Consider the following 144,179-nt stretch of genomic DNA (forward strand, 5'->3'; position numbering starts at 1 on the left):
GCAATAGAAACTCTAAGACAGATCGAGTTGGTTCAGAGGAAAAGAATGTTCATATGGGGCCTAGAGAATGATCTGGTGATATTTTGGTGAAGTATGTGGCTGCTTTTTGCCCTTGTCTGAAGAGTCTACCTAAGACCAATGTGCAGAGTTTTGGATTAATTCCATTGGCAGAGAAAAATCTCAAAACAGCCTAGTACAGACTCAGTCATATGGTTATTACTCACCACTCTTATATAGATTCATAATGGATAGGAGTAAGCTGAGAAGGGTAAATTATAAAATGTAAAATTTGAGGGTAAAAGGAACACCAGGAAGTGTAATAGCACTAAGACTTATGACCAAGGAGATAAACAGATTAAGAAATGGTATAAATGGAATGGTGACTTCAGTGCAAAATGCCATCCAGCTAAGTTTACAATTTGTGAAAAGGAATTAGAGGCAAGCTTAGATCCAGGTGTTGTTGTGCACACTTTAATCCCCTCACTTAGAAGACACAGGCTTGCAGATCTCTGGCTTTGGGGCAAGCCTTTCTACAGAGCAAGTTGCAGGACAACCAAGCTTAGACAGTGAAATAAACCATCAAAGCTGGTGAAGACATGGTTGAACAAGAGTCTATGTTCTAGCCCTGGGCAAGAAGCAGAACCTGGCAGCTTTAGCCATACAGTTCTGGCTTTAATAATAGAAGAAAGGTATTATGGAACCTTGCTCTGTGACTAAGGAAAGCTGTTGAGGCCAGGTAGGTATGGGAGTGTCCTTGAATGTAGGCCTAGAAAGGTCATTGCATGAAGCTGAAACCTGAGTTGTACCAAAGATGTTAGAGATGCCAGAGCCATGACATATCTGCCAAGGAAATCCACTAACAGGAAGTAGATTCAGTCTGAGAGAAAGTGTATTGCAGTCAACAACTCTCAAAGGAGTTGAAGATCTGACATCAAACATGGATAGGGAGAGTTTTGAGTTTTCCCAGCTTGTTATCAGTCTTGCTTTGGTCCAGTATTTTCTCACTATACTTCCTTCCCTACATTTTGGAAGTATAATCTATATTCCTGGAAGTATGTTATCTGCTTTTGAAGTCAGACTAAATGCATTCTGCATTATGATGCTGTTAATATTGTTAAAAGCTTTTAGGTGCTAGGGAGTGGAGTGTGGTAGTTTGAATGGAATTTTATCCATAAGCTCATAGACACTGGTACTATTAGGGGATATGGCTTTTTTTGGAAAAGGTGTGGCCTTTTTGGAGAGTGTGTGTTACTCTGTAGGCAGGCTTTGAGTTCTTGTATTTGCTGGAGCCATGCCAAGTATCACAGATCACTGCCTAATGCCTGTGAGACAAGATGTAGTGCTCTCCAGCACTATGTCTGTCTCCAAACTGATATGCTCCAGCATAATGATAATGGACTAAAGTTCTGAAATGGTAAGCCACCCAATTAAATGTTTCCTTTATAAGAGTTGCCATGGCCATGCTGTCTCTTCACAGCAACAGAAACCCCAAGTAAAAGATGGTCCTTCTACATTGTTTTCCAGGCCAATTTCCAAGACAATCCCTCACAGTCAGGCACAAATACTATCCTATTTTAAATTGTCATAGGTTTGCTCAGAGAACACATGTCTTATCAAATATTCAATCAACATTAGCCATAGCTATCACTTTCAAATATATTCTAAATCTTTTTTTTGTCATTGTTTTACAATCCCAGTTCACTAATTCTTAAATCTTAGTGTGCATTGGACATACCAAACAGTGTTTCTTTACATAAACACTTAAAGTATACATATATGGTAGTGTGCATTTAGTTATATATAATTTATTCAGAGATACAATGATTGAAGAATGAATGTTCTTTTCTGCTGGATGAGAAAGTAAGCAGAACTATCTTTCCAATAGTTATCATATATGAGATTTAAAAAAATATTGTTGATCTTAAGAAAGTCAATATTCATAAATTAGTTTGCTCAATTTTCACATTTGAATATGCTACCATATGCTACCACATTATGAGCCTTTCAACATATGTATGTACTAGAACAGTCTGGGTACTTATACTTGTTGAAACACAGGAGTAGTTTTGATTACAGCAGAAAGACAAGTAAAGTGAACATCAGAATACAAAGTACATATGTGATAAGATATATTTTTTGTTTTCTTCCCTTCAAATCCTAGCAAAATATTTCAGATTGACGATGTTGCTGAGATGATATCAGTTCTGATATAAATTTGAGGTATGCTATAGTTTTTTAACTAATCCATATGTCATTTTGTATTATTTGTAAATATATTTTAAACTATAATTTATTCTTTCTTTCTTTTTTTCTTTTTTGAGCTGAGGATCCAACCCAGGGCCTTGTACTTGCTAGGTGAGCACTGTACCACTGAGCTAAATCCCCAACCCTATTCTTTCTTAATTAGGCTTTAAAAGAGAGTTCTTACTCTAAGATTTATGATGAAACTAGCTCCATGTAACTTGATAGGTTTATCAACACCAGCCATGAATTACCTCTGTTGTAGGTCATAATCCAAATTAGAGTGCTATTGGTTACTGCCAAGGTATGCATGCCACTACTATATGCTTAAGGTTAATGTGTCCACAAGCCACACCTTACCAAACAAGCATAATATTGAACAACACTCTATTTGTCCTCAACCCTACATATAAATGCAGCCCTTAAAACTCATAAAGGAAACTAAACTTTACAACAGATGGAGACCGTTACAGAAAAATAACACTGGATCAAAATGCAGAGTTGTGGAACTCAGTACCAGCTGATAGACCTATTACACAACTTCTGTGCCCAAGACTTAGGGATCATTGCAGATGAGGGCACAGAGAATTATGAGGCAGAGGAATAGAGTGTTTGCTGTGAGATGGAATCTCCTGGAAATTTCAGATACTACACCCATAATTTCTCACCAAATGACTGCTTATTTGTGACCTGAAGAAGGATGACAACAGTAGACGCACTAAAATTGATGAGGTAAATCTCAGGGAACTTCAACCCTAGATTAACAACTACAGACAACTGGGTAATCCAGAAAGCAGGGGAACTGTTCTGCCTTGGGGAAGAGCACATCAGTTTTTTAACGCCAAATTGTCAGCCCTGAAACATCAATACCATTCACATCACACAAACAGGTTGCATTTATGTATTTAGGAACACACACACACACACACACACACACACACACACACACACACACACACACATACACCAGACATGCCCCCACAATTATAGAAAGAAAGAGGTAATGAGTGTGAAAAATCAAGGAAAGTACATGAGAAAGTGCTGAGGGAAGACAGGAAAGAGGTGAAATTCATCAGAGCTTATAATTGCTGCTTGTTGTGTTCAGTTTACCATTAACACGTGGCCAAAAGGATTAATATTGTTAACTTACATGTTAGCTACTTAGAAACAAATAGTTACATGATTATCATGATTATAAAATTCTGGGCTGAGAACTCAATTTTGGTTGTTTATTCTTTTTTGTTTTTGCATCCTGAGCACAGTTTCACTTCCCCCCTGTCCCCACTCCACAATGCACTACTCTTCTGTTTCTCTTCTAAAAGGACAGGCCTCCATAGATGTCAGCTAGGCCTTAGAATATCAGGTTGCCATGAGACTGGGCAACTCCTCTCCTATTAAGAAGACCCAGAAGTAAATCCACACACCTATGGACATTTAGTGTTTGACAAAGAAACCGACATTACACTGTGGGAAAAAGAAAGCAAATTCAAATGGGGCTGGTGTAGGCATGTAGAAGAATGCAAATAGATCCATGTCTATCACTCTGCACAACACTCAATTATTTTATAATTTGTTAAATTCATAGAGCAGGAATTATACAGATTAAATAAAATTTTTGATAAGCCATTCAGACTGAAGTCCTATGTTCAGACCTGCTAGAAAAACCCAAAGTCATTGTGAATTGCACTGAGTTTTCATATCATCATGAAAACAAATGTTGTCAAAATACTTGAAAATACTGAAATTAGCCAGGTGTTGGTGGCACACGCCTTTAATTCCAGCACTCAGGAGGCAGAGGCAGAGGCAGGTGGATCTTTGTGAGTTTGAGGCCAACCTGGTCTATAGAGCAAGATCAGGAAAGGCGCAAAGCTACACAGAGAAACCCTGTCTTGAAAAACCAAAAAAAAAAAAAAAAAAAAAAAAAAAAAAAAAGAAAATACTGAATATGTTGAAAAGAAATGGTTTAGAATGCCATACAATTTAAATAAATTACATATTTAAATATGCTATTTGAATAAAGGGATAAATCACAAAAGAAACAATTATGGAACATAGCTGAATATACTTGTTAAATCCTTAGACATGCTATTAAACTATCTTGAATTTGATTATCATGTTAGGGATCATCTCATGAATTATTTTAAATTCTATCTTTAATCTACCTATGACAATACTTAGGAAAGATACCAACTAAAAAATCCTGAAAACTATTCTGTCACAATACAATTGAGAATATGTATACATATGCTCATTCATTCCAAGGTATCTATATATGTCTATCAGTGCTCAATAAATTGACTTGTGCAAATGATATGTGTATTGTATGTATTCTATACACCAACATACAATTATCTGGTGATGGAAGAAGGGAAGAACAAAATGGAGGAGAGGAGAGGATAAGAGAGAAAGGAAGAGCAGAACAAAGGAAAAGAGAATATAGGAAAGAGCAAAGGAAGCTGGGACTGAAAAGTAAAGAAAACCCTAGAGAACATATCAGCAAATTTGAAGTACTAAAGTGCATGCAAATGTAGCTATTTGTATTATTCAGTAAGCTTTCAGGTTTAGAATCCACTTTGTTTTCGGAGGAGTGGCTAATTTAAACCCTGTAGAAGCCCTTGGATCCTGAGAAAACCTGCAGCTACCTTATTTTACCTGTCTGTCATTGATGATCTTTAATAACATGTGTCACTCACTACTAGCTCTGTGTCTTTGACACAATTTTAACTTCATTTTTGGGATAATATCACCAATATTTAAATACCATCAAATCTAAAATTATTCTAAATTCCCAAACATCATATAATCATCTGGTGTTTTAGTTACTTTTCTGTTGCTGGATAAAACACCATGATTCTTGCAACTTTTAAGAAGGAAGAATTTACTTGGGCTTACAGTTCCAGATGGATGATGAGTCTATCACCATGGAAAATTGCAAGAATGGAGCAGAAGATGAGAAAACAAAGAAATAATTTTTAATCTCAAAGCCTATTCTCAGTGACATACTTCCTCCAGCATGGTTGTATCAAGTAAACCTCCTCAAACAGTATCAAGAGTGGGAACCAAGTGTTCAAATTCCAGAATCTAAATTAGATATTTCTCATTCAAACCACCACAACAGGCATCATGTAGTATTAATTTTTAGTAGTAATGTCTATACTTCTGGCTCAATGTGTAAACAAAGTTTGGTGGTAGATTTATATTACCCAGGTTTTAGTCTGTATTTACCTCTCTATATTAAATGATTTGGGGTAGGAATTTATAATTTTCTATTGTCATTTCTCAACTGCAAAATTGTTAATTTATTTAAAGACATATGAGATATATATGGTAAATGTTCTATATAAATTGCACATTATTACATACAGAGAGATGAGATGGTGAAGATGTTGATTTTTCACAAATTCCTGCTTTAGATACCAAATTGTCATCTCTTATTTGAAGATGAAATTTTAATCAAATAAAATAACCAGAATATGGTCTTACTGGTTAACTAACAGGGAGATTCTTTCTTTGTGTATATAAAAGGAATTTGGAATCTCATATATTATATTAGATGCATCTATTTTTTGCTATGACAATGTGCTCATGTTGAATGGGAACAATGACATCCACAGCTGGAGCAATTTCTGGCCCAAGACTCACAGAGTCAGGGTTAGACCTCAGGACTGAAATTATCTGATCACATCATTCCTACTGCAGCCCAATGTGGCCAGTATTTAGTACACAGATTAGCTGTCACACAATGAAAAGTCTTTTGTCATATTTGGATGAGAACATCCATGATGTGGCTTGGAAAGAAACAGCAGACATAAGGTACAATCATCTGTGAAAAGAAAAAAAGGTCATTATTGGCTATTTCTGTGAGGTAACTTGAAAGGGGGAAGAGAAGGGTGTCACACTCTGCATGGATCCTTGAAGTTTTTCAGGCTCACACTCCATTAGCAGTGACAAGTTGCCATCTGTTAGTGAACTCTTCCAGAAGAGTAAAAGCAACCAAGAACATTTTGCTACATTCAAAATGATTCTCCACACCCAGTGTTTGGTTTTGTTAGATGTGCCAAGAGACATACTTGGTCACTAGTAAAGTTCTTCAGTAAACTAAATAAGTGCCCAAGAATAAATTGTACATATTTCTAAATTACAAATAGGTGCTTGGAATAGGTGCAGATTATTCAAGATTAAAAAGTCATATGGGTTACATTTTAATAACTTTGTGTATGATTTTATTCAGTAATTCAGAGTTTTTATTATTTTCTACCAAACTGTAACTTTCCTAGGCAGTGGTCTGAGCTGTGCCTGGAAAAAATGAAACTGGCCAGTTTATGCATTCACCTTAAATTGCATCTCTCACAGATTTCATGATAAACATTGGGGAAGTACTAAGCGGTAAATCATGAGAATCTCTCCATTTCATGCATTCTAAATTTATGAAATGTCAGAGAATGAAATATTTTCACTTGAATATATCAATAATTTTGGAGATATATAAATCATTAATAAATGGATATATTCATTTGTTTGCTTGTGCTTTTTATGAACTCCAAAAGCATACATAATATGCTCGCATTTTATTTTTCTATTTTCAGAGAAATATAATACCAAATATTTACAGAAACAAGCAACAGTAAAAGTTCAATTAAGGGTACTTTTAATATTAAGAATCCTAGTGCCCAGATGAAAGAATAGTAATTTATAGGCATTTATATGTACATTCTGGATATATTGTCTGTGTTGAATTTTAACTAAGCCCCTTGTTCTTAGAAAATATTGAAAGCTAACAAATTTCCAGATCATCTTGTATTCTGTGAAGCATCTTATTATACAGAATCACTCTTCTGTCAATTTAATGCGGCTGAAAGATGCCCTTGCTAACCCATGAGCAGGGTAAATAGAGGCTGTGACTCTTCTGTTCTCTGCTTCCTAAATGATTAGCTGAACTGCATTGTCAGTTCTCAATGCAAAACACTGCTTGTTATCCAAACTCTTTCTCTTTCTCTCTGTCTCTCAACATTTGTGTATGCATTCCTGTGTATATTTTTGTCTGTGTGGTATCTGTGTGATATTTCTTCCCTTTTCTTCTAACACTGAACTTTTGAATATTCATAGCCTGAGTGGCATGGAATTCTGTTTAAAAAAAAAAAAAAAGACTGCCCCCCAAACACCTTTCATCTTTAACATAGTCTAGTGTGCAGGTAAAACATTTTCTGTCCCACTATCTGATCATTACTCTTATTATCTTTCTTCCCTACAGCCCTTAATTTAGCAATGTATGTTTCTTATGAAAGATAATCTTCCATGAATGTTTCCTATGATACCCAGGAACTGTTTCTTTTCTTATTGGAATCATGCTTCCACCCCACCTTTGCACAATTCTTCCATAAGAGAGATAATAATGTAAAACACCTTATTCATTAATGAGTCTCATTTTATACTTCTTTCACAACAATTACAATGAAGACGAGCTATCTGGAAATAGCCATGGTTTATGATGCTCTGTTAATATTTTCCACTAGTTTCATATTGTTAGTTTTTGACCCAAACTCTAGAACAACTGTCAGCCAAAACACTCTGCTAAAGTTAACCAAACATTTTCATCTTTCCAATGTTTCCATCAATATCAAGTTTTTTGTTTTTTTTTTTTTTTTTTTTTGTGTGTGTGTGTGTACGTGTGTTTCTTATATGTTCTTTAGAAGGGTCCTAATATGTCATCTATGATCTGTCAAATTTTTAACTTCCAACAAGTATATGGAAAGAATTATAACAATAGATCATTATAGAATACACACACACACACACACACACACACACACATACATTCCTTAATCAAATGGAAATTTAATTTTTGATTTTTTACAGGAACTTTCATGTTATTACGGTATTATTCACAGTGACTGAGCCATCACCTACTTATATTACTGGTTTTTGTGGTGATGAGAATAGAATCAATGGCATTGCACATGTTAGACTAGCATTCTGCCTTTGAGTGGTATCTGCAGTCTCTGTTATCTACATTTGGAAAGCTATCTACAAATGATATTGGATATTGGGTTGGCACTTTCTTTATCACTTTCTGGTAAAAATGTCATTCCATTGTGTTCTCACTCCACTTTCTTTGTTTCTGCTGAAAAATCAGATGTCAAAATTATATTTGCTCTTCTGAATCTAATAGATTTTTACGTACAGTATATTCTGATTACATTTAGTGCCTTTTGAATTCCCCCCTCATATCTTTCTCACGTCCCCACCCACCCAAATCCGCATATCTTTCTGCTTTTTTCGTAAGTAAGTAAACAGGACTCAAAAGTTAAAAAAAACAAAAAAATCAAAAAAACAAAAAATGAAATTAAGATAAAATAAACAAACCTGAATACAACAAAGCAAACATTTGGCAAGAAAAACAAAAAGCCAAACAAAAGCATAAAAACAAAATAGACACAGAGCCACACACAGAAGCAAACACAGAAACCCCTTAAAAACACAAAATCTGAAACTATCATGCATAAACAAAATACCTGTAGAGTAAGAAAAAAAAAAAATCCCTAGGCAAAACATCATGAGCCAATAAACAAACAAACAAACAAACAAATAAATAAAACAGACAACAATAACAGCAACGACAAAACCCCTCAAAAGTACTGTTGAGTTCATTTTGTGTTGGCCATCTACTCCTAGGCAAGAAACCTGGCCTGAAGAATTGCTTGTATAACCAGTGAGACCCATTGGAGAAAACTAATTTTTCATTTGCGTGTAGTTAACAATTGAAGATAGTTTATGTGTTAGAGTTATTGGCTTGTGTCAACTTCTACTTTCAGTATTAGTGCCCAACCATGACCTGCAAGGCTCTGGACATGCTGTCCTACTCTTTGTGAGTTCATATATTCTTTATTTCTGCTGTGTTTAGAAGGCTTGGTTTCCTTGTTGTCATCCCTTCCCTCCGACTCTTACAATCTCTCTGCCTCCTCTTCTTAGGGCTCTCTAAGCCACAGGGGAGGGAATTAATGGAGCCATCCCATTTAAAACCAAGTGTTCCAAGGTCTCTCACTGTCTGCACATTGTCTGGCTGTCAATCTCAATATTCATTCTCATCTACTGTAGGAAAAAGCTTCTCTGACCATGGCTGAGCATGGTGCTGAAATATGAGTATAGCAGAAATGTCATTAGGAGTCACTTTATTACTATGTTCCTTAGCAGAATAGTAGTACTTTGTAACACTGATCTTAAAAGGTCTTATTAATAAAAACAAAAAACCGGAGCCAGATATTGGGGTGAAAGCTGAAAGATCAGAGAAACAGAACAAGCCAGCCATGTTCTAACCTCTATGAAATCTTCATCCTAAAGAGAGAGAGATACTTCCCGTTTACTCATGCCTTGGATCCCCTTCTGTGCTCTGCCACCTTCCTTCCTTCCTAGTGCTGGGATTAAAGACATATGTTACCATGCCTGCCTGGCTCTGTTCCCAGTACGGCCTTGAACTCACAGAGATCTGGGTAGATCCCTACCTCCTGAATGCTATGATTAAAGGAATGTAGTACCACTGTCTGACCTTTATGTTTAATATAGTGACTGGCTTTGTCCTCTGATCCCCAGGCAAGCCTTATATCACAATATATCACCACAATATTTTGTTTGCCTCTATGCTTGGCGGTAGTGGCGCACGCCTGTAATCCCAGCACTCGGGAGGCAGAGGCATGCAGATCTCTGTGAGTTCAAGGCCAGCCTAGTCTACAGAGCTAGTCCAAGACAGGCTCCAAAGCTACAGAGAAACCCTGTCTCAAAAAACAAACAAACAAAAACAAAACAAAACACAAACAAACATTATTTTGTTTGCCTCTAGGGTGATGGCTTGGATGGGTTCCATGTCAAGGAGTTGACCTTAAATCCAATGAGATATTGTTTAGTTAGTCCTACAAACTTTGTGGCATTATTTCACTACTAAATCTTACATGCAGTTCACCATTGTAGAACAAAAAAATTGATAGCTTTTTCGGCATTTAGCTTTTTTTCTTTCGTAATAAGCAAAGTACTTTCCATTACCATGAACTCTATCCATTAGGGCTAAAGGCTCTAGGTAAGCACCAGTTTGACTTTTCCTTCTTCAGAAAGTTGGGTTGGTGGTGTCCCCAGGAATTGCCCCTTACCATCTGTCTGCAGAGAGCAAATAATAGTATTGGCAACAGCCTGGGTTGTTTGGGGCTTCCCAGGGGGCTCCATTATCCACCGACTCAATTCAGTGTAACACATTCCCCCAAATGGAGTCTTACTTTGGTGAACTAGAGATGTCCAGACAGAACAATAAGTGACTCAATTAGATCACTTTAATATAAGTTTATATTATAGGAAGCATCTACTGTATTAGCTTTTCATACAGTCCCTCCAATGGCCCTTAGGCATAGCTCCCCCTCCATTCATTCTCCCCCTCTCCCCCTCTATTCTTTTTTTTTTTCTTTTGATCCTTTAGTTCCAACCTCTGTCAAATTTTAAGAATCTAGTCTATTTTCCCTTCTTAGGAAGATCCATCCCTCCCCCTAATCCCTTTCTCTACACTTAAACTCTGTTGTTATAAAGATTGTAGCCTGCTTATTGAAGACAATAGCTCATATCCACATATAAATGAAAATATACGATATTTGTCTTTGAGATCTGACTTATTTCAAAAAGAAACATACAACTACATATATCTTTCTTCCACAGTGCTTTAGTATATAGTCTCACTGTTTTGACTGTTACCATCATTGCCTAACCTCTAAAACTTTTGTTTGTTCCTTGTTCTGAACTCTATTGTGAAATGAAATAAATTTCATTTGAACTATTAATTTAAAATATTTGAGATCAATTTGTTGGCATACAGGAATTTTTCACAAATTTCCAAATAATCATGTTCTAATCAATTCTATTCTTCAATGAGACTATGTGTGTTTATGTATGCTCATTATCATTGGTCTATGGTGTCCCCAACAAAATCTTGCTCTTACTCCATGTAACATGTAAATTCTGAATGGTCATTGTGCTCATCATATTAATAGAAGCATTGTTTGACAAGTTTGAAAGTTTTAAATTCTAATATTATCAGTATATTACTGTATAATTACTATATTATGTTGTGAAAAAGTATCTAGTAACAAGAAATTTTCAACTATGAAATAATTATGGAAAAGAAAGCTAATCTTGAGTTATATACAATTTTTACTCATTTTATTTTATACAATGAAGCTATTGCTAATTTTCTGCTATAAAAATGGAAAACAATGAAGAATTGTCCTATATTTTGTTTATCTATTTTATTACTTTCTTTGTAATCATGGATTATGTACCATCCCATATTTATTTAACCCATGTTGGTGAAAATAAGAAGCTTTTAATCAATTAAAAAGTAATTTATCCTATGAATTACTTTCAAAAGCCATAAATAGCATTACATACTTGCATATGGATTCTTATTCTTTCTCTCTCTCTCTCTCTCTCTCTCTCACACACACACACACACACAGAGAGAGAGAGAGAGAGAGAGAGAGAGAGAGAGAGAGAGAGAAAGAGAAAGAAAGAAAGATTTAGTTTACTTCAACATTGGCTTGCTACATTCTGTGTTCAAAGCATTCACAAGGAATTAGTAGTCTTTCTTCATGTTATGCCAACTTTCTATGGTGAACTTTACTTTTTAATTCAAAATTCAGTCCCATTCTATCTGCCTTTTTGGTAACTACTATGTTACCTTAGGACAGAAAGCACACTGAGTAGTTTCCAACTGATTCAGGCCATGGGTCTTTCACAATCTGTTCTGCAGGACAGTGTGTGTGAAGGTTACTGTCTCTTCTTGAGAGTCAGTTCTAAGCTATCCCTTGACCCATGAGCTCAGTTCTCACAAGAATGCAGAGAATCTGCCTCTGTTTCATACTGGGGGCTGCTGTGTTCAAGCTTAAGTCTTTGTGAATTCTTCTTTGTTTTCCACTGTAAATGCTTGTATTCTTCTGTGGTGGTAAGGGTTTCCCCAAATCAATGAAGGGTATAAATCAACCATCCTTTATTTCAAATTTTGTTTTTATGGGTTTTAATTTTTTTTTAACTATGCTCAATTGAAAGGATTACTTCAGATTTATAGCGTGTTGTACATTATTATAAGAAAACACATCTGAGTAGGAAAAGGAGATTCTTATTTCCTTTTGAAAATAAAAAATCTCATTGTTTTTCTTGCCTCAAAATCTCATTAGTCCATTCCCATAAGAGTATCTTCTCAGAGATACTTTCATTGTTTTCTAGTTAAAAATGAATTGATTATTTAATTTGTTTATTCTTTGCAGCCTCATTTATTTCATAACTCAAAGTGATAGTCTATCTTAATTTTGTGAATAGGTAATGTTTGTATTTTAATTCATTTACAATTAATGTATATATTGTTATGTATATCATAACACATTTCATAATCGGTGAAGCATACCACCATTTATAATTTGTTGAAGGCAAATTGGGTCTAAACATTGTAAAAATAAGACTTTTAATCAGTATTAAATTTTTTTGTTGGTTTTGGTTTTTTTTTTTTTTTCAAGACAGGGTTTCTCTGTGTAGTTTTGTTGCCTGTCCTGGATATCCCTCTATAGACCATGCTGGCCTCGAACTGACAGAAATCTGCCTGGCTCTGCTTCCTGAGTGCTGGGATTAAAGACGTGTACCACCACCACCTGGCTCAGAATTCAATTAAAAAACAAAAAACAAACAAACAAAAAAAAACAAACAAAAAAACTAAGTTTTCTTTTTTGAGAAAATGATATTTGATAAAGGTGCAAGACCTCAGCCATTCAGACTGGGGTAAGATGTCAGAGTTGCTTTGATTTGTAATTGCCAAAGTTGATAAGCACTTTCGGGAGGTTCTTTCTTCAATGTTTTAAGTTTCTTCAACTACAAACTATCTGTTTAGATGCATAGTAACAATACAATACATATACACAATGGAATTCTATTCTGCTGCAAAGAAAAATGAAGTCACGAAGTTTGCAAATAAGAATAGTTACCACCCTTAAAACAAAACAAACAAACCAAAAAAAAAAAAAAAAAAAACCTCTTTTTTTTGGCAGAGCAGATAGAAACCATCACACACACACACACACACACACACACACACACACACACACACACAAACAAACAAACAAACAAACAAAAACCCCACACCAGGGCACAATGCTGAGGTCGTCTGATTGTTGCAATCCCAACCCTAAAAACACATCTGCTTCCTAACTCCTGCTTCTGTCACTCAGGGAACATTGAGGAAGAAGTTGCTGAAAGTTTGCAAGAACCACAACATCAGGGAGTCTTCTGCTAGAATCTGTTTCATAGAAATGTTGCATAAATAAGACCAGAAGAATGCCAATATTAATAGATACATTAGTGTTGAAGTGAGAGCATTTTCTGAGTCCGGTTTTTGGCAAATAACTACAGGAAACTAATAACTGATGAGATAAGGTGATTCAACCAACCTCTCCTAGGGAAGATTATCCTTACTAGTTTAGTTGTCCAATGCAAAATGATCAGCTATGAAATCGTGTACATACAACCAACACAAATAACCTCAATTGGATACACACACAGGGAGAGACACAAACAAACAAACTAGTTTGTAGCAACAATCCTCAAAGAAAAAAAGACTACCAACTTGAGAATGGGGTCATAAGAAGGGATCTAGAAATTATAACAGCATGGGACTGAAGGGAAAAACAGGTTTGGGAAAGTTATATAATTCCACTTCAATTACAAATACATTTTTTTTAAAAAGAGATGGGATGCTTAAAATATGATTGTGAGCTGGTTGTTTCACTGAGCACAAGCTTATAATCTCTATGCCTGGATGGCAAAAGAGTATCTTAAATTTTTAGCCAGACAGGTCTACATAATAAATTACAAGTCAGTTAATGCTATCAATTCTTCAAAATTAAGGATGCATGGTAATAGTAAAAAGATGAGCACACAATTAGAATATTTTATCATTATTCTACATTCTATTAATACAGTTATTATACAGTTAGTATTTTAGAGCTAGGTTAAATATTACAGCACAGGGTTCTTGAAGAGATTGTCTCTTTTTCCTGAATTATATGCGTAATTTTTGCAATAGTGATGTTGCATCAGGCTTAGAAAAACTTCATCAGACATCAAGACTGTGTGGTTAATTTCCTAACTTCTAGAACAGTGAATAGCACATCATTGTTCTTGAAAATGACAGTGTTTTATGCATTTTGCTACAGCAATAAGAAGTCACCTGAGATACAAAACAGTATTAATGCTGTTAGTTCATGGCTGTATGCTGTGAACATCTGTAATAGATTAATAATGGCTTACTACAAAATGATAAATGGATGAATGAATGAGTGAGTGAATGAATGAATACAAAAAGAGTGGCACTAGTCTGTAAGCAGTTCATGAAATGCATCTTTCATTGGTCACAATGCCAATATAAGCCAAGACATTTATTTAAGTCAGATTATCCATAAGGCTTCGCTCACTTTTTTTTTTTGTCTGATTTATGTAAAGAATGTATTTAGTTCATTCTGTTTTGAGTTAAGTTTTAATTTCCAATTAATTTATTTTTGTGAATTTCAACATGTATATAGCATATCTTGATGAACTCTAACCCCCGAATCCATTCCCTTTCCTGACTCTACTACTTCCATTTTTTTTTGTTTGTTTGTTTTTTCTTTCACAACTTGAGTGTATTTTTTCTGAAACCAACCAAATCCAGTTGGGGCCACCTATATGTTCACAGCCATATGACCATCTGCTGGAGGATGAGACCCATTTCAGGAAATCCCTGAGGAAACCAGCAAGTTGTGCAACTTCTTTTGGACACAGTTACAGCCTTTGTCAGTTCATGTGTTCAACAGTCCTGACAAGTCTGGGAAATACTGCATTATTACAATTGCCCAGTACTTGCTTTAAATATTTTCCCACCTCTTCCATGATGATGCCTGCCCCTTGGGATAGAGGTGGTGGGGTATAGACATCCTGTTTAGACATGAAGAGTTTACAGTGTCTTTCTGTTTGCATGTCAGCTAGTTTCCTGTCAGTAACTTGGGATCAAAACATACTGTTTCAACTTTGAAGTGATAAATACTTTTTGTTTTCATCTTACCAAATCTGATCACTTAATAATGCAAGTTGATATGTAACTTCTGTAATTTCTTTCAATTTGTGTATATATATATAAACATACACACACACACACAGACTTTTCACAGTACATTTATCAAATGCAAACTGGAGAGCTGATAGAAACTCTTGGTTCCTCCAGACCCTAGGGCTCAGTAGAAGCTTCCAGAAGAAGGCTGGTGTCTAGGAAATGGTCCTGATTCCTAAGGGTGAGAAACTAGGGCTGAGAATGGAAATTAAAAATAAACATCCCCAGGAAACCCACACAAAGCCAGAAGCATTGGAAGTGGAAAAGCATTTTCAAATTTGGGAAATAAAGTAGAATATCAAAGCAGATAAGTACCTGAGTATTAAAGCACATTCATTTATTTTGGCATTTACAATTATCACTGTCTGTGTGAAATTAACTAAAAAAGAAAGAAAGATTATGTTGGTGTAAAAACTGAAAGATGGCAAAAGCGTTAAAAAAAAAACACTGAAAATTTCTGTAATTTAAACATATTTAAAATATGAATTTAGACTGTGATAATTAGGATACAAGTTTAAATCCCCAGGAAACCATTTAAAGATGAGATAAGCTCCTAAAACTTAAATATCACGACATTAAATAAAAATGTGAGAAAAAAAAAAGAAGAAAGAAGAGTCAATGCACTCATTAAGCAATAGGTGGATACTATTTTTATTTTCCTTTAAAGATACCCAACTAAAAAGCTATGGTAAGAGAAACTTGTAATTTTGCTACACCAGAGACTGCCTAAATATTATAGAATAAGGAAAGACTGAGCTACATAGTAAGAAAGTGGCTTAAAACAAAAAAAGTCTCCCATAGAAAAGAAATTCACTGTGAAATATTTAGTAAAAAGAAAGCTGGTTTAAGAGTATAAAATAGACTATTGAAAGGTTAAGGAAAAGAAAGCTAACTACTTGAACAAAATATTCATTTTTCAATATCATATACATTTTGTCAAACAGCTTAAATCTAGATAAATTTGGAAATGATAAAAATAATGTAATTGTATAAGAAACTTATTCATTTAAGATGAGTGCATCAACTACATAAAAAGTGGAGTCAACATGATTTGCCTACCAAATACCATCTATTGAAAAATTCCAACTCAAAATAATAAGCTATATGCTACATTAAATGTACAGATCAGTGGGTTATCAACATTCCTAATGCTGTGGCCATTTAATAAATTCTTAATATAGTGACACCCAACCATAAAATTATTTTGTTGCTACCTCATAAGTATAATTTTCTACTGTTATGAATGCTAATGTGAATATCTAATATGCAGATACCTAAAATTTGACCATGTGGAAAGGATTTTTCAACCCCCAAAGGGGCTGTGAGCCATAAATTGAGAAACCTTGCTGTAGATATTTTCAGTAACAACAATTAATGAAGAAAAAAAGTCATGAATTTGAAAAAGAGCAAGCAAGGAAAGAGATGGACAAAAGATATGGTTATACTCAATCATAAAAAAGAAAAATAAAAGACAAGTTCAACTTTTTTTTTAAACTTTTTCAAATTATTTTGTGTCTTAATTTTACACATCAGCCATGGGTTCCCCTGTCCTCCCCCCTCCCACGCAGCCCCCAATTTCCCCCATTGCCTCACCTTCATTCCCATGTCCTCCAGGGCCAAGACTCCCCTGGGGATTCATTTAAACCTGGTGGATTCAGTACAGGCAGGTCCAGTCCCCTCCTTCCAGGCTGAGCCAAGTGTTCCTGTGTAAGCCCAAGGTTCCAAACAGCCAGCCCATGCACTAAGGACAGGTCCCGGTCCAACAGCCTGGATGCCTCCCAAACAGTTGACGCTATTCAATTGTCTCACTTATCCAGAGGGCCTGATCCAGCTGGGGGCTCCACAGCCTTTGGTTCATAATTCATGTGCTTCCATTCATTTGGCTATTTCTCCCTGTGCCTCTCCAATCTTGGTCTCTACAATTCGTGCTCTTACAGTCCCTCCTCTTTCTCGACAATTGGAATTGATCATCATCCCTAATTATCCGGAAAATGCGAATCAAAATGACTCTGAGATACCACCTTACACCTGTCAGAATGGCTAAGATCAAAAACAAAGAAGACAGCTTATGCTAAAGAGGATGTGGAGCAAGGGAAACTCTCCTCCACTGCTGGTGGGAATGCAAGCTTGTACAGCCACTTTCAAAATCAATATGGCGTTTCCTTAGAAAATTGGGAATCCATCTCCCCCAAGACCTAGCTGTAGCACTATTGGGCATATACCCAAGGAATGCTCAATCAGACCACAAGGGCATTTTCTCAGCTATGTTCATATAAGCATTGTTTGTAATAGCCAGAACCTGGAAACAACCTAGATGCCCTTCAACTGAGGAATAGATAAAGAAAATATGGTACATATACGCAATGGAGTACTACTCAGCAGAGAAAAACAATGACATCATGAGGTTTGCAGGCAAATGGATGGATCTAGAAAAAAATCATCCTGTGTGAGGTAACCCAGACCCAGAATGACAAACATGGTATGTACTCACTCATAGGACAAGTTCAACTTTTTGAAAACATTTTTCACCAAATGAAGCAGGAAGAAAGCAGAATCAATTATGGTCTTGATTCTTAGACAAAGTGGAATTTTAATCAGTCTTTGAAATAACCTAATTTCTTGCTGATGGCCGTGGGAGTATACAGAAGGTGACAACTAGTGTTTGACTGGTGGCCCCACCAGATATATAACTCCATGAGGAAGCCCCACCTAGCAAAATCATGGGGTCACTGGCTGTGGAAACCAATTGTTTTCTGTCTGTACTTTCTCAGGTGCCACTGTTATGCCTCCCTAATAAGAACAGCTGTGAGGTGCTTTTCAGAGCCCATTGGAAGTGTGTTTTACATCTCTGGGCAAACATGTAGCTGTGGATTTCTGTTTAAGCTGTATATTTCTGATGAGCAGAAATATTACCAGACTACTCTTCTTTATTGACACAGGAAAGTAAAAGCATTCTTAATCTCAAAAATAGCCTTATACACATTTTGCAAAGACCTTAGAACTAGTCCAAAACAGACTATGCTGCCCCTACAGAATACACGCAAAGACTAATACCCAGGTGTTGTTTATTGCTAAGCCAAGGCCAGGCTGTTTACACTGAGATTGGCTCCATGCAGTAGTTCTCTTGCTGCAGGTACCCTGACTGCTCTAAGCTCAAGTTTTAACCAGTTGTTTAGTGTCTGGGACCCCTCACCAACTTTTTTCTTTTGAAGTTGGACAAATTAATTTCCCTTTATTCTATTAACTGTTTACATACTTGAATAAACGCAGATTCTTTTTTTTGAAGACATTTTCCCAGAAAATGAGAAAATTCAACTGTCTTTTATAGTCAGTTGATGTTATATTTAAATATTAGAGCTACATGCACAGGTCAATGTAACATTACCAGCCTAGGAGAAACTAGGTGACTTATTTTGGGTTTTGAGTATGGGTAGAGCCCTGAAAATGAATTGTCCAGACTTTGGCGGTTAGAGGGGCAGCATTGGTGGTGTGGAGAGAGATGGCTGTGTAGAGCTATGTGAGAGCTGCTGCAGAATGTGAGTGGGGTGTGTGTGTGTGTGTGTGTGTGTGTGTGTGTGTGTGTGTGTGTGTGTTTGTGCTGGGTGAGAGATGAAGAAGAAGAAGCATGGGAGAAGTGTGAGAAAGTGAGTGGGTAAAAGAATGAGTGAGTGAAGAGTGAGTAAATAATGTAGAAGTATGTGTGTGTGAGTAACTATGAGAGAGCTGTGTGAAGGAGCTGATGCTACTTAGAGGAGGTGTGCCTAAGAACTGTGTAAAGTGCTAAATGATGGGAGAGCTATGAAAATGAGATGTTTAGCCATAACCGTGTGGAGATTTGTAACTGTGTGGAGGCAAGAAAGAGAAAGCTGTATAGAAAAGGTACGTAGAAGAGAAATGTATGTAAAAGTTAGACATGTAGACAAGTGACAACAGGCATAACTGTGTACAGAAATGTATGGCTGCATGTATGTGAAGAAAGATATGTAGCTGTGTTTATAAAATGTATCAGTGTGGAGATATGGAGCAGTGTGGAGACAGAAAGAGTCAGAGAATGTTTATCAGAGGAAGTAAAAGAGAAAGGTAACATCTGAAAACATGCATGTTTCCTTATTTCACCCATCATAGATAGATTAAAACTTATTCCTAATTATCCTCAGATAAAAAAAGTTTCCTGTCCCTCACTACTCTGAGGCATTCCTTTTACCACCCTGAACTGATCATGGGAGCCAGTCATCATGGTCCATGTTAATTTCTCATGACATTTTAAGCCGCATACATTCTGCTCACCTATTGCTTTGATTGTCCCTTCACTTTTACATTCTTTAGTGGATTACGTCATAAAACCCTGAGTAGGGTATGTGAAAGGGAAGTGAACAAGGGGATAAGCCACAAAACTATACACCAAATCTTTTCCTCTTTTCTCTTGCCTCTCATCCTTCCTTCTTCATTTTTATCATGATTAGTGTATCTTATTTGAATCCATCAGTGTTTACTCATATTTGAAAAGTCAAATATATGAAATTCATTTGTAGAAATACTTGTAAACTTCTAGGAAAGAAGATGAAGCAATGAAGCCAAAGAATTTTCATATGGCTATTAGAAGGTTGACAGTGTTCCTGAGGTTCCCAGGAGTCCATGCACATGACCATGTTGGTAGTGGCTTAGCTACCACAATTGTCCAGCTGTCTCTCCACTGCTTCTTTAGGGAAAGCCAATTCTCATCACCAGACTGTAACACGAATCTTAAAAGGTCTTAAGTAATATAAACAAACCCAGAGCCAGGTATTGGGGTGAATGATGAATGATCAGAGAAGCAGAACAATCCACAGCTAACCTCACCTTGCCAACTTCTTGGCTGATCCTGTTTCCTCAAACTGGATGCCTCTCCGTCTTCATCCAAATGAATCTCAGTTGAACAGCTGCTAAAAGCCTAAAAGTTTATAAAGACTCTAGTTCCTGGTCCTCACTCCTTATATACCTTTCTGCTTCCTGCCATCATTTCCTGGGATTAAAGGCTTCTGTCACCATGCCTGGCTGTTTCCAGTGTGGCTTTCAACTCACAGAGACATGGATGGATCTCTCCCGGCAGAAGGCTAGAATTAAATATGTGTGTGCAAACATTTTCTGGCCTCTATGTCTATCTAGTGGCTGTTCTGTTCTGTGACTCCAGATAAGTTTATTAGGGTTCTTAATATATTGGGAAACACAATATCACCACACCAGAACTTTAGCTTTATTCTCTGCTACAGACAGCATCAATAGTGAAAGAAAGTGTAGAGCGGCTGATCTCTTCAAGCCTTCTATTTTGAGGATATCTTGCTGGAAATACTATCTGGAACAGGATGTCACAAGAATCTGCAAATTGTAATTTAATGATTCTGAGACTGTTACATTCAGGAAACGCTACTAAAAGAAAACTCATGATACTAACCAAGAACAGATCAGTGTAAGTCTAACTGACTCCGTGTCATCATCCTTGTCAAATATACAACCCAAATTCAGAAACATACTCCATAAAACATCAGTCTATTAGTACAAAATTAATGGTAACTTAAAGATGTTGATTTATTTGAATTTTATAATTGATTTTTATGCTTTATCTTTCCTTAGACATCTCTATTAGACTATTCAATTGGGATGAGCAAGGAATTAAATAAATATAAAATTGTATACACAATATAACTATGCCTAATATACACAAATATAGAAAAAAGTATTTGATTGGAATTCTACTTATAATATATGTAATAGTACAAATTAATTTTATAACTGAGACAAATCAATTGAAAGATAATTATGTCCTTAATAACTGATGGCCTTTTATGTATTAATTTATTGAAAACATATTATAAATGCTTATATTGATTTTTTGTAACTTGTAAGTTTAGAAAAAATACAGTATCAGTTGTATAAATAATTCACTTTAATAAAATCATTAGAATAGCATTAGAGAGCCAATAAATTTATTAGATTCAATAAATTTAAAAGCATAATTTTATTTTTATGAAAAAATATTGAAATTTTGTTACTGTTTTATGAAAAGTTACATGTATATTATAATCCATTCCTAATGTCATTATTTCAAGTGCATCATTATTGCATTTGTCATTATATTTATGTCAAAAATATCATGATGACAATTTTCTAATATTATTTAGCAAATACCGGATATGAGAAAAGAAAATATTTACTACAGCTATTAAATACAGTATTTAATAGGATATCTTTTGAATAATTTCTCTAAGTAGAATGTTTAATATCTTTCCAATCTTTGCTTAATACCTTTGTTTGCTATGATAGTATTTTCAATAATGTACAGCACCATACATTTAAAAATTGTCACATGCATTTGGCTAATTCTTTTGAGATCATAATATCTATAAGATAAATTTGTTTGGGGATTCTATGAAATTCATACAAAGTGATCATTCACAGTGTGGTCAGTTTTTAATGTGAATTTCTTAATGACAAACCCTTATTATGGTTGCATAGAATTTTAAATATTTTGGCTCCTCATCTGTTGATTTCAGTCATGTTCCTTGTTGAGGCACCAAGCTAATGATGACTTCCAGCATCATTTGGTACCAGCGGTCCTGCAGATTGTGTCAACCATTTGCAGACATATTTCCTTTCTCTTGTCTTTCATGTTTTAACTTTTCATCTATTAGCTTAGTCTTTTCCTGGAGCACTGTAACTTCTCCTGTAGAACTTTCATTTTCAAGTGTCATCTTTTGTCTGCAGACCACTTTTATCCTCTGGGACCACTTTTTTTTGTATTAATATACTAAATTGGCATTGATTTCTGTGTATAAAATGTTGTACTTCCTAAAACTTCGGTATGTGGAATATTATCACTTGTCTTCCAATAACATGTCTACTACTTAATATGCTAACTGTAAGTTAGGAGCATTACAGAATATTTTTTTAGTCTCATTTTTACACATTTGTAAAATGTTGCTAGTTATAGCATATACTTAATATAGAAGGTATGACCTTTAAAATAAAAAGTTGTAAGCACATTGCATTATTATTGCTCCCTAAGTCTTTCAGATCTGCCAATCTATTATTGAATGTGATCATCTTAGCATTTCCTTTCTAATGTTATAGAACCGGCAAAATATTTCAAAATATTTGTACTACAACCACCTGTCATTCCAAACTTCATTCATATTTAATTTTATTCTGAAAGCATTCATAATAACACTGATCATTTGCTCTTTTGTTAACCTTTACTATTAGCTCACCTCATACTCAACCACTTTTATATTGAAAATATATCATATTACATCCATTAATTAGCTTTATGGACCAATATGAACTATGTTAACATAGGAAATTGTTAAACGTACTGCATCATCTCATTTATTAAAAGCACTTGTTTCTTAATTAATTTCTTCAAAACTGATATTATATATATTTGTAATAATGGTCAAATTACCTCTAATTGTGCTTCCTCTTAAAATACTTCTTCAAATTAGCTGAAAGAAAGAAAAGGCCAGTTATTTTTCTCAGGTTCAGTGGAGAAAAATGCATATCACAAGACTTAATTAATAATAGTAAGAAATTATTTAGTGTTTATTTTTCTCTAGTTCATTCATTCATTAACCACTAAACAATTCCTGATACCATTTCAGGATACTGTTGTTTTATGTCATAATAGTTTGAGAATATATGCTTCTCCAACTGCCACTCATCTGGCAATCTTTTTTTGTGCTCATCTTTTCAGTAACCACATACTATGCATTAGAAGTGTTAGTGGAGGTCCCACTATGTCTTTGGATTATATCCTTTTGTTTTCTAATTAGCTTGGTTATTACAATTCACACACACACACACACACACACACACACACACACACACAGACACACACACACACACATTACATCACACTATAATAATGTAATGAGTATAATTGTATGAAAGGGAAACACAAGCAATTAAATATGTATTTTAGCTGTGGTCTTATTATCTGTTTTAATACTGTGGTCTGTGTTATGATTACAAAGCAGCATAGGTTCACTTCAGATACTCCACCATGAACTTTATGATATTCTGCACAGTTTTTGACACTACAAGAATTTTAAAGTACAAATATGTGACACTATATTATAAACAGCAATGTTCACATGCAAAGGAACATTTTAAATTAGTAACAGTAGTATTTGTGACGAAGTATGATTCAGCCACTTTACTCATCTTTCCTGGCAGCCTGTGCTAGCTCGTAATGTGATGACAGGCCACCATGGCTGGAGCCCTCTTGGTCCACTCATTGAGAAGATCAGTAAAGTGTCACCATTATCAAGGGACTCTGGGATCAAGTTCAGAGATGAAAATCAACATTTTTGCAAAGAAATAGCCATCTGGAGGGTGATTTTTGGCACTTTTCCCATGGAGCCTTGTGGAGCAATTGCTTCTTTGATTCAGTGAGTGTCCTGTCAACAGCAAAAAGAGATGACAGAGGTAATAAATGATAAATGAGATTATGCTAGCAAAACACTTCAGTATGACACAATGTGATAAATATGGATAAGGATACAATTATTTTATGAAAAAACATTGAACTTATTCTTGAGATTCTTATGACTAAAAGAGCTGTTCTTTTGTAGTACTTGGGGAAGTCTAACACTGTTACAAAATGCTTCATTTAACCAACCCAGAAAATGAGCTCTTCTGGAACTGAATATACCCAGTGTCTGAAGAGTGATATCATCAGTGCATTATCAAGGGCTTCTTTCCTGCATGCAGAACTTGTAAAACAATTCATTCGTTTTCACTAATCACTGGCAAGTGACAAGTACAATTCTCAAAGACAGTCTAAGAAGATAAAATGTTTATTTTGAATTTTGAAATATTTTGGTTATACACAAATGAGAGAGAGAGAGAGAGAGAGAGAGAGAGAGAGAGAGAGAGAGAGAGACCAAGAGCTCTGTTCTAGAGTGAAAAAAAAAAAAACATTTAGAGTGTCCTTCATTAGAATTCCCCAGTCTCCTCATAGACCTTGTCCTCCTACTTTCATTTCTGTTGCTGTGATAAAAGACTAATGCAAAAACCTCTTGGGAACAAAAGAGTCTATTTGATTTAAAAAATCTAGTCCATCATTCAAGGGAAACCAAGTAAAAAACTCAAAACAAACTTAAGGAAGGGATTCAGAGGAAAGTGCCTAAGCAGGAATCAGAGAGGAACCCTGTTTACTAACATATTTCCTCTGTTTCTCCTTAACTATCATTCTTATACAATACAGGTCTACATGCCCAAGGGTGGCAAGACCACAGTAGGATAAACTCTCCTCCATCATTTATAAATCAAAACCAAACTCCATATTTGTGCACACAGGGCAATCTAATGAGTCAATTCCTAAACTGAAATCCCTTCTGCACAGGTATATCAATTTGACAACAAAGACTAGCCAGGACACCAATGCACTGCAAATTTTCCATCCTCTTTCATTCAATCCCCTCCCCTCCACTCATTCCCTGCCCTTCAAATCCTCTCTCTCCTCCTCCTCCTCCTCCTCCTCCTCCTCCTCCTCCTCCTCCTCCTCCTTCTCTTCCTCCTCTTCCTTCTCCTCTTCGTCCTTCACTTTCTTTGAGACAGATCTTCTCTATGTATGTAGCTTGGCCTGGCCTGAAGTTTGATACTTAGACCAACCTTGCCTTGAAAACCCCGAGGTCTTCCTGCTTCTTTCTCTGGAATGCTGAGGTTAAAAGTGTGCACCACCACACTGGGATCCACAATAACTTTTCAGTGTGAAGGTTCTGTTAGGTAAATAAATACATGCATATATTGTCAATTCTCGGTATCATGCTGAACATACATTTGTGTTATTATTGAATGAGTTCACAACCAACCTGATAGGATCACAGCAGGGAAAGTGCTTAAGATAAGAGCAGTAACACACATCTGAAATACATTAAAATTTGTGTAGGATCCTTTGACAAAATGCAATCTATAAGCTACATGGTATCAATGGAAAAGTGTATAAAATAAAATATTAAGCTTTAGTATTGTATTATTTTGACTAGTCTAAGAAGTGGAAAACAAGATAAGAATAAATTTACATGACTATTTTAGAAAAATCTTTATCTTACACACTATGTATGCGTATGTCTTATCATAACCACATTTTGAGGCATTGAAAATGTATGATATCACTGATATTCTTAGACTTTCCTGTTGATCTAGATTTCTAATAGTATATTACTTCAAATGATGAGAGATTAACATAGCCTGAGAACAAAGATCTAATGAGGTATAGTTAAACTATGCCTAGGTGAATGGTTGTTGATATTCAGTTCTCACTTAAATATTAATGAATACCAACATAAAATCAATAATCATAATTTATAAATGTGTTCATATAATCATACTATCTTTCATCACACCTTAAATTAGAGCAAATAATTGTGTGAGTTTCTGACAGTCTATTATTATTTACAATCTACCCAGTTTGTTCTTTTTAAAAGAGTGATATGCTTTTTTCTAATCATTCAGTGAAGATCTCTTATTTCTGAAACAATTATAAGGATTATTCAAAATAGCCTGATATTCTGATTTTAATCATTGTTCTAGGAACTAGAGAAAGACCACTTATACTGTGTGGCCTTTGTAAATGCTCAGCAGGCATAGCAACAATGTTTGATTCCTCTAAATATCAAATCAAATAAGATTCTTTTCTGATGATCTTGAAGTGTCAGCTCATTTCCCGAATTATTCTGCCTCTAGTGCATGGCAACACAAGTAAAGACTACTGACCTCTTGAATGATGATGACTCAGGATATCATGGCATACAGTCACTATTGTATTATGAGGAACTTTAACTTGAGAACCTGGCCAACTCTACAATCAATGGGTTTTGGATTTGAATACTGGTTCTATAAAGAAACTGAATGATATCTCTTTCTTACCAACTTGCAGTATCCAGAACTAGCTATGTCTCTTAATAGTTAATTTTGCTTATCACCAGAATCCCTGGACAGGTCTGTGAAAGAATCTCTAAGAAATATAAACTGTAGGGAGAACACACTGTCGAGAATTGGACAGCACCTTTAGGTGGTGGCCCATGTATAAAGAGGTCTGAGTGAAAAGAGGTCTAGTGAAAAAGTAAAAAGTGCTTGTTTGCCTGGCTATGTGTTTTGCTGGTAGATGTCCATGCCATTGTTGTTGCTGCCATCTTCCTCTGTCAATAGAATCCAGCTTCTCTGACATAAACATGGACTGGAGGCCAGCATCTCTCTGGGACTTCATGACTCTAATAATATCTAGCTTCTTACACTGTTCATCTACCGAGTTTTTATCTTCTACAGCATTCAGAGTGCAATTGTTGGACTATTCATTCCCGCTAATAAATTGATCTACAGAATAAATTCTATCAGTTATGTTCCTTTAGAGAACCCCAACTAATACAGCCTCTTTCTTTTAATTATCAATTACAGTATTTTTTATGATACCACGAAAGGCAGCACCTAACTTTACAGAAATTTCAGCTCCTGTTTCAAGCAGCCTCAAGTATATTATTGATGATGAACCTAGTCAATGGAAACCTTCTTTTGTTGGATCCTAAGGTATCAGCTTTTCTTTTAATAACTCTGCCATTGTTTTTTTTTTTCTTTTGTCTTTAGAGTTAATTTGTGTTGTCTATCTAAACATCAAATGTTCATGATCTCCTGTGTTTGTTTGAGAAAATATTTAGGAAATTATATATCTGGTCTTTTGGAATCCTTGTTCATTCACCAATGGAAACTTTTCAAAGCCACTTTCTAAATGTACAGCTATCAATTATATAAATAGCTATGTTTTAATGATTTGGTTACCTGGCAGCATCTCAGAATGAAAAATTTAACAAATTTTGGAAGAAAAATTAAAAATGAATACTAATAATTGATTTTGGTGATATTCAAAATAAAACAACATTAACTGGAAAATATACCCATACATAATAAAAATAGCAATTGAAGGACAATATAAATGCTGAACTACAATGAGATTATATATTTAAATTTTTTATCATGAATAAATTCAAAGAGGTTAAAATACACACTAATAATGAATAAAAGATGTCAGAGAAGAAAAACACAAACCTTCTTTAAATGGAATAAAATACAGAAACTGAAACTGAAAAATAGATATACATTTTTAATGAAAATTTTACAGATGACTTCAACAGAAAATTTCAGAACAAATTAAATGTTTTCATGACATAGATGGAGGGTTACTATAAATCATATATCACATTATACACATCCAGACATAACAATAAATAATAAATTAAATGGAAAATTTATTTTCATGAAAAAAGAGCTAACCAAGGATTTTACACAGCAGTGGAAAAATAAGTATCAATAGCAAATAAGCTAAATCCTGACATTCAGAGCAGAGAAAGTAGAACAGAATGATGTATGTGCAAAAATTATGGTTCAGAGCATTGTAAACCAAGTGAGTTTAGCAGCCTAATGGATAAAACTATAATCTCATAAAAAATAACAAGAAAATATGGCAAAAAAGCCATACTAGAGTTCTCATAGACAAACTTCTAAAATACAAGGAATGAAAAATATTGAGAAGCCAACAATAAGAAAATAGAATGTATATAAGAAGTAATATAATGAATTATAGTTTAAATATAAGACACAAATTTGGATTAATTAAAATGTACTTTTATTTTATTATATATACACATATACATATATATAGTGTACCTGTACATATGTTTATATGTATTTAACATATATATTAAACTGCTTTGGTAGTTTCATATGTGTTTTTAATTACATCCGTAAACTACCATGAATTTTTCTCATGTACAGCTTCCTTCCCTTCCAGTCCAACTATGTGTGTGTGTGTGTGTGTGTGTATGTGTGTGTCTGTGTGTGTGTGTGTGTGTTTCTCATCAGTACCAATTTTTGCTGCCAAAATATTCTTCTCTGTTTGGTCTTCCTGTCGTAGCTTGATGACAGTCAGCTGGGTAGCTGGGTAGAGGCGTACAGACTGAAGATACAATAAAGAAGACAGAAAAGAGTCGAGAGGTCTGCTGGTCAAGTTTATTTCACAGCCAGATTATATACAGTTTTGAAGGACAGAGGTAGAACAATGCTCAGCACAGGCATTCAACCACTATTTATCTTGCCTGGGTTAAGGAGTAGGCATTTTCATTTTCTATCTTGATGTACCTCCGCTGGCAACAGCAGCCTGCATCTAGCTAGATAGCGTGCTCCTTCTTGTGGGCTAACCAGGACTTTCTCACAGCCCTGGAGCACAGAAGCTTGAACTCTATTGAAAACTGGGAAACTGAGTCAGTTGTGGGTTCCCACATCTTCCATTTAAATATGGTCAACCTATTAGTGGCTACATTCTCAGTGGAAACTATCTCCTAATACAGAACGATTGTCAATACCGCCATCACTAAGGGCAACACTAAGTGCCTATTTCACACCCCCGTGCAGGGATTTGGTGTGATCTGGGCTTGCAGAGGTCTTGGGTAGGCTGTCTTATTCATATGTATAGCTGCTACTCTGTGTCCAGAAAACAGTGCATCCTTGCATACTCCTATGTTCTTTCGTTCCCTCGCCATACAATGACTCCTGTGCCTTTGAAGGAAGGGATGCTGCACATGTGTTTCATTTAGGGCTGAGCATTCTGCAGTGCCTTAGTCACTACAGCCAGGTCAGCTGTTAGTCATTGTGTCAATATTTACTTCAAATAGAAGCTTCTCAGAAGAGGGCTAAGAGATGCATTGATTTGTGGATCTAAATGATACATCATTAAGGGTCAGTTTGATGCTATTTCTATTTAGCAAAATATAGTAGTAGGCCTATGACCTATCTAGCCCCAGATTCTTGGTTGGAAAATAATGTCAGATATTGCTTTCATCTTGTGGAGCAAGATTTAGATCTCATTAGAAAGTGGTTGTTTACTCCATTCCTGCCAGTATTACATCAGAGGTCATATCCTACCAGGCTAGGCATTATTAGAGCTCAAAAGGTACACAGCTGGAGTATAATAGATGAATTTTACTCCCCTCCACAAGCCTTCTCAGCACCTTACAGAATTTTAAAAAGACAGCCAGTAGGAATGAAGCACTGAGGTCAGTTCCAAGCATGAATTTTATATGCTCTATGACCAAAGTATGAAAACCGTAGTGTGGTAGTGTCTAATTCTGGGGTTTGCCAAGAGTAATGACAATAGCCTGGAATGTTTGGTGGTCTATCGGAACTCACTGGCCAACTGCTCTAAAAGTAGTAACCTATTCATTGCACTGGGCTTTTTGTTAGTTAGTCTTTGGTGCCCAGTATGAGTATTGTTGCTCTGATTTAGTTTAATGACTCTCCCCCTGCCTGTGTGTGTGTGTGTGTGTGTGTGTGTGTGTGTGTGTGTGTGTGTTCAGGAAACTTGAAACTTCTAAAATAGTAGGCTAGCATAGTTTCATGTGATTTTTTGGGGAGGGGGTGAGACAGGGTTTCTCTGTGTAGTTTTTTTTTTTGTTGTTGTTTTGTTTTGTTTTTTGATGCCTGTCCTGAATCTCACTCTGTAGACCAGGCTGGTCTTGAACTTTCAGGGATCTGCCTGGCTCTGCCTCCTGAGCACTGGGATTAAAGGCTTGTGCCACTGTCACCTGGCTCATGTGAATTTTGAGGTCTTTAGTGCTATTTATCTATCCTTCAGCACACTCTGAAGTGGGTTGTTTTTACTCTTTCCTCTTTTGGGGGCCTTGAAAAAAAGCAAAACATTAAAAAAAAAATTAGTACTAGGGTGGGGCTCACACTTTTCCATAGGGCCTGAGAAATCTTGAAAATCTAAACAAAACAAAAATGGACACTGCTTCTTTACAAAGTTCTCCTGTACAGAAACTACTTATCAGGCAAAGTAGAACAAGTAAACTAAGTAAAAAGTGCTTGCCACAGTGCAGGGCAATGGCATTCCATAGCTTGGGGGTTGAATGTATTCTTGGTCAAAGGTACTTCTGACCAGGCTGCAAGCTTTAGGCTTGGATTTCATAAGCCTAGAAGAAGGCAGATGCAGCCAAGAGATGAATGGAGGATTCAGTTGTAGCTTAGCAGGTTAAAGTTTGGAAAAAAAACCCAAAAACAAAAACAAACAAACAAAAAAAAAATAACACTAAACAGGTTCCAGTGTGTTTCACAATGTGCATAGACTTAAGAAAGAAGTGAATATGGATGTAGATAGTCACAGAAAGAAAGAAATAATTAAAAAAAATAAAGTCTTTAAGGAGACACTAAAAGTAATATGAAAGAAAAAGCCATGTTGAAATAAGAAATAAGCAGAGAATCTGGATCCTATAGAATATTGTGTTGATTTTGAATTTTTTTGCTAGTTGATGGGTAAGTGACAGCTGGTGGGAGACATGGGATTGTAAACTGGACTACAAAACTGAACCAACCTATATCTTTAGGGCTATCTTAACTTGAAAAAGGAGAAAAAAATGTATTTGTCAAATAGAAATAAAAAATGTTTTGGAGAAGCAATTTTGCTTTTGTTTCCACAGGAAATAAGAGGCTGTGGATTTGTTCCAGGTTAATATGGATCAGGTATGATCAAGAGAGACTCCCTGAAAATTGACTTGTGATATCTATCAACAAAGGTTATAACTGGTCTTCCCATGACTTGGCCATTATCTCAATTTTTTTTTTCCTCAGAAATCACTAAAAATGACTTCACTCAGAGATATCAGGAAGCAGTCTAGAGAAAATGATGTCTACATTCCCAAGAAAGGTGTGAACACTTTGTTTATTGGTTAGTTATGGATGTTTGTTATAATGTAGTGTAATATAATAATATTGGATAAAAAAGACAACTATTAAATTCAGATATTTTGAATTGGCATGGATTTTGAAATATTAATACAAATTTAAAGTTAATTTTGGTACACTGTACATATATTTCTACTCTTGTTTGGGGTCCTTTTCTTATGCATCTCCTTTAAAAACACAACATAAAAATAAATAAGATTAGTAGTTAATCTATAATAATGAAAGTTGTAGGCACATTAGGTATATTTTCAAGGTTGAACATGTGTATTTTAGATAACTGGTCTTCAAACACTTCAAAGACCTGCAGAATATGGCATTTAAAATATTTTGCTAACTTAGGGCTTTTCATGACAGTGGGGCACAACTGCTCCTGGCAGTGCCAATTTATTTCATAAAAGGATGATGTACCGGTATGGCAGAAACTCCATAGAAGTTTGCTTTCATTGCAGCAAGACTAGAAATTTGGACAAGAAACTGCTTTTTCTATGACTGCTTGACTATGTGCTATGCAGACTCGACAAGCATAACTCACAGCAAAGTGACTGCTGAACTTTGCCAAAACAAGTGAGGAGAGTCCTGCAAAATTCCTGCTTCACTGAAAAGTCTGCCAGACACACTAGGCCTGTAGGGTGAAGAAGGATGCCCCAGTGTTGCAAAGGAAATTTTGGTGACTATTCAGGCAGCCAAATATCTCCATTGTTAGGTAACATTAATTACTTCTGGGCTCTTTGATGGAGTTAAAGACTAAATAATTAAAGTTTCAGTTTTCTTTAGTTATGATTGAAAGTAAATTAGGTATAAAACTTTGGAGTCACTAAGATGGAATACATGGCAGAATGTTTTATCTGAGTTTGCTAAATATAAATGGACTGCATATTGTAAATAATTCTTATTTGATAACAGTTTTTGTTATGCATAGCTCTACTATGTTAAAGTTAAAACCTTTCATTTTTATTTAGACAAAAGGGGGAAGTGTTGTGGAATATTATTTTTAAATATGTGATATTTGTTTATGCTGTGGAGCTTTGTTTTAATGATGCAAAGATACCTTACATTCTTTTATGTTGCATTTGTTTAACCCTGTGAAGATTAGGTATGGCTGGCAGGCAGAGAGAACAAATAGAAGGAGACATCAGGAAGGAGTAAGAGAACAAAGAGAGGAGAACAAAGAAGTGCCAGCCGTCAACCCTCACAGCCAGCTATAGAGTAAGAGTGCAATAAAGGTAAACAAAAATAGAGAAAGACAACAGCCCATAGGCAAAAGGTAGACAAGATAATATATGTTAAGGAAAGTTGGCTAGAAATAAGCCAAGCTAAGGGCCGGCATTTATAAGAAAAAATAAGCCTCCTTGTGTATTTAACTGGGAGCTGTTGACCCTCCAGGTCCTCCAGAACAGCAAAAGAGTTTAAAAAAAAAAAAAAAAAAACAGCTACAACACTCATTCCCCTATCAGACACTCCTCATCTTAACCTCAATTCCTTTATTTTTCATAGATTTTTTAAAAAAAGCATTTATAGCAGTGCATACTATCTGTTCTTCCTTGAATGCCCTTTTCCATAGATCATTAGTAATTTCCTGACTCTACAGATATCCTAAATAGTTGTCCTTTTAATATGCTGAAAGAAACAAATCATAAAATAATTCTGCTTTCAGCATGATATGTTCTTATAAAACTAAAAACTAAATAAAGTCTTGATAATATAATATAAAATGTTGAGTTGCATTTTTGTTATATTACAGGAAATAAAATAGATTTAATAAAGTTATATCAGATAGGAACACATCCAAAATGTCAATTCTATGGAAATTACAGACATTAAATATACCATACATCCATGACACTAATACATTTAAGAAAACCATAATATTTCAATTTTCCTGTGATTCATGTGAGTATATTAGCTAGCCACCCCTATAAAAATTAAGACAGCATATTTTAATCTCTAAAAAAACTAATGCATTTTACTTTAAAGGCAGAGGTAAAGTTTAGTTATTAAAACAAAATGCAATATTTAAAATATATTCTCCAACATTTAAAAATTAGAACAAAGATGTAAAAACAAATAAAAATAGAAGGATAATAAGATGTTAAATGTGATTCAAATCATATCAATAACATATTTCAAGGCAGATGGACTGGACACTATAATCAGAAACAGGTGTTAATGAAATAGATAAAAATAAAAACACTATTCTAACTAAAAAAATTGCATTTGAAATACAATGACATAAATTATTTGGAAATGAACGTAATGAAACAAATACTTGCAAACATTAAATAAGGAGAATGAAACTAGTACTACAAGCAAACAGGAAATAAGAGTGATCATATTAATGTTAGACAGAGTATAATCCAGGATAAAGATGATTACATGCGAGATTTGGAACTTTATAACACTTAGCATATGAATGAATTTTTAAGTTACTGTGTTTATGAATGTATATTTCTAAAAGATCCTTAAAATACAGTTAGCAAATATATATACTTTAAAAAGAAAAATAGACACTTTTACAACTGTAATAGAAAATTTTAGCATCTCAAAAAACAAATGGAAATTTATTAAATGTTAGGCCATGAAAGATAGGAACATCTTCTCATTTTCTGTATTTTAATTATACTTTCTAGAACATTTACTCAACAACTATAGAATACATGTGGCTTAGTGCTGTTCATAGAATGTTCAACATCTTCCAATGGCTAGAACACAGCAAAAGTTTAAATATTATCTAAAATACATAATTCCTATAGAATAAGTCATGAAAGAATCTTGACAGCGGTCCTGTCTCTTAACAAAGATAGCTGTGAATGGTTATTTCCAGTATTTAAGATTGATCTTTGTGGCACATGTGAGGTATATCAATAAAGATGGTATAAGCATTTTAGTGAGAATAGATAACCCCATAATTTGGATGTATTTGTAAACCAAAGAAGACAAATTAAAATAATTTTTACAGTAATTTTTTTTTCAAGACAGTGTTTCTCTGTGTAGTTTTGTGCCTTTCCTGGAACTCACTTTGTAGACCAGGCTGGCCTCGAACTCACAGAGATCCGCCTGTCTCTGCCTCCCAAGTGCTGGGATTAAAGGCATGCGCCACCACCACCCGGCTCATAAAAAATATTTTTCTATAATTTTTAAACAGATAAAAGATGAAATGAAATTTTAGGAATATTGTAGTCAGTATCATTATTAAAGCACTATAAATCTGTTGATATATCATGTTCTAAGCACGAGTTAATGGTCTAATCTGTAGCTTTAAATGCTTATCTAATAAAAGAGGACAAAATCAATGGCTTACAGCAAAGGCGGCAGGAAGAGCATGTCACCAGATCATACACTACCACAGAATACCTGATACTCAGATTATGACATTCTATCCCTCCCCTTCCACAGGAAAAACCATTTCAGAAGTAATGAAATAGAGCAAATAACAGCATTCAGAAAATGAAGTCTAAGGAACACCCTTACAATGTGCATTCCAACAACGCTTCAAGACGGCATCAGAAGTGAGTATGACTGTTATCAGTCCTATGAAATCAGTCTGTTAAATTGTAGTTCCATGTTCTACAGCCATGAAGATGTGCTATTTTAAAAATCTGTTCAGATAGTTCAGGGCGAGAGAACACTGTCAAGAATGCAGCCCAGGTCCCAAAAGAGAACATTAGGAAGCATTCTCTGCCCAGGTCATTTGAACTGAAGACTTACAAACCTTTGGGATTTGAATCTTCCTTTCTGAAATTTATTCAGGAAAGTGAAGAGAAAGATGATGATTTTGATGACTGGGAGCCTTCAGAACACTTACAATTGAATAACTCCTCTCAGCCTGCTAATGACTTGACAGGGAATGTGGCAAATACCGTAGTGAATGACAATGACCCTCCAGTTGACTACCTCATTCTTCCAGTGACCCTCCAGTTGCGGAGAACCTGACTGCAATCACACCATTAGGAGTCGCTGAAGCAGCGGTGGTCCCTTCCTTGGAAAAGCTGAGGGTCGTACTGGACAAAGCATTAACAGATTGTGGAGAGCTTGCCTTAAAGCAGCTTCATTATCTCCAGCCCGTGGTTGTCCTTGAAAGATCTAAGTTCTCCATACCAATATTAGACCTGTTTCCAACTAAGAAGACAGACGAGCTGTGTGTGGGAAGTTCCTAAATCACTGTTTTATTTTTGAAGCACCTAGCTCCAGCACTGCAGCAAGAGGACACTTGCCCACGTGAACAAAGCCTGGGGACCAGCCACACTTGCTTGGGGTAGAATAGGCTGTGTATTTACATGAATGTACAATATCTATGTCAGCTGTATTGGCAGCATCCAGTAGCTCTCCAGTTGGTTTTTTTGATTGGGATTTTTGTTTGTTTGTTTGTTTAAAAAAAGTGGAACTGTAAAAAAAAAAAGTCTGTTCAGTATCATTTATTCCAAAACTGATAGGTAGCTATTTTCATTTGAAATTAATATTGTATTATTATTATATAATATTCAGTCATATGGTAGTATATAAACACAAAAGAAATTATAAATGAATTTATAAACTAATATTTGCTAATATTCTTGTGATAATAGATGCAGAGTGAAACAGAACTTATTATTCATAAAATTTAATAATATTTAATAACTTAAAAACTATTACACTTGTGAGATTTTGTTCTTCAAATAATTCAAACCATTCTCACTAGTATAATTATTGTTTTTCTTTAAGGAGTGAGTAGAATCTAAAATTTATTATGAAAAAAAGCTAAGCTGTATTGTGAAAAAATTCTGTTCATTTGTGTTCACAAATTAATTAAACTAAAGTTAGGGTTTTTGTCATTTTCTATTTCCAGTATCTTTTTAAATCTGTTGAGGTGTTTTCACTTTTATTTTATGTGTATGGATGTTTTGGTCTGCTCATTGTATGTGTGCAGTGCCCACAGAGGCCCCAAACCATCAGATTCCCTGGGAAAGGAGTTGCAGGCAGTTGTTAACTGCCATGTGAGAGCTGGGAGTTGAACCAGGGGCCTATGGAAGAGCATTCATTGCTGTTTACCACTGAGCCAGCTTTCTATCCCATATTTCAACTATCTCATCATGTTTTATATACCCTCCATAATTTTGTATATAGTGGTATAATTTTTATATTATATAGAAAACAATAATTTAACTTTAAGGTTTCTTTTCTTGTATTATAAAATATTTTTAAAATTTCTTCAGTCATATTTATGACACTATTTTGTGATTACATACTTCAAGGCTTCATTCACACATCAAATTGTTTCATGAAAACAGTTAAGATAGGCTCTATTAAATTATACCAAGTAAAAATACTTATGATGGTAGCAAGCACCTCTGGTGGAGGAAGAAAATAGCAGTAACCCTTGCTCATATGTTTCCTAACATCCATTCCATCACCCCAAGAGAGGAGACCACATTAAGGTAGATGTACTGAAACAACCCAGTTGCAAAGATAGATCACCATTGTTTCTTCTCAGTTGCTCTGAATAGTAATTCTATTGTCTCTTAGAGGATGCTTTGGTAGTGTATTTCCCTCTTAGGAATTTTGCAATGTTCTCATGATAATAATCTGTGAACTTTTCAAAAATAGTTTCTTTTCAAAACCCAAAGAATTCATGACTTTACCAGAAGTTTCATGATTACATGCATCTTTTTTATTAAATGCTAAGTTGAAACTCTGAACAAATTATTTAGTTCATTTCCAGCCTTAAAATTCTTACCTTGTAAAAAAGAATACAGTGTTTTCATACAGTCCTAAAAGAATCTATCAAAGGCATGTAAGAACAATATCAGTCCTCTGTAAAATATGCAGTGCCATGAGAACATAGAGGAATGGGAGGGTTGAGCTGGAACAGGTACAGAGTGGGAGGGCAGGGAGGAAGATACCATGATAGATGAGGACATCATGGGAATAGAAAGAGACAGGGGAGACTCTCAGGAATCCACAAGGATGACCCCACCTGGGAGGGCTGGCAGTGGTCTAGAGGGTACCTGGACTGGTCTACTCTGGTGACCAGTCTAATGAATATCCTAACTGTAATCATAGAGCCTTTGTCTAGTGAATGATGGAGGCAAATGCAGAAATCCACTGCCTAGTTGCAGGCTGAGCTCTGCGAATCCAATCAATGAGAAAGAGGAGGGATTCTGTAGGCAAGGGACGTCGAGATCATGATGGAAGAAGTATAGAGAAGACTGGCCACACTGGTAGAAGCCCATGAACTGCAGACTAGTTGCTGTGAAGCTCCCATGGGACTAGACTAGGACCTCCGGATATAGAAGGTGGTTGTTTGGCTCCAACTGTTGTGGAACACCCAGGCAGGGGGATCAGTCCTCTGTAAAATAGTGCATGGGCAAGCTGTTGGGAGCCCAGTGCCTGTGATGTGACACCTTGTGCAGCCTTGGTACGGTGGGGAGGGTCTTGGACCTGCCTAGGCTCAATGTGCTAGGCTCTGCTGACTCCCCGTGAGAGACCTTGATTAGGGGGATGTAGGGATGTGGGGATGTGAGGATGTGGGGTGGCTTGGGAGGGAGGGCTGGGGGGTGGGATGAGGGAGGAGATGGGATCTCTGTGTGGTATGTAGAATGAGTAGAAACTTTCTTAATAAAGAAAAATGAAAAAAAATATGCAGAGCCTACATTTGCCCCCACTCCAATTGTCTTCTTCAGCCCGCTCCCATCATTTCCCTTTTCTACCCAAGTAGTCCCTTCCTACTAGTATGCCTCTGTTTTCTTCCTTGCATTCTTTTATCATTATTTCTTTAGCATTATTTCAGGTAACCAGAGGCCTTCCAATTCCTTTCCCATTATGTTCCCTGAGCTTTGAGGCCCATTTAGGCCAAACACTCACCAGAAAGACTACTGTTTAATACTTACTAACTGCTTTGATTTTTAAAGAATTAAAGAAAACATTTATATATTATTGTTAAACTTATTGCATATTGAAATGATAGTTAGTTGTATATACTGGTTAAACTGATGTTATTAAAAATTCATTTTATTCTCTATATTTCTAAAGCAATGAATAAATAATATATGTATTAAGAACTTTGAATAAACTCACTTCCCATTACCCTCTTTGGTCTTTACCTAAGCTCTCTTTCTTCTTCATGCATCTCTCTCTCTCTGTCTCTCTCTCTCTCTCTCTCTCTCTCTCTCTCTCTCTCTCTCTGTCTCTCTCTCTCTCTCTCTCTCTCTCTCTCTCTCTCTCACACACACACACACACACACACACACACACACACACACACACACACACACCACCCTATTAGAAAAATCACATGATATATGTTTTTAGGGAATTAACTTAGCAAAATGACCCTTGGCATTTGTTTTTCCTGTGAGTAAAAATATTGTTTACCTTCATGGCTAAAAGAAACTTTGATATTACATTGTTGTTATACATTTTTCTATTTATGAATGTCTAGGCTTGCTCTATAATTTGGTAATAGACTACTTGATATCTTGGCCATAGTAATAACCTAAATAGAAATAAGTGAAAAGGTCAGAAATAGGAAGAAAAGAAGTCAAATATGCACATGCAAATTCAACAAACCTGTAGTTAAAAGGTCCTAAAGTCTATAGTAGAAATCTCTTAGATTTTATAAACACTTTCAGCAAATTATCTGGATATGAATGAACATATGAAAACTCAGAGACTTTTCTATAAGCCAATAATGAGACTAAGTTCATCAGAGAAACAATCTCACTCCATACATCCTCAAAAACATTGTAAGCATAAATTTAACTAATGAAGTAAAAGACCTCTACAATAAATATTTACACACTGAAGAAAGAAATTAAAAAGGGAACTATAAAGTGGAATGATCTCCCATGTACATTAATAGATAGAAGTTATATTATAAAAAATGATTCACCACTGAAAAGCCAGCTAAACTTTTTAACAACTTGACACTCCCAGGAGAAAATAATATCATTTGAAGAACTGTCTTCATCTTATTGACATGTGAGTATATCTAGGTTCCACTTTCTTTTTTTTTTTCTTTTATTCTTTTTTTCTTTATTAAGACATTTTCTACTCACTCCACATACTATCCACAGATCCCCATCCTGCCTCCTCCCACCCCCAGCCCTCTTTCCCAAGCCATCCCACATCCCCACATCCCCCAAATCGAGGTCTCCCCTGGGGAGTCAGCAGAGCCCAGCACACTGAGCCTAGGCAGGTCCAAGCACCTTCCCACTGCACCAAGGCTGTGCAAGGTGTCATACCACAGGCACCGGATTTCAGAAGCCTGCCCACAGATCAGAGACAGATCCCAAACCCATTGCCTGGATGCCCCCCCAAAACAGTTCAAGCCAAACAACCATCTTCTGTATCCAGAGGACTTAGTCCAGTTCCATGGGGTCACCACAGCCACCAGTCCACAGTTCATGGGCTTCCACTAGTGTGACCAGTTATCTCTACACGTCCTCCCATCATGATCTCAACTTTCCTCACCTGCAGTATCTCTCCCCTCTCTCATTAATTGGATTCCCAGGGCTCAGCCTGGTGCCTGGCCGTGGATCTCTGTATCTGCCTTCATCAGTCACTGGACAAAGGCTCTATGATGACAACTAGGTTATTTGCTAGGCTGGTCACCAGAGTAGACCAGTCCAGACACCATCTGGACCATTGCCAGCAGTCCAAGGTGGGGTCAACCTTGTGGATTCCTGAGAGCTCCCCCAGTACCCTGCCTCATCCTATTCCCACGATGTCCTCATCTATCATGGTATCGTCCTCCCTGCCCTCCCACTCTGTACCTCTTCCATCTTGACCCTCCCATTTCCCTATGTTCTCATCCCCCATTCCTCGCCCTCTGCTACACACCCCCCCCACACACAACCAGTCCACTCAACATCTACTTCTTCACAGGGTCATCCATGTGTCCCTCCTAAGGTCTTTTCCTGTTAGCTAGCCTCTCTGGAGTTGTGGGTTGCAGTCTGGCCATCCCTTCCTCACATCTAGTATCCACTTATGAGTGAGTACATACTATGTGTGTCCTTCTGAGTCTGGGTTATCTCACTCCAGATGGTATTTTCTAGTTCTATCCATTTGCCTGCAAATTTCATGATATCATTTTTTCTTCTGCTGAGTAGTACTCCATTGTGTATATGTGCCATAATTTTTTTAATCCATTCTTAAGCTGAGGGGCATCTAGGTTGTTTCCTGGTTCTAACTATTATGAATAATGCTGATATGAACATAGTTGAGCATGTGTCCTTGTGGTAAGATCAAGCATTTCTTGGGTATATTCCCAAGAGTGGTATAACTGGGTCTTGAAACTTATTCCAAATTTTCTGAGAAACTGCCATACTGATTTCCAGAGTGGCTGTACAAGTTTACCTTCCCACCAACAGTAGAGGAGTGTTCCCTTTGTTCCACATCTTCTCCAACATAAGCTGTCTTCAGTGTTTTTGATCTTAGCCATTCTGACAGGTGTAAGATGGTATCTCAGAAGTTTTGATTTGCATTTCCCTGATGACTAAGGATGTTGAGCAATTCCTTAAGGGCCTTTCAGTCATTTGAGATGCTTCTGTTGAGAATTCTCTGTTAAGCTCTATAGCCCATTTTTTAATTGGATTGTTCAGTATTTTGATGTCTAGCTTTTTGAGTTCTTTATATATTTTGGAAATCAGCCCTTTGTCAGATATGGGATTGGTGAAGATCTTTTCCCATTCTATAGGCTGTCATTTGGTCTTATTGACCATATCCTTTGCTCTACAAAAGCTTCTCAGTTTCAGGAGTTCCCACTGATTAATTGTTTCTCTCAGTCTCTGTGATACTGGTGTTATATTTAGAAAGTGATCTCCTGTGCCAATGTGTTCAAGACTATTTCTTACTTTCTCTTCTACCAAATTCAGTGTAACTGGATTTATGTTGAGGTCTTTGATCCACTTGGATTTGAGTTTTGTGCATGGCAACAGATATGGATCTATTTGCAGTCTTCTGCATGTTGACATCCAATTATGCCAGCACCATTTGTTGAAGATGCTTTCTTTATTCCATGGTACAGTTTTGGCTTCTTTGTCGAAAATCATATGTTCATAGGTGTGTGGATTAATGTTAGGGTCTTCAATTTGATTCCATTGGTCTCATGTCAGTTTTTAAGCCAGTACCAAGCTGTTTTTATTAGTGTAGCTCTATAGTAGAGCTTGAGGTCAGGGATCATGATGCCTCCAGAGGTTGCTTTATTATACAGGATTCTTTAAGCTATCCTAGGTTTTTTGTTTTTCCATATAAAGTTAAGTATGGTTCTTTCCAAGTCTGTGAAGAATTGTGTTAGGATTTTGATGGGGATTGCATTGAATCTGTATATTGCTTTTGGTAAGATTGCCACTTTTACTCTGTTGATTCTATCTATCCATGAGCATGGGAGATTTTTCCATTTTCTGATATCTTCAATTTCTTTCTTCAGAGACTTAAATTTCTTATCATATAGGTCTTTCCTTGCTTAGTTAGAGTTACCCCAAAGTATTTTATATTATTTGTGGCTATTATAAAGGGTGATGTTTCTCTGATTTGTTTCTCAGCTCCTTTTTCATTTGTATATAGGAGGGGTACTGATTTTTTTGAGTTGATCTTGTACCTTGCTACCTTACTGAAGGAGTTTATCAGCTGTAAGAGTTCCCTGGTAGAATTTTTAGGGTCATTTATGTATAGTACCATATCATCAGCAAATGATGAAAGTTTGACTTCTTCCTTTCCAATTTGTATCCCCTTGATCTCCTTTTGTTGTCTTATTGCTCTTGCTAGAACTTCAAGTACTATATTGAATAAGTATGGGGAGAGTAGACAGCCTTGTCTTGTTCCTGACTTTAGTGGAATTATTTTGAGTTTCTCTGCATTTAATTTGATGTTGGCTGTTGGTATGCTGTAAATTGCCTTTATTGTGTTTAGGTATGTTCCTTGTATTCCTAATCTCTCTAGAACCTTTATCATGATGGGGTGTTGGATTTTGTCAAAGGCTTTTTCAGCATCCAATGAGATGATCATGTGTTTTTGTTTTTTATTTCTCTCAGTTTGTTTATATGGTGTATTACATTGACAGATTTTTCTCCTGGGTGACTTTGCTTCTTGTTCTAGAGCTTTCAGTTGTACTGTTAAGTCACTAGTGTGAGATTTCTCCATCGTCTTTATGTGGGCAATTAGAGCTATGAATTTTCCTCCTAGCACTGCTTTCATGGTGTCCCATAAGTTTGGATATGTTGTACATTCATTTTCATTGAATTCTAGGAAATCTTTAATTTGTTTCTTTGTTTCTTCCTTGACCCATTGGTGATTCAACTGGGCATTGTTCAGTTTCCATGAGATTGTAAGCTTTCTGTAATTTTTGTTGTTGTTGAAATCTAACTTTAAGCCATGGTGGTCTGATAAGACACAGGGGGTTATTTCAATTATTATTATTATTATTTGTATCTGTTCAGATTTGCTTTGTGACCAAACATGTGGTTGGTTTTGGAGAAGGTTCCATGGGGTGCTGAAAAGAAGGTATATTCTTTTGTGTTAGGGTGGAATATTCTGTAGATATCTATTAAGTGTATTTGAGTCATAATGTCTCTTAGTTCCCTTAGTTCTCTGTTAAGTTTCTGTCCATTGCAGAGTAGGATGTTGAAGTCTCCCACTACTAGTGTATGGGGTTTGATGTGCGATTTAAGCTTTAGTTTTTTTTTTTTTTAACCAATGACATTGCCCTTGTATTTGGGGCATAGTTGTTCAGAATTGAGACTTTATCTTGTTGAATTTTCCCTGTGATAAATATGTAGTGTCCTTCCCAATCTCTTTCAATTGATTTTAGTTTGAAGTCTATTTTATTAGATATTAGGATAGCTATACCAGCTTGCTTCTCAAATCTATTTGATGGGAAAGTCTTTACCCAGCCTTTTATTCTGAGGCAGTGTCTGTCTTTGAAGTTGAGGTGTATTTCTTGTATGGAGCATATAGATGGATCTTGTTTTTGTATCCATTGTGTTATCCTGTGTCTTTTTATAGGTGAATTGAGACCATTGATATTGATGGATATTAATAACCAGTTACTGTTAATTCCTGTTATTTTTTGGTGGTAGTGTTGTATGTTTACCTTCTTTGGTATTTGTTCATATGGAACTATCTATTGCCTGTGTTTTCATTGGTGTATCTAACTTCCTTAAGTTGGATTTTTCCTTCAAGTGCTTTCTGTAGGGCTGTATTTGTGGATAGATAATGTTTAAATATGGTTTTATTATGGAATATAATACTCCATATGGTGATTGAGAGTTTTGCTTGGTGTAGTAGTCTGGGTTGGCATCCATGGACTTTTAGTATCTGCATAACATCTGTCCAGGTCCTTCTGGCTTTTAGAATCTCCATTGAGAGGTTAGGTGGTATTCTTATTTGTCTGCCTTTATATGTTACTTGGCATGTTTCTTTTGCATCTCTTAATTTTTTTTCTTTATTCTGTAACCTTCTTGTATTTTTATGGGCATTTCCTGCTTTAGGTTCCACTTTCTTGATTGCTTGTTGTCATAAGAAGTCACAGCTCACTGTGAGTAGTACCATCCCTAGGATGAGGCTTTGAGCTATATGACCAAGCTATATGAGCATGAATCAAGAGCAAGCAAACAAGAAACATTTCTCCACATTTCTATATCAGACTCCTGTTTGAGTTCCTGCCCTGGCTTCCTTTGGTGCAGATTGTGACTTTTAATTCAAAGAAGTTTTTTTTGGTTGTTTTTTTTTTTGTTTGGTTGTTTTTTTTGTTTTTGTTTTTTTTTTTCCTCTCCCATGTTGCTTTGGGCAGGGTGTTTGTCACAGAAAAAGAAAGCAAAGTAGTACACAAAAGACATTTGTATAATAGGTTGGAAAAAAAAAACATTCAACTTTTACATGGGAGCACAAGAAACATCATGCTATTGCACAAAAACAGACATATCTGCTCAAGGAATCGAACTCCAAACCAAACACAAGCCTCTACTTAATAGTCCATATTTAATAGCTACAGCTGTTGAGAATATACATTAAAAAGAAATGATGTTATTCCAGCCAAATATTAGGACATACAAGAGTGGTGTATGACCTGCATCTCTTACCTTGAGAAAAAATAAATTTAAAATCAGTCAAACACTTAGTATCATGTGAGATTCTGAAACAACCAGAGAAACACAGAAAAAAAATCATTATTCATGTAGGTATAGAAGCAGACTTCCTTTTTTCTTTTCTTTCCTTTCCTTTTCTTTTCCTTTCTTTCTTTTCTTTCTTTTTTTTTTTTTTTTTCGGGACAGGGTTTCTTTGTATAGTTTTGGTGCCTGTCCTAGATCTCTGTCTCTAAACTAGGCTGGCCTCAAACTCACAGAGATCCACCAGCCTCTGCCTCCCGAGTGCTGGGATTAAAGATGTGTGCCACCACTGCCTGGCAGAAGCAGACTTTCTTAATGGGATTCTAATAGCTGAGTAACAAATTCCAAAAACTGACAAATAGGAGTGCCTAATATTAAAAAAGCTTCACTACAGCCAGTGACTGTATTAACAAGGTTAAGATTCGGTCTAAAATTGTGAGAATATTCTTATTAGTTATGCCTCTGATGGAGGACTAATATCTAGAATATATAAAGCATTCAAAGTTAAATACCCACATAATCAATGCATAAACAAGATAAATGAATGCACCTCTGAAAAGAGCGACAGATAGCAACATATATATTTTTAAAATGTTCAGTAGCTTAGCTATCAGAGAAATGCAAATTAAAACTATATTGTGATACTACATCACCACTCTCCTAAAAGCAGTCATTAGTTTAAAAAAATGATGGTGAGGTGGTGCTGGGGAGAGCATTAATTTGGAGGTATGAATTTAAATGATTGAAATTTTGATAGACATCATTATGGAAATTCCATCAAGATTTATAAATGTAATCTAGCTATATCACTCTTGGTAGTATACTCAAAGAACTCTGAAAGAGGAAACTACAGACACACATTTATCTGTGCCTTCTTTAACCCCTTTGCAAGATTGCTGCCTGTCTCTATCTCACTTCCTACCACTCTAATGCTTATAGGTGTCTGTATATATCAAATCCCTTCCTAATGGTTTAGATAGTTACATGATGATGTGATGAAGCCACAGCCCAAATGACTCTTTTCTATTTCAGAGATTCTTAAATTACAAATTTTCTATTATCCAAAGGCCACGTATGCTTCTTGGTATGCTTTAAAATACAAAAGAATGTTGTTGTTGTTGTTGTTGCTATTTTTTGTTTTATTGAAATTAGATTCTTATCTCATACAATAAATCCTGACCACAGTTTCCCCACCCTCCACTCATCTTAGCTCCTCCCACACCCCTCTCCTACCTCTGTAGATGGAGATCTTCTCTCCAGGTGCCACCAAGGTCCCTCAGTCCCACAACCCATGTATAAAATAATCACTCAGACACTTATATTACTTATAAACTGTATGGTTGTGGCAGGCTTCTTGTTATCTAGTTCTTCTGTCTTAAATTAATCCATTTCTATTAGTCTATACTTTGCCACTTGGTTTGTGGCTTACCTGTACCTTACATCTTCCTTGTCATGGTGGTGGCTGGCAGAGTCTCCATTCCCCAGCCTTCACTTCCCAGCACTCTCCTCCTCCTTGTCCCACCTACCCTATCCTTCCTGCCTGGCTACTGGCCAATCAAGACTTTATTTATTTTAACCAATCAGAGCAACACATTTGACATACAGAACATCCCACAGCATATCTCCCCTCTCCCCAAATATACTTTTCCTCAGTTTCCCTTCAGAAAAGAGCAGACCTCAAAGAGACAACATATTTATTTTCATTTGGTTATGTTTTTCCAAATGATTTGAAAGCAATAAAAGGCTCTGGGTTCAGTGAGGGTGAGAGCTTCCTCTTTCTGATTGTTATACAAATCATCTTCCAAGAACCTCAGAGCAGTTGGGAGGTATTCTAGATGAATTATAAGGGAACAAATGTTTCATACAATGAGGAGGGTTTTATTCTAGTACTGAAAGAAGCCTTAAGAGTAGGCTTATCTATACTGGTTTCCTGTATTTGATGGAAAGAATAATAACTTTAATGAAAATTGAAAATTTAACATATATGTTCAGAACTCTCTACATGAGTTTACACTGCCATATTTTCATTTTCTGCAGAAATAGTATTTGAAGGATTACCATGGTGGTGGTATTTGAAACAGAGATAGGTTAAAATGACTTTTGTTCACAGAAGACTAGATGGAAGTTGAGGAATACAATATCTTTAATGTGGATTTCAAAATAAGGTCCATGAAAACTTGAGTTCTAAGCTTGAGTCTGTTCATTAACTAAGCCTATTTCTTACAAGAAGGCATAAGAAACTTAGGTTGTGTTCTCAGGATTTGAACATTAAATGAAGAAATTGAAGTTTCTCTTACAGTTCTGAAACAACATAAATTGAAGCAGAAAGACGTGGAAGACTTCCAGTCCTGATGCTCAGGCAAGTGTGTCTTTGCAATTTCACTCTCTTAAGGTGAGCATGTAGGAGGTTTATTTGAATTATGGGTAAAAGATGATAGTGGAGAGACACAGCATTTGCTCACTCCAAAAAGAATGACAAGAGGGAAAAACTGTGAATTCCCCTAGGCTTGTTTTGTTTTAGAAGTATACTGTTTAGTAGTAAATAATATAACACATGTCTTCAGCATAAAATATCCTGGTGACATTAAAGCAATAAATGTTTTAATTATGAATCAATGGATTTATAGTCCAATACCACCTGTGCAAACTACTGTCAATCTTGCTCTTTAATATTACAATTACTCATATTGGTGTAAGTAAATCAATGGCTAGGCTTCAGAAATTATTGATGATTGATGAAAGAAAATTTAGTGACTTGGAAAAATCAAGAATATGTCATTGCTAAGAAACCCTATATTCTCATAATTTTCTATATTATAAACCTTTGCAATAAAAAGATTTACAAAGCTTTGTATTACAATAGTAACTTTATAAGTAAAAATAAAAATACTAGATATCTTTTTAAATATAAAAATATTTCATATGTGAGTGTGATATACATTCAAGTATATATTCATGTTCCCATGTGTTTCTGTTTGGTTGTTGCTTAGATGTTTTGTAATGGATATCTATTCTACCTACGACCTTGAGGTACAGCCTCTCAAGATGTAGTGGGTAACTGTTCTACTTAAAACTTTGAAGTTCCTACCCCTGGGATGTGGCCTCAGGGCTACCCTTAAGACCTGAGAAACATGTAACCTTTTTCTCTTCTCTTAGGCACGGGCTTGGATGGCATGGCCTGACTCAAGTGGCAAAACAGCATGGGATTGCACCTTAAACTTCCAGGATCCTGTACTGATTCTCTTGTCTAGTGAAAATATTTTTTCTTAATAAATTCATTTTACCCTTTAAGGAGAATCACGTGAATTTATCGCAATAGTGTTTGGTACACAGTAACATTTAGTAGAGCAGCAGACTAAATTAACAGAAACAATGATTTCATGGCAATCCTGCTGATATCATACAGTTAAAACACACTTGTGACTTTGTTTATATTCAGCTATAGTTAGAGACAGAGGTATATGGTTGATGTAACTGAAGATGTTAATAATAAACAAGTAAAAAAAAAGAAAGAAAAATGGGGAAAAAAGAGAAAAGAGGGAGTAATATATGAAAGACAATGTACCTGGAAGTCTTCCTGTGTCCCACAGCCACTTGGTACCAAATAAATACCCAGAGGCTTAATATTAATTACACACTGCTTGGTCTTTGGCTCAGGCTTATTGCTAGCTTGCTGTTACATGTTAAATTAAGCAATGTCTATTAATTTCTATTTTGCCACATGGCCATGAAGTTACCAATCCGCTGGCCTCTTGTTTCTTGGGCGCTTTTAGGGTATCTGCCTGCAGACTGTACCTTTCTTCTCCCTGTATGTTTGCTTTGATTTCCTGTCTGGGTACAACCTGACTTGCCATGGGCCAAAGTAGCTCCTTTATTCACCATTGATGGCAACACATCTTCACAGCGTACAGAAAGACCATCCCACAGCTGAACAATGAAGTTATATGTGCTAGGGTTATGAGAAATAATGGAGAAAATATTAAGGAGTAAGTATAACAACCAAGTACATTGATTTTCTATTCAGGAATGATTTATTAAAGATATACAAATATAAATAAGAATAACATGGACTAGAAACACTTAAACTGTCAATTTGTGGTCAACACCCAAAAAGTTTCTCATACCCAAAGTTAATGTTTGTAGCTATCTGTGCAGATGGAGAGAGGGCTGTGGGTCTCAGATATTCAAATGAGTTAGCTGGCTATGCCTCCCCTGCTGGTAGGTGATTCTCTGTCAGATTCAGCTTTCTGTAGGAGTTTCCCAGTCTGAGAGCAGCACCCCTCCACACATCTGCCAACTGTGGCCTTGTCTCTGGTGGTCTGGAGACCTTAGTTTCCATGTAAAGCTTTTAGCGTCTGGGGCTCTAAAGGGATGCTGTGCTGCATTGCATTTCTTGCAGGCTCTTCTCCCACCCAGATGCCAGCCACTGTTTTATTTTTCCCAGTGTCCCAAAATCTCCTTTGAGAACATTTGCTTCCATCTGCAAGACTCCAGCAGGTCTTACATTATCCTACTGTTGCTCACTTAAGCAGTGGCTGGGATAGTGTCATCCATATATTCTATAAGCCTGAAACTAAAGCAAAAACATATTAATTTTCAGCTTCACTTCCAGTGCTACTCATTTGCCAAAGCCTTCAGGGCCGTCAATACAGTTCCCCAAGTCTTGAATCACTAAGTTCGCAGTGCTCCTGGCTGTTTATCACATCTCTACAATCCATATTTTTCTCCCCACCTTGCAGTTCTTATGGCGTCCAAGCCTAAGAGAAGACAAGACTCATCTGACTCTTCACTCCTCTTGTGGAGATGTGGATCTTGCAATATGGCCTGGAATAAAGAGTGGTTACTCCAGGATACTTCTTTCCACAAAGTATTCAGTATCGTGGCTTATTTTGTTTCCCTGTGTATCTTTGTTTTAATCTATCATACTACCCTCTTTCAATGTTTCTGATGTTTCCCCTCTTTGGGCTAGGAACAGAATTTTCTCTTTTTACATCCATACTCTTCTCTTTCACTAACCAGACAGACAGACTATCTAACCCCTCTGTTAACTGGAACCCCACAGTATTGTTTTATGCACCACAGATAGAGCTAGAGGCTTTCCCCTATGTGGTCTTTTATAATCCAAAACAGCTGAACAGGAGTATTATTATTTTTCTTTTGCCTGTGATGGGATCTGATGGAAGCACTCTGTTATATAAGACCAGGAGAACAGATGGATCTATACAGGGACAATGTCTAAACTGATTACTCCCTTCTCTGATCGACTGACAAAGGATTTAGCTCCATTGTTAGTTGGTAAGTATTTCACCACTAATCAAACACTTATAAATCATTCATTTGGGGCCAGTATGCACTCACATGATGAAGTAAGTGCTATAGGTTTGAAAACACATTGTTTTCCCTGATATTGCAGTTTTGTTTGACTGCCTTTTTCCTTTGCTAGGAAATACTGATTCTGAGGACATAGTACTCAATGGTGGCAAGATTTTGTTCAACTCAGCTTTACACATATCTATGTGTCAAGTAGATTTTTAGGTGCAATGCATGAAAAATTGAGGTACCACAGATTCTCTACTTTTGTAGAACACAGTCTATTAAGGACACTGGTATTTTAACTGTTTTGAATCTCACAAAGTAACAATTGCAACATGGGGCTCAAGCTGCTTACTGGTGTTTGAAGCAGAAGCCTTCAGGAAACTGGACAGTAAGATTAACAACAAAAAAGAATTACTTATAGAACTAACTAACTATAATATCAGCTTCAGGAGTAATTTTCTTGATTATTCCTGAAAGACATTAAGTTAAATGACATATTTGTTTTATCACTTGCAAATGCTAGCTAAACTTCATTTTCTAAGTAACTTTACTATAATGGAATACAGAAAAAAACAGAACACAGGACATCTGAAACTAATTAAACGGCTATCTAGCCAGCACATGTATAAATTTTAAAATATGAAAATTTTTCTTTTAAAAATGATTTCAGCAGGCAGTGGTGGCACTCGGGAGGCAGAGGCAGATGGATTTCTGTGAGTTTGAGGCCAGCCTGGGCTACAGAGGTGCCAAAGTTCCAGGAAAGGTGCCAAAGCTACACAGAGAAACCCTGTCTCAAAACAAAACAAAACAAAACAAAACAAAACAAAACAAAAAACAAAAAACAAAATTTAAATTTTGAAATAATCTATTTTCAAAATAAGCCAATGAATAGCTGGATGATAGTTCAGTACTAATTTATCTGGAAGGTAACTGACAAACCTGTGAAGAGGGTCAGACAACCAGACTGGGATAGGGCCAGCCTAAATGTCTGAAGACATAGTTGGAAAATGCTTCCACCATCTCGCAGTACTCTGTGTTACAGCCATTGCCTTAGTACTACTGCAGTATTCATAAGGGAAGTTCTGAACCAGAAACACACACTGCAGGCTAGGCAATAGAGTTTTATTGGGTTAAAGAGACCACACTGCTTACCATGTCTGAGTATACAGAAAAGGACTATAATAAGCAGACATCTGGTCTTCAAAGAAGACTTGGAAAAAAAATGACAATTCAATTTTGCACATGTTGAAGAGCAAAAGAAAGAACCAGAAACTGTGAATACAGACTAGTGTAGGTATTTCCAAGGACTTGGTGGTATTCCCTTGAAAGCTCAGCTGTCACTCCATTAACTTCTTCACCTCCCCCAAAAGGCTTTCCTTAGTTCTCTGGCTGAGAATGTCTATGTTAGGGGTTTTTTTTGTGTGTGTGTGGTTTTTTTTTTTTTTTTTTTTTTTTTTTTGTCTCTGTGATAAAAACCTTGACCAAGGCAAATTATAAAATAGAAAAAGGGTGTGTTCTGTCTTATGGTTTCAGAGGGATAAAAGCTAGTCACACCAAGAAAGCCTGGAAGCAGGAACATGAAACTAAGTGCTCATGTTTTCAAAAGAAAGCATGAGGCAAAGAGAATAAACTGGAAATTGGATAAGGTTATACAGCATCACTGTCTGATACCAGGATTCCTCCATCAAGATTGCATCTAGTAAACTACTAATGGGAACAAAGCCCTCAAATACCCAACCCTATGAGGGATAGTCATCATTCAAGCCTCATGTCTGTCTTTCTTTTGCCTCCCAGATACTTTTCCAGAACTCCTTCAGCTGCAGTTCACTCACATTGGTTTTCTTTCACTCAATATAATACATAGAAAACTTTTCTAAACATGTGTATTTGTTGCTGTTTTATGACATCAGTCCTAGCAATTGGGAGGCATAAGCAGGTCTCTGTGAGCTGGAGGCCAGTTTGGTCTACTTAGTGAGCCATGGACCAGCCTGGTTCATACAGTAAATTCCAGACCATCCAAGACTTCTTATTGAGAACTTGCAAAAAAATTAGTTAATTAATTAACTAGACTAATTAATCAACTACATTCAATGAGTAAAAAGTTATTTTAAACATTTTAAAGTGATTAAAGTCAAGAATAGACACAACACTGCCCTGCCTAGATTTATGTTAATCTTGTACTAGATAGAATCCTCAGAGAGGAAAGACCCTCAATTGAGAAAATTCCTCCGTAAGATCTGGCTATTCAGCATTTTCTTAAGTAGTGATTAATGCGGGAGGGCTCTGGCCATTGTTGGTCATAATATCTCTAAGCTGTTTGTCCTGAGTTCTATAAGAAAGCAGGATGAACAAGCCAGGAAGAGCAAGCCAATAAGCAGCACTCATCCATGGCCTCTGCATCAGCTCATGCCTCTAGGTTCGAACTGTTTTTTGGGTTCTTGTCCTGACTTTCTTCAATGATAAACAACAATATACAAATGTAAGTCAACTAATCCCTTTTGTCTCCAACTAGTTTTTTGGTCATGTTGTTTCATTGTAGCAATAGAAACCTTAACTAATACAAAAGAAACAAAAATCCAATTAAAAAAATGTTAAGTTCATAAGAAAAAGAAAAGATGCCTTAAGAAATTCATAAAGCAAGCAACTCTGAAAGCATATTCTGTTTCACCAGGAACGATGGATTGTTAATGAGACAAATTTTCAAACATTTTCTCATATATCATTTTTATAAAAGCCAAGGAATGTGAATAGAAAGTGGTTTAGAAATAATATTAGTAAAAAAAGATAAACGTATGTTCAAAACACATTGATGAAATTATACTGCATATTAGTAAGATAGTTCGGCAAAGCAATTTTTGATTTTGTCAGTACCTTTCCAAAATTGAAATGTATATAACTATGCCTCAGTGACTCTTTTGCTTTTATTTTATACATATGTGTTATATTTTATGTATAGGAATAAATATCTGTGATGGTTTGTATAGGAATGGCACCAATATTCTCATGCATTTGAATGCTTGGTCAACAGGGAATGGCATTACATGAGAGGGATGAGGAGGTATAGACTTGTTGAAGAAAGTATGTCCCTGGGGGTGTGCTTTAGGTTTTCAGAAGGTCGGCAAGGACCAGTGGCTGTCTTCTCCTTCTGTCCTCAGATCCAAATATAGAACTCTCAGCTACCATGCATATCTGTGTCCTGCCATGCTCCTTGCCATGTGGACTTAGCCTCTAAAACTGTAAGCTATCCTTAATTAAATGTTGTTTGTTCTTTTGTTTTTAAAGAGTTGTTGTAGTCACAATGTCTCTTCATAGCAATAGAGCATTGACTAAGATAATGTGCATGTCTGATAAACTTCAAGTATCATGATTGTAAAATATTTACATCTGCATGTTCGTTCATATGCAGGTGAAAACTAAATGTGTTGGCTTAACTGTGTTGGCTCACTTTTATGTAAAGTATGCAGCTATTACAGAAGTTATGTAGACATTAATGAGATATCTTGAAAGAACCATTTACAGAGTGTCTGGAAAGAACCTTGGACATATGTAGGAATTTTGTTATTTGTTATATAAATTAAATATGTTTATATATTCATCCAGTGACCCATTTGTTTATTTAAATGCACATGCAACAGTTAATCATCAGTTTATAGCATAGGATACTCAGGTCTGAACATTCAAAGATGAGAACCAGAACATAGTTTTTGCCTCTGTAGAATTTAAAATTTAGAGGTGAGAAACACATTAACATACACAGCTACTGCAACAGATCAAAATTTACAATTGTGAAAAACACAGGTGTGTAATTGGATTTCTGTTAAAACATGCTGTGAGCTTGCAATGAAATGGAAATAAATGCAAAAAAAAACCATTATCTTTGTTACTAGAAAGAAAAAGGAGGCAAAATGGACTGATCATATCAGTCTCATAATTTTATGAACTATATAAATTAATAGTGGAAATGTATTTACATAAAATTCTGCAATTAGAAATTACATTCACAAAATAGAGTGCCCAGCTGTAAAACATACATTTTATTTTCACATATTTACACATTTAAAGGCCAGCAAAGAAGCTTTTGTATCTCTGAAAAACTGGCACCTGATAATAGCTAGTTCTTTCCTTTTCCTTTCCTTCAAGTGCCTCCCTCTTCAAGTGCAGTTAAAACTGTCCAGAACACTAATAATAAATTTTATTGCTATTATAGTTAAATTAGGCAATCAGGAAATGATACTTTCCACTGTCCTGTGCTTTTATAACATAGTTGTATAACTTGTCCAAAGATGACATTGTATTGACCAGGTCAAGGTAAAAGTGGGACTGCTGGTAAATGGGATGGCTCCACAGACTAATTAGAACATTGGGAGGATTGATGGTGAAAGACAATGAATTTAAGATCATACTAAGCTGTACAGCAAGAAATCATGTTGAGAGAGAGAGAGAAATATAGGGCAGAGAAAGAGAGACTGAGACCCACAGGCAGACAATGTGCAGAGATTGAGAGACCTTGAAACACTCAGTTCTAAGAGGGATGTTTCCATCAAATCCTTCCCCACAGAGCTCAGGGAGCCTCATGAAGAAGAGGCAGAAAGAGTGTAAGACTCAGAAGATATGGAGGAGACCAATGAAACAAGGACCTCTAATTCAACAGGATCGATAAACCTATGAACTCACAGAGACCGAGGCAGCATACATAGGACCCACACAAATCTATAGCAAATGGGACCCTAGAGCAGGAAAAGTGGACACATGACTCTATCTTTAACCCTGAAGCTATCAACAATTGATAACTACTTGCAAATGAAAATTAACTTTTCCCCAAGTGAGTCACAGTGGAAAAACATACTGCTTTTGGGGGTAGTTTGTATGCATATTGCTAGATGAAGAACAGAAAACAACCTTAATGTGATGTTTGGAAGTTCCTTATCGCCAAATGTCATGTCAGGGCTTTTCTTCTTTTCTAACTTAATAAAAGGTTTTGGTTTTTATTTTTACTTTTTTTCTATTTTTTAAAATCTATACACATCTTTTTCATATATATTATGGCTTACCGTTTAGAGTTTTTATGGGGTTTGTGAGTGTGAGGACATCTGTGTCTATATCTGCATCTAGTGCCTTTCCTTTGCTTTTTTCCTTCTGTTTGTTTTTTACCTATTGTGATGTGTTTGCTTTTGTTTTGTCACATTATATTATACTACTATCTTGTACTATATTATTATCCCTAAGAAGCCTGCTTGTTCGTTTTCTAACAAGAGATAGAAGGGGTTGAACTGGATGGAAGGGGAGGTAAAAAGAGTGGAACTGGGTGGAGATGGAAGGAAATTCATAATTAGGATTTATTATGTGAAAAAACTCTTTCAATAAAAAAGATGAAGGGTAGAGAGACAGATATATACAGAGAGAGAGAGAGAGAGAGAGAGAGAGAGAGAGAGAGAGAGAGAGAGAGACAGACAGAAAGGACTTGTGATCTTGAAAAAAAAAAAAAACCAACAAAATTCCAATGTTGTTTGTCTGCAGATTATTTTCTCATTTTTTAAACTAGTTCCTTGAGAACTAGTTAAACTGAGAACAATTTAAACTGATCATGCTCAAAATTCCCTTCCTCAGCTCTTACCAACTTTGTTTCCTCTTAAAACAAAACAAGCCAATGTAAAAGCATCTAGTTCAATTTGAGCTGCCTTTGTATACTTGTATGTGTAGCTTTCCTTAGCAGGGGTCACACACTTACCTAAACAGTTTCTTCCTCTCTCAGTGGCTGTCAGTTGTCAGTAGCTACTCTCCCAGGAGTGAGAGTTCATGCCTACTTGTTCTCTTCACGTTTGTAGTTTGTCTGGATTGGGATAAGGGTGCTCATCCATGCTGTCACAACTATGATGAGTTGATAATTCTACACTGTTCTGGTGTGTCCAGAAAACACTGCTCCCTTCTTTTAATCCATTACTTCTGGCTCTTAACAATATTTCTGTCCTGTTTTCCTCAATGATGCCTGAGAACTGAGAGGAGGGATGTGTTACAAAAGTCCCTTTGAAAAATGAGCATTGTTTAGCATCTGATTTCTGCATACTGACCAGCTCTCCATCTCTGAGTTAATCTCTATCTATTTCAAAAAGGATTTCCTGTGAGAATTAAAAGATGCATTAATATATGAGTACTAAGAATAAGCCGAGGGTTGGGGATTTAGCTCAGTGATAGAGCACTTGCTTAGCAAGCACAAAGCCCTGGGTTCGATCCTCAGCTCAAAATAAATAAATAAAAAATAAATAAAAAGAAAAAAAGAATAAGCCATTAGAAGTCAGTTTAATACTTTTCAGTTTAGCTGAATAATAATGGAAAATTCTCCTCTAGGTTCTGTGACCTATAAGGGCAGTGAGGACATAATCACCATATAATAAATAAATTAATGTACTTGTATAAATTTATACTTTGTTGATGTGCTACAATTTTGTATTTTTTCTTATATGTACCATCAGTTTGTTTATTTAGTATTGTAAATCCTTTTTCCTCTATTTTTCCACATTTTATAGACTCTTTAAAGTTTACACTCAATATTTTCAAAATCTAAAGTAAGTGTAATTTTAAAAAATAGTAATATAATCTTTCTATATTATTAAGTACTATAAAGGAGATAGTTTCATATTTTCAAAAGTATAAACACTTTTATTGGAGGAAAAGGCATTCTCTTACTTATTTTCATCCCTGATAATAAAGTTCCTACATCCTTTAAAATTCCTATGTACATGTGTGCTGTGGAATGTCATTCTGTATGCTGTGAACATGTGTTGCTCTGATTGGTTGATAAATAGAATGCTGATTGGCCAGTAACCCAGCAGGAAGTATAGGCAGACCAGGAGACTTCTAGGAAGAGGAAGGCTGAGTCAGGAGTTGTCATCCAGACACAGAGGAAGCAAGATGATAAGGCAGAACAGAGAAAAGGTACCAAGGCACGTGATTAAACATAAATAAGAACTATGGATTAATTTAAGTGTAAGAGCTAATTAGTAATAAGCCTGAGCAAATGGCCATACAGTTTGTAATTAATATAAGCCACTGTGTGTATACTTGGGAGATGTGAGTCACAGAGATTTGTCCTGACTGCTGGCTGGCTGGGATGCATGAAAACATCAACTATACATGTGTAATTGTAACTGCTTAATACCTATCAGAAACATTGCTTGACAAATGTTAATGATGAGGCTTTTCTTATCTTTGCTTTGTCTTTGTGAATAGTCTGCAATAAAATTTTATTTCAGGAGATTAAATTATATTTTTATATTTCTAGAAGATAATTATTGTATCACCTGATGTTTTGACTCCATTTTCTGGTAAAGATGCTGGATGATGTGAGTAAGAAGCTTTCTTTGTTGGACATGTACAAAATCTCAGTTATTTATTTAGCTCATTAAACTGAATAAAAACAAAGCTAGCTTCTCAAAAGTAAGCATGAATGCATTTATTCTTTTTTTGCCTTTATTCTTTCCTTAGTATAGAGAAGTCTGAAGGGAAAAGCATTAAAACTTGCATCTGTTGCACATATTTGTGTTAGAATTAAGTTAACTAAAGTTCTATTCCTTTCAAAGTATTTCACTGGGAATTTTAAACAATGAAATGACTGTACTATGTAAAATGTACCTCTAGTGGCATTGGATTGAACATGTAGCTTTGACATTTTATTTGAGTATCTGATTATGGTAATAACAGTATTATAATAACATCAATTTACTTATATAATGCACTCTTAAAAATATCAACCTCCAGTCAATAGATTTTTCTAAATACTTATGATCCAGAAGCAATACCTATGTCTGATGTGTTCTCCACTCCACCCCTGTGTGTGTGTGTCTATACATTCATGTGGAAGAGCAATATCAACCTTAATATTATAGGGTTGATATTAGGTGTTCTCTTTGATAGTTCTCCGTCTTACTGTTTTAGACTAGGTCTCTCACTGAACATAGACCTTGATGACTAGGATAGACCCCAGTTGGCCAGCAAGTACTCAGGATCTTCTTGCATCTATCTCTCTAGCATTGGAATTCTAGTTTTATGCTTGCCAGACACAGTTCTTTGGATGCATTCTAGGGATGTGAAACCAGGTCTTCATTCTAGTGCTATAATCATTTTATCAACAGATTTATCCCCTAGTCCTATTTTTTAATTGCATATTTATAATTTACAAATATCAAAATATTTGAGACCAAAAGTTTCTATTTTCCCCAATATATTTTACATCTGGTCAAAAATAACAGTAATCAGGGTATTTTGTGGCTATTTTTACAAGATTCTTAATATAAAACAGTATTTTATAAATTATTGTGTTTGAATTTCAGGTTTTTCTGAGAATTTTATTATATGCAACTTTCTTTTGAGTCAAAAATCATGGTAGCATGTTTCTCCATACCTTTTCTTGTGCCTACTGTACTACAGATTCAAATTGAACAATAAATCCATTTAATTCAGATAGAGTGATTAGTATGTGATCAATTATTAATTGGGAAGATAAATTGAATATATTTAATCTTTTTGAGATCTAGTCATGATTCTAATAGATTTTTTTTAAAGCATTCATACTCCATAAAGCTCCAGTCATAGGCAAACTATATTGCTTAGGAAAAGGTAAAGTGAAAGCCTTGAATTGGTAACTCACTAGCACAAGCTTTTAAATGAAAACCCTGGCTTCCTCTAATGTAGAGAAAACCCAGTTCATGGTGGATTGGGTTAAGCTGTCTTAAGTCAGTTTCTACATTTTTTTTGACTTAACATAAAAAGTAAATGTTTTCTGCCTTGTGCTTCTACATTGCTAGGTTTGCAAGACATCAGTGATGTTGCAGGAAGGAGAATTGGTAGGCATAACAGTTCCAGCACTTTAGAAGGCAAGGATGGAACGATACTAATCTGACTGGAGACTAAACAGAAGGCAAAATATTTCCCTTCCTCTTCTCAAACAGGCCTTGCCTGGAGGTGAAGAAGCATCTCATGTATGCACTTGTATTAACAGGCCTTGTTTTTCCATGGTTCATTGCCAGGAATAACAGTAAACAGTAGCTCATTATGCACAGTGCCATCTCATTATACAACAAGCTACTCTAGCATATTAAAAACAAAATACAAAAAGCCTAAAAGAAAACATGATTGAAATTAAATGCAAACAGCTATGCCTTTTATTTTAGAAATATTGATCCTCTGCAAAAGAGTGACATGTTTAATGAATACCCTTAATGATTTTACAGTAGTGCAAATCATCTATGAAAGTAACATGGTTCAGAGACACTGTTGTAATCTGGTGCCCAGTGAAATCCAATATTCTTGTAAGCAACAACAGTCACTGTGTCAAAACTATCTGGGAGCAAGAGAGCTACAAAATCAAGAAGGGAAATAAAGCTCATTTATTTTAGCTTTAGTTTCAAAGTCAACTAAAATGCTTCCAGGGGTTCCATGAAAACATTTCCAAAACTAATCTAATCCTGTTCATAGTAATTACTTTCTTCCTTTCAGGCAAAACACAGTTGACAGAAAACAGCAAATGGGTTTTAAGGGATTTAATAGGGATGAGGTATCATATTCAAAGAAAATTTCCATTACTTTAAACCATACCTCTTAAGATTTTATTTCCAGGAATACTTCCAAATGTTTAATAGCAGAAAAATTATCAGAAACTAAGAAAAAGTAGGCTATAAAAGATTAAGCTTGAGGGAAGTTGAGTTAGCCAAAGCTTTGAGATCAGTGCTAAAAATATCTACAAAAGTTCAAAGAATTTTGAAATAAGCATATAGAAAGGTCATGCATATAAAGAAATACACATGCTTAAAGTATAATAATTGATTTGCTTTATAAAATTATAAACAATGCTTTAGCATTTCAAATAGAAATATATGAGTATTTCCTGATAGGATACAATCAATTGATACAGTAATGGACATAAGAGATGGTTATCTAAAAATGATACTATCCTTCTTTACACCTAACAAAAATTTGTAGGCTCATGTGTACAAACAAAATGTAAGAATGGAAACATAGATTACTATTTCTGAATAGTATTAGCATTGTATAGGACATGAAAATAAGGCTTTTAGAGTTGGTTGGAAAGTCACATCATTATTCTGACCTTATCTAGGTTTTGTGAATACACAAATTGAGGTCACTTTTTATATTCATTTCATAACTCTGCCAATCCAGCCTACAGCCTCCACATTCATTTTCTTCCTGTAAAATTACAGAATATTTAAGTTAAAAGATAGCACTAATGCGGTTTTACTTTTTATACATCAAAATAAAATGATCTTCCCTTGAGAATATGAATGTTACTCCAGTAGACCTTATTTAATCTTGAAAGAAACATTGTACTGTAGACAGTTGTTCACTTTATTGATAGAATATTAGTTTCAAAACAATTAAAGGGTTTGCTATAGGACCTTCATTAGGATAAATGCTAGTAGCCTTCTTCCAATCCAAGCTTAATTATGGGGAATGACCTCTTCAAAAACACAACTTAATTAAAATGTAGATAGGTAGATAAGACACTTGCAGCTTAATGATTCTTAGCTTCCATAAAAGGAAGTGTTTGTTGACTTGAATAGAAAACCATAATTCCATTTTTTTTACCTTATTGCTCTATCAACTTCTTATATGTATGCAAGGGTTATTTTTTTCAAACTATACTTTTGAATAAAAAAAAACAAGAGTGACATATTTTGTAATGATCCCTTGGGGGGTAGTATACACTATTTTGTGTGTTGTGTTTTATTGATTTTCTGTTCCAAATGACATCTGAAGAGAATTTTCAATTACCACTTATTTTAAAGTCTAGGGAGTCTCAGGAACACCTGGGAGCTTAGAGATAAGGAGAGAGTTGGAGGAGAGAGTGGTGTGTCTTGCTAAGAGACCTGTGCTTCTTTCAAGTTTTCCCCTTTTCCTTGTTCTGTGACTTTAAAGGAAGGTGAAGGTACCTCAGTGGGACAGATATGATTTCCATCTCTTTTGGTAATCTTCGTCCTTTGAGTTGAGAGAATTTGTGACTTTTTACTCACTTCTATATGACAAAAGTGATAGAATGTTACATTTCTTATCCTGTTAAAACATGTAAGATACTCTCTAGAATCAGAGACCATACTTGTATCATAAAAGTTAGTTGCTTTGTTGAACTTTAAGAATTCAATGTGGCAGAGAATCAAAAACAGCCTCTGGTATCAGAATAGAACCAGTCTCATGGAACAGCTGCAAGGAAATGAATTCTACCAACAACTAGAATGAGATTATGAACAACATCTTCCTTGTACAACTTCCAAACCTATTCCAGCCTGTGATGCTGCACCTGGACTTGGGACTTCAGATACATAGGACATAAAAATGTAGTGTGTGGTTATACATCCTTTTGTATACACATAGGTATGGATGAAAGAATGTGTGTGTGTGTGTGTATGTGTGTGTGTGTGTGTGTGTGTGTGTGTGTCACAGCACTAGTTAAAAAAATAATCCATGAATTTGAGGTGGAGAAAGAATACAGGATGAAGAGAGAGTACAGAAATGATGTAATAGAGTCTCTATATACAAAATTAAAAGATTAAAATTTAAATGCATGGGTATTTTAAATCAGCCTTTTAACACTATCTGATTCAGCAATTTAAAAAATAAATGAAGACATTACCTCCATTGATTAATGTTTAAACTACTTCCATTAACATATGTTCTTGCCTTATTTACTTTCAATATTTTTTCTGGATCTTTAGGTAGGTATTATTTTCTGAGATTTATTTCAATATTTGACATCAAAGTCACTGCTCTTATTTAAAGAAGAAAATTGAAAATTTTAAATAGAATCTCATGCAGAAATACAAATTCAATGTATATAACTTAGAAAATTTTGGGTGCTAAACTGTGGATTGTCTATCATATGAGCCCTGGTTCAGTGACTTCTTTAATGAAGGATGGAGACTTTCTTTCTATGATAGTAGTATTTCCTAAATGAAAGACTGAAAATTCATGACATTTTTTGTTCGTGCTGCATTTATCCTTCATGTCTGGAAAATGCTTGGAGACTCCGAAACATGAACGTGATCTCCTAAACAATAATAGAAAACCAAATTGTTAACTATATGGTTAAATGTGTCCAAACTCCTTCACCCAGTCATTTTTCTTTCAATCAGTTATCCAACCATTTTTCAGATACATAGTGGAACTTTTAAGATTTTGTTACATTTCCCTCGATATTACAAAACTAAAATATTAATATTTATATAACCAATAACATTAAAGTGTATTCTGCCTCTATAAGGGGCTACCCCTAACAGACTAACAAAAATGGGGCTTATACTTGCAGAGTTAGACAATACATGCAATTCCTATTACATGGTTTTGAATTTTAAAATTCCAATCTCTACTACTATTTTTTTATGGTTTAAATATATGAGAACAGAATATTTATGTGGCTTTTGGGAATGATTATCCTGTAAAGGCAAGTACTCTCAAGATACCATTTTGCTACTTTGTAGGAACTTTCTGTTTTTACTACAATTTGATAATACAAAATCTCATTTGTATTCTGATAATCTGGCCCACTTAAATGTCTTGTGATTTTTCTAGTAAAAAGCCAGAAAAAAAATTTAAAGCATTTTGAAATGGAGAAAATGTGCTTCTGTATGAATTCTCCTTTCAGAATGACTTGAAGATAAATGTTCCCTCCTCGTCTTTTTCTTTGTTTGGAAATAAATGTGTTTGTTTCATAAAGATTCATCTCCACACCATTAACAATGTATAGTCTCCTTCTCTGTATCCCTGCCTTTTTTGTGAGCCTTCTCCTTTTTTCACCATGCTCTCTCCAAACACATTTGGGCTGAGATGCTATAACCTGCATGTAATTTTATCCCTGCTTCACTTGAACAGCTCTGCAGGGATGTTGGAGGAAAGCAAGGTTTTATACATATTAAAATTAAAATGTGAAGTGCCAGTATGGAATACAGAAGAGAGTCTGTCTACTTATGGGAAAACAGAAAATGAGCTCCCTTTCCGAGATTTTAATTTAGAATATTTTATTTGAGGTGCTTGGAGCACTTGTTAGCATTGATATCACAGAAATGTGATTTGTCTTATCTAAAGACGAAACAAGGCAGAGAACCTTTGGGAATAGCCTAGTAGTATGAAGTAATTTAGGAAGTTTGGGTGTCATCTCCTTTTCTTGTACACACACACACACACACACACACACACACACACACACACACGTACAAACACACAATGATAAGTCTACAACATTATGCCTGTGGTGATTAGAATGAGAATACCTCCCATAAGCTCATATATCAAAATCTTAGTCTCCAGTTGGTGAACAGTTTGAAAGGAGTAGGAGGTGTGTCACTGGAGGAGGTGTGTCACTGGAGGAGGTGTGTCACTGGGGAGGGCTTTGCGATTTCAAATGCCCACACTAGGTTGAATGACCCTCTCTGCCAGTTGCCTGAGGATTAGGGGGTAAGTACTATTCCTGGCTTATGTCTGCCTCTGAGCTACCATGTACCATGCCATGATGACAATGGACAAAGCTTCAGAAATTTAAGTTAGCCTCAGTCAAATGTTTTCCCTTCTAAGGGTTGCTGTGGTCATGGTGTCTCTTCACAGCAAAAGAACACCAAAATAAGCCCAAGCCACTTATACATGCTTTCTGTTTTTTTTGTTTGTTTGATTTTTCTTTGTTTTATTATTATTATTATTATTTTACTTTTTCTCATTTTCTTTTTTTTTTGTCTGTACTGTTGAGAGAATTCCATACATGCATATGTGTTTTAGTCAAATTCACTTGTTAGGAAGACAAAGTCCTTGTAAACAACAGGTAAGTGAGAGGAAAAACAGGAATGTGAAACACATAGCACTGTCTCTCCAACAGGAGAGGTGTAATACCTGATTTTACTCCCCTAGACCGTTAAGACAGTCTCTCTCTAGAACAAATCTTCAGGAAAGAAGTGACATGTACTTTGAGAAGAGTTTCAACATAATTATACCTTCCTGTGCACAGGAGAGTTTTGTTAAAACAGATATTTTCCCCCAAACCTGTACTGTTCTTAAATATGTTTACCATAAATTGCCTGGGATTTGAACCCACGTGGGCTACTGAGTCCTGTTGAGCCAGATTTCTTTCTTGCCCCACATGAATCATCAGTGTACTGGCTCTGGTCGGTGTAGAGATTAACATCTCCATTTGCCATTTCTTTTGCTCCCAACCCAACCACCCACCACCAATTTCCACTCATAAACTCATGTGCTCTTCTTTCAAGCACACTGAGTCGCTGTCTGTATGTACAAAGGTTACTAGAGTTAGTTTTCAAGTCTTGTATTCTTCATGTTTAGTTTTATTCTCTTTGAACCTTTTATGAGGTCAGTCAATGTTATACATCTCAGATTATATTAACAGCCCTGGGAAAGTCTATTTTTTATAAACAAATTTAAGTCATCAACACATGCTGAATATCCCTAAGACATGATTTCAGGGTTCTCTACCTAATTGTATTGTTCTCTTCATACAATATTAGTAGAGTGTATTTCTCATTTTGTATTAAAATGTTTTGTCATAAGTATTTGCGAGATGCAAAAATGCTAGAAGGTTAACTTTATGCGAATAGTCAATTTGCAGTTTTCTAACAAGGAAACTCACAGTTTTTATATATCCATTATTTGTTTATAATATGTGCTATCTTGCTGATATTTTTATGAATGTTTTCCAAGATTCATTTTTGAGAACCATCTTAGAAATGCACTCAGAATTGAACATTTCTTTTAAATAGAAATTTATTGTTATATTCTGAATAAATACTAAGAAGTAGGAAGTCTAGGTAGTTCACTCAATCTCAAGTGCATCTTTTGTTTTCTGTTGAATTTAACTGAGACTTTAAGAAAATTAGACAAAGATAGAACATTTCATTGAGGAGAACTCACAGACCTAGGTGAAATCAGGTATTTTTTGTATTTTTGTTGTCAGAGGGCAAATCAGCAAGTCTCTAAAATTCCATATCATGGTGAGAATTCCATTGAGACTTTCTGTTATCTGTTACTTAGCAATCTCTACCACAAAAGGATGCAAATATCATAGTTTTAAAGCTTCTTTTACATTTTTTTTACTAAAAATTAATTTTCAATACACAGGATAGCCACAAATAATAATGCTGTATTCATACCCATAAAAACTTTTGAAAATAAAAATTCATTTTCTTGAAAGATCTATGTAATTCTTTAAAGTATATTATTTCTTAAAATTCAGGGCAGTTCAGCATGAGAAATAGTAACAGATTCATAATGCCATCTGCTCAGTACATGTGTTCAGGATGAATCAAAATATCAGGTTTCTGTAAAGAATTTTAAAAGTTCTTTATCATTAACTAGAAAAAAACACCTCTTGTAGTATTGTTAAACTTTCTGTCTGGTTTTAAAATAATTAATGCTCACTTGGAGGAGAGAGTAGCTTTGTAAATTAATAATGCTTACACCAACTTTTATCCTATGTATGTCTCATAGTGGCCCTTGGTTAAGACTGCTTACACCAGGGACATATGACTCCAGTTGTATATCGATTATCTACATGGTTTAATAGGTAGTGCCTGTGAGGTCCTTAGTTCAATGCTATGAACAGCACAAAGAACATACATACATAGATTGATACTAAAAATAATCAATACATAGCTAAGGCTGAAGATGTCACTCCACTAGCCTCTCTTCTTTTATGTAAAACTGAATCAATAACAATAAATAAATAACAATTAAATTTTGAGATAGTCTGTTAGCAGCCCACTTTCTGGAATGCCTTGTATTTTCAACAAGTGACATTAGTATCATAATTATTAAGATATTTTTAAAAAATTATATATAACAGTTAGCTGGGCAGTGGTAGTGGTAGCGCACGCCTTTAATCCCAGCACTCGGGAGGCAGAGCCAGGCAGATCTTTGTGAGTTTGAGGCCAGCCTGGGCTACCAAGTGAGTTCCAGGAAAGGTGCAAAGCTACACAGAGAAACCCTGTCTCAAAAAACCAAAAAAAATTATATAACAGTTTTTGATAATTTTGACAAATTCTATTTTCAAGTGAAATGCCAAATTCAAAACCAAATACACTATAATATTTAGAGCTGATTTGAAGTATAGGACTACCTATCTACATGTATACTTTTGAATTTAGCTAAGAGGAATAACTCAATAAAGATTAGAATTTTTAAATTATCATAATGCATGTCTTATTATAGAGTATTTTAAAGAACTAGGCCTAAATATCATATAATTAGTGAAAGTACATTGTAATCTTTCTTATTTTATACCACCAAAAATGGTAACTAAATACATACATGTATAAATGCTATCATGAATGTAATCATAGACATTTCCTGAGTTTTTCCTTTGTCTCTGTCCATCAAAAAAGTATTCATTACAACAGATCCGGTCACTCACAATAATGTCCATTACAACAGATCCGGTCACACACGCACTAAATTTCTAGTGAAAAAGAGGAGATTGAAAAATTAAGCTCACTGTTCTTTGTGTGATGTATTAGAATGTGAACACAAGGAAGTGTTAAGTTCTTTGACACATTGAAAATACCTTTTATTAATAAATGCCACAGTTGTAATTATCTTAACATTTGATAAGATCTTGGTCAGGAACTCTTAAGTCCAGTACATGAATGCTTGCCAATGCGAACAGCCTCTGACAGTTATGTTCTTCAGGCTTGAATAGTTCAACAAGTTGCTAACATCTATTAAATGAGGATAATTGGAAGCCTACCTTGAAGCATTACTAACCTCTCTGTTGTCTGAAAAAGTTCAGAGTAGATCAATAGATGAATGTTTAAAACATAACAGACAACTTCAACTGACTCTGGCGTCAATTCAAATTGAGAGAAACAAAAATATTCATACTGCAGGTAGCCACACTTGTGCCAAAATGCCAACATATGTTCAGAAAAAAAAAAAAAAAACAGAGTTAAATATAAATTTAAAAAAAATCAATGGTAGAAATTTACTAGTTTTTGGTCGGTTAAGAAACAACTTGAGTTTGTTGAAATATAAAACTGTTAACCCATGAAATAGAATTTGAAACTAATATATAAGACCTTTAATTATAGTCATTATTTCCTTTAAAATATCTCCTCCTCCAATGTGAAAATTAAAATTTGAATTTATTAGAACAATTCTAAATTCTTAGTGTTATACTCTTAATTTGTTCTTGCCTGCTTATAGCAGGAATGAAAATGAACATTACCATGTATTTTCTATTAGGAACCCACAAATATATCTATTAAAAATAATTAACTAAGCATCAAGGAATGGCTTAAAAGAAAAAGTTAATATCACATGCTGCATTTGCAGGGGACCCATATTCAGCTCCCTTACCTCCCACCGGGAGAGTCACAGTCAGCACCAGCAGCAGAGTGCTTCACAGACTTCTAGCCTCCACAGACAACCGCACTCATATGTACCAATATACAATTAAAAACAATTATTTTCAAATGTCATTAACTAGATCAAAATAGAAAATGTTATCTATTTGTGAAATATTTCCCATATTAATTTATTAGGGGCTAAGTGTGATTTAGGAAATGTGTCTGTACCAACAGTTATTGGAGTATTAGATATATTAGCAGAGTATGGAATGTACTTTAGAAAAAAACAGAACTTGGATCAAATGTTAATTCTGTTTTGTGTATCCTATTTGAACTATGATTTCTTTATTCCTTCTTCCAAGATGGTTTCTGTCTTTCAATATGGTTTATACTTGTTGATAAATTGGCTAATAATTGGGGATCATTGAAGATTTATGTAATCATAGTTTTCTGGATGCAGAGGCTGGTGGATCATAGGAAGCCATAGGTCAAACTGACCTAAATAGTTAGGTTCTGTTGAAAAGCGAAATAAAAAAAAAAAAAGAACAAAAAATGCTTGCATACATAAAAGTTAGTTATGGACTATAATTGTATAATTGTTGAGCATAACTATAGACACACAGCTATCAACATTCTAGTAGATCTCTACTGTCTATCAAACTGTATCAAGGAACATTGGTCCTTAAAGGGAACTCTACAAATAAAACACCAGGTGAACTAGTGCTTTCATATACCAAAGCAGCACACACAGGTGCTCCTCTGTATGAGTCCCAGTTCCCTCTCAACCAGCAGCACGTGAAGGGTAATTTTGTCATTGCATCCATCGTTTGTTGTAGTGGAAACAGCTCCCAACTATCTTTGTGAGTCCAAAGTATAGAAATCATGGGTAAAATGAGATTGGGCACGTTCATTAGTATGTCTTCAGAAGAAAATTTTAGTATAAATAATGTTAGACAGAAAGTCTGTTAAATGTAAACGTGTTTTATAGAAAGAAATTATCTATCCAAGAGTCATCTCAGTTACTCTTCTATTTTAATTACTTTTAAGATTTAATTTAAAAAAAAAATGTGCTTATGCTCGTCTGTCTGTCTATGTCTGTACTTACATATAATGCCTTTTGTTTGTTTGTTTGTTTTTTTGAGACAGGGTTTTTCTCTGTAGTTTTGGTGCCTATCCTGGAGCTCACTCTGTAGACCAGGCTGTCCTCAAACTCACAAAAATCCAGTTGGCTCTGCCTAAGTCCTGGGATTAAAGGATTGTACCACGCCACCCAGAATATAGTGCCTTTGAAGGCCAAAGATGCCCTGGGTCTAGGGTTGCTCTAAACCAACAAATGTGGGTGCTGGGAACTAAACCTAGGCCTTCTAGAAGTATAGCAAATGGATTTATGATTTAGCTACCTCTCCAGGCATCGACTTGTTGTTATTATACTTGTGGCTATTTTATGAAAACCTGAGTTGCTCAACTATTATTTTATTTTTGTGTGAAAATAAGATTCCACAAATGATTTTTTTTAATTTAGTTTGCTTTGAAATTTAGAGACTAACAAAAGAGATTGAGGGAATGAAAGAGTTTCTGTGAGAGCATCAGGAACTTAGCATGAAATACAAGCACCTATCATTGGCAAATATGAACATTATTTTCTTTAATATGAACATGATTTTTCTTTAATATGAGCTGGTGTAGAGGTCTGTTCTCTGCTCTTGACAGACAGTGCATTATATCTAGATTTACTTTTTTTAAAGCCCATGAAGATAACTGGATGATACTGGGAAATGTACTGCAAAATACTTGTAATGAGAGTGCTGCCTAATTTGTGCAAATGAACCACATGCTTTATAGAGACTTGACTTTATAGGATCCTTTCAGTGATGTCATTATAGGATGCCAGAATGTAGCTTACAGTAACAATATGAACTTTTACAAAAGGTAACGGAGAAAAAGAAAGTAAAGATAGATTAGATAAAAGTTAAATAAGTTCAGACTCATAACCAACCTGAATAGAGACTTTGAAATGGTGATTGGGAATGTTTATTAGTGAAAAATTGATGCTTCAAAACGTTATCTTACAGTACCTAATTCAAGACAATTATGTAGCCCTTTCCTAGACTCCAAAATCATTTCTATATAAACTGTGTCATTTGCTGTTAAAATGTACTCCTTCGTTAACAAATTATTGTTGTCTGACAGTGCTAATTAGCTTTCAATCAGACGAAGCGTTTCCTTATCCTGAAATAATGAATGCTATTAATTTACTCCATATTAGTTTTGATTAAAGATTGAATAAATGGATAAGGGATATGCAAATAATATTACAAAATATTAAATATTTAATAATATTAAAATGAAATATGGAAATCGAAGGAAGTTATTAAAAATGAAAAAATCATTAACAGTGTCCTTAGAAACTTTGTTATGTTCAGTTATTGTTTTAAAGTCTAGGAGCATCAAAGGACAGTAGCTACTTACTGACTCTGGAATCTGGTAGGTACTGAGTCTTTGGAAATCGTCAACTACTTTGTTGTAAGATTTCAGTTTAGCACAGACCTCATTTTTCTCATTAAATAATCAAGTCTTTTCTCTATTTGTCAATGAATTACTTTCAAGAGAAGAGTTGGTGGAAAGAAATGGGATAGATACTTAGGATCTGCTAAAAGTAAGTGTTTGGGATTGTTTCATTTTTATCACAATGAATTTTTAACTGAATATATTTACTCTACCTTAAATACTATTTTCATTTTCAAATTCATCTTTACTCTTGACACAGCTGTGGGAGCCCATTTTCAGGTTCCTTGTGGCTTTACCCAGCAGGTCCTCATATGGATGATTAGGGCTACAGGCCTGAGTGCAGGTGTCTGAAATGGTCTGCATTTGGCTGTGCTGGGGGAGGAGGTATTTTGCTCCACCCCTTAGCATCTCTATAAATACCCTGGGGCAGAACCAGTCAGGGCTCATTGGAAAAGGTTCCAGGCTCTCTCGAGGCTATCCTTTATTTTCTATCTGTTTATCTCCACACTATAAATCCTTCTATCTAATATTTCCTGCTGCTCACACTCAAGAAAACTCTGGGGAGCTGTGGGGTTGGTGGGTAAACGCCCCCCACACAGCATTTTCTATTTTTTGCTTGTGAATACACTTTTATTTTGAACATTTTTCTCAAGTAATATTACTAAAATGAATATAATTTCATAAATAATAATTTGAATTCTATATACTGTGACACAGTGTAGCTTGATAGACTAAATCAATTAAATGTTGCTAAATTTTAAATTTCACAACCCCTGCACTATATTTCACTAACTGCTGGATTCATCGACAACCTGTACTCAATGAAGTAGCTTTCTTAAAAGAACACACAGAAAATTATGGCCACAGGAATGCACATATCTAAAGTCACATCACTGCCACATTCAATGTTACTCTGCCAATAATGAGATCAAGAGAACTAATTGTTCATGCTATAGATCCCTAAAAAGTCTATTAACCATGTGAAATTATTCTTTGCTTGCTGCTGGCAAAATACAATAGATAGAGATTGGTTGAATTTTAAGCTTGAAGATAAATGCAAACAGGAAAACAATAAAACGGACTCTGTTTATTACCCAATTTTCTAATTATGCCTTGTGAAAATAGTGCTATTCTGGGTAGTTCTTCTATCCTTCATGCTCCATGTCTGTTAGTGACTTTCAATGAATTATGCTTTGATTCTATCTATTGCTTTCTCCCATATTTTACCTGTATTAATACTTTCTTCATAACCCACTCATTTCACTACAGATGAGTAGTCCATGCCCTAATAAGAACTTAAATACACTTAAACTAATTTTTATGATCTTAAGATTTGAACTCTGCTAATGTTTTCAGGCTTCTTACCCTGCTTCATCTCTAATCAGAGTTCCCACTATTCAAAACAAACTTCCTCTGTCTCTTTGTATTCATGCTCATATACCTCTCCTTTGGGTCTTCTTGTACTTCTGGTATGACTTTTGTTCCTCCTGAAATTAACCTGGTGAATTCTTACACATGATTCAGACATCAGCCTAGACATCATGTTCAGTCTCACCCTGGCCTGACCTCATAATTCCTAGACAGATGTTGTTCCTACAGTGTCTCATAGAACAGTTCCACTTTTACACTCATGAATAATTACACGTTTAATTCACCTTACCAGATGGTGAAACACCTTTTCACCCTTGAATATCCAGCTAAGAGAAGAGTGCTTGCCACTGTCATAAATAAAATTAATGACAACCGTCTAATGAAAGAAAAGATTTGTTTTGTACTTTAATTTTCTTATTGCAGAATCAAATTTTATATGGAATATATTTTTACTTAGTTCCTTAAGAATTACATTAAGAACTTGTGAGAACAAGTTAATATCACCTTTTTGAATATACTTCTTAAAAGTAACTCAATGATCCTGGTTTATCATTGAAAATCATTCTTAGACTCAAAAAACATTTACAAAAAATAAAGCAAAGTATAATAAGCAAACTAAAGAGGCCCTGTGAGCATTCATAACACAAATATATAAAAAACAAGCGTCGAAATAAGGACGTCATGGATAAAACAGATACTAATTATGGTTTTCACATTTAGAATTTACAAATTATTGTAAGTAAAAGGAAAACATCCATGGAAGATCAGGATGAAATAGAGGAAGTATTTAAATGAATGGTATTAACTGAATAACCGTCCTTTGAAATATTTAAGTTCTTAAAGTAAAATTTCATGGAGATATTTTCTTGTACATATATCATTGTGTTTTATTTGTATTCATTCTCAAATCTCCCTCTTTTGTCTGCCTTCATCCATCATTCCTTATCTCACCAATCATCCATCTGCTTGTATATATACATAATACACAAAAGTATATTACATGTATAAGAGAAAACATTCAATACTCTTCAAAGCATGGTTGGTTTTGCTTAACACAATGATGATGCAATGAAATTTGAATACATGCCACTGGTATCACCCCTGAACACCTGTTTTTGAGAGTACAGACTTTAGAATTTTGAAAGAGGGACAGACATGAAGCATCATATAAGAAATTATATAAAGTACACTACCAGAATGAAGGATTAAGCCCCAACATCCTTAAAGTGAACTGGGATATGAGAGTTAATAAAAGTATCATGATTTTTGAAAGAAAGTTTGTAACTGAGCAGAAGTGAGACAGATAGCAACATTAATGTGAAATATTCAGCCAAAAAAATTCAGAGAAAGTTTCATTATCCAAGAGACAAAACCAAATGTGAACCTCTGAAAAAAAATTAAAGAAATTGAGAGATGCCATTCATAAAATTATGATGGTTAAATTTTATGAACTCAGCAAAAAGGGTTGACAGACAGTTCAAGCTAATTTACAAAGAACAAAATAAAAGACTTGAGAGGTAAAGGACAAGTGGAGAAGATTAAAGTAGTTCTCTAAATAGATGAAGAATATATCAATGATACATTTGAAGAACATTTAGAAGAAATATAGAATTTACATCTCTAGCTAGAAATAATCTACCCTATCCAAATATAATATTTGGAAAATTGACTTAGCCTTTTATATGATTTTGAATCTACTGATATCCACAGAAATACTTGAATTTTACATGCTAATGGTAAAATCACAATAAAACAAAAATAATATTACAAATGTCATCCAATAAAATTTTCCTCATTTTTTCTACTAAATATCAAAATGTTGTAGCACTATGATATTAGTAAACCTTTTAATGTCTGTTATAAATAATAAAAAATAAGCATAATAAAAAGGCTTAGATCTGTGTGTATTGCATAGACCATTGACCTCAGCATTTGTGAGACTGTGACAGAAGGTAGCCACTAGTCAAGTCCAGCATGGGCTACACCAAGAAAAGTTGTCTCAACTACAACAGAAAATATTTCAATTCCCCAACACCTGGATGCCAAATTCAAGTGGAGAGATACCTTGTAAAGACTTTGGTGCAAATACTTTTAGTTTGAGTCAGTGAGACTATAGAAAACATAAAGAAAGGGGAAAAGGTAATGGTTCTGAAAAATCAAATATTAAAACCTTTTCCCTCACTTACTTGAGAATTAATAAAAAAATGTTATAATCAAAGCAAGGAAATAAGGCAAGCCAGATGAAAAACTAGCTTCCTAAAAATGATATGAAGGAAAATAATAATAGAATCGATAATACAAAAGCACTATGAATGGCTATTACTGCATATAATTTAAACAAATAGGATAATAAAAGAAAGCCTCTCCTTCCAATTTTTAAAAGGGATAGGAAGAAAAGGGCTGAAGGACAGAACAAACTGATTTACATGTAGAATAGAGTGGAGAGTGATAGTAATACTGTAATCTATTACCAGCTTTTAAAAACATTTGCATTTAAATACATGGAAATGCTCATGTAAAATGAAAATAAATTACAAGGAAAATTGCTGTTTTTTTTTTTCCTGTATTCCCTAAGGAGTCAGAAGTCAGATTAAATGATTCCTAAAGAAAAGCTCAAAATCCTTGTGCATGGCAAAAGCCTATGGACTCCCTACCTTCATTATTTGAGGACAAGTAAATAATTTGCTAGTATGCTGCTTTCTGTGATACAGTGGTTGATTGTTAAAGTGCCCAGCCTTTGCCTATTAAAACTGCTGAAATAATAAATTGTTGGTTTTTGCCCAGTAGTTCTTAGCATTGTACTATGAAACATAGGATGGTAGAAAGACTTAAATTATTTAAAATAATAATGACCTCCATCACCCCAGGAAGCTACCTAAGCTCTCAGTGCAGGCCTGATTTCTCTCTGGTTGAGTAGGCCTACAGTTCCATTAGAGAACTCTTTTTACCACTAACAAGTGATTGTCACTACTCAACCTTTATGGATATCTCACCATGCTGGACATTGTTGCTGTTCAAAGACATTGCAGCTGGGCAGAGAAGGGCTGTGAGAAGGGGTCAAAGCATGCCTAAAACCCTGGACTTTCTCATCTAGTATGGCAGGAGTTTAGCTGTTCCCTGCCTTGCTCGAGTACCAACAGACCCAAGCAGGTAGACTTGCCTGGGTGCAGACATGCGCTGATGTATGTGGTAACCAATAAGACATTATATGACTATGTAAAGGAAGTGTTTGGTTTTAAGGAACCAGACAAGGCAATATCAGAAATCATACCCTGATGTACTAGAGTTGATGCTTATCTTCAAATAAAGCACATTATTGTTAACCAAAGCCTATTAAATTTGAAACTGCAAAGGAAAACTGAGGCAATCAAATTATATAGCACAAATTTGAGAATGCTTTCTATACATTCTTCCATCGTCCATTACATATGAGGTCACAGTTAAACATTGTAATGAATTATTTCTATAGGGAAAGACATAGAATGTTGGGACCATGAATCCAAAGCAAAGGTTGTTATTTTCAAGAAGCAGGAATTAAATTTAATAGGCTTAGTATTTGCAAAACAGTAATTCTTCACATTTTCCCCAAGCAAATTGAAGCAAATGCTACAGGAAAATGAGAGTGAATGTAGAATTTAAAGCGATCACTTAATTAGTAAATGGACAAACAGGAGAGAGTTGGAAACAGGTATTCATGTACACATCTCCACATGATTAGGAGACACATTTTATTCAGTAGCCCATTCTTCTCCAGAGGTCTTGGAGAAAGCTGGAATGGGATGCAGAAAATTAATGGACATTGCTATGTATTCCAAGAGTTGGTGTGCTTGAGAAAAAAAAAAACTGAGTATGAAAAGAGGAAAATATATACTCAAAATATCAGGTATAGTTGACATTATCTTGCAGAAACAGAATTCTCTTCTTCTAGAGAATATTGATAAGCTAGTTGGGACATAAGTAGTTGCCGGTGAATGAGAAATGAGAAGATGTTTTTGTAAGTAATAGGTCAAGTCTTTAAAGGATGATGCTTAATTTTTATTAAATATTTCTCCCTTTCAGATATCAGAAACATAGAGATGGTGATTAGAGGAAGCAGTCACTGTACTGAATGATGAGCACTTAGAGGAAGGTCCTGAGTTATTAGGTTATCTGAAAGCTGAGAAGCATACCTATCTTAATGCTTTTGTTAGAAGTGAGATGATGGTCATATATTTAATATACTTATTGAAAGAAATATACCTAGGAATATTTCTATTCTATAGGGCACAAATATAAGTACATTTATAATCTATAATGATACTACTAACATTCTAAAATGATATCTATAGAAGACAGACTAGAAAGAAACAGACCATCCAATTAGACAACTAGAAATAGCCCCTGTGATTAATGATGGTGTGAACTCTAACGTCCTGCAACAGCAATGAAGGTGAAGACTGTGCTTTGACAGATTTTGGAGAAATGAAACTGACCAGACATTTTTAACTAATTAAATTTGAGAGTTGAAAAATTGAGTAAATTTCAGAAATGTTCTAATATTTTTTCATTAAGTGTCTACAATATGTCAAACACTTAATTATTTGCAACATATAAAGAAAAATATTGCCTTTTTGAGTAAGTCCATAATTTTGTTTAGAAGATAGTGACTCTCTCTCTCTCTCTCTCTCTCTCTCTCTCTCTCTCTCTCTCCATATATATAAAGAGGGAGTCTGTCTTGCTTGATTACATGTGAAAGGCAGGCCAGAAAGGATATAAGATTTTGCCAAACTCATTACACTTAATGAATTTTCATAAAGAATGTTCTGGACTTAGTCCTAAAATAACTAGAAGTAGACTGAAGAATAAGCTAAGCCTGTACTGGGTGGTTAATAGTCATTTGCAGGTACAGACATTAAAACTTGTATCTAGTTTGCAAGATAGGATTGCCAGTTTTTGATTTGTGAACTAAAGAATTGCCATTATTCTAGGTATACAAAAGGTGTCCAGTTTTGTACATGACAAGAACATGTTTTCTCTATTTGCATATATTATATAATAAATGCTGTTGGGAGCAGTGAGGTCTAATTTAAGACCAGCATGTAAGTACCTGTAAAATGGGTTTCCATGAGGCAAGATCCGTGGAGATGGTCTCTCACTTGGCAAGAACCAGTGGACTTCCATACAGTGGTGAATACAGCTGGAACTGCACAGCCTGCATGCTCTCCTTTCTGTCATAATATTGATGTTCTCTTGATGGTTTTTAGTTGGCAGTCATGCATGGGACAGATGTGATCATTTTTGGAAACCCCATTTTTTTTCCTCAAAATTTCCTTAAAATACTTTGGGAAATAATATTTCTCAGGTTTCTTATCTGGAAATACGTGCTGTCACCACAGTTCCTGGGAACTGTTCTGATTCAATGTTGACAGGATCACAGGCAAGGAAAGTTAATGGGCAGTTAAAGAAATAGAAGCAAACTGGGTGTAATCAGTGTATGGCAAATTTCCCCTATTTCTGAAAATATGCTTCATTATGTTTTAAATGATATTATTATTATTATTGAGAATGTGTGCCTGTGTTAAGACAGGATGCGTCTGGGGTGGTATTTAGCCATGTTAACAAAATGCTAAGTGTTGTGTTGACTTTAAAAGTTATTTTTGATATAAAAATTGGAAGAAAACATATTTGTGTTTTCTGAAGGTTAATCCTGAAGGGTGGAAACGACATGCTTATTTTTGAAGTATAAATGAAGATGACTTGAGCTATTCAGGGCCAAGCACCAATGTGAAACTCATCTGGTGTTGGACAATTCTTCCACCAATGCCCCTTCCCTGCCTCAGGACCTGAACCTCAGGGTGTGGCGTGACCTGGGCAAAATACAAGATGGAGAAAAAAATTATGCAGTAAAGAAAATAAATGCAAGGTATTTAACCTCTATATTTTAATTATTACATTTTGGCAAATTTCATATGTTAAATTTAAATTGATTTATGTTCAAGATTTGACATAAACATGGGAGAAGCTAATCACTTACTGATTATATCTACAATTTAGTTCATGAGATAAATGACAAACCAGAGACTGTTAAAAGGGCCAAGAACACGAGGTTAGGTAGGTCCTATGTAGATAAACAATACTATTATTCTGAAAAGTTGGCATAGTACTAAAATTAATACTGATGCTTATTGCTGTGCGCTTAGATCACAACATTTCTCAATCCTCTTCAAAGAAGCACTCCCTTACAGTAGATGAAAATTAATACAGAATCCCACAAATGGTCCATGTTCAAGAGAAAGAGATGCTTTAAAGTTCCTCCCAAAACAAGATCGTCATATATCATACCGTTACAACTAATACTGAGGCGTCTTCATCAGAGAAGATCTGGGAAGATTATAAATGGTAGAATTAGATGAAAATGCAAAGGATACATAGTTTCTAGACACAAAAACCTGCATTATGAATCCATGGCAATTGTGACATCCTACTCAAGACCTCTGAAAGCTTGAACCAGACAGAATTACAGGATAGAGAAAGAAGATGGGCATGGAACCCCACCCCTCACAGAGGAGCTATTGGCATTTGATTGGTATTGCAAAGAACATTACCTTTCTTTAATGATGTGATCCCTGGAAGATATATCACAACACAGGGCAGGGACCACTCCTAAGATTTTTTTGTACAATACAAACTGGACTGGAAGTGTGAGTGGAGGGAGAAAAAAGGCTCAAAGATGGGTGGGCAGAAAAGGCAATATGGGAAGCATGTGGGTTACGGAAAAAAATTGTGAGGGACGAATTGAAGCATGAATCTATTTAATCTTATCAATAAAAACCGGGAGTCAGATCTCAGAGTAAAGTTCAGAGAGGCAGGAGAGTCGCCATAGTTGTTGCTTTGTTCCTCTTCCATTTCTCCAGTCCAAAAAGGCAGAAATCCTGTCTGCTCCCTGCCTCATCATCTCCTGTTCCTCTCTGTCCAGACCTCCAGGCCTCTATGGTTAACTAGTGGCTACCTTTACCCTCTGACTCCCAGCAGACTTTATTTGTCAGAACATAAACAAAATATCACTCAACGGAGATTATGTTAAAAAAATTGTATGGAAATCTCTAAGTACTTAAAAATACCTCATTTAATATGATTTGGCATTGCACATCAGCAGAATTTTAGCAATTGAGCAATTTTCCCATTTCCCTTTTCTAATTTGTTCAGGAATGTCAAATATGGGCTTTTATCTATATGTGGGGATTTGAATGAGAATGTCCTTTGTAGGCTAATATTTGAATATTTTGGTTGAACTATTTGAGAGGAATTAGTAGTTCCACCTTCATTGGAGGTGTGTCACTAGGGGTGGGCTTTGACCTTTTAAAATCCCCTGCAAATCCCAGTTATGCTCTGGGATGTCCTGTATGCTGTGAATACATGTTGCTATGATTGATTGATAAATAAAACAGTGATTGGCCAGGAGCCAGGCTGGAAGGAAAGTGTAAGCGGGACAAGGAGAGAGGAGAATACTGGATGAAAGAAGGCTGAGGAGAGAGACTCTGCCAGCTGCTGTGATGAGAAGCAACATGTAAAGAGACCAGTGAGCCACGAGCCACATGGCAACTTATAGATTCATAGAAATAGGTTAATTTAAGATATAAGAACAGCTAGCAAGAAGCCTGAGCAATGAGGCCATACAGTTTGTAAATAATGTATCTGTGTGTTTGCTTGGGTCTGAGAGCCTCGGGAGCCAGGCAGGACAGGATAACTTTAGTTACACAGTTAGCTCTTTCTCCTCCTTGTGCTTGTTGTATCACCATGTAAACTCTCAGCTACTGCTCCATTGCTGCTATGCCTCTCTGCTTTCTACCATTCAAGCAATCTCTCACGAATTCATGGTAGTCATGGAATCTAACCCTCTGGAACTAAGAGCCCCTAAATTAAAAGTTGGCTGGATGTGTTGTTTTATCAAGGCAATATAAAAGTAACACATCATATAAATATTTATGCCACCCTTGAATGCTTATTATATATTAGGTTTTGTTTTAATTACATGTGTGATTTTTTTCTCTTTAAGAAATGAGGCAGAAGGAAGGGAAGGAGAAAAAGTGAGAGACAGAAATGGAAGGAGAGAACAAAATGGGTATGTAGTTCATTAGCATTGCTCATAACACTAAGCTTGAGGATGGCCCTGCTTTTCTCACTTTTAATCTATAATAGATGCTGTTGAAATACATATTTTGAAAAATATTCAAAGAGGAGTATACCTACTGCTCTCTAGTATATTTCTATTATCTTTCCCATTGCAATAGACTCAATCTTTACTGTGTTCTGAGAACAAAAAGCCTTCTTGTAATTTTCATCCCAAAGCTTGAAATTCTGGCTATATTTTCTTTGTTCACCATCTATTTCTACTCCCTCTATCTAATTTCTTTTATGTTTCCTCTCTGCCACTTATATTCTGACCACAAGGATGTAAAATCCATTTGTGCTTTCACTTTTCTAACTAGTATTTCCCTGGTTCCACTACTTACAATATATTATCCATGTATGCTTGGGTGAGGATTTGAAGACAAATCAGTCTATGACAGCATATTTGTTAGAGATCTTGAGGCCAGAAAAGGAAACCAGTGAACATTCATGGGTTAAAATGTATATTATTCCCAACACAATTATAAGAGTGCTATGCAAAAACTTCTGGAAATAAAACTCTTTTATACTTCGAGGATTCAGTGTCCAGGGCATTCACCACGTTAAAATTGTCTGACTGTAGAAAGTTGTTAATAAATCCCTGAAGGTATCTTCCATATTCTTGGAAACTGAGCACATACAATAGCAAGCAGGATAATTCTATCTAGTTCCAGTAATTGCACCAATTTGTGTGAAAGATAGAAATGTGCCCTTTACTCTAAGAAAAATGAAATTGAACATCCTTATCCAGTGCCTGCAGCCAATTGACTTTGTACTGGGGAGATCTTTACAACATTTCACATTGCCCTAAGTTATCTGCAATGTCCACTTTACTTTTCTAAGTGTTTAGTCATTTTCTTACACGTTTTCAACAAAATTCCTTCATCATTTTTAATTTAACAAGCATTTCTTCCACTGCAAGAACAATTCCTGCTTCTATGAATACTTATAAAAAGAGAGACCTGGCATGGAATTCAATGAAATTATGCCCTTTTTCACATGTAAATATATATTGGGGACAACATAAAATAGGTGGCTTAGGAATATCGAGTAAGTTCCAGGAATAACTTCAAGAGATGGGAAAGGGATACACAAGACTGATGCTTCCGAGTCTATACACTTGTGTAGGATGATGAAGAGAAGAACATCACAAGAAGATGACACAGAGAATAAGAAGATAGATACAAAAACACAAGTCAGACCCAAACAGAAAGCATTGTATCTCCATCTTGAGAGATGGTTGAGTTTTATAGCAAACATATTCTCCTCAGATTCTTAGGCATATTAATTGCTCCCAACACTTTTTAAAATACACTTTACTTCCCAGATGACTTTCATTAATAATGTTCCTTTTTATAGAGGAAAATGAGTAAATAAAAATCTTTTTTGAAATTCAATATAGTCTATCATTCTTTACCTGAAATTATTTAAATTTATTTATAAATATTATCTATTATAAAACAGTCACTATATGTGTTTCTTAAATAGTGGGTATTGGAACAAACATATTGCAAATAATACAGTGCAGTACTTGCTAATGTGGTGTTTTCTATCTGGTTTACAAAAAGTAGTATATGCAATTTGGAATCTCAGACAGTACTCCTAGTGTATAATACATACAAGTAGGGACACATTAAAGTGTGGATTTGTCTTATAAATAAATGTCATATATCTCTGAATATTTCTTACCAATTAGAAAGGAATATCATTGACAAATTTGTCTTATATAGACATTTTAAAATGTATCTCAGGAAAAATTCCATGAGTTAATGAATAAAATATTTGTACATTATTCCTTAAGTTGCACTATATAGTTGACAAAATTATTGATGATAGACTAATAGAAAAATTAATAGATAGAGGAATATGGATTTAGCTAGACACAATAAGGTAGCAGAGATTTTATGTAATGATATCCTACCAGCATATTCCTTGCCATTCAGAGTCTAAAATAAGAAGAGATCATCCAGATTTTTATCTAGCACATTAAGATTGTGAATATAAACAGAGTGAGTTGTCCCATAGAGGGGCCCCAGAGCCTGGAAAATGGACAGCAAAGGCTCTGTAATCACTTCCTTACAACAAATGAACATTTTATGCAGCAAACATCTATGGAAAGAGTTTACAATAATGAAATTTAGCCTTTTAATTGTGTGGTTTGGTACACTGATTAATTTCCTACAGACGTGAAACAGCTATGAATAATATTTTATACTGCCTTCAGCACTCTAAAATGTTACTTCATATGTCCTCGTTTTCACATTCCAGATAATTTCATGTGAATTTAAGTTTTCTTTATATCATCTTGTTTTTTGTTTTCTTTATATCATCTTGTTTTTTTTTTTTTTTTCTTGGTTTTTTGCTTGTTTGTTTGTTTTGAGACTCATCCTTACTGTAGCAGATATAAGCCTATTTTCTCTTTGTTACTGAGTAGATACAATTGTAATAATATGGCCATTCCTTTTAATCCAATTCATCAGAGGGCAGGTGTTTAGATTCTGTCCATCTGGAGGCTTCCACAAATGTCCATGTTAACTTTCTTCAGCAAATCTTCTTATGAACATATGCTTTTTCTATTTGATAAATAAGAGAATTTTCTGGGTCATGTTATAAATGAGTGCTTACTTTTAAACAATTTATCAAATGGTTTTCCAAAGTGACTATTTGATTTTGTCTTTCCTACAGCAATGTGTGATGAATTCGGCTCACACTTCTCTGTCAGTATTTCCCATTATCAATCTTCTGAACTGTCTTTTTGCTTCTATCATGTGAACATTGTATTGCGGATTTAATTTATATTTCTGTAATGATTACTTATTTTATATTTTGTGCATTTTCCATACTCTGACTACTCATTTATATATTTACTCTTTATTATGCTATTAATTTTTAAACTGTGGAATTTCTTATTGAAGTATAAATGTTCATTTGTTTTATACATAGATATATATGCCAGATACATTTCTGATATATGCTATGAATATGTGAGTACAATTCTATGTATCCATAGAATATATAAACCTATATTTTATAGATTCAGTAAATGAGTAGGTGTAGAGTTTACTCCTGGATTGTCAAATATTTTCTCTGAATAAGAAGCTATCTCTGCACTCAGTCCACTGTCTTTATGTGAGCAATGTCATTAAATTGGAACAAAGTCCATAGTATAAAATCCATTCTGCCTTTAATGTAGGGAGGAAATAAAATGAATGTCTGGTTAAAATCTTATCTACTTTAGTCTTATTAGGTTAGGCTATTCTTCAGTTGAATTGACATCTCTGTATTCTTTGTTTATGATCATGAAATCTACCTTCACTCTTCTAGAAATGAAGCCTGATAGATAAGCATTTTCTGTTCATCGGCCACAGGATATTTGGTGGCTTCCTCATTGTCTAAGTGATAGTTTTATTTGTTGTGAAGACACAGTAAATTTTACATTTAAAATTAAAATATTTAATTGGAGATGACTTATATTTCAGAGGTTTATTCTATGATAGTTATCATGTGAAGCATGGTGACATGTAGGCAGACATGGCGGTAGAGAGGTAGGTGAGAGTTCTACATACAGATAAGGTAGTAGGAGAAGAGGGAGACACTGATTTGTGCATTTGAATCCTCAAAGCCCACTCCAGTGACAAACATTTTTCAAAAAGGACACACCTACCCAAGAAGATAACAATTACTAATAGTGCTACTCCCCCTGAACTTGTGGGAGCGAATATTATTCAAACCACCACATCCACTTTCCCCCAGATTTTTCGTAATTATTTCTTTAGTGAATTATGTTTGAAAGAGACAATTTGGTTTTTCACACTCTGAGTTATATCAAAGACATTAGCTTTATATCTGTCTGAAATACAAATGTTTGCAACTATGCATATTTGCATTTTGTAATTTGACTTAGCACCCTATTCTCAGCTTTTTAATTTGTTTTGCCCATTGAGTATTTCCTTAGATTCTCCTCATAGGCATTGCTAGGCTTATCCTGGTAAGCCACTCCTGACACCACCTTGATCTTGTGCTCAAAGACATGTGTCAATTAGTCATAACCTGTTAATAGAAAATTAAATACCCATGCAATCATTGTGGCGAAACATTTTAGTAACTGGTAAACATCATGCTTTTGGAGTCCTAAAATGGCACATACACTAACTGTACCTTTTCCCCACATATGCAGCAACTTATCCGAATTTGGTTTCTACTGGTGTAAGATCATGACCAAGGGCAACTTTTATTTACTATTAGTCCTGATCACAGAATATCGTAGACTGAGGCCGAGGCAGGAATTCAAAGAAGGCAAGAGCCTGAAGGCAGGAACTGAAGCAGTGACAGTAGGAAATTGCTGCACAGCAGCTTGAAATTCAGATTTAACTTTAGTTACCTTTCTTAGACCTTCTAGTACCACCTTGTCAGGGTCAGCACTACCCAAATTGCCCTATGCCATTCTCAATCATTGCGAATCAAGAAAATGCACCCCCCTCATTTTGCAAATAGCCCAATCTGACTGGGAACTCAATTGAAGTTCCCTCTTCCCAGTAATATTAGTTCCTGTCAGGTTGAAAAAAAATCTTAGCTGAACCAAGGTGATTACATTCAGGGGTTTAATTTTTTAAAAAAATGAAAAGAAAATAAAAAAGGGGAATATAGAAATGATAGGATAAAAGGGTAGATTATTGAATCTACTCTCAAAAGAAAAAGGGCGAATATAGAAATAGAATTTAAAAAGGTAGGTTATTGAGTCTCGTTTTAAACCAAAAAAGCAACTACTAGTTTTAAATAATTTACATTGATATGGATTTTTGTATATTGATACAAATATAAGGTTATTTTTATTAGAACATACTGTACATACATTGCACCTAGGCAATTTATTTAGCAATGTAATACAAATTTCTATTTCTTGTAAGTTGTTATTACAAGCAATTTAGGACAATAAAGAAATGCAGATTAGTAATTAGTCACCTGTACAATAGAGCTTATACTCACATTAGATATGCTTTCAAGCTCAAATAGGGATATCTTTTATATAGACAGGTCATCTTTAAACACTTCAGAGATCTACAGAATATGGCAATTAAGATGTTTTAATAACATACATATTTTTTAATGACAATGAGACATGTCTGATTCTACCAGCACCAATATACTTTGGAGATGATGATGGGCATTGAAGAAACTCTACATGGAGTTTACTTTCTTTGTGGCCAAAGTAGCCACTGGGCAAGAAAGTGTTCTTGCCTTGAGTGCTGACAGTATTTTGTCTAAAATGGACAAGCAGAACACAAAAGAAGTTACTGCTGATCTTTTCAAAGACAAGGTAGGACATCCCTTCAGAATTTCCTGCTTCTTAAAAAGCCTGTCAGATATGCTAACAGACCAAAGATGGATGCCTCAATGTTACAGAGGAATTTTGGTTGATTTTCATTAAGACCAATTAGAATTCTTGCAACACAGCACATTCCTTCCTAAACTCTTTTAAAAGTTGTTTTTTAAAGTTTCATTTATATGTACAACATATCTTGATTATATCCATTCTCCACTGCTATTCCAACTTCCCACAGATCACATCCTTATTTCCCTTATTTTAGGATTTTTGTCTATTTATTTTAAAACTCACTGAATCCAATAGTGCTACCCATATACATATGTGCATGGAGTCATCCACTACGACATGGGGTCCACTTATCAGTCACCACAATTTGAAAGAAAATGTTTACCTTTCAGAAGAGCAGCTATCAATTTCCAATTGGTTCCCATTGATGAATGGAGACCACCCCTCCCTATTCTAGGTGGAATTTTTAAGAAGTTTAATCTAGTGCAGGTCATACATAGGTAACCATAGCTGTTACGAGTTAATGAATGTAACAGCCACATTGTGCCCAGAAGACATTTCATTTGGCCCTTATATTCTTTCTGCCCTTCTTCCAATGTTCTCTGTGCCTGGAGGCGGGGTATATAGCTGAACACTCATATTTTCTTAGTCCCAGAGTAAAGTATCTGCATTAATTACTACCATCTGCAATAAGAAGCTTCTCTGACCAAGGTTGAGAACAGCATACATCAAAAATACAATCCTGAAGATGTAGAGGACAGTTTGACAACAGGACCATTGAGAAAACAACAATAGTTTCTCTCCTAGGACCTAGGTTAATTTCTCTACCCATGGGTTTGAGTATGTTGACATACCCTAACCTGAAATGCCTCCTGTGGTGCTGGTCTCAAATCCAATTAAAAAAGCAATTTGTTAAATCTGTAAAATGTTTTCCACTAATGGGCACACTTTTATTGGTGAAATTATTAAGGCCACTCCACGTAGTTAAAAGAGAGGTTTATTTTGTGGGGTAGCTTACAAATGAAGGGATAGGTTGCAGGGTCTGGGAAAGGTATGGCACAGTCTGGCAGTGTTCTCTGGAAAACTCTGCTCGGTCTACCTCCAGTGTCCAGGGTCCTGGAACCAAGAGAAGCCTCTCCTTTTGATCCTGGGTCTTCAGCATCTTCTCTCAGCCTCACCTTGAGGCGTGACCATTACCGAAGCCTCAATGGGAGTAGGAAATTCCAGGCCAAGGCTGGAATGGTTACCCACTACACACTTTGCCTGGCAGGCTAGAGTTGTAGCATGCATTATTCAATCACCCCTGTGAACACTGATGTCTGTTCCTCAACAGCACCTTCCAACACTATAATGCTATGTATCTGGGGAAGTTTCCTGTTCAGCTCAATACTGACTTCTGAGTCCTGCAGCAAGCCTGTGTATTGTCTTCAACACTAGGGTTGGTTTTCCCACATGCTATGGTGGACAAACGAGAAATGGCAAAAGCCTGTCTTTATGCTATGATGGGAGCTTCTGGGGTCTCTCTGACCCATGACTCACATAGGAGTAACCTGGGCCTGGCACTAACGTTCTCATTTAGTTGCCCAGCTATTCCGGTAATAGCATCATTCAACATGAGAAGTACTTCCCTTTAATCTCCTTTGCTCTTTAAATGTTTTTAAATTATCATGAAGAGTAAGTGTAATTTAAGAAGGGTTCTACACACTTCCTTTTTTTTTTGGTCAACTCATCTACAGCCCTCCTTGCCACATGCACCCCCCAACCCTATTTCAGCTTTAACCTTTAGCTGCTAATTTTCTTTACCCCATTCTTTTAGATCACATTTTGTTTTATCCTTATTTCTTTTAGATCTGAATTACAAGATTATAGGCTCCTTATAGTACCAGCCTTCACACTTTCCTTGTCATCTTTTCCTTTCATTGCACCATAATCATTCCACTATATACATGAGAGTTTCTGCCTCAAATATTCCCCCTCCCTACTTCCCTTTCGCCTGTACTCTGTCTGCCCCCCCCCCCCCAATGCACTCCTGCAACCAATGGCATGTTTCTAGAATCCTGTAGAAACTATCTGTATTTAGGGTTAAGTGCACAAAAGATTTAAAGCTATGGCTTTCATATACGAGATAACAAGTACTTGTTTTGAGGTCTGCCAGACTTCACTTCGTATAATGTTTGAAGCTCTATAGATTGACCTGCAGTCATCATGATCTCGTTTTTTTTTTTTTTTACAGATAAGTGATATTTCATGTTTCATTACACGTTTTTTAGTTGATGGACATCTAGGTTGATTCTGTATTCCAGATATTGTGAATAAGTAGCTTGCAACTAATACTTTATACACTTTCTACAGACCAGTGGTCCTCAACCTGTAGACTATGACCTCTTTGGGGAATGAGCCTACCACAGGGGCCACGTATCTTATATCCTGCATGTTACACATTTACATTATGATTCATAAGTTAGCAAAACTATAATTATGAAATAGCAATGAAAATAATTTTATGGCTGGGGGTCGCCACACCATGAGGAACTGTATTAAAGGGTCACAGTATTACAGAGATTGAGGACCACTTCTCTAGACCATCTAATTTGTTCTCATGAAATCTAGGCTACGTTTGTGCTAGGATTTCTAAATGACTCTTATTAGCTCGATCCTCTGTAACTACATATTCAGTTGTTCACTTGTTATTTCTATTTTATTATCTTACTTAAGCTTCAACATTAATTAGTTCAATTGTACATTTTGCTTTTCCCTCTGAAATTTGAGCCCATATTCATATGCTTCTATTTGCAGTAATAATGCCATTGTTTTACTGTTTTTTTGAATCAGAAACCCAGATTCACAGTTTATTCTATCTTCCTTCCAAAACCCACATTGTCACTTGATATATATAATTTATATTATTATATATTAATATATATTTAATTAGCATGCTATCAATTTTTTTTAGTTTACCATGTACTCTTACCTGAACTATGAACAATGACAGCACATTTTGTTGATATGTAGATGATTATGTACTATGTGCCAGGGTCTAGTCTTGGCTTGGGTTCAAGTTCTGAGACAGGAAAGGGGCATCTGTGCAAAGAAAAATTATGAACACCAGGTGGATTGCATTCAAGTAGCCCCAAATAGCTCAAACTGTCTTTATTTATACTTTAACAGAGGTTTTTTTCTATGTGGCTTATATGAACAACTTTATTATTGGCTCCTATTTTCAACTTTTAAGAAATACACAATAAACTTTATAAAAGCCTCCATTGTTCCCCTTTATGCTTCCCCAAATACACCTTCCCACTCCATACAAATCCTTGTCCTAAACATACAGTTCAGCATTCTTAATTAAATATCGAGCCAGACATACTATGCTCTTGCAGCACTTATGTTAGCTGGCACTGCTTGTGGTTGCAAAGTTAAAAAAGTAATAAACATGGGTACAATGCTTTAAGAACAACAATATTCAAACCCAAACAGTTCTTTTATATTGGCAAGATATGCTTTCATATATTTCCCTCTCTACAAGAGATCCCCATGTCTCAATCTTTTGTCCCCTGCTGAATATTAGGGGAAATATTTGAGGACAAAACAGAATTTCTAGGGGAAATTATAGTTGTTGCCTGTGTGACTGACAAAGTAAAACTAAAAACTGCCCAAAGAATCAGCATTATAATGAGAGACAAAATGGCCTGAAAGCTGCATGAACTTTGCAAATTCCTAAGCTGTCCCATGGTTTATAAGTTCTTGCCAAGTGTGAATCAATTTCCACAGGTTCTTTGTCCCAAGGAAAGACATTGAACAACTGACCAGGGACTAGACTGCATAGCTCCCAACAACTATGAATTGTCCCTAGGGCCTTTGAATTACATTCTATGCAAATCCTTTACCACTCAGCTACATCCACAACCCCAGGGTCTTGCAACATATGTCAGGTTGTCTATTGATTGACTATGTATCCTCTGCTGCCCTGGAACTCTTCACTCTTCTGCATCGTCTTCCAAGCATGAACATTGTACACATGTACCACTATAACTGTATTGCATATAACTTCCAATATGACATTTTACAGGGAAGACAGATCATATTAGATCACACCATGTACAGTTGTAATTTGTTCATAACTTTAGTATTGAGAGAATATAATTAAATAGCTCGGCATAAAAAACCTTGGAAGTTGATAGTCCTGCTTATTTGTTCTTTTTCTGACTCACTCACCAACTACCCTGATATTATCTATGATATTATCTATGATATTATCTATGATATTAACATGCCAGGCTTTCCCCAGATCCATGACATTTACACATTCATCTACTTAGGTGCATGTCATGCTTAAGCCTTGATCGCTCCTTCAACCCTCATAGTACACATCACATTGATTGAGAAACATCTGAACGTCTAAATAAGATAGTCAGCAGCTCCTACGTGTTCTGTTTTAGCACCTACTTGGTTCCCTTTCAAGCTCAGGTAACAACTTTTATTATTTGATGTTCTTATGCCTTTGCTTATCAACTCATCCCCTCTAAACAAAAAGTTCGTGAGAGTGAAGACTGCATTTCCTGATTGGTGAATACTGCTAACTAATGCAGTATGCTATATAAGTATAGTTAATATTCATTATTTATACTGAATCATTGATAAACATGTATAAACATGTATCATCTGCCTTTTCTATATGATATCCTTCAGCATAGCTATGGGCAGTTTACTTGTACCTGGCTTTATTTTTCAAACCTGAGTTCTAAAGATCAGGTTCAGTTTTTTATACTTATGTAGATTTTCAGTCTAACTATTTAAGTAGCTTTTGGTGAAAAGGACAATGATAGGCCCAAAAGGGTGTTATGAACAGTGTGACATTGAAAATACAGCTTGACTGAAAATACAACTTGGCATCAAATGAAATGGGAATAAAAATGGGCATTATTATTTTCTTAGGTTCACCAACAAGCAGCCTTGCATTTGGGCAAGCTCCAGGCCGGTGAGAGATGTTGTCACACTGAAAAAACTGATGGAACACGAGGAGAAGCAGAAGCAGAAGCTGAGGGCTGTCCTCTATTCTTATTCATGCACATGTATGTGCACATGCACACATGTCCTACTTGTACAAGCATAAGCACATATACACATACTGCACATGAAGGAATACATACCCAGAGCAAATCAGTTCATTAAATAGTTTGTAGTTATTTTCTCTTGACAATTTTTAGACATATAGTGTATCAGTCATTTTTCTAAGGATCACTCACAGTAAATTCCTCTGTTAATTATGATTATGTTGTAAATGCTTTATATGATTTTGTCTTATACCTAACTGCTACATTGTTCCATATTTCTGATGAGTTCTTTTCTTTGTTGTTTTTTGTTTGTTTGTTTGTTTTTGATTTTTTGAGACACAGTTTCTCTCTGTACCTTTGCACCTTTCCTGGAACTCACTTAGTAGCCCAGGCTGGCCTCGAACTCACAGAGATCTGCCTGGCTCTGCCTCCTGAGTGCTGAGATTAAAAGTGTGAGCCACCACCGCCCAGCTTCTGAAGAGTTCTTAACTTACAAATTGTTTCATTAAATGTTTCCTCCTCATCACCCTGTCCTAACCAACTAGTAAGTAGGAGATAAGATCACTGTTGAGATTCATGAATTTTTATATATAAAATATTACTATTGTATATTAACTCCTTTGTGCAATCCTTGTGACCCATGGTTTAAACTGGTCAGTCCCATCAAAGGTCCCCCTAGAGTGACCCAGAGCCATTCTCTAAACTCATTTGTTGAGGAGGGGAAAAGATGTCCTTGAGCAGTCTTTTGGGTTGTAACTTGAGAGCCACCAAAATTTATGTATGGCTACTGTTCAGACATGTAAATTGATGTTAAGGCTTCTTGATAGGCTCCCTACAAATATTGGGTCCCTCATTCTTCCCCACAGCATTTCTTTTTCCCTGTAACATTAAATCTGTTAAACCTTGTCCATAATGAACCCCAGCTTTGCTCCATATTGATTTGTCCCGAAATTCTCTACCGTGCTGAACTATCTTCAGTTGAGTAGAAGTCTCTAAAAACAACTCAGGCCTACACAGCACTACTAGCCTGCTCTCCAGTGCTACTAACCAGCAAATGTTTAGGAAGGCTGAGACAGAAGGATTGCCACAAGCTCGAGACCAGTCAGGGTGACAGCAGTTACCTGTCTCAAAAAAGAAACAAACAAACAAAAAAAGCCAAGTTTAAATCTTAGCCTGGTGGAGTATTTGTCCTAGCATTCAGAAACCAATGGTTTACAGGGTGGTAGTGGCGCATGCCTTTAATTCCAGCACTTGGGAGGCAGAGCCAGGAGGATCTCTATGAGTTCGAGACTAGACTGGTCTACAGAGCAAGATCCAGGACAGGCACCAAGACTGCACAGAGAAACCCTGTCTTGAAAAACAAAACAAACAAACAAACAAAGCAGTGGTTTGTGCTCCAGTACCGCATTAAACCAGGAGCAGCAGCTTGTGCCCATAACCCCAAATTCCTCAAGTGGGGTTAAGAAGACATTTGAAGTTTAGGATTAGGCATTCGTGTAGGTTGGGGTCTCTGGAACCTAGAAGAGCTCCACCCAGGATACAAGACATCATGGAGCTGGTGACATCTGAGGATTGGACCATGTAAGGCTGTGGCAGCATCCACCTGCGAGGGGACAGCAATTAAATACTGAGATTCATGAAACTTAATGTCACTCTATTTACTTACTAGCATCAGCAGAAAACATGGACACATTTGGAAAATAATGAAGAGACTCCTAGGTAATTTGCGAGTGAATCTGAATATCAGTGAATTTATGCTGTGTCTTTAGGGTTGCACACTTTTCTTTTTTGTAATCAGATCTGGAAAAAAACACAGTATATATTGTCATTTTTGTTTGTTTGTTTTCAAAAACATTTCTGCCTTTTTGGCCAATGCAACGGAATGCAATCCTTTAAAGTGTTTTACATTAGGACTTAGGGTTATGTTAAGATGTACATAATATCACATAAAAAGTCACCTTTACTTGTTGCGTAAACATAGTTTCTTCCTTGTTATGTAAACACAGTTTCTTTTATTATTTATTGTTCTTTTAATGGAGGATTCATATGACCTGGGAGATAGATATAGAATAAATTTTATTCATTAAATAATATGCATCTTAGTATTATAGACCGAGTGGAATAATTTTATTCTACACATGAAAAATTATCTAGAAGAAAAACTTAATAAATCCTTGTATTATAAATTACAGGTTTATTGGTATTTGCATTTATGGTTAGTTGAGAAACCAGTATTCAGCTCTTTCTACACATGCATACTGAGCCAGCTGTCACAGTAAACAAAAATTTCTGAGGGGTAACATAAGTCAAAGAAGTTCCCGACTTTTTATGAGCTAATATTAGGCAATGTCTGCATAAAATCATGGTGTAATTTGAAAGAGTCTGTGCAGTGATTTCAGAATACATATTTGGTTTTTCCTTCATTAAAAGCTAATAATGATAGTCCTTCATGGCATGACCTCAAAAAAATCATGATTAAACAATTGATCTTAACATCAGAATGAAAGTCTACCTCTTACCCATTTGCAAACTCCACAGACGGAATTAATTGTGTTTTCCACCTTGTCCTGTTTACCTATCAGGGCTTTCCTTCCTAATTGCATACAACAGTTACTAATTATATGTAACCTGTTGACTTCTAGTCCAAAATTATTAATTTGTGCCAGTTTCCTTGTCATCTGGGGAATCATTAATTCTCATTGGTTCCTTGTGATGCTTTCTGTGTTTTTTCATAAGCATCCTTCAAATGCTAAATAACTATTCTTCTCAAGTTTGTCACAAATAGGTTTAAAAGCAGAATGTAATCATCAGGAATCCAAGGATGAGACAATACAATTACCCTTACTCTGATTCTGCAGCAGTCAGGCAAGGTTTATCAGCCATGTTTCCTGCAAAAATCTATATTATGATTCATAAACGTAGCAAAAATGAACTTCTGAAGAAGGAAGAAATATAATTTCATGGTTGGGATTCACCACAGCATGAGGAAGTGTATTAAAGGGTTGCAACATTAGGGAGGTTGAGAACCATTGATCTATAGGATCCAGAGTCAAATTGTTAATCTTGTACCTAGAATATTAGAACAAAATACTATAGTCTGACACTCCTTAATTCTCTCACTCTCTTGTCTTGCTACCTATGAGTTGGAACACTCAGAATCCATGTGTACATGAATGCAGAAAATACAACCCTTTTTGTCAAGGAGAGGAAAATGAGAGGTAATAACCTGGTTTCCATAGGTGGAACGTTTCCATCGTGGACTTCATTTAAATTTTAAGTACAGAACACTGAGACTGCTTTTCAGAGACAACCTCTGCATCAAGACTATTTGGATTTTCCCTGCATTAGCACCATTTGAAAAATGCTATCTGTGCTAAGGGACCTTAATAATACTGGTGAAAGAAAAACAAATCAAAGCTTATTAGAAAACTTATGAACATAAGATAATAATACTGTGCTGTGGATATCGCTCTGTGTAAATAAAGTTCTGATTGGCCAGTGGCCAGGCAGGAAGTATAGGCGGGACAAGAGAGAAGAGAATTCTGGGAAGTAGAAGGCTGGAGGGGGACACCGCCAGCCACCGCCATGAGAAGCGACATGTAAAGACACTGGTAAGCCACAAGCCATGTGGCAAAGTATAGACTAACAGAAATGGGTTAATTTAAGAGAGAAGAAGTAGATAACAAGCAGCCTGCCACAGCCATACAGTTTCTAAACAATGTAAGATTCTGTGTGCTTTCTTGGTTGGGTCTGAGTGACTGTGGGACTGGCGGGTGAGAGAGATTTGTCCTGAATGGGCCAGGCAGGAAAACTCTAACTACAAATGGCACCCAACGTGTTGGCAAGAGTTTCCACCTAAAACCTGAGAAAAAAGATTCTAAGATGGAGCTAAAAACAGCTTCCTAATTGTCTCTTTCAAGTTAGCGGCAGCCTGCCAGTTTGAGCTACTGTGGCAGGTTCCTGGCGTGTGCGTCTGACCTGCAGTGTGGCGGGAATGAGGAGTCTACAAGGAACACTTTGCTCTGCTGCATGGTGGATTTAGCCTTTGGGAGTTAAAAAAAAAAAAAAAAAAAAAAAAAGCAAAAAAGGGTTTCTGGGCTATGCACTGCTTTGATAGAACTGCTTCTGATAGTTGATGGTACACATGGCTCCAGACCCAGAGCTGGCGGTAAACTGTACCACCGCCATGTTGGGAAGCAGAGGTGGGCGGAGCCAGCAGCCACAGCAGCGTTTCAGTCTTACAAAGATGGATATTACACAGAGAATCTGGTTTATGTTGTCTTTGGGATTTTTAACTGCAGAAAAAGATTTGATTGTAAAAGCTGTTGAGTTAAACAAATATGTAAATTTTAAAGTTATCTTGACTTCAAAATTTGGATATAAGGATATGTTGCTTTGGAAAAGAGTCTCTGCTTTTGTTTCCACAGAAAGCCAGAGGCTGTGGATTTGTTCCAGATTAAGATACATCAGGTTTGATCAGCCAAGACGACCTGAAAGGTCTCCGATAACACCATGGCCCAGATGATCCAACATCCAAAATGGTTTTAAGGCAACTGGCTCAGAGGTTTACCCTCACGGACTACTCCATAATCCTAAAATTTTCTTTGTGTCCCCATAAGATACAGCGCCCCCCTTCAGCAGGAAGTAGTAAGAAAAACTACGCCCACATTCCCAAAATTATCAAGCTGGCTTTGGAGATGGAATTGGCTCACTCCTTCTCTAAACCCAGACATATTGCTAAAAGAAAATGTTAAGAGATTCTTGTGTCATAAATCAGAAGAGCCCTCTGATGTGGGACAGAGAAAAACCAATATTTTTATTTAAAGCAGTTTGATTATAAATGAGATCTCTTTCTAAAGAAGAAAAGGGGATATGATACAGATATAATAGGATGAAAGGATAGATTAAGGAACTTACTTCTAAAGAGCAACAACTTGTTTAAAATGTTTTACATTGGTATAGATTTTAATCTATTGATACAAATTTAAAGTTAATTTTGTTATACTGTGTGTATATTTCTAATCGTGTTTAAGGTATTATGTTTGTATAGCTCATTTTAAATTGAAATGGATAATTAAAAATAGATTAATGATTAGTCATCTATGATAATCATACTCGTAGCCATGTTAGTTAAGTCTTCTAGATATACATAGACATATTTCAGATAGATAGGATATCTTCTTTAATATTGTAACTGTAATTCTTGCTTGATAATTGTTTTGTTATATGTAATTGTACTATGTAAAAGTTAAAACCTTCCTTAAAAAAAAAAAGAAAAGGGGAAGTGCTGTGGATATCGCTCTGTGTAAATAAAATTCTGATTGGCCAGTGGCCAGGCAGGAAGTATAGGCGGGACAAGAGAGAAGAGAATTCTGGGAAGTAGAAGGCTGGAGGGAGACACCGCCAACCACCGCCATGAGAAGCAACATGTAAACACACTGGTAAGCCACAAGCCATGTGGCAAAGTATAGACTAACAGAAATGGGTTAATTTAAGATAGAAAAGGTAGATAACAAGCAGCCTGCCACGGCCATACAATTTGTAAGCAATATAAGTCTCTGTGTGCTTTCTTGGTTGGGTCTGAGCAACTGTGGGACTGGCGGGTAAGAGAGATTTGTCCTGACTGGGCCAGGCAGGAAAATCTAACTACAATACTGCATATAGATGATGATAAAGAAATGCTTTCAATGAACATACTGCTGACCACTCATGTTCATATTAAATAAAACATTAAAGAGAAGAATATGGAATAAATCCATCTATTAGGTGCCTAAGTTGAACTTATTTTATTAAGGCAACATAGCATAGAGACTAAAGACATAAAAACCTGCATGTAATGAACCACGTTGTCAGTTTCTACCTGAATGACTAAGATAATCAGTGTTAATCTTATAAAGAAATGAATAATATAATATCTACTTAAAGGCAATATTGTTCTTAAATGAGATAATACTCTAAAATATTACATTGAATATGAATAGTTAATACTATCACCACTCACCTATCAACATTATTAGACTTGTTTTTATGACTTTGTTTTATGTTACTTTTCTAAATGTAATGCAATCTTCTCATTATAGGATTATATGTTTGTCTTCCTGAATGTATATATATATATATATATATATATATATATATATATATATATTCTATATATCTTTGTGGAGAGCACATTTAGTGTCTTTTAAATCGAGTATAGTCTAGCCAGTACCTAGGGAAAGTTAATCTTTACAGACTTTTATCACATGCATGGGAAGCATTGCTACTGAAACCTTTATATTGCTGCCAGTACAGCAGCACCAAAGTGAAAGCAATAGAGAATGATAGCTTAATCGAAGTTCATCTATTTAAATCATATCTGCAGTGGAGAATTCATTGCTAGAAAGAAACCCTGGGACAAACAGAAGTTGACATTTTAGAACCAGTATACCAGAGAGAAGTTTAAAGGGCCTGTGTGGTTTTAAGATTGAAAATGATCTGGAACTACAGCCAGAGCAATCAAGACAGCTCAGTACACAAGTCATCCATTGTGATGCAAGCCTTTTGCTTAAGACCAGTTTTTGGAGTGTAATGCTATTTCAAGATAATAACAATTTCAAAACTGTAGGTCTTCTCTCAGAGTCTTATTGTATTATATAGAGAAAAAATGTCAATCATAAATAATTCAGATGCAATCAATTGGGACTCTGCAAGTTTATTTGGCTTCATAGATGTGAGTTCCAGGAATAACTCAAGTAAGCGTCACTGACATATCACTTTACAAAGAAACAAACAAACAAAAACAAAAACAAAACAACACCACCACCAACAACAAAAACAGCAGTGGGAACAAAATGCCTATATCCTTGATAGCACTTGAAAGAGTAAGATAGACTGGGGTTGGAAAGCATCTTCTTTGTTTCATTCTTTTATTTCATGCTCTGATTAAAAAATGATTTATGAAATGTATTGCATTAATATGAAACGCTGAGTTATTTGTTCTTCTACTTAAACTACAGGGTAGATATCATTTCCTTTTAATATGTGTACCAGATCTTGAAGCAAGGAAAGAACATCAAGGATGTACATACTTGAAGAGAAATTCTCAATGAGGCAGCCAACAAAAAGGTCACTCTAAAAGCAAAAGAAAAGATTAGTCATTTATATTTTGACTAATGCTATACCTCATTTCTAAAAATTTTGTAGAGGTAAAGTCACAAGAACATGATATTCGAGAAATATGTATCCTTAAATTTTAGCAATAGAAAGTAGGTAATATCCCTTGTTCAGATTCATGATTCCTATTTGAAATTACAAATAAAATGAATGCAAAATGAGCCATGTAACTGTTATGGCATAATGTAGCTGAGTTGCTTCAGACATTCTATGTAGGTTTCTCTCACAGAATTTTACTATATGTGTGGATTTTAATTAATGTGCTCCTGTTGTAGGGAATTTAGAATTTAACATAATAAAAGAACAGAATAGCCCAGATATGTGATACACATAGCATAAAACTACCCAAATATTTTTTTTTTCTAATTTAGCATTTTTATTGTTTCTTTCTGGATATTACCTCATGTATCTTCATCCTACTCATCTCCCCATCCCTTCCCATCGCTCTCTACTCTTGGAACCTTGCCCCTAGGACAAAACAAAATAAAATTTAAAAGAAAAGAGGAAAAATGTAAAGATTAAAAAAGGAAAACAAAAATGAAGATTAAAAAAAAATCTCATCGTGGAAGCTGTAGTGTGACACAGTGAGTCAAACTCTTTAGCCCATATATCATTACCTGTAAGTGTTCATTGCAGTCTTTGGTCTGGTTCAAAACATCTGGTTTTTGCTACACCATAGATAGTAGGCTCACACTGGGGCTCCTCATGGATATTCTATTGTTGCCCTATATCATGGAGATCCTGCAACTATTGGTCTGCCGGGCTGGCCCCTTCACATGCTCCAGCAGATCATAAATGGTGTGGATGATTTGATGGGCCAGCTCATAGTCCTGGTTCTGAGTCTGGATAGTTGCGGCGTGAGTCACTCATCTAGCTCTCTCTCATCCTCAACACCAGTGTGTGCTCTCCAGCAATGTTCAGGCTAACTCACCCAATGATGTAGTAAACAGCAAGGGGCAGGGCCAATTCTCTTGCTCTCATGTCCCCTGGCTGGCTTGCCCACAGCTATATTACCAAAGTCGGTTTTACTGTGTTGCCCAAGTGAGGTATAGGGGTCACACTGTACAGTGCTGCAGCTGGTGAGAGTTGGGGCCAGCTCTTTCACTCTCTTGACCTTGAGGACAGCTTTTCCACCTGCCACAAACCTCAAGGTGTGTGTGGTGGGGATTCTCTTCCTTGTCCATACCACTATATGGCAGATGAGGGGTGGGGCCAGATCTCTCAGCCTTACATTCTCAGAGCCAGCTCACCCACTCCTCCATCAACAGGGTCAGTTCTATTGTGTCACCTAGGCAAAGTGCAAGGCCTGCTCAGGTGTCAAAGGGCGAGGGGAGAGGGCATCTTTGTCTTTCCATTGCCACCACATGGCAGACGAGGGGTGCAGGGCCAGCTCTCCCACTATCACAACCTCAGGGCAGGCTCACCAAGGGACCAAGTGCTGACCAGTGGGTCAGCACTACTGTGGTGCCTAGCAAGGCGCAGGGCCCACTCTCCCTAGTGCTGCAGCATATGGGGAAGGGCCATCCCTTTTACCCTCATGGCCAGAAGCCCTCTCTCCTGCCTTCCACATCTCTCCCCTGCCCATGCCACCACATAACAGACAAGGGGAGCAAGAACAAATCTAACACCATTAGGCCCAACAATCCGCACCTCTGTCAACAGAGTCAACTCTGTCATGCCATCTAGGTGTGGTGCAGAGCCCCCTTCTCTACAGTGCTGGAGCTGGTGGAGGACAGGACCAGTTTTCCCTAGTATTGCAGCCAGTGAGCAGACAGATCCAACTCTGTGCAGACCCATTGATCTTGGCATTCAGTGCCAACAGGTACAGCAGAAATCAGCATAGACCACAGCTGTGGGAGGGGTACTGGTGCAGACATGACCCTTGGCAAGCAACTCTGGCCTGGATATCACCATGGTCTTGAGCAGCAAGCAGGCCTTCGACTTCAGTCCACTTCTAACCGCCTGCACCTCTTCGAATCTGCCTCTCACCACAGGACAAAAAGCATTTTCTCTCTGTCTCCCTCCTTCCCTCCCTCCATCCCCACTGCCCCCATAACCTACTGTGTATTTGCTCACCATAATAGAGCTCATGTTTTCTCCTCTTGGCCAGAGGCAGAGAGCCCCAGACCAGCATATGGATGGATGTTTGTTTCCTACTTAGTCTTACACACACTGCTCAGGTTCCTGTCTCATTCTCAGGTCTTGAGCTGGAGAGCCCTGGACCAGCATGTGGATCTTTGACTCTCACTCAGTCTTAGAGGCACTGGGCAGGTTCCTGTCTTCTCCTTTGGGTCCCCAAATCATTTTAAATTGGGGAAATGGAAAAGACTTTCCAGCTATATTATAAAATCATGCAAATTTTCAATCAAGTGAAGGAGAAAAAAATACCAATTTTCATCTTTATTACTTGGCTTTAGGGAAATAAATATGACTAGGGAATAATTTAAATATAATTATAATTCAATATAACTATATTTCAAAGGAGACCTGGAGTAATGAGGATGGAAAAACGGATGGGCGGAAGGAGGAGAAATGGACAAAAAGACAGAAGTAAGAAGAGTAGGAACATGACTACATCACATCCAGTGGTGTATTTTCCGACTGTCCTGCAGGATTAGAGCAGCAGTTCTCAATTTATAGGTCACAAACCCTTCACAGGGGTCATATATCAGATATCCTGCATATTAGGTTTTCCTGTTAATATTCATAACAGTAGCAAAATTACAGTTATGAAGTAGCAATTGTAGCAATCTTGTGGTTGGGGGTTGTCACAACATGAGGAACTATAATAAAGGGTCACAGCACCAGGAATATTGAGAACTATTGGATTAAAGATCTCATCTTGGCAAAGGTTCCCGAGGGTTACCAGTACTCCTCCCTCTTTTTTCCTTAGGTCTAAGATGAGGAACATTTGCTTGTACCTCAGCATCATTTTGTTGAGAATTAACTGATACCTGTTTAGACCTACTGCCACAATCTCTAACAATGGTACTGAAGTTATCTACTCTAACTTAAAAACCATTTATCTGGAAAAAGGTGAGGAAAAAATCCTAAGCCTATGATTAAAAATGTTAGAACACAAGAAAATTAATAAATGACACATTTTTTTTTTTTCCAGAAGGGAATCTTGACTCAAATTACATTTCAGGAGAGTTTTCTTCAAACTCTGTGCTTCTCACTTAGAAGCAATTTTATACCTTAAATGATATCAAATGTGATTTTGTGACTAAGAAATGGTGACCATTATTCTCCAAGTGGGAGCTATTTCTTTCTAAAAGTCATGAAACCAGTGTAACTAACCCACTCCCTGTTGGCCACTGTTGAGATTGCCATAGTCCTAAGTTTTAGCATCTCACTTAGGACATATCTGCTACGTGATTTGTAGTATGGATACTTAAGAAAATTCCTCCAAACTAAATATACAGTATCAAAATGAATGAAATCTCCTACATTTTAAAGGCTTTCTAATGGTTGGTTCTGAGCATCCCTCTTTGTTCTCAGAATGGTCTGAAAATGCCACCAAATAATAAGAGGAGAAACTTGTCAGAAGTACACAGTTTTGAAGTGCTAAAACATGAGGAAGGTTTTTTATTCAGCCTCAGAAGTGGAAAAGCTTGCGGATTCTAACACTGGATGAGATGGGGTGACGTGAGGAAATGTCCCCTTGGAAGTCACTTATTTGGTAAAACTTTCCTTGTCCTTTCTGTTCTCCTGAGGAGAGTTTGCCGGAAAGGACACAGGTAGGTGACACTACTGGAATTACAACTTCATGGATGTTATCAATTCCAGTATTTCAGAGAGTGGATGATTTTTGTTTTTCTTTAAGCAAAGCTTTACAATGCATTTTGTCTGTTACATGGATAGAAAGACATGAAGACAATAGTGTCATGTGCCTGGACTCTGATGTGCAAGGCTTTTAATTAGTTGGATTTTCATTTTGTAAAGCTACACTTCTGTGTGTTTTATTCATTAGAACAATTTACTCTATGATGCCTCTGTTGTGTTCTCCATGTAGCTTACAATTTTAATTTAAATTATTTTTCTGATTATAATATATTCTAAAATGAAACAAAAGAGTGAATTGCCTATTTCATGTGCATTTGTGAGATTAAAAATCAATGGGAATAATTTTGAAGTAACTGTTTTGTTTCAACAGTACCAAAGTACACATTTTATAATAAGTTTTCTTAAAATTTCTTAAGCTAGGGATATTATCCATTCTTGTAGTGAAAAGCAGGTGCAACAATGGTTGATGTGAGTCTCTCTAAGGAGACTCCATTAGTCATATTAATGAAGAACAACAGAAAAACAAATCTGTGAAGCCTTGGAAGAAAGCTAGAATCTTACCTCAAGGATGATCTCTTTCTATTAGAATATTATAAATTACATTTATATTGGAGGCACCTAAATATAATATGTGGAAAACTAAAGAGTTGCTTCATATCTTTTTTCTTAATAAAGCATGACTAGAAACAAGTCAATATATAGGGACTATCTAAATTTCTTTTTAGTCTATTTGTTTATGGCTAGAGACCAACGTTCAGTGAAGTTACTAATTAGTCCAGCAGATATTTACTTAGTAAAATCGTTAAAATATGTCAACTTTTAAAAATAAACAATGAAATAGAAGTTGCAAAGGTACAGAAGTAGAATGGATTCCTAGGACTTCACCTGTGTCCCTGTCTCCTTCATCACTGACCTGGGATCCACCTCAGGAGGCAGTCATCAGGGACTACTCCTGTCTACAGTTGAGAGAAAGTAGAAGAATTTGCTGATTGGAGAGTTTACTAACACTTTCTGACTTAGTTACAGGGTGTTGTTCTGTATTCAGGAGTTCTACCTTGGAAGTATGTGTTTGTGACATTTTGTGGATAATTTACCCCAAATGTCCATCAGACTAGATTTGAACAATCAACCAGGACTGTTTTAAGTCTGCTATGAGTATTTGAAAGATGGTTTTGTTCATAAACTATGAACTATAAGGCACAGACATATGAATTGTGTTTAATTTTTTATTTTATGAGAAAGCAAATTAAATAGTAACAAATTAAATGTTACTGGACAAGTCAATGTTAGACAGCTGTGCTTTGATGTGATTTTTGAGCCTGTCAGTGAACATAAAGCACCTTTCAAGTAAAGTGAGATGAGCTGAAGATCTGAATAAATGTTTCATGCTGTTAATTTCTTTAATGTTCTAATAATTTTTAGAATTATACCATACTCATTAAATATTGAAGACTGTGTAGTAGTCCAACAATGGCTACACGTAGCTGAGCCTATGCATTGTCCATTGTCATTAAATATCCCTCAGTTCCTCATTCATAGTCCCACTCTCTGCTTTCCCAAAGTATTATAAAAGGGACACACATGGAGGGCCCCAGGAAGGGAAAATACTTAAGATCACCTGGGTAAACTGGGAGAGGGGGTGGAAAGGGAGGGATGGGGGGTGGGAACAGGAGGGACTAAGAAGAAGAGGAATAAAAGAAATCTTGGTAAAGGGAAGTGTTAGGGGTTAGGGAGAAACCCAGTTCTAGGGAAATCCCCAGAAATCCATGAGGATGACATCAGTTAAGACTCCTAGAAATAATGGAAAGGGTACCTGAACTTACCTTGCCCTATAATCAGATCACTGACTACCCTAGTTGTCATCATAGAACTTACATCCAGTAACTGACAGAAGCAGATGCAGTGATCCACAGCCAAGCACAGGGCTGAACTCCTAGACTTTAGTCTTAGAGAGGGAGGAGGGATCATAGGAACAAGTGAGGTCAAGATCGTATGGGAAAAACTTCAGAGACAGTTTGTCCAAGTTGGTGGGAGCTCATGGACACTAGCCTGTCAGCTGGGGACTGAACTAGACCCTCTGAATGTGGGTGACGATTATGTGGATAGATCTGTTTGGGGAGCTCATAGCAGTGGGACCAGGACTTATCCCGGGTCCATGAAATGGCTTTTTGGAGCACATGGTGGGATAACATGCTCAGTGTTGACACAAGAGGGAGGGACTTGGTACTGCCTCAACTTAGTTTGCCAGACTTTGTTGAATCTCAATGGAGGCCTTACTCTCTCTGAGGAGTGGAGGGGGAGGTGGGCTGGGAGAGGTGGGGGTAGGGAAAGGAGAAGGAGCAAGGAACTGGGATTGGTATGTAAAGTAAAAATATTTTTAATTTAATAAATTAAAGTACATAAAATAAAAAAGAAACATGGAATAAAAACGAAACAACTGAAATAAGGTATATTGAATTTGAAAAGTGTAACATGCCATGTATAATACATACTCTTTAAGTGTTATTGAGCTATTTCTTACTATTCTAACTCACTTACAAACAAGAATATATCAATAAGTAGTTGCAGGAAAAAAAATGAAAGCCCTGACCATTTTCTAATTGTGTATTTGTATTCAATTCAGGATTGAATACCATCATACTAGTTGCTCACCGTATTTTATCAAATCATTACACACCATGCGTTTCCTGATCATCCCATGTATTGTCAGAATTTAAACTGTTACCATTTACAAATATGTCCGTTTCATAAAAGAGATGAATTTAGGTGGATTAATGAAGCATTCTTACTTTCTCCAACTGTGCCTTCTATCTGTTCTTAGGAGGAAAATCTAAGACTAATTCCAAATGTGTTGTCCCGTTTTCAATCCTGAAACAAAACTTTTAAAAATATATTATGGAATACAATCGAGTCACAAACTTGAGTATTTTTGAAAATAAAACTACCCAGATCATCTGTCTAGGTTGGGCATAGCAACATGCCAGGGGATGAACATACGCTAGCAGTGTGGACAAGACAAAGGAGTCTGCAGTGGAAAAAGTTGCCTAATTTGCAAATAAGGTCATAAAGGTGAATATATGCTTCAATACAGATATAATTCAGCACCATTCTTTGCAAATTACCAAAGAAGCTCGCCTTTGTTTTGACTAGAACAGGAGAAAGGAATCTTTCAAGAAGTTTAGGGGCAACAACCATCAAAAGAGGCAGTTGTGTCTTTTGTTCTTGAACAATGTTGTGTTTCTCAGTTCTTTGACCATAGGCAGGAATTGGTCACTCATCTGATGGACTGCCTAAAATTTCCACAGGCATTTATGTGACTCATTTAATTTGCATGTCTCTCTGAAGAAATCTGTCTCTTTAGTACCTACTGTTTTATAATCTGGGTCTAATAACCTGCTTCTATATTTTCATAGGCATTCTGTGCCTGCAGCCACAGTTTGAAGTCATCCAGTATGTTGATCTCGAAAATACTGTTTATATTGTGAATCTAAATTTATAAATTTAAATATTAACTCTTGAGTCTTTTGAACCTTCAAAATCTAGAGCAGCATCATTTATCAACACTGTATATCTATTTATTTACAAATGATTTATTTATTCTAGTATATTGTTAGAGTGCCTTCAAATATTCTTATCTATCATTAAGTAAGTTAAACTTCTTCATCTTCCAATTTTTAGTTTATGTATGGCCTTTAAAAATGTCAAGTACAAAATTGGCAATGTAAGTAGATAAAAGGACCTGCTACCAAGTCTGATCCCTGGGAACTAAGGGGTTTAAAGACAGAACTATCTTTCAAAAGTTGTCCTCAGACATCCACACAGGTTCCATGGCATATATAAACATTCGTTAATGCACATGCACGCACACACACACACACACACACACACACACACACAAATCATACACATATACACATAAACACACACATACACCACTGAAGCACATAAGAAATAAATAACAAAAATAATTATTTTCTCCTGTCTCATTATATTATTCTACATTTGAATATTAATTTTGTGCTGAGCAATATTAATGTTATATTATAAATTCCACTAATAACAGGTTCATAAAATGAGTGGCAATTTCTTTTCTTTTTGCTAGTCTTTGTACTATGCACTTATATTCTTCAATTTATTAAAATTGCTAGAATTTGCTACCTACCTTTCACTTACAAAATAAAGCAGGAATAATGGTATTGAACAAACTAGTGGTACAAGATTGTTATTTGTATCCTTAAAATACTACCAATAACTGTTCATATTTGCTTATTTATGTATTTGGTTCATTTACTCTATAAATTAAGAAGTTTTCAGCTTAACTGCTAAGAATTTTCCTCCAAACTACAAATAATTTTTTATCATGTCTCTTTTCTTTTTAACTTATTTTACTAGACTTCCTTTGTCAGTTGTTCTCAACACGTGGGTCCTGAACCCTTTGGTGGTTTAATGAATGCTCACAAGATTCTCCTAAGACACTCAGGAAAACAGAGATATTTACATTAAGATTCATAACAATAGCAAATTTACAGTTATAAATTAACAATGAAAATATTTTTATGGTTCAGATCACCATAACATAAGATGACTGATATGATGGTCAGAGATTTTCTGGTTATTTTTATTTATGAGTTATCTATTTCTTGTTTTACTCTATAAGTTATTTTTGGAAGCCTTCTGAGCACACAGCACCAACTTTTATACATTTTAGCTACACTTCAAATACAATCTGGTTAGTCTACCTTCACTCACTCTTGTAGTTGGAGAAATTCTCTCCAGGTGCCACCAAGCCCCTGTGATCCCATAACCCATGTATAAAATAATTATACGGACACATATTATTTAAATTGCTTGGCCATTAGCTCAGGCCTACCATTGTCTAGCTCTTACTCTTATATTTAGCCCATTTCTATTAATCTATACTTTGCCACATGGCTCATGGCTTACCAGTACCTTATATCTTGTCATGGCCATGGCTGGCAGTGTCTCCCCTCAGCCTTCCTGTTCCCAGCCTCCTCCTCTTCCTTCTCCTGCCTACCTTAGCGTTCCTGCTTGGCTAGTGGCCAATCAGTACTTTATTTATTTTAACCAATCAGAGCAACACATTTGACATACAGAACATCCCACAGCACACTCTTATTAACTTTCACATGGCTATACCATCTAATTGAAAAATCAGCCTCAGACAAACCTTTTAATTAAGGATAAGATACTTATTAAATTAAAAATTTGGTTTGACTAATGGCATGACTAGTGTTATCAAAAAAAAGAATCAATGGACAGCAAGCATGCAGTGATGGTCAGAGGTGGCCTCAGTTCATAAATCACTTTATTTTCTCATATCGTAGGTATTATTTTTAATAGTAAAGGGCAGAAATAACGTAGAGTTGGCCAATGCAGCAGCTGCTTACTAAGTGAGTGCCTATTAATGTATGCTTGAATGCTCAGCATCCCTTCAATAAGCAAACAGAAAATAAAAGTGGTTTGAGCCAATGAAGAGGAAATCAGACTCCCACCTTGAACATTGTACTGTACTGCTGTCACAGTGAATGCTTGAACTGGTTCGTGAAAAGTCACCTGTGCTTCTGTAGCCAGGAGGTATTTACAGCATGACAGAAAAAAATAGCAAACAGAATTTTCTGATGAAAATCTGAGTAGGGCATAGCCTTTCACACTGTCAGAATCTATGGCAGTTCAAAGGAAAAAAATGAATAAATAGCTCCGAGAAATCTTGGAGCACACACACATACACATGCTCAGCCCAGGTAAAAGTGACTTTTCCAGAACCACAAATTACAAAAATCGTATTGACTGATGGTTAATAATCTACATAAAACTTTTTTTTTTGAGTAGTAGATAGATGCAAGTATTAAAAACTAGAATGTAAGAAAACATTTCATGGTAGCAGGAGTAGTAAAACTAAGATGCTTTTGTTAATCTACATGCATGAGACAAATGTTGGAATTAATATTAACTCTGGGTATAAAGCATTGAAAATTGGGACATTATAGATTTAATTATTATGTGCCTATCTCTCTGTACAGAAGTCAGCTTATGATGGAATTTAAAACAAGAAACAAAAGTAAATAAGAAGATTAAAATTGAGATTAAATGGATGCAAAGTGCACAGGCTGCTCTTGCATAGATAGGACACAGGTTGAATTCCTAATCTCCATTGTGGCTATCTACCCTCTGTAAATACAGTCCATGGGGTCCACTGTCCTCGAATGGCCTTCATGAGCACTGTCCGTGATGCACAGACATACATATAGGAAAATCATTTATATCCATAAAATAATAATAAATAATATTTATAAACCAAAATTATATTAAATATACTGACATACCATAATTTATAAAAATAAAATGATATCCAAATAGAAACCTAGAAAAGAACATGAGATTTTTAAAGTGAAGATATTTTTCAATCCAGTTTAATATAAGTATATGAAAAGATGTTCAACCAAGTTGTCAATATGGAAAAACTTAAATGATAAATATTATTCATTAATAATGTCAGAAAATAAAATAATCGTAACAACATGCAATGCTGATGATACTGATTTAATTAAACACTGACATACATGTTTATCAAGTGTACTAATTACATATGTGTTTTACAAGTAAATCTGTTCAAAACCAAAGTAGAAATGTGTATTCCCACTAGACTTGAATATTTTACTTAGTAAAAATTTATGGTAAGAAAGGATTTATCTTATAAAGATTTATAGTGAAAGATATTTCTTGCATAATTTCTATACTATAAAAAATAAAAGTACTCATAAATATACTGGTTAATTGAATCATTTAATATCCAAAAATTATCTAATATTTTATATCCATTCAGGAAGATAAAGTTGATTTACATGACATGTCGATTTTTTCTTTAGAGGAGCATACAGCAGAATAATTGCAACACATATGGTATTTTTGTAGAAACAAGATGCAGATACGTTTATGTTTTCAAGGACATCAAAAATATTAGGAGATATACACAGTATACAGTTAATATGTTCCCTTGGCAAAATGGACTAGCAAATAGGAGGATGTTTTGTATTTTCTTATGCACGTCTTTCTGTGATTCATTAGTTGAAAGACCATGTTAAAAATCTCTAGTCTGAAAAGACAATTCAATAGAGAATAATATTTTACTGAAATATGCATGTATATTACTCTATCTAATATAGCAGAACACAGAGTTCTGTTTATTGTACATAAGAAAAAGACTATTTCCTCCCCATTTTGCAATTAATTTAATGTCATCCCAATAACTGGTATTGAATTTACCAAGTTTTATGAGATCTCAAAAATTGCTAGGGAGCGTTCAGAGACAAATAATACTTCCTTTAAGGGCATTCTGGCTATTCAGATGAGAGTTAACAGATTGTAGCTACTGGAACATTGTGATCTATTCTGAACAATACAGTGGAGTACTATAGTTCATGGCAATGTGTCAACCGCAGTGACTTTATCAGTAATATAATATTGCCAACATATTTCTGAATACAGTATCACTGCTTAATCCTTGACACACAAAAACAAAATAGTTTGTAATGTTTGTGAGTATCATATCTCTTAATAAAAAATGACCATTTTTATTTGCCTCTAAATTGTTTTTATCGGAAACCATATTGCCCAGCTATATTGACAATCTGTAACTGCAGATTTTATAAAACTCTGAAAAACATCTTTCTATTCAGTTGTATTCTTTTACTGAGTATTATCTATATCCATAAATATAAAAATTCATATGAAAAACCTACTTGAAGATGTTTTTATTGTATCCAAAATAAAATAATTATATTTTAAACAATAAATCACTAATTTTAAGATCTAATCATTCTGTTTGTTGGTCAGTAGTTTCTGTATTATCATTGGTTTACATAGCTTCATTATAATAGAGAATGTATACAATACTTGCTACATTTTTAAGAATCTACGAAAATTATAGTAAGCATTTCAACAATGCACCTTTTAGACATGCTTGTTCAAAACATTAATTGAAAATAAATATTCATTACTTGGTTATTTGACATGTTTTGCACATCTATATGAATTTTTATAACCTATAAAAACCTTTTCTAGTTTTTTGAAAATTGATGCAGGTATTGATTTTTAAAGATGTGTGTGTGTGTGTGTGTGTGTGTGTGTGTGTGTGTTCTGTGTGTGTGTTCTGTGTGTGTGTGTCTGTGTGTGTGATTATATGTTCTGAAGGTGGCCAGAAGGCTCCTTGGATACTGAAATTACAAACATTTATAACTCCCTTTGGTGGATTCAAGTATCTGAACTCTGGTCCTTTGGTAGAGTAGTAAGTGCTCTTAATCTCTGAGACATTTCTCTGGTACTGACATTGGTATTTTGATGGGAATTTTATTGATTTTGAAAAGAAAGCTATTTTAATAATTTCCATTCTCCTTTTTTGAGCAATAAATCCAAACTATATACATTTCAATACTTTTTTTTAACATACTGTCACAATATAGTAGCAGACACTGCCTGATATTGGAAGGTAGACCAATGAGAAAGAACAGAAGACTTTAAAATAAACTGACACGTCTACACTACCAGAAGTATGAAATAAAAAATATCAAAAATAGTTCAGACAAGACTGCCTCTTCAGCATACAGTGCTGAGAAAATTGAATATACACATGTAAACAGTTGATGCTGTATTCCCCTATTTCATTATATATAAGAAGTAACTGCCATTGTATCAGACCCTTAATGTGAGATATGGAAAACTGAAAATGCTATAGGTAACCATTGCAGATATGGCATAGGCAATGATTTCACCAATTATACACAAACAGATTAGGAAATGAAAGCAAGAGTGTTCATTGACATTACATCTGTATAAAATGTTTCTGCAAAGTGCTAGAGTGATGGTCCAGTGGTTAAGACTATTTGCTCTTACTCCAGAGGATGCAAGACTGACTCATAGCTCCCCCATCAGGTGGTTAATGTCCCACTCCATCTCTAATAGATTTAATGTCTTTGGCCTTTGCAGGCAATAATACACACATAGTCACACATAGGTACTCACACCTACATATGATTAAAAATAATACAACCAATCTTAAAATAAAGCTGCATAGCTAAGTTAACTTTCAATAGAGTAAAGGCAGGGCTCTACAGAATGCTGAAAATCTGCCTTCTTTACACCCAATAGAATTATTAATATTCAGACTATCTAACTCAAGATGTAAAGTCAAAACAAACCACTAATTGGAATTGGAAAAATGGCTCAGTGGGCAAATACTTGTGGCAAAACCCTGGAGATTTGATTTTGAACTGTCAGCAATCCACATGCAAGTTAGATGCAGTATCACATATCTATAGATTCAGACTGGGGTGCAGAGACGGGTGGATCTGGGGAATTCTGATAAGTTAGTCAGATCAACCTGAGCTTCAAGCACAGTCAAAGACTGTTTCTTGGTAAATAATGTGGTGAAGTAACTTAGGAATGCATCCTGATAGAGACCTATGGCTGCCACACATAATCACAAGTATGTTTATACATCAATGCACATTATTCACACATAAGCCAATAAGAGAGGGAGAGAGAGAGAGAGAGAGAGAGAGAGAGAGAGAGAGAGAGAGAGAGAGAGAGAGAGAGAGAGAGAGAGAGAGAGAGAGAGAGAGAATGAAAGAAAGAAAGAAAGAAAGAAAGAAAGAAAGAAAGAAAGAAAGAAAGAAAGAAAAAGAAAAATCATCTGAACACACAAATAGATGAGTCAGTGGTCAATAGAGAGACATAGAAATACTCATTCTCTTTAATCATCAGAGACACAGACCAATACTACATTGAGATTCCACCTTGCCATTATCAGAATAGGTATTACACAAAAAAGAAAATAAACAAACAAACAATCAAATTCTGGTGAGGATGTGTGGCCAGAGCAGAAGGAATAAATCTTATTTACTCTTGGCTTGAGTAAAACTAATGACAGAATTGCAGATAATCATATTGAGTTAAATAAGCATACAGATCGAAATGGCATTTTTTCCTCACATTTATGTGATATTGCTAGAGATGGGAGTAAGGTCTTTCCCTCTCTCTCTCCCTCCCTCCCTTCCCCCTCTCCTGTTTTTTTTTTTTTTCTTTCTACTGTGTAGTCTCCCTTGGAGAAGACAAAAGCTATAATCTAGAGGTACCTTTAGTGAGCTCTGTGGAGACAGAGGCTTTAAACTCATTGTAGAAGAAAGAGAAACCAGCAAAGTAGTGGAAGTTTGCTGATGAACTTGATGCAGAAAGTGAATACTGAGATAGGATTAAAATACTGAAAACAACTCAAAAGTTTTCTATGTATTTTTCCAAAAGACTTGATTCTTGAGTACTGGGCTGGACCTAGAGAGCACAACTGCTGCTTAGTAAAGTTCACTCTGTGTAAGTTGAACTCAGATGTGTTGACATATCAAAATGCTACCAACTAAGTCCTTTACACTAGTAGTGGCTGATTACCAACTTTTGTTCTCCTCACATTCTGGTTCTTCTTTGAATCTTGGGGGGCTCTCTTGGGTTTGTGCTCTCTTGCCTTGTCTCACACCCAACCAGGATCTGACAGTCCCACACATTTTAACCAAACAAAAGCTTCACAACTCAGTCCCTAATTTACATACAGACCTAGCCATTCATGTTGAAGCGAGGCTGTGGCCATATAAAAAGTCAGTTAGGGCAAAACTGACTTGCACTTTCTCTTGTAGCAAACAGCTTTTAAATTCCAATAAAGCTTTATTTCACCTTTTACTATCCCTACTTCTGATTCTTTGCAATCATGAAGCAATAAACTTAGAAACTTCTGTCTCAGAGTATCATGGGGCCCCATAAGTTTCCAGAGCTCTTTTCTTTGGGATAAGGCTACCCAAGCCAAGAAATTGGCTGTGTTGCATTCCAAAGACCCTAAAAGAGTATCTTAGTGGGAAACAAAAGTTATGAAAATATGTAGAAAGTAGACTAACAATGGAGGAGAGCAAAACGAGGAGGAGGAGGGAGAGAGGGGGCTATGGTAGAGTGTTAAACAATATGACCTCAAACAAAACACAAGGTATTAATGCATGAAAATGGAAGAGAAAAAATTATCTCTAAAGTAAGTCTAGAATAATATTACCAAAAATATCAAAAAAGTAATGAGATGAAAATTTTTTCAGTACTGAGTTTACAGACATGCTGTCTCTTTTGTTTTGTCCTCTCAGTGAAACTTTGTAAATGCTTCAATAGTCACAGCAGATTGTCATGTACTTTCCCTCTGGCCTCTCATGCTCTCTCTCAGTTTTGAGTGCTTGCTCTCTCTCTCCTCTTACCCCCACTCTGCAGATACATATATACACACACACACACATAAGTGTGTGTGTGTGAGTGTGTGTATGTGTGTAAATTCAACTGCTGTACAAAAGAAAAGTGAATGTTTAGTGTGTATAATTTAATAACCCCGGGCATATAATAAATACACTTAGTATAACTAGTGACTAGTACCTCCTTTGAAATTCAGTTGTAAAGTCCCATTGATTTTTATGATACCTTGATATGTTCATTAATAGTCATGTATTTTATCAAATTCCTAGAACTGGCAGTTCAGCAACTGTATACCACATTGTTTCAAGAACCTGTTCTTCCCTTCTTGGTATAAGATGTAGGTATTTAAGTTTAATCAATTTACAGATGTATCTCAGGCTATACAAATAAAATACAGCCTCTAGTAAAGGCTGCTTAAAGAAAGAAAGCCTCAGGGCAAGCCATCAGTTACACAATGGCTCAAAAAGTGTGAGTAGCATTAGCCTCAATGCAGGAAACAGTTGCAAAACTGTAATGTACATCCATATCCCAGAATTATCTTGACATATACAACTTGAACACTGAGAATTACCCAAGGGCATATGCACTGCAGCTGAAATAGAAAAGTCCCAAGCCTCAAGAGAGAACTAGACATAGTTTGCATTGTGGAAACTTGCTTGAGACCATTATAAACTGACTAATGGAAGTCAATAATTTGTATATTGTATGTTGAAACATTTAATTGTTATTTCCATAGCTTAACTGAAATAATGAAAGTAATAGAAAGGACAAACCATCTTTTCACATCATTAAGTGTTTCTAAATTGAGAGTGATCTTATTAAAGACTGAAAATTAATTCACTTGTCAGGCTACTAAATTATTTTAAAAATATTCTGTGTGGTGAACTGTGCTTTCTACTGGATAGAACACTATGGACAACAACAGACATAACTGATCACAAGGTTGACTATCTGTGATTAAACTTCATTTGTTACTAAATTTCCAATTGATATATTTAAAAATATAATTGTATTAAGTTATAAATATGATTATTAAAAATGAGGTTGCAAGAATGGAAAGGGGAATAGAAAATATAATAATAATATACAATTATTTTCTTTTAAATGTCATTGCCAAACAGAGTCACTGAATGTGAAAACAAAGTCTGAGTACTGATGGAAACTGGGAAAGATACTAATCACATGACAAAATAAGACATTTGGGCCGATACAACTGAAATTCTCTTCTATGATTCAAAGAAAATCTCAGAAATAATATCCAAACACATAATCCTCTACAGATATTTCAAAAGCACCTAAGACATCAACTCTAATAAATTGCATGTGACACAATATTTTGACTATAAAACCAAAAATAATAAAATCAGCATACTGATTGTTGCCTTAAGAAACAAATCACACAACTGAAGATGACAAAGCACTTAATGAGCACCAGAAAAATCAACATAGTCATTGACAATACTTCAATAAATCACCCTGCCTTTGAAAAAGCAACTAATTAAAGTGTATGTGTATACATCACAGAATAATATTATTCATTAGACTTATTTGGCACAGATACATGCAATGATTTATAAGTGGTGCAGAAAGCGATTTAATAAAATCTTTGTATTTTACAAAGTCTAGAAATATTTTCCCATAATAAAATCAACATATGAGGCCAATAACTTCTGTTAATGTGGAATAATATCAAGCGGTTATATTCTTGGACTGTTACAAAATAGCTGGATTTCAAGCTGAGCATGATCATGTATGCTTAAAATACTATTTCTTGAAAGGCAGAGTTAAGGAGAATTTGGGTATTAAGGTCAACTTAGACTGAATAGCAAGACCTGCATCAAAACAATCACAAAGTAGCAAAGAAACAAAACCCATAGATTTCAGTTGTCAAAAAGTGATAAACCCAAATCTAATGAAAATTTATATAACTGGAAAGATCAACATCCTATGTGTTAAAGTCTTAGCATTTTAAAGATTCTGAGGATTGAATAGATGCTTAGTAGTCAAGAGTACACAGATCCCAGCAACAACAGAGTGGACCATCACCATCTATAACCCCATTTCCAATCTGGCTTTTGGCCTTCTCAGGAAGTAGGCAATAACTTGGTACACAGACATACGTTGACACAAAGCACTCATAAACATAAAACAAAAAGAAGTAAATATTAGAATATATTTTAATTTAAATACCTGGAAGACACACTTAAAGTTGCCTGAAATAAGCAGATATGGAGGTGCATGCCTTTATTCTCAGCACCCAGGAAACAAAAACAGGATGATCTTTGTGGTTTTTGAGGCCACCTTGATTTACATAGGGAGTACGAAACTAACAGGGACTACATAATGAGACCCTGTGTCATAAAACAACAAACAAAAAGCGGCCTCCCTGAACAACAACAGAAATACCTGATTATGTAAAAATTATTTTAAACCTTTAAATAAAGCATATGGGGGGGGTAGTGGAGAGATGGCTCAGAGGTTAGGAGCACTGTCTGCTCTTCCAGAGGTCTTGAGTTCAATTCCCAGCAACCTCCTGGTGGCTCACAACCATCTATAGTGGGGTCTGATGGCCTCTTCTGGCATAAATAAATAAATCTTAAAAATAATGACTGGGCAGTGGTGGTGCATGCCATTAATCCCTGCACTTGGGAGGTAAAGGGAAGCAGATCTCTGTGAGTTTGAAGCCAGCCTCGTCTACATAGCAAGTACAGCCAGGATAAAACAGAGAAACCCTATCTCAAAAATAAACCAACCAAGCAAACAAACAAACAAAAAGGAATGCCATGTACCAATTTAAATATTTAAAACTGTTCAGGAAAGAAAAGAAAAAAGTAAAAACAAATGATGAGTTCATTTGTCATTGTGACTTGAATGTAGAGTAATTGCCAATTGCAGACCCATTACATTTATCTCCAGGGTTTTAAGAAGCATTATACTATAGCTGTGACTTAGATTGCCCTCTCCTACTCCTAGGAGCTGCTCCTACTGTTGTGTAGGGATTTGGGGGGAATAAGGGGTAAGGGATGGCAATGAGGAAGTTTTTGGGGAATACTATCTGGAAACTCAAGGGCAGAAATCAAAGGCAAAGCTGTAGTTGAATGTTGGTTGTATTTGGAAGATAACACTAAATTTCATTTCTCAAGTGAATGGATATAAAATTCCAGTACACTTAGAGGCATAGATTTTCCCATGCCCCATTTCAGGGTCTGGATAAACATGATTAGACTCTACTTACCTATTCAAATTCAACTCCTTTACAATATGTGTATTCACTGGACTCCAAGTTGATTAGCTTTTCACATTACAATTACTTGTGTACATATGGGATTTCCTGAGGTCAGGACCTTTAAGGGGATTCCAAAGAAAACACTGAATAAAAAGCAACAGGTCAGAAAGAGAGTTCATTCCTGCTTAATTCAAATTAATTACTTTGTAGTGGCTGACTAGCCCACCCTTAGATGACAGAGAAAAAAAAACAAAAAAACCAAAAAACAAACAAAAAAAAAGTACAAGAAACTTGTCTTGGTTTCATATTTATCTGTAAATGAGTAGAAACAGCCATAAATGCGATTCTGTGACAAGAACACCCTGAAAGGGATTATCTTCTGCCTTCCTTTTCAGGACAATCTCTACTTCTGTCCCCTCTGATAAACCCACTAGACTACTGACATTGGGGGGTGGTTTTCTTTCTTCTTAGGCTTCTTTCTAGGATGACCACAGATGAATACAAGCAGAATAAAGTGATGAAGGATACATTCCTTGGCTTCCCCTGTTCAGAGTCACTCCCAACTGATTGCATTCTTTTTGCTTTTCTTTTTTTTTTAATGTTATTTTATTTTATTTTATTTATTTATTTATGTTTGATTTTTTTTGGTTTTTCGAGACTGGGTTTCTCTGTGTAGCTTTGCTCCATTCCTGGAACTCACTTGGCAGCTCAGGCTGGCCTCGAACTCACAGAGATCTGCCTGGCTCTGCCTCCTGAGTGCTGGGATTAAAGGCGTGAGCTACCACCCCCGGCTGATTGCATTCTTAATACTGATTTGTGTGTCTCAAGTCTAGATTGTATCCTTTCCCAACTGCAGTAATGTTAGCAAAATCAACACCTTTTCACTACACCTTTCTTAGTATTTCACTCTATCTTAGATTTCCTTGTGCAGCATTGGCATGTTTGCAAATAAGCTCTCAATTAATTTTGGCAGTGTACTCAATTTGAGTGTGATTGTTTTCTTTATGAGCAATCAAGTGGAAAGGCACTATTAAAACTACTGTGTACTACATAGTATCTAGAGAAAAATATCTAAAATAAATAAAATTATTTTAAATAAAATGAGACTTACATTCAGAAAAGACAAAAATTTTATTTTCTGTAGTGTTAATAAAATATCTTAATATACATATATATTATTAAAGATTGCAGGAAGATAATACACACTGTATACAACTTTCCTTATATAATCACCAGTTCCTAAACAATGCTTCATAGAAGTTATATTCTTTACTTAGCTCTTTGTGAAACTCATCTATTATATGCTGCAAATCAATGAAATTAGTTATTATAAATTTACATGTATGTATGTATATATGTATTTATAACTGTGTTATTTAACATAAACATATAATGTTATACATTGTGATGGTTTAAATTAGTATGTCTCCCAAAAGCTTTTATATTTAAATACTTGGTTCCCAGTTTGTGGAAATTTTTGGGAAAGATTAGGAGGTGTGATCTTATTGGAGTAATTGTGTCATTGGGTGTGTGCTCAGGGACTCAGAAGCCCAATTTATTCCTCCTACTCATTTCTGTTTGCCTCCTGGTTGTGTTACCCAGGTATGAGATCTCAATTACTGCACCAGTGCCAGGCCTGCCTGACTGCCTGCTGCTGTATTCTCTGCCATGATAATCATGGACACTAACCCTTTGAAATTGTAAGCCTCAAATAAACCACTTCTTTCTTTAAATTGACATGATTATGGTATCTCATCATAGAAAAAGGAAAGTAACTAAGACATACATGTGATATATATATGTTGTGTGGGTGGGCTGGTGCTTGTGTTATGTATTTATATGATGTATTCCAAATATCATATGAAAGTTCATATATTTGTATAAATACCCTATGGTGTTAGAAATCGCACTCATGCTATGATACAGGGCAAGAACATGATCTACCACTTAGTTAAACCCAGCTCTTAATTTTACAGAGGGATTCCTATGAACTCAGTAACTATATGATGGAGCCTATAGGAAAACTTTGATTTAAACTGGTTCATTTGTTCTATTTCTTTCTGTCACCGCCTTGTACATCTTCTTATTGTAATATATAGTATATAACATGAATCAACTAGAAAACACAAGAGAAAATATCTACAAATAGTAAATGGATATGAATCTAACAAGAAATGCTGTATAACTATTTGGTATTAATTACAAAATAATACCTGCTTCAGCTACCTATGTGCAAGTCTTACAAATATCCACCAGCATACATGGCTAAGATAGGAAGAATACTATTTTGACACAAGTCTGGTCTATATAGCAAGGCCTTTGTTATTTTCACTCTTTAAGAAATATAGCTGTTATACAGAGAATTATTTTAAATGATAAAATACTGGAATACTGTAACATGTTACAAACTAAGAAACCCATTTTGGAAAGTACAAATATCTCAAAGTTATTTAATAGAATAGAAACAAACCACTTCAAGTTTGTAGGTGAAAGAGAACTTTATAATTTCTTGCTCCCATGGAAAAACTCCATAGGTTTTAAATATGTGATAATAATAATTAGAGATGAATAAGTCAAGAATTTGAGAAGAGGGTGGGTAGAGTGGGTGGAGTTAGAGAATGAGATGGAGGGGATAAGATTGAAACATATTGTATTCATCTATGAAGTAATATAATTTGAAAGAAAACTGATATTTTAGAATTTTCAATTTTCTTATTAAATGTCTACATTAATATGAAAAAGAATTTTAGATTTCCTAGACACAAGCTTTACAATTGCATTGGATGTACCCCAGTACTGAAGAATAAGAAGCAGCAGGAGCTGCACAGAGAAGTTACAGAGGTTTGGGGAGCTGTTTATCAGGAAAATGGAGAATTGAAAAAGACTTGAAAAGAACTGAAAAGCTTGCTTGGCTGGACTGCACCAAGATGGAGTTTGCTAAGATGGTTTAACAGCTGACCGAACTACCCAGGTCCTTTTGTCACCTACACAATTCATGTCTAAACATCAGTCTTCTCCTGATGATGGACATCTAGATTGGAATTTAAGACTTCTAACCAATAAGTTTATTTTTCCAAGTTTATATCTCATAACCATACAAGAAACCACTATTAGAGAAATCAACTGAGCATTTTTAATATTATATTAAAATTTTTTGCTATAAATTATTTTCCTAACTCCACAGTGACAGTATAAATTTTTTTCAAAGTATAAATGTAATGTTAACTGTTGAGATTTTCTTTTATTCGCTTAGCTTACTGTAGTATAAATAGAAAAAAAATATATAAAGTCACTAAGGTAAAAATTACATCTAATTTATTATCAATATGTTTGACAATCTTATTTAAATATATATAAGGCAGCATGACAACACACAAGATTATTATATAAAATTATCCTTACTTTGATAGGTTCTATGAACTATTTCTATTTATACTATTTTAACCAATGGTATAAAATATTATCTATTTCTGCTTCACCTCATTTCGTTTGGCTCCCTCAACCTGGAACATGCTATCCATTCCCTTTAATTAATGCAGCCATGGAGTAGCCAATGAGCCATTTGATATCTCAGGTGAATTTAACGTAATTGACTGTACATTCATTCTTGAAAGTCATCTTCTGGCCAATGAAACTTCCCCATTTATTTTTATTATTCACTGTCCCATTTCCAGAATAATTGTCACCTCCCAGACCTCTGAGTTCTGGCTCCTGACCATCTGATTCTCACAGTATCTCTCAGCTATACAGGCTATACATAAGTTTAAAAGAAAAGAAGAAAAAAAAACTTCAGCTTTTGTCTTCTGTTGAACTTTCTTCCATTAGCTTCAGAATTAAGTTTCCATGGTTCTTTTGATCTTGTCCCTTGAGACTCTCAAAACTCTCCCTAACTAGCTAGTCAAGATCCAAAGTCATATACCATTTCCTTTCTTCCCCAGAGTCTCATCTCTTCAGTGTTTCTTGCACATCAAGTCACCCATGTTCTTCTGTCAACCCTGAAAGCAAGGCTTCTACTTCACATTTGCCCTTCAGTTCTGTGTTGGATCTAGTGTACTTTCCTTTTCATTTTTTTCTTATAATTATAAATTAAATCATCCAGACTTTTTCATCCCTAATAGTCTATTTAAATGGTGGCTGCATGTGATTTCTCAATACCGTCTAATCATCTCTGCTTCTATTTTTATTTCTTTTGAGGTATTACTCATTTTATTTGATATAGCTTTACAAATCCATTCCCAGATGACCAAAGGTCCTGCTTACAGTTGTTCAGTTCATGTTATGAATGACTCTATTGGACATCTTCCATTATGGAGTCTTAGGAATCTACATTGACATGTTGATGAAATAAATGATCCCTTTCCACAATATATATAGTCAAGTGTGGAGTGATATAAGAATATATATTTGCCTTACTCTCTTGCTTAGCATTTCTCAGTGACATTTCAATGATTTTAGCACTGGATGCCACATTTTAAGCACATACTGGAAAGTCTGTCACATGATCTATCCCTGCCTATTTATACTACCATGCTCTTACTATCTTTGCTTACCATCTAGACTTGTCTGAATTTCATGACTGGGGTGTTTACATGCCTTAATACACTGTCATTTTATATTTCTATTGTTGATTTTAATTGCATAAAAATTATAAAGTAATCCTGAAATAAAAGTTTAAACCTTTTTTCTTTTATGTAATATATTCAGGGGGTACTTTGAAAAAATTAACAGTAGAGTGGTTCAGCTACATAATACTTTTAATATCTTTCACATACCACTATATAGTACACCTACCAGTGTACCTCTACTTCAGTTGTTTGAGAATATTTTGAAGCAATCAATATTATATTTCAGTAATCACAACATTAAAATTGATGAACACTTAATTTTTACCATCTGTTTATTGTATAAAAGGATGTAGAGCAAGGGGAACACTGCTCCATTTCAGTTACAAGTGCAAAATTATATAGCCATTATAGAAACCAATCTGGCAGTTTCATAGGAAATTGAGATTTGTTCTACCTCAAGACCCAGCTGTTCCACTCTTGGGCATATAGACAAAGGATCCTCCATCCTACCATGAGGACACCTGATCAACCCTATTCATAGGGGCTTTATACATAACAGCCAGAAATTGGAACTAAATGTCCCTCAACCAAAGAATAAATAAAGAAAATGTGCTACATTCCCATAGCAAAGTAATATTCAGCTACCCAAAAGGGCCTGTTCTTTTCTGAAGAGAAAAAAGAAGGGGAGTGGATCTGAGGGAGAAGGGAGACCAGAGAAGCTAGGAAGAACATAGGGAGGGGAAACAATATTTGGGGTGTATTGTTTGAAAGAAGAATCAATTTTCAATAATAAATAAAAGTTATATGTGTATGTATATATATATATATATATATATATATATATATATGAATTATATTTTTTTTCAATTTTATAATTTAATTTTACATATCAGCCTTGGATTCCCCTCTCATCCCTCCTCCCACCCCCCTCATCCTCTCCCCAGCCCATGCCCCATTCCTATCTCCTCCAGGGCAAGGACTCCCCTGAGGATTCAGCTCAGCCTGGTAGATTCAGTACAGGCAGGTCCAGTCCCCTCCTCCCAGGCTGAGCAAAGTGTCCCTGCATAGGCCCCAGGATCCAAACAGCCCACTCATGTACTAAGGATGGTCCCTTTTTCCACTGCCTGGGTGCCTCCCAAACAGTTCTCAATATTTCTAAGTTGCAATCTTCTAAATGAAAATATTAAATGAAGTAGAAATTGAAAACTATAAATGAAGGTCTAAGATAGTTGGGCCCTCAGGAATTAAAGCTATATATAATAACACATTTAAAATGGAGTTTACTGCCTACAAGTCATTCTATAGATTTATATTAGCAGGACTAGATTCTAGATTGAATATATTTTGCTTAGAGCTAGTCCTCAAACCCCAACATTGAGCCCAGGAAAAGTATTTAAAATGTGGGAAAATAGGCAATTTGGGCAAAGAAAAAAAAAGAATATGAAAAATTACCTTGGTTATGAGAAAGCTTACAGATATGTAAATCCATAAGATTGTGAATGACAAATACAAATAGTTCCCATCAAAATTCCAACAAAACTCTTTACAGAACTTTAAAGGACAATAGTCAGTTTCATAACTAAGGCAATCCTGCATAATAAAAGAACAGTTGGAGGTATCATCATCCCTGATTTCAAGCTGTACTACAGAGCTAGCTATAGTAATAAAGAAAACTATGATATTGGCTCAATAATAGACATGCTGATCAATGGAATCAAATTGAAGACCCAGACAAAAATCTACATACCTATGGATTCCTGAGTTTTTTTTTTTTTTTTCAAATAAGCCAAAACTACACAATGGAAAAAAGAAAACATTATCAACAAATGATGCTGATTTAACTGGATGCCTGCATCTAAAAGAATACAAAAAGATCTATGTCTATTGCCTTGCATAAATCTGAGCCAAAGCCCTGAAAATAAAACCAGACACTTGATAGAAAAGAAAGCAGAGAATAGCCTTGAACACTATTCAACAGAACACTGATAGCAAGGGGATTAAGATCAACACTTAATAAATGGCACCTCATGAAATTGAAAAGCTTCTGAAAGGCAAAGAATATCATCAATAGGACAAAATGGCAGTCTACAGATGGTTAATTATTTTCCTATGTTTTTCACATCTAGCAGAAGGCTACTATTCAAAATGTATAAGGAACTCATGAAATTAGACATTGACAAATCAAATACTCCAATTAAATAGTGAGGTAAAGCTCTAAGTATTCTTAACAGAGAAATATTAAATGCCTGATAAACACTTAAAAAATGTTTAACATCCTTATCTATCATGGAAATGGAAACCTAAAATATTTTGATATTCCATCTTACACCTGTTCTATTTCTCTTTCTTAGTAATAGCTTTCTGCTTCCCCCAGTCCCTTACTGTATTCCTAATCTCTATGAATCTATGGAGTGTAGTGGGTAGCCATTCCAGCCTTGGCCTGGAAGTTCCAACCCTCAATGAGGCTTCAGTAATGGTCACGCCTACAAGGCAGGGCTGAGAGAGGCTGCTGAAGACACAGGATCATGATGTGAGGGATCTCTTTGGTGCCTGGACCCTGGACACTGGAGGTAGATTGAACAGAATTCTCCAGAGAACACCGCCAGACTGTGCCATACCCTTGCCAGACCCTACAACCTACCTATCCCTTCATTTGTAAGTTACCCCACAAAATAAACCTCCCTTTTAGTTATGTGGAGTGGTCTTAATAATTTCACTAATAACAGAGTATAGTCTGGTTATCATTGACTTAAAAGCTAGTACTGGAGTATAAGAACATATGTATTTTAGGTAGAAGATTCTGTCCCACAAGATACTCCCAAGTAACCATACAGATGCCTAATATTAATTATAAATGATTGGCCAATAGCTTAGGCTTTTTACTCACTAACTCTTACATTTTCAATTAACCCATATTTTTATCAATGTTTTGCCATGTGGCTTAGTACCTTTTCTCAGTATAGCATGTCCATCTTGCATCTCTCTGTGTCTGCTGGAGACTCTTCTTACTCTGCCCATCTTCTTCCCAGCATTCTCTGTTTGGCTCTCCCCTTAACCTTATCCTGACCAGCTATTGGCCAGCCAGCTTATTTATTAAACCAACCACAGTGTCATATATTAACACAATGTAAAGGAATATTTCACAACACATCACAGTTTTCTTTCTGTCTCTGGGTTATCTCACTCAGGCTGATTTTTATTAGTTCTATCCATTTACTTGTGAATTAAATATTTTTAACATACATGTTATACACCATTTTGTAAATATACAACATTTTCTTTATCCATTCTTCTGTTGAATAACGTCTTGATTGTCTTCAATACCTGGCTACTATGAATAGATCAGCAGTGATTTTGGATGGTCAAGAGTCTCTGGGATATGATAAACCATCATTTACACACATGTCCAAGTATGATATAGACAGATTTTAAAGTAGATAGATTTTCATTTTCCTGAGGAACCATCACATTGATATCCATAGTGGCTGTATGAGTTTTCACTCCACCAGAAATGGATGAATATTCCATTGCTCCCATAGAATTTCCACCATGAACTATCTCTTTTTAATTTATCTTAGCCCTTTTGTTGGATATGAGTTAAAATCTCAAAGTAGTTTTAATTTTCATTTCCATGATGTCTAAAGATGTTGAACATTTCTTTAAGTTTTTCATAGTAATTTGAGTATCCTCTATTGAGAAATCTCTGTTTAGATCTGTACCTACTTTTTAATTGAGACATTTGCTTTCGTGAGATCTAGTTTTTGAGTTCTTTGTATACTTTGGATATCAGCTCACTATCAAATGATTAGTTGGTACAATCTGTGGGCTGTCACATACCCCAAAGGACAGTGTCCTATACAAAAAGTATAGGAGTCCAGTGTAGTAAGGTTGTTGGGCTGTAGTTGCACCATAATGATCTGGCTTCTCTATATTGATCTTTTATGCTGGCACATAGGCGTCTGGGTTTGGGAATGCTGTATGTAATTCTAAGTCCTAATGTCTTATCTTTGTTGCGTTCATGTTTTGTTCCTTGGTTTCTGTTGTCCTCCATGGGTCTTAGGAGAGTGTGGTGGTAGTGTGTTTCCTGTTAGGAGGTTCTTTTGGATTCCTCATAAATGGAGACACTGTGTTCCAGGTAAAATGTGTTTCTAGGTAGTGGGAGCTGACACTTAGAAATGGGTATGGGCTAAGAGAATAGGTTGAGGGGATCCACAGGAGGGAGGTAAGCAATATATCTCACCAGGATCTGCATAGTCCCCTAGGAATTGAGGCAGAAAGTAAGTAGATGCTGTAATAGAGGGTCTAATATAAAGTGAAATAAGACTGGAGCTTGGTTTAGCTGAGTGGAGGGAGAGGTGAAGATCTTCAGTTAGTCGACATGATTCACTGGCTGGAGTATCTTGTGGATTCCCATGGATTGTCAGCTGGTCACCTGAATTCTGAAATACAACTAAAATGCAGTATGACTTCTTTGATATTTTTTCCCACATAATGACAATACTTATGATATCCTTGTGGGACACTACTCCTATGGCCTTTAGACCACAGTTGTAGGACTCAATGTGTGGATCCTTGCTGGGAGCCTTGCAGCTTAGTTTTGAACTAGTGTATGCCTATGTGTTCAATGGGTCTTCATGAAACAAAGCCTGCAGGGACAGTCTCACTTGGGAAGGACCAGTGGACTTTGGGACAGTGCAGAATACTGGGCCTGTGCGGCCTGTATGCTGTCTTCTCCTTCAGAATATTGATGATTCTCTTGGCAGGTTTCAGTGTCCATAAATCTTGCATTGGGCAAATATGATCATTCCTAGAAACACCTTTTTTTCTCCAACATTTAGAAGTTGGGAAAAACATATGTTTATTTCAGAGACCCACATAGCCCCTATGATATGGATCTGAGCTAAAACTTCTAAAATATAGAATAGGAACAGTCAACCTCATTAAATGGTGGAGTCTGTCATTGTCCAACCATAGCCCAGGTTCAAGTTCTGAGACCAGGAAGGGGCATCAATGTGAAAAAATGAAGTAGTGTTGGAACACCAGCTGAATTTCACATAATTCTCCAGCCCCAAGTGTCTTGAGCTGTCTTTATTTATACTTCCAAAGCAAGCATGGTTTTCCCACCTTCCAGCATTAACCACCAGTAAAAACAAATTTGTCAATTTTTTTTCTAACTTTTACATCAAAACATCTTTTAAAGCAAAAACATTGCTTATCATTTTGCTAGCTTGGTCAAACAATGAGTCAGACATGTTGTGTCTTTACATATCTAAAAGGTGGTAAATATAGGCACACATTTTCAAGAATAACACTATCATTCAAAACTTAAAGCATATTTACAAATATAGAGGTGAATTTTCATAAGCTGCATACAGTTAGCTTGCACTTCTTCAGCTGCCCATGAACTTCTTTTTGTCTCCAATCATATCAGCACTGAATTAGAACAGTTCCTAGTATATGGAGTGACAGCTGGTATTTCCTAGGAAACATCAGTTCCCAAAGAATTTTATGTGGAAATGTTGGAGGAAAAAAAAAAGGTGTTTCTAGGAATGATCATATTTGCCCAATGCAAGACTGATGGACACTGAAACCTGCCATGAGAATCATCAATATTCTGAAGGAGAAGACAGTATACAGGCCGCACAGGCCCAGTATTCTGCACTGTCCCAAAGTCCACTGGTCCTTCCCAAGAGAGTCTGTCCCTGCAGGCTTTGTTTCATGAAGACCCATTGAACACATAGGCATACACTAGTTCAAAACTAAGCTGCAAGGCTCCCAGCAAGGATCCACACATTGAGTCCTACAACTGTGGTCTAAAGGCCATAGGAGTAGTTAGTGTCCCATAAGGATATCATAAGTATTGTCATTATGTGGGTAAAAATATCAAAGAAGTCATACTGCATTTTAGTTGTATTTCAGAGTTCAGGTAACCAGCTGACAATCCATGGGAATCCACAAGATACTCCAGCCAGTGAATCATGTGGACTAACTGAAGATCTTCACCTCTCCTTCCACACATATAAATACAAATATAAAATCTAATCTGACAGAAGAATATTTGTATATCTCTATTCATATGTTATTCTGTTGTTAGGAAGCTAGATTATACAAAAGCAGACAGGTGCATAGAAAGGTGAGTATATTGAAAGTAGACTAGCAGAATGGAGGAAGTGGACAGAAGATGACAGGGAATGAGTGAGATCAGAAAATATGACATAAATGTGTGAAAAAATGACATATTGAAACCTATTATTTTCTCAACAATATACACAAATAAAACAACTATTGAAAAATGATTTTAAAATAGGAACATTCAGCCCAGCAACATAAGAAACATCCAATGTAAACAGGAAATATATGTGAAAACACATAAAACATACTGGAGTTAAACACATGTAAATATAGCTATTCAAACTATGAGTTTAGTAAAATATAGCTTTAAAGGATTTCAATAAAAGGAGATGTTTGTTAAATACACAAAATAAAAAATTGCAATGGACTTCAGTGACCAACACTGACTGGGAACCCCATCAAGAGCAAACAGCATTGCATTCTATTTGCCAGATTACAGTATATTGTTCCATATAAACATATAAATTATTATATATTTGTATAAAATATGGAAAAAGTGAACTGCACATCATTTCACAGTTGTGAAGTCATAAAATCATTTTATTCACTTTGATTTTATTTTCAGTTATATAGAACAATATTAAGTAAGAAAACCCACAAAATACATATTACATATTGTTATGAAATTTTGTTACTTAGAATTTAAAACAAATGTATGTGAATGTTTTATTTCTAACTAGATTAAATATTCATAGAAATATGGAAGCCAAATTAATTGAAAACTGGTAAATTTAAATTAAAATGTTTAATGTGCCATAAAAGGGTATAGTGCATGCCCATATTTATACTTGTGATTGAAATTCATATAGTGTGGTCCCAAACAGTACACACTTAAACAAAAGTTTGTAAGTAGTCATTGACTTTTTAAATTATATATAGAAGTTTCATATTCATATATAAACAGAGGTAAAAAGTGCTAAGAGGATAGTACTAAAAATGTGTATCATAGAAACATTTTGGTGAGTATTACAAGAAGACCTTTTATTCTTCAGAACTTACATTCTAGGGAATGGGTTACTTGAGAGGTATGTGTACTACTATTTACTATGTTTATGCTTGCTAGGGTTTACTTTTATTTAAAATAAATGCGTACTGTTGAATTTCGTGCTTATTAAAGTCATTAATATTTACAGTCACTGTATATAATAATAACATCGTCCATATATTACCCAAGAGGCAATTGTAACAGAAAGAGGGGGAATTGTGTAATCCATTTCATATAAGTATTAGTGGTCCAGATTCAGGCATTGGTAACTAGCTAAAGAATCCACGATATTGTTTGTTTGTTTGCTTGTTTTGTTTACACCTATTTGAATCAGTTCCATAGTAAACCTGAGAAAAACAACACCACTTCTATTCTAAATCCCTGGATATTCTGTACCCCTCTGTTCTCAAAACTAAATATCTGTAAAGTGGCTGCCCTTTGTAATTGACCCATAGACGATAATTAAATAGGGTATGTTATATTTCTGCCATGTTTGCATTTTACTAATCATATTGGACATGTATAAACAGACCAAAGAAATAGGTCTTTGTTCCTTTCAGTCAAGTGAGCAAGGGAATGGTCGAGCTGGAAGCTAGGCTTGCAAGGTATGTTATCATGAATCGGTGATTCTGTTGAACCCACGTTATGTTGCATCAAAGAGGCATTTAGTTTTTTCATCTGTTCATGCTATTTGTCTGAGGAGACATCTTAGTGATTAAAGTGTTTGCCTTAGCATTCACATCTCCGGGGCCCAAATAAATATCAGATAGATATTGCAGTCAACCTGTAATTCTATCACCCAGAAATCAGAGGCAGGGGTTTGCTGGAGGAAGCTATCACTTTAGACTGGCCATAGGTTGAGCTTTGACCTGAATTGGGAGATCTGTCCTCAATGAATAAAGTGAAGAATGATGGTAGAAAACTCCTGATGCCAACCTTAGACACGTGCACACAGATACATGCCCACATTCTTCCCCCACATGCACCCACACTCATGCAAGCAGGCATACAAACTTGAACATACAACAAACATGTACGCCTCTGTGTACACACACACACAGACACACAGACACACACCATATGCATACATATTATACATACACACATGGATAAGAACAAAGGCTTGCTCTTTTCTGAATAGAAAGAGAGAAGGAGTGAATATGAGGGAGAAGGGAGGTTGGGTGTAGTGGGGAGGAGTGAAGAGAGGGGGAAATTGTTGTTTTGATATATTGTATGAGAGAAGAATCTATTTTACATTAAAACAAGAAAGAAAAAGAAAAAAATCTCTCGTACCATGAAGATTATTTTAATGTGTGATTGTATTTTTATAGAAAAAAATTGTGTTGAACCAGTTTCTAAAATAAAATATAGTGGAATCAGAATCCTACTGAGATGTCATGTGAAATGACTGAATGTTATCTTTTTTTAAATAATTTTTTTCTTTATTACTATGTGTTTTAAATTTCATACATCAGCCATGGGTTCCCCTGTCCTTGCCCCCTCTCGCCCCACCCCCAATTTCTCCCAGCCCCTCCCCTCCATTCCCTTGTCCTCCAAGATCAATGCACCCCTGGGGTTCATTTAAACCTGGCAGATTCAGTTCAGGCAGGTCCTGTCACCTCCTTCCAGACTGAGCAAAGTGTCCCTGTGTAAGCCCAAGGTTTCAAACAGCCAGCTCATGCACTAAGGACAGGTCTGGGTCCCACAGACTGGGTGCTTCCCAAACAGATCAAGCTATTCAATGGTCTCACTTATCCAGAGGGCCTGATCCAACTGGGGGCTCCACAGCCTTTGGTTCATAATTCACATGCTTCCATTCATTTGGCTATTTGTCCCTGTGCTTTTTGCAATCTTGGATTCAACAATTCACGCTCTTGAAGACCCTCCTCTTTCTTGAGAGTTGGACACCTGGAGGTCCACCTGGGGCCTGGCTAAGGATCTCTGCATCCACTTCCATCAGTTATTGGATGAGAGTTCCAAGACGACTGTTAGGGTGTTGGGCCATCTGATCACCAAACTAGGTCAGATCAGGCTTTCTCTTGACCATTGCCAGCAGACTACAGAGGATATATCATTGTGGATTTCTGGGGACCTATTGAGCACTCGGCCTATTCCTGGTCTCATGTGCTATTCATTTATCATGATCTGTTATTCCCCATTCTCCCTTTCTGTTCTTGATCCAGCTGGGATCTCCTGCTCCCCTAAGCTTTCTATCCCTCAAATCTTGCCCTTCATTACTCCCACTGTAATCCAGGTTGTTCATGTAGATCTCATCCATTTCTCTGTCATTAGGTGATCCTTGGGTCTTTCGTAGGGTCCAGTTTTCTAGGTAGCCTCCCTGGAGATGTGTAGTAGTATAGTCATCTTTGTTTTACATCTAGTATCCTGCTATGAGTGAGTACATACCGTGTTTGTCCTTCTGAGTCTGGGTTACCTCACTCAGGATGATTTTTTTCTAGATCCATCCATTTGCCTGCAAACCTTATGATGTCATTGTTTTTCTCTGCTGAGTAGTACTACATTGTGTATATGTACCATATTTTCTTTATCCATTCTTCAGTTGAAGGGCATCTAGGTTGTTTCCAGGTTCTGGCTATTACAAACAAAGCTGATACAAACATAGCTGAGCAAATGCCCTTGTGGTATGATTGAGCATTCCTTGGGTATATGCCCAAGAGTGCTATAGCTGGGTCTTGGGGGAGATGGATTCCCAATTTTCTAAGGAAGCGCCATATTGATTTCCAAAGTGGCTGTACAAGCTTGCCTTACCACCAGCAGTGGAGGAGAGTTTCCCTTGCTCCACATTCTCTCCAGCATAAGCTGTCTTCTGTGTTTTTGATCTTAGCCACTCTGACAGGTGTAAGGTGGTATGTCAGAGTCATTTTGATTTGCATTTACTGGATAATTAGGGATGTTGATCAATTCCTTAAATGTCTTTCAGCCATTTGAACTTCCTCTGTGGAGAATTCTCTGTTTAGTTCTATAGCCCATTTCTCAATTGGACTTTTGGGCATTTTGATGTCTAATTTCTTGAGTTCTTTATATATTCTGGATATCAGCCCTCTGTCAGATGTAGGGTAGGTGAAGACCTTTTCCCATCCTGTAGACTGTCCCTTTGTCTTGTTGACTGTGTCCTTTGCTCTACAAAACTTCTCAGTTTCAAGAGGTCCCATTGATTGATTGTTTCTCTCAGTGTCTGTGCTACTGGTGTTATATTTAGAAAGTGATCTTTGGTGCCAGTGCTTTCAAGAGTACTTACTACTTTCTCTACTATCAGGTTCAGAGTAACTGGATTTATGTTGAGGTCTTTGATCCACTAGGATTTAAGTTTTGTACATGGTGACAGATATGGATCTATTTGCAACCTTCTACATTGACATCCAGTTCTGCCAGCACCATTTGTTGAAGATGCTTTCTTTTTTCCATTGTACATTTTTGACTTCTTTGTCAAAAATTATAAGTTCATAGGTGTGCGGGTTTATGTCAGGGTCTTCAATTCGATTCCATTGGTCCACATGTCGGTTTTTATGCCAGTACCAAGCTGTTTTTATTATGGTAGCTCTATAGTAGAGCTTGAGGTCTGGAATTGTGATGCCTCCAGAGGTTCTTTTATTGTACAGGATTCTTTTGGCTATCCTTGGTTTTTTGTTTTTCCATATGAAGTTGAGTATTATTCTTTCCAGTTCTGTGAAGAATTGTGTTGATAATTTGATGAGAATTGCGTTGAATCTGTAGATTGCTTTTGGTAAGATCGCCATGATCATCTCACTAGATGCAGAAAAGGCATTTGACAAAATCCAACACCCCTTCATGATAAAGGTCTTGGAGCAATCAAGAATACAGGGAACATACCTAAACATAATAAAGGCAATCTACAACAAGCAACAGCCAACATCAAATTAAATGGAGAGAAACTCAAAGCAATACCACTAAACTCAGGAACAAGGCAAGACTGTCCCCTCTCCCCCTTCTTATTCAATATAGTACTTGGAGTCCTAGCCAGAGCTATAAGACAACATAAAGAGATTAAGGGGATACAAATTGGAAAGGAAGAAGTCAAGCTCTCCCTTTTTGCAGATGACATGTTAGTATACATGAGTGACCCCAAAAATTCAACCAAGGAACTGATACAGCTAATAAAAACCTTCAGCAACATTGCATGATACAAGATCAACTCAAAAAAATTGGTAGCCCTTCTATATACAGTAGACAAATAGGCTGAGAAGGAAATCAGAGATACATCACCCTTTACAAGAGCCACAAATGATATAAAATACCTTGGGGTTACTCTAACTAAGCATGTGAAGGACGTATATAACACGAACTTTAAGTCCCTGAAAAAAGAAATTGAAGAAGATGTCAGAAAATGGAAAGATCACCCATGCTCATGGATAGGCAGGATTAACATAGTAAAAATGAATGTTATCTTTTAATGTCCATAGAATAAGGCTGATCAAGGGTTCTGGTAAATTAAGTGTGTAATAGTGCCACATTCACTGTTGTAAGAATTGGGGTCCAGGCAGATGGAGACTCAGCACCCAGCTCCAAAAGGCTTCTCAAGTGAAGTGCCTGTGTCCTGAATGTTGGAACAACTATCATTTGCACACTCACAAGCTCTTGATATATGCTATAAGGAAATAGTATCCTTTGGGCTTAATTATTTCATATAAACAGTCTGCTGGACAGTTAGATTGATGCTTTTTTGAAAAGAAATACCAGTATATATTATAAAAATTATTTGCAATCAACAAAATGCAGGCTTTATTGTCTTTCTCTGAGAGTCTTTTCTTTTTTCTTTTTTTCTTTTTTGAGCTGAGGATAGAACCTTGCTTGGCAATTGCTTGCTAGGCAATTTCTCTACCACTGAGCTGAATCCTCAACCCTGAGAGTCTTTTCTTGTTGTTCAATAAACTTAAACCCTCAAGTGTCTTTTAGAATAAGACATGAAAATTCAGTTTACAAGTTACATTTCTCTATAGCTTCAAAGTCAGTCAGCAATGAGTAAAATCATCTTGTCATTAAAAATTATTTCGCTCTACTTACAATGAAATATAATTATTGTAACATTTTAAAAGTATATATGTGAATTTTTATGACTATTTTACACTATTATTAGTTTTTAAACTTTATTGAATCTCTTTTCTAATATATATTTTATGGTTCTCCTCCTTTATACCTTACATATTTGAATTTCTTCCAAAATGAACACTGTTTGTTTATTTGAAAGTCTGAGTGCTTGCCTGTCTTGTAGATTCAAAAATGCATTCTGAATTTACTGAGTGGTTTAGTTTCATCTAGTTTATACCCATGGTTAGAAGAAAACCTGAAAATCCCATTGCAGAAGTGGTGGCTGCAGGAATATTTTTTTTATTATTATTATGGAGATCCTCTTCACATCCTTCAATCTGTGAATATTTTCGGGAGGATGGAATTATGTCATATATTGAAAAATATTCAGTATGTGATGCTCTTTCCAGTTCAACAGAAACTTGAATAAAGATACAGTCTTCTTGTTCTTATGTCTGAAATGCCAAGAGCAATTTCCCCTGCAAACAGTGGAAATCCTTTATTTGAGGAATAGAAATAGAAAAATAAGCCCAAACATGCACCGTAGACTTTGTAGGACTGAAATGAAAATGGGATAATAAAGACTGAAAGAAAGTTCATGTCTTCTATCACAAGTATTGAGGAATCATGGCAATGAGAGACAAAAGAGAGACAGGCTTTGGATCACTGTGTTCTAACCACTTCCAGGAAGGTACTCCATAAACTCCAGATATGAAAGGAAAGTGGTGACCAAGGAAACTGCTAGAGGCAGCAGACTTCTTAGAATCTTAGCATTCCAAAAACAAATGTTTCAAGTCAATTGTCTTCAAGTATTGAGTCCTCACTATTCAGAGCATGTTGGCTTTGAACTTGTAATCCTCTCATCTTAACTTCCTGAGAGTCACAACTATAGGCATGTAACACCATGGAGATTAGATTTTGGTTAGTACATTGTGTTTGTGTGAAGGTGATAGAAATCCACTACATCTATGTAGTGGATAGCCATCCCAGCATTGGCCTGGAAGTTCCAACCCCCATTGAGGCTTCAGTAATGGTCACGCCCACAAGGCAGGGTGGAGGAGGAAGCAGAAGACCAAGGATTGGGAAGGGGTCACTCTCTTGGTTCCCGGACTCTGGACGCTGGCGGTAGACGGAGCAGAGTTCTCCAGAGAACACCGCTGGACTGCGCTATACCCTTGCCAGACCCTGTAACCTACCCCTTCATTTGTAAGTTACCCCACAAAATAAACCTCCCTTTTAACTACGTGGAGTGGCCTTAATAATTTCACCAATACATCTATGCTTTGAAACAGTGAGACCTGACTTTATACTAAAGTAGGAGAAGGAAAGAGTGTTGGTAAAGTTAGAATAAAGAATACTTCACTCTCTCCTGTCTCTTTCACATTACCTAACAGAAATGACGATGCATTTTCTTTCCCAGCTTAGAAATTCAAGGCCCTCAGCTTTTCATTCTTAATTTATAAAAACTTGTATCATTCATCTTAAAGTCTACAGCTGCATATTTTAGAGTCAGCATGCCAAAGAAGGACATGATAATTTACATGCAGCATGCTTTTGAGCCATAATTAGACAATTCTTAGCATGGAGCTAGGTACAGATATTACAGATTTGAACAGATAAAAGTTTGGTGCTTCATTATAAAGGAACAAAGGGAACGTCTCCAAGGTACATTTAAACAAGGAAATCCAAATGGCATGTGGAGGTCAGAAACTAGGTTTTAGGTTAAGAATTAGTTAAAGGTACAGCAAAGAGTGGATAAGGTCCCTCACTAAGATATCTAAAACTTATGTCAATATTCTCTATGTATTCCACATTAAAAGATAAAAGGCACATTCCACATATGATTAATTTAAGGATCAGAATATATTGACAACATAGTGTGTGAAATAAATGCAGTATGATGGTTGCAAATGAGAAGGCTTATAGATGTCATTCAGAGAGCAAGGTCACAGGCATGTTGTGTGTCTGCCTTTGAAGATTATAAAGGATCCCATGATCCAAGGATTGTGGATAGACACTTACAGGTAGAAAAAATCAGAGAAACCTGTTCTTCTGTATCTTAAGGGGGCATGGGATCTTAATTTTTAGCATCGAGAAACTCATTTTGGAATTCTCATTTCTAGAATATAAACTAGTAAGTATATATAATTATTAGTTATTACATTGTAGTAATTTCTGTAGAAGTGATTAAAATCACATGTAAAGAGGTAGAATGGAAAATGATAACCCAGAGGAAGAAAGGAGAATAATAACCCAGATCTTCATACTAAAATATACAGTATTCACAAAAACATGTGGAAAATCCTTAATGTTATGCTTTCATACTGTATTAAGTAAAGCTTGGTTATAATTGTGTTAATGGTTTGAAGTGTTCTTGCAAATTGTATATAAAACAGGAAGTAAAAACAGTAGTTTATGATTCCTGAAACAGCATGAAAAGATGGAGCTCAAAAGCAGAACTGTTTTAAAAGGAACTCCACTGTCTCCTGTCACAGTTCTACTGTGGAAAGAGAACCACCTCCAATATTTAAATGACCCTTCAATGCTCTTATCAGATGAAATGAAGAAAACATCATCAAAAACAGAGGGTACTCTATATCCTCCATGTTCTAATGGACATTGAATATATTAATTCAGCCACTTAAGAATCAAGCATAATGCTGTGTTCAAGGTAGGAAGAAGAAAAGGCTAATACAATGTTCTGCTCAAGAAACACTAATTTAAATAAAAAAGCAATAATATTCTTTGATATCCTGTTGAATAGACATATCAAGTGATAGTTTAGTACAGTTACTAAAGAAGACAGTTATGGACAGCTTCCATGGTAAAAGTCCCACAGAGAAAAAAAAATGGAAATATCCATTTAGTAGGTAGGAGTGTGTGTGTGTGTGTGTGTGTGTGTGTGTGTGTATGTGTGTGTTTGTTGTGTTGAGGGTGCATAGTGCATACACACACATACACACACACACACATATATATATATATATACATATGTACATATGTATATATAAGTATATACATATATATATATATATATATATGTTTTCTTTTTGAAAATAGAAATCAAATTATTTCCTGCAGTTACTTTACTTTAAAATATCATTTCACTCTTATCTTAGAAAACAACCAATTATAAACTTCAGTAGTGTGCTCAGTTATATATAGTCATGAAAATGAAAGAAAAACTACCAAACATCTCTTTTCCTTATTTCCCACAGTATAAGACTCTCAATTAGTGATAAACCCACCATATGCTTGTATCCTTCATTTCAGCTTAACTCCTATTGTGTCAAATTTATACAAATAAATTTAATTTTAATTTTACAGACCATATGTTGAGTTAAAGTTGGAATCTCCATGGAGTCCTCCAATAAGATAAATATTCAAATCGGTGAAGTGAATTTTCACAGTATAACCCCTACCTCTCCTCACTGCATATCCAGCCATTTATATCTATATCGGCATATAAAATAGACATCATGAAATCTTCATACTGCCAATCACATTGCTCTCTCTAATTAGTATGAAAATTCTAATGTGAATCATACCTCTGCTAAAAGTCTCACTCTGTAAGTAAGTTCCTACAGTATTTTATAAAAATTCTCTAGTATGGAAATTCAAAATATAAAGAAAGTATTGAAAGCCACCTCCTGAAGACAGAATTTTTTAGCCTCAATTTATAGATCATCTCCATGAGTAAGTAGAGCAAAAGAAGTAATTATTTTGAATGAATGAGCAGGCTGTTATTCCAGAAGTGGTGACCTCAGTTTGCTGACATTTTGCATGTAATTGATTTAAGAGATCTTTGGGTTTTTTGTTGCTGCTGCTGTTGTTTTATGAGGATAATGAAATAAAGAAACCAAGCAGAGTGAAAGCTTTGATAGAGAACCAGAAGTGGTCATAAAGTAAAAGCTACCTTTGGGGTTTACTAAACAACCAGTGTTTAAAAAGACTGAGGCCTCTTTTTGACGAAAACTGTATATTTCACTCACTATGAACTCTGTTGCAGTTGTGAAGAGAGCACAATTCTCAGAGTATTTCTGCATAAGAAGTATCTGTATAAGTTATTTCTACATCAAGTCCATTCTTCATGAAAGCTGTTTTTCCACTCAAGGTTTATGGTACTGGAAGTTCCTAAAGAGATTGGTACTTTGAGAAGTATGGACAAGTTCCCATGTGACAGTCACAGTACCTACCACTTCATGATCCTCTCCAGTAGACTCCTCTTATCAGTAAGAAAACTCCCCCACAGTTTTATGCCACTGAAATTAGCAGTTTTTTGAGTCTGTGCAACGAAAATATAACATCCACGTTGCCTATCCTGATTCTGACTTTATAGACACTTAAATTCAAATAAGAAACAAATGAAAATAACATGAGCAATAACTAATTCATGGTAAAAAAGATAATCTACAACCTTAGTTAGCTATTTGAATCTTCCTTCATCTTCTTGTTTTTAGATATTGGTGTGATTTCCACTCATACATAACATAATTGGTGATAATATTTTTTTTTAGTAGAATTGAATTTTCAGATGCTTTCAAAGGCTATTTCTCAATAGGATATTTATAAACTGAATGCATTACATTAAAAATTTGCTCAATAAGCTTGACTTTTGAGACACTGAAGTTCCATTGTAGAGACTATTATGGTCTAGTGATAGGATAGCTAGCTGGGAACTGTCCACAATCAAGAGTCTAATGATGAGGGTTAGGACTGAAAAGAGCTTTGTGTAGCTACATGTTTCCTGAATGTGCTGGGTAGAAGTCTCCAGCCTGGGCAAAGATAAACTTCAAAAATCAACACATTGTTTCTACTGACTGTATATCACTTTAGTGTGGTAATTAAGGCTGAAAAACTGTAAGTCAAAACCTCACAAGTTGAAGAACGTCTGCACATTCATCAGATGCATGAAAATCAACATGGAGCTGTAGGGGGGCCAGAGGGAAGCACTATGTCCTTCTTGATCTACCCTCCCTTTTCACCCAGATATTTTGCTCCTGGGAATTGTTATATGGTTTCACCTAAGTTCGAATGGCTTTTCACTACTGCGTGAGCTCTGAGCTCAGAGCTGAGTTAGAGGTTAGGACTGATCACAGCTTTGTACAGCTGCTGTCTCCTGACTGTGCTGGCTATGTCCTTTACTAGACCTGCTTACTCATGTGTAAAAGCCCTTTTCTCAAACACTACTTAGTTACTGTTGGAGGGCTCCTTCTCTTTCCTTGTGGTGTTTAGCAGAGGCAGCTGTTTAGATAGTGTTGTTACAAGATGTGGATGAACGTACATGTGTCTGCGTCTGTGCAAGAAGATAAATGTGTACGCGCATTTGAAGTTGCTTGAGATGTGAATTCTTGTTCCCATATTGTGCAGAATGTATTTTACTAACCGAGCCCCCTGCTCAGTTCTAATCACATTCTTCATATCAGCAGCAGTAGATATGGCATACAATAAGCAAATAGTTGAGTGAAACTCAAGAATGAAGTGGAGATGCCTGTTACATATAGGACCAAGAAACTAAAACAAAAAATAAAGTTTAATTTTTAATACATGACAAAATTATTCCAAGGACAACTATGACTATGGCAAAACTCAGCACCCAAAGATATGTGTAGCTGGAAGTTTTTCTGTGTCCTGCTCAGCTATGTGGTTCCTCAGCTGCTTATAAAATAATCACTCAGAAGCTTATATTAATTATAAGTGCTTGGCCATCAGCTCAGGCTTATTATTAACTAGCTCTTACAGTTAAATTAACCAATAATTCTTATTTATGTCTAGCCACATTCCTTGGTACCTTTTCTCAGTTCTGCCTTCACATCTTGCTTCCTCTCTGTCTGTCTGGCAACTTCTTACTTAGCCTTCCACTTCCCATAATTCTCCTCGTCTGCTTACCCTGCCTATACTTCCTGCCTGGCTACTGATCAATCAGCATTTTATTTATCAACCAATCAGAGCAACACACATTTACAGCATACAGAAAGATATCCCCCCATCAGATATGTGTGTCTCATGTTGAGAGGTTTTAGTATGTTAGCGCAATGAATATGGATAAATAGGCCTCCATCTAGTATGCACACTATAAAATCAAAAGTCATCTTCACTTTTCAGTTGTATTGTTCAATTTCTCTGTGTTGGATGGTGAGAAATTCCTGTTTGATGAAAATACTGTGTTTTCCCTTCTCTCAGTGCTGGAGTGCAAATCCGTCATATCACCTTTCCTGTATTAGGGATGTCTTTATTTACTCTTCACTATTTACTTGAGCCTCAAAGTTTTGAAAATTCATGAGCCTTTGGTCAAGTATACACAATGAAAAAACAAATTTACAATAAGCGAAGGCACACAGAGCACATGAACTTTTATGAAGCCTCAGCTGCATGTTGAATTTGGATCAACTCTGTTTTTGTTCAAGTTTATAACTATTTACAAGCTTCTTTAGATGCAAAGACAAGAAACATGCATTTCTGTAAGTATTATTAAATTTCTGCACCTGTATCTTTGAGGTGAACTTATCAGTTTTATCTCAGAGGGACATGACCTACAAAGAAGATCATGATATTTGTCGACCTTCCAACCTAGCAATTGGTTGGCTCTTACTTAAGGCTTGGTCATGTAGAGATTTTTTTTTTTTCACCAGAGTCCTCTCACCCTTACATTGTTCACATATTTTCTTTCAAGCTCAGTTGCAGCTTTGAGTAAAAGACTGATGCCATTTGAGGCAGAACTAGTTTCTTGACGTGCTATTGTTTGAATACTTGAAACAAAACGTTTCCATACAGATCACATTGAAATAAATTTTTCTGCTTAAAGTTTAATGTGACTGGCAAATTCATTCTAAGTAGCAGTAAAAAATGAAATGAATCACTATTATCTACTTATACATTGTCTTCATATTATTATGCTGCATTTGATTTCTTTTGACCTTATTTTCATTTTTGAAATTAAAATACAATTATATCATTTTCTCTTCTCTTTTTCCTCTATCAAAGCTCTTTTATGTACCCACACCTCAAATTCTTGGTTCCCTTTTTAGTTATTGTATGTATGTATGTATGTATGTATGTATGTATGTATGTATCTTATGCCAGAGCTGACCACTTGATATGGAATAATTGCCAGTTGGGGGACACTTCCTTAAAAATTATTATTTTCTTCTGCTCTCCTTTCTCATTCTTTAATTTCCTATAGTTCTTGGGACTCCATGAGATATCTCCTTCTGAGTTAGTGTGTCTGTCGGTACCATTCTTGCTCTGGCCTTGTTTAGGTAACCATGTTCTAGACTTCATAGGTGTAACTTCCCCAACATTTCTAGCAGATACAATCTCAGAGCAGACATCATGTTTCTCTGTCTCTTAGAATTTTTCAGCCACCTATGACATGATGTCTCACGAGTTTTGGTGGAGAACTTGTGTTGCAAATGTTTCAGTTGAGGCTGAGTAACACGTAATAACTTGTTCTCTGTATTTTGCTAGCTGGTCTTCTCTAATGGCCTCTGTCTGTTGAAAAGAGACGTTTATTTTCTTAGGGATAAGAATTAGAGTTATCTGTGATTATAATCACGAACATTTAAAAAACAGTTAGGAGAGCTGCTGGTTACATACAGGATATGAGAATGACCTATGGGACCTGTTGGGTTACTGTGCTGATCCTTGTTTCATAGGTGTCATAGCTACTTAGGATTGTTGGTTGCTTCCTTGTCTTGGAAGCTTATGTTTGCATATCATTTTAAATCATTTTTATCATTGCTTGATTTGACATTTTTACAAAACTTTAAAAAACAAATATAACAATACATAAAGGCTTTCCGGACACAACCTTTTTTTTCTACTGCAGTTTTAACCCTTTTGGCTATCAGGATTCACCTCTTTCTTCTCTCCCTTTCTCTTTTCTCCCCTGCTGCTGTGTCTTTTACCTCTTCACTCCTTCCTCCCCTTTCTTTTATTCTCTTTAACTCTTGTTTTCAGATTATCACTCATTTCAGTAGATGTTAACTTATATGTTGAGCAGAACGAAACTGACATAGTGACTGAGCCAGGTCAAAACAAGAAGGATATTTTTTACTACCTGGTTATTCTCCATAGTATTCCAGTCATATAAAATTAAAGAGTAAATGAGAGACTAGTATTGACTGTGACGAGGACATTAGTAAGTTTTCTTGGTTGATTCTCTTCTATTATTGTTTCTTCTCTTTTGGTCATAATAGTTTGAGTTAGAAAAATAGTTATATACTATCAATAAATAAATTTCAGGATGACATTTAAGGAATTTTGAACAGACATTCTTGCAAAATTTAAACATCAAATGTGAGTTGTTAAACTTACATATATTCTTAGACAACTAACATGTTTGCATGTTAAGTATTTTTATATTCTCTCCTGTGATTTCATAAGTAAATTTTTAAATAATGCTTGTCACATTTAGATTAACATCTCATAATTCTGCTGTATTCTTTGGCTCATTCTTTATTATTCAAAAGCTAGCACTGATTCAGGTATTGTGGGTTTATTATGCTACACCTGGATGTATGATATATGTTCTCAAAATTTGCCAAGTTCATTATATGAGTCCACATTCGGTTGGTGGTGATAAAAGTAAAGGAGATGGCAGCCATCATTATGTCTTCCCTTTTTCCTTGGCTTTTCTCAAGGTTTATTTATGCATAAAACAAAGCTACTGTAACAGAAACATGCTGTTTATAGTAAAAATATCTTTCCTATTACTGCCTTCACAATCTCTAGTAACCTAGAGACAACTCAACTTTTTTCAGTTTTAGAGTACTGGATATTGAAAGTTAGAAATGGATCTGCTTTGAATAAGCTAAAATTGTTGTCAGTATCATGTTTATTTCATTTAGATGTTTGCCTTTTCTGGTGCTTGTAGCAGCCTGCATTCCTGTGATTGTGCCTTTCACCTACCTTTGAATGTTCAGAAAAACAAACAAACAAATAAACCTGCATCACTATGGTGATATTTTGTTTGTGATCTAACAAATCAAGCTTGCTTGAAGATCTAGTGTGGAACTAAGCACTAGTCGGCCATAGAAGCCAGGCGGTGGTGGCACACACCTTTGATCCCAGCACTTGGGATCTCATGCCCTTAATCTCAGCACTAGGAAGTTGGAGACTGGAAGTGATACAGCTGGGCAGAGAGGGGAAAATAAGGCAGAAGGAGACAAGAGCTCAGGTCCCCTCCAGAATGAGGATTTGGTGAAGGTGAGAAGTCTTTCTAGGCTGGCTCTTTTATTGATCTTTCAGCATTTACCCAGATATCTAGCTCCAGGTTTTTTTTTTTTTTTCCAATAGAAAAATGGAAATTCTATTTTAATTTTTAAAATTATACATTTCTTTTGTGTGTGTAGGTACACACGTGCCACAGTGCATATATGAACATCTGAGGACAGTTTGCAGATTTTGGTTCTTGTCTTTTACCCTGTAAGTCTTAGAGCTAGCTCTAACTTATGTACTCAGGCTTAGAGCACAAGCTTTATCTACTGAGCCATCTCACTGTCCTAGAAACATGAAAACTTAAGGGATTATTACAGCACACTTCATGACAATAAAATTGAAAATGAAATTCTTCTTGTAAAAACAATATAAATTATTATGATTCATATGTTAAAAATCAGTAAAATATCAAAAGCAACAATTTTAAAGAAATTGAATTGGCAGTCAATAACTTTCTCATCCATTGCTTCTTTTAGTGCTAGCCTCTTTGTTCAATGTTATATTTGTAATATTGATCAGTGACACCAATAATAACACACTATTATTTTGATTCCCAGACACTATACATGTATACATTAGGTATACATCAATATACCCAAACTTCCTTGTCTGTGGTATTACTGAGGGCACGTGGGATGTTTATAGCTTGAGACTATTCTAAACATCCCTTAAATAAACATCTGATCTGACATTTTAAAGAACTACATTTGCATTTCCAGAGGATATATATGTGGTCATGAGGTTGCCAATGTCAGTAGTGGGGTTAGGCCTGAATACATTTAATTCTACTAGATACTGAAAGTCCTTAAAATGTTATTTTCTCCAGCAGTGTGTGTGTGATGCCAATCCTTCCAGACCCTTACTTATTTGTTGGTGTTGGTTTTAATTACAAGATCAATTAGGATTCATGCTACACATCTCTTTATGCTTCTTTTCCCAGTTCAGTCTTCCTGAGACCCAAATGTTTGCATAAATTTCTGTGTCTTAAAGGGAACTGTGATGATGTTGAGACCACATAAATGACCACAGAACAATATATATTCAAGAAATGCAACATGAATATACTGACAAATTCAGCTTTTTGTGTTAGATAACATATGTGTAAGCTTCTGGTAATAAGAAACTTTTCAAAATTACTTCTCTTGTGTTTTGGGAATTATAATTACATTCCCCTTCCTGTCCTTCTTCCAACCCCCTCCCATATATCCCTCATTTTTATTATATATCTCTATCTATCTATCTATCTATCTATCTATCTATCTATCTATCATCTATCTCTATATCTATATCTATATCTAATCTATAGATATAGATATATATACACTTCTAAAAGGAACATGCTCAGTCTATATAATGTTACTTGTATGCACAATCCAACTTATATACCTAGAGCCCAAGGATATAAGAGGGGACAGAAAGATTATAAAAGTCAGAGGATAAAGTGGTTTGCTGTAAGATTTTGTCTTCTCCCCCCGCCCCATTACGTCCAGGTTGCTCATGTAGATCTCATCCATTTCTTGGCCATTGGGTGATCCCTGTGTCTTTCCTAGGGTCCCGTTTTCTAGGTAGCCTCCCTGGAGTTGTGTGTAGCAGTCTAGTCATCCTTTGTTGTACATCTAGTATCCACCTATGAGTGAGTACATACCATGTTTGTCTTTCTGAGTCTGGGTTACCTCACTCAGGATGATTTTTTTCTAGATCCATCCATTTGCCTGCAAACCTCATGATGTCATTGTTTTACTCTGCTGAGTAGTACTCCATTGTGTATATGTGGCACATTTTCTTTATCAATTTTTCAGTTGAAAGGCATCTAGGTAGTTTCCAGGTTCTGGCTAATACAAATAATGCTGCTATGAACATAGCTGAGCATATGCCCCTGTGGTATGATTGAGCATTCCTTGGGAATATGAGAAGAGGGATTGTATTAGCAAGAATTGTTGAGACCAGGATTGGAAAAAGCACAGGGAAAAATAGCCAAACTAGTAGAAACACATGAACTATGAACTAATAGCTGAGGAGCCTCCAACTGGATCAGGCCCTCTGGATAAATGAGACACTTGATTAGCTTGAACTGTTTGGGAGGCCCCCAGGCAGTGGGACCAGAACCTGTCCTTAGTGCATGACCTGGCTGTTTGGAACCTGGGGCCTATGCTGGGACACTTTGCTCAGCCTGAGTGAAGGGAGGAGGGGACTGGACTTGCCTTGACCGAATCTACCAAGCTGAGCTGAATTCCCAGGGGAATCATTGCCCTGGAGGAGATGGAAATGAGGGGTGGGCTAGGGTCAGGGAGGAGGATGGGGTGGGAGGAGGGAGGACAGGGTAATCCGTAGCTGATATGTAAAATTAAAGTATAAATTAAAAAAATATTTTTGTCTTCTAGGAATGTCAGAAGCAAAACATAAATTGTCACCTATATGGCAAACTAAACATGAGCTGAACCAAGATAGATATGAGTTCTCAACTATACACAAAGAACTTCAGGAAACAACAACTAACAAATGCTAAGAGTGGGACAAACAGTCCTCCTTAGACTTCTTTGAATGGTTATCCTGCCTACTTCACAAGAGAGTTCTTCCATCTTCACATATCACAATCATGTCTTATACTTCACTCTAGGCAAGAAGATGACTTTCTCCTAATTCCTAATGACGTGTATGAATTGAACAATGTGTAATTAGTAAATATGAATAATTAAAGAGCAGTACTAAAATAATATATACCCATCTTTCTCAGTGCCCTTGACAGACTAGCCCTTGTTTAACTGTCCTTAGGTTTACTCATATTCGATATCTTATTCACTTGCTCTCATGAACAATATGGAAATGTGCTTGCTCTGATGTTAATAACAAAGGTTTCTTAGAGAAATTCCTAAGCCCAAGTGGACTAACAATGCTGTGATGTGGTTTAATATCCTTGACATTATTTGATAGGTAAAACTTCATATGAAATGTATTGAACATGAATTTATCCTGGGATTATATTTTTTCCTATTTTATGTGATGATGCCAAAAAGTATTTTGCATATTGAGCAAATTAGTAAATGTTTTCCCTTGTGAAATATCTATTTACATACCATTTCTGTGTTATTTAAAGAATTTACCAATTGTGATACATGCATTTTGTCAGTTTCAATTATTATACACATGTCCCTTTTTCAAAGCCTGGTCCTTCATTATCTTCCCTAGTTAAAAAATAATAATAAAGTTATTTTCTCTTATGTTTTCCTTTAAATATTCAATGTTTTGATCATTACTCAAACCTTACAAAACAGAATAGGCTTAACAAAATATCTCACTAAACATATCAATCAAAAGTACATTGGTTGCCAGTATTTTGTGTGATTTATGGGAGATAAGAATGATAATTTGCAATGGGAAGAGAGTTTAGATATTTTCTATTTGTATTTTCATAGTATAGAACATAGAATGATATGTTG

This window comes from Onychomys torridus, chromosome 9, assembly GCF_903995425.1.
Source record: "Onychomys torridus chromosome 9, mOncTor1.1, whole genome shotgun sequence".
NCBI lineage: Eukaryota > Metazoa > Chordata > Mammalia > Rodentia > Cricetidae > Onychomys > Onychomys torridus.